The 144,179-nt window shown below is 43.3% G+C and overlaps 3 protein-coding genes across 10 annotated transcripts in view; 1 reads left to right on the top strand and 2 right to left on the bottom strand.

Moving 5' to 3' along the window:
• The window catches only part of PLXNB3 (plexin B3), a 70,529-nt gene extending 46,623 nt beyond the window's left edge, over nt 1–23,906 (bottom strand). Inside the window, exons 1-4 of one of the 7 annotated variants that reach the window (XM_081315774.1) lie at nt 23,808–23,906; nt 18,181–18,253; nt 10,095–11,192; nt 9,805–9,984 (exon numbers count right to left, since the gene is read on the bottom strand). In XM_081315774.1, the coding sequence (XP_081171900.1) occupies nt 9,805–9,984; nt 10,095–11,192; nt 18,181–18,216 (1,314 nt within the window). In that variant the 5' untranslated portion in view covers nt 18,217–18,253; nt 23,808–23,906. Of the gene's footprint in view, nt 1–9,804; nt 9,985–10,094; nt 11,193–18,180; nt 18,254–20,335; nt 20,424–23,807 lie in introns of those variants that run through there. The other 6 variants (XM_081315775.1, XM_081315777.1, XM_081315778.1 and 3 more) reach the window with 6 other exon arrangements.
• A 19,557-nt stretch (nt 23,907–43,463) lies between these two features.
• On the bottom strand, nt 43,464–68,680 carry ABCD1 (ATP binding cassette subfamily D member 1). Its single transcript, XM_081317616.1, has 10 exons — nt 67,527–68,680; nt 61,880–62,060; nt 58,653–58,795; nt 55,968–56,136; nt 53,045–53,139; nt 51,441–51,586; nt 50,563–50,708; nt 50,327–50,411; nt 49,643–49,768; nt 43,464–46,793 (listed from the first exon to the last, which is right to left on the bottom strand). The coding sequence occupies exons 1-10, from the start codon at nt 68,454–68,456 to the stop codon at nt 46,595–46,597; spliced, it is 2,220 nt and encodes a 739-aa protein (XP_081173742.1). The 5' UTR covers nt 68,457–68,680; the 3' UTR covers nt 43,464–46,594.
• A 5,418-nt stretch (nt 68,681–74,098) lies between these two features.
• On the top strand, nt 74,099–125,749 carry BCAP31 (B cell receptor associated protein 31). 2 transcript variants are annotated; one of them, XM_081315784.1, is made up of 8 exons: nt 74,099–74,193; nt 79,355–79,512; nt 80,816–80,916; nt 86,124–86,271; nt 95,456–95,591; nt 107,623–107,749; nt 115,886–115,986; nt 125,137–125,749. In XM_081315784.1, the coding sequence occupies exons 2-8, from the start codon at nt 79,418–79,420 to the stop codon at nt 125,173–125,175; spliced, it is 747 nt and encodes a 248-aa protein (XP_081171910.1). In that variant the 5' UTR covers nt 74,099–74,193; nt 79,355–79,417; the 3' UTR covers nt 125,176–125,749. The 2 variants fall into 2 exon arrangements, with proteins under 2 accessions (XP_081171910.1, XP_081171911.1); XM_081315785.1 differs by lacking the exons at nt 115,886–115,986; nt 125,137–125,749 and adding an exon at nt 108,358–108,709.
• The last annotated feature ends 18,430 nt before the right edge of the window (nt 125,750–144,179 follow it).

The following is a 144,179-nucleotide window of genomic DNA, read 5'->3' as shown; positions in this document are numbered from 1 at the left end:
ACTTCGTGGGCCGGATCTGGCCCCCGGGCCTTGTGTTTGACATGTCTGATCTAAATGAAGACACTCTCCCCATGGTAGCAAAACTAAATAATGAACAGTTTGCTGTCCCTGAGTAACACCCCAACAAGTGACACCTGAAGCAGCCACTGTACCTCAGACTTGCAGTAGGACCAGCCATTCTGCTGAGACCTGAAAAACAGCGTGAACTGATATACTGAAGCGAACAACAGAAGCTCCATTTCTCTGCTCCAGGATCTGCAACCTTTTCCTGTTTCTTTTTTGTTTTTTAATTGTAAAGAGAAGGATATGGTTGACACTTAAGATCCAGTTATTGGGTTATAAACTAGCCTTGCAAGTTAGAGGGTTTTTTTGTTTTTTTTTTAAAAAAGACAGTCATTTGGCAGCCCAATCAAAGCCCCATTCCCTCTGTATCTGTGTGCATGTGATGTCAACCCACATGCAGAAGAGAAGGGGCTTTGATTGCCTTGCTGTGGCCCTAATATATATTTTTTTACCTCTTACATAGCTGAGTTTTTCTGAAGCAGAGCTGGCTCAGGAATTCTGGGAGTTGAAGTCCATGAGTCATAAAAGAGCCAAGGTTGCCTACCCCTGGTCTAGGACAACAATGGCAAAAATATATGTGATATTTACTTAAGCTTTTCTGCTTTTCTTGAACTCTTGTAAACATTCACTTACGATAGGGGGAATATTCATTTTATTTGATATTGAATTCAATTTGCTAAATATTAATTTAAATTCCTAACTATTGGATGCATTGGCTTGGTTTATGGATATTCTTTGAAGTATTTGTATTCTTCTGGGTCTCTAGAATGCACAGACATCTGAAGCTATAAAACTACTGGCCTGATCAACCAGATTCTGACACCTTTGACTGACGGTAGTGAAACCTTCTAACTGTGATCCTTTTAACTGGATGCTGCAGATTCTGAGTTTTGAAGTAAGATAAATGCTACATTACTGAGCTACAGTATCCCATTTCAGTTTTTTACCCATACAGGCTACTTTCACATCATATGTTTGGTCTGTGTTTCAGTGATTCTATGAATCCAGCCATTGTGATTTGTAAATTATAGGTTATATGGTTTAGATTGAGATATGAAAACAGCCTTTGTAGCTTGTTCAGCAAAGCATGGTGTGATGTAAGAATTCCATTCCATGCTTTTGTCTTGCAATAGCTGTTCTACAGAATAATTTGTCACAGTATGCTTCTTTTGCTGGCTATGGGTTCATAGTTTCTATGCTTTATCCAGCCCATAAAGGGTGCTTGGTGTAATTTATTCTAGCTCATTTCATATACCACCTACTTCCATGCCGAGTATTATCCAAACATGTCTTCTTAAGAGAGGGTAGACCTCCATTCCTGGCCCATGCTTATGGGATTTGGTGTCTAACATGCCTTTAAGATGCCTGCCAGGAAAAGTTATCCTTGATTGTTAGCTTCCAAGCCTATCAAACATGACAATATTTTCTCTTTACTTGCAAAGGCATGTTAAAATGTATGAGGAAAAAGCTATTGGGCACTTAGGTATTACAGTGAAGCCTTATTTTAATGAACCAATTGGGAGAAGATATGTCTGTTATTCCCAAATGTCTGTTAAATGTAAAAACATGTCATTTTGGTGATTTATCACATCTGTATCATGATGCCATTCTGCAAAATAATGTTGTTGTTGTTAGTTGCGAAGTCGTGTCTGACCCATCGCGACCCCATGGACAATGTTCCTCCAGGCATTCCTGTCTTCTACCAGCAAAATAATGTATGTTCTTTCAAATCCTGAATTTACATAATTGATGTAAATGATATAATAGGCATCAATTGCAGATTGACATCATTACAGAAATGGTATAATTTTTTCCATGAAAGTCGTAAAATTAAGATTATTTAACTGGCCTTCTCCAGATCAGGAGTCCCCAACTCCTGGTCCAGGTACCAGCACCGGGCCACAACATGCCAGAAACTGATCTGCACAAACTAGCAAAGCCCCATCTGTGAGATGCAGGCAGCACATGAAACCATGCCCCCATCTGGTCCATGGAAAAACCTCTCTCCATGGAACTGTTCCCTGGTGCCCAAAAGGTTTGGGGGCTGCTGCTCTAGACGACTTCAGATGCAATAGATTTATTCATTCTTTGAAGGAAGGGGGGGTGGATGGAAATTTGGTCCACTATAACCAACTTTTTCTAAATGAGTGGGGTGTCTGTTAAATCAAGGTTTCGCTTATTCTGAAATGCAGTGCTGGGAGATATTACTCTGTGGGATTTTTTTTCCCCAAGTGAAAAACTGCAAGGGTAGCCAGTGGCAATCTCTCCCAGTCAGTTTTCTGTTGACAGCCATCTCAGCCATAAATTTACAAAGTGCTTTACAAGCAGGCAGGAAGGCGGCAGCAGCAATGAGGAATAACATTGATGCACGGTAGGCCTTTGTGTGGGAAAGCCTGACCAGATAAGAGCTGTGTGCATAGATTGGTGTGTTTGTGGAGCTAGGCTCCTTTATGCCTCAAGTACTCTCTTATCCTGAAATATTATTGGGTTTTAGAAGGAGTGATCTCTTATGTAATTGCAGCATGAGAGAGGGAGAGGGAGGGGGGGTTTAAAGTGCTGGCTAGGAGATGGTGAGTTCTAATCCTGCCTTAGGCATGAAAGCCAGCTGGGTGACTTTGGGCCAATCACTCACTCTCAGCCAACCCACTTCACAAGGAAGGAGTATTATGTATGTTCACCGCTTTGAGTTACCTTTAAAATAATAAAGGCAGGATAAAAATCTAATAAGCAAACAAACCTCATTCTCAAAAGAAACCAAGGGGACATTGAGAATAACAGACATACCTCTTCCTAATTGGTTCATCAAAACTAGGCTTCACTGTAATATTTAAATGCCCAACAGTTTTCTCTCGTACATTTTAACAAGCCTTTGCAAGCAAAGAGAAAATATGTTTGATAGGCTTGGAAGTTAACAGTCAAAGTTACTATGATGTTAACTACGGTAATTCTTCAGCTCTATACAAACTCACTTTAAAGTGAGCTCTGCTGAAAGCTCTACTATACTAAATTCTGGACTAACTGTGGTAGCTTCAGCCTGGAAGAAACACCAGTTCACTTCCTATCTAAGTCATGAAGATCACTTTATGCTAAGACGTGGTTTACTGAATCAACCTGGGTGCCTTTAATATATTAAGCTCCAAACCATGATTTACAAAACTACAATTAGCTGAATTAAACATGCTTACTCAGAACTAACCCAAACACATTTATTTGTAACACACTGAAGCCTGCTTTGCCTTAAAAGTAATCCTAAAGCAGCTTAGCCATCGTTTCTCAGCATAAATAAATCTACTTCAAATCTTAAGGATAAAACAAGATAAAAATAAATCTCATATATACAGCGCTCTGGAAAGGTAGGAGGAAGGGTGAAATATCTTGGGATTTAGCAACACCAAGTGAAACCCAGATTGGATCTAGGTATTTCTGGTTTAGCCTACAACCAGAATTATGCAAACTTATGCATTAAAATACATATTTAGGCATTAAAAAAACCTTTCTCAGACATAGAGCATAGGAAAAGCAGTCAGGTTTTCATATATATCTGAATAGAAATTCATTATTTTTCAAAATCACAAATAGGGTGGTAAAACCAGCCTAGAGAAGTAATATTTTTTACTTAAAATAAATATTTATTCACAACTAGGCACTTCAAAATAAATCAGTTTTAAACAGATATAGCAATAAAAACAAAAACAAAATTACAGGCAAAATTACTGGGGGGGAAGGCTGTCCTAAAATAAAGTAAAGAAAGGAAGCAGAAGTTAAGCACTCAGAAAAAGACACATTGTTTTCTCCTCAGGTACTAGGCATTTGTGAAAAATGGATGTTACAGGGTAAGTTCCAAAAGAAAAGAGGCACCAAGGGGAAGAAGAAAGATGAGGAATGAGTAATTCAGTTATGTAGGGCAGAAAGGATTTTAAAAAGCAAATAAAGAAAGCAAATTGAGATAAGCAGTCAAACAATGGAGGGTTAAAAAAAAAGTACTCAAGGGTAATTCCAGATGAGGCTTTTATTGTGCAATCCCTCCACCTCAGTCAGATAGGCATTATCTTGCCACTTACAGGATTCCTGTATTTTCTCACTCCTCCTTTTTCTACCTCCAGAAAGCCAAAAAAGAAAAAAAAAAGGCAGAAAAGAATCAAATCCAGTATTTGATTGGCGCACTCTCCCCCTGAAAGTCAAGCTTCAGAAGAGAAAATCACCTTAGGGTATATAAGAATGTAGATCAAAAAGGAATAAGAGAAAGCTGAATTGAGACTATGAAAAACCAAAGATATACCAACGTAGAGAATAGAAATAATAATCTATTAGATTGGAAGAAAATATCAGAACATCATCAATAGTCAAAATCCAGAGTGCTATGAGGATGAGGAAAATTAGGGAGTCAAGTAGTCCAACCATCTGGAGGGAAAAAAAACAAGTTGGGAAAATCTGGAATAGACCAAGACCAGTATGTTCAGGGCAAATATTCCTGAGGGTACATAAAATCTGCCCTAACATGCAGCTCTTGGAATCATTTCAAAAGTTCTTTGCAAGTGATCAGTTAAGACAAAGGCAAGGGGTTCAAGACAAACGTTTCAAATGGATCCCCAATGACAAGAGAGCTCAGATACTGACACCCTCCGCCTTGTAGTGATAGTTGAAGGTGGGTGGGAGAAAGGGAAGAGGCCCCTTCTTCCCTCCAACACAGAACAGTAGAGGAGGGCTGAGTCTCCTAAGGGTTCCCCCCCCCCCCCCCGTAGAGAGTAAGGAAGATAAACTTGATTTTGAAATATGCAGGAATCATTACCTAGGCAAAAGGGGCTGGGACATTTATATCCAGAACAATCAGATAACATTTGAAAACAACTCAAGCAAACACTTCCTTAATTCCCTGAATAATGAGGAGAAAAAAAGAGGTACAGGATTTTGCACAATTCAAAGTTTCTATTACCACAGCTAATCTCAGTCCTGGAGAGGAGGATAATAGTCTTGTTGAATTATTAGCTGGCTCAGGAGCAGCCATAGCTTTCTCTCACTTGCTTTCTCTATTCTTCCAGTTTGCTATGGCTTTTCTTGGCACACCAATGGTTATTTAGATTTTTGCAGGCTAAATACGGTACCTTTTTTGGATGAAGGCATGGGGCTAGGAGCGTACAGCAGAGGTGAGTTTGATGGGCTCAAGCTCTACCTCCCATTTTTTTTATTTAGAGACACTGCCCAACTCTGAGCCATTGAGCTAAGGCTTCTGGCAAAATTGGTCTCGCCCAGACAGGCAGCTGAGAAAAGAGGAGAAAAAAAAATGTAAAATTCTCACCACCTTGATGCTATCTTGGTCCCCTGGGGCCTGCCACTCTCAATCTAACCCACCTTCGGGGCAGCTCTGAAGGTCAAACAGGAAAAGAAAAAGAAAAAAAACCTCTTGTTCAGATGCCTGGGGGAAAGGCCTTGGAGCATGTCTCGTCACAAGCAAATCTGGGCTTTCTTGCAATCCACAATGTGAGAAGAGGCAGGTCCAGGGAAGGAAGCCTGCTAGGTCTGGGTTGAAAAACAAATACTAGATTGTGAATTGGCTAGAAGGAAGAAATGTCTGGCAGTTCTCAGATTGCTGGAACATCACCTCTCCATTTTTTACAACTCACTGCACTCCCAGCCTGTTCAAGGAAATGCTTCTTTTTGCTAATACCAATGGCAGTGTTGAAAAACTTTGCCTATGCTGTGGAGGCCTGTAGCAGTGGGTTTTCTTCTCTGTCAAAGAGTAACTGAATTAGAGGTACACAACTTTTTTCTACTCCTGAGGTCACACTGTGCTTTCAAAAGCCAAGATTCCATAAGAAAGGGGTAGATTCAAGCGCAAAATTATATGTGTTTAATTTATCAGGGGTCTGCAAACTTGGCAACTTTAAGACTTGCGGACTTCAACTCCCAGAATCCTGCGAGTTGAAGTCTACAAGTCTTAAAGTTGCCAAGTTTGCAGATGCCCTGATTAGATCAACTAACATTAAATAATTACAATTTGGAAGGTGTTTTTTTTTAGGATTGCACCCAAGCTTTGAGGGCCAAGGACAGCTCTGTAGCTTTAGTAAATGTGCTTTGGGGTTAAATTGGCTGATTGCTGAAATCTTTTTTTTTCTTCTTCAGGGACTGTAAATCTTTCAGAGAAGCCTTCCAGTAAAGCAGCTTTGCAGTGGCTTGAATAACAAAAGAAGAAAACTTAAGATTATAGGGAAAGAATGCACAGCCCCAGTATTCCAAACCAAATGAAACAGAGAAAGTGCAGAGCAAAACACAGATTTCCCAATAGGTCATTCCAATCAGAAATAACAAGAGAGATAAGCAAAGATACCAGGAAAATCAATCCAAGTCAGAGATAATTCAAAAGAAGACCAAAGGAATGTTTAAAAAGTGGCTCCTGTAATGTTTGAGTGGCCAAAATGGAGAATCTGCACTCTCTTTGGAAGAAGAATTATAATCACATGAACTATTTTCCTAGAGCAGACATGTCAAACACAAGGCCCGGGGGCCAGATCCGGCCCGCGAAGTGGTTTCATGTGGCCCACGAAGCCATCCTGGAAACAGTGAGGAAAGGCTCCCGCTGCCTTGGCCCTGGCCCAGGCCAGCCGGAAGCCAATGTACAATTTCGTGGTGGCCATCTATGCTGAAATGCATTCAGTCTTAGCTCCACAAGGCCGGCTGGAAACAGTGAGGGACCAGCCCATGCCGTGTTGGCACTGCCCACTGGGCGCACGCTGGGGAGGTATCACCCTTTGTGAGGAATGAAGAAATGCACCATTGCCTGGAAGTGGCCAGCACATGGCCCTGCCTACTTTGGGCAGGCTAGGGCCTGGGCAGCGTTACGCTTCTCTTCAGTTTCGTGCCACCCAGCTCAGCTTCTCGACACGGTCAGAAAAGTGCCCCACTGCCTGCCAAAACCGGGCAGGCTGGGGGCTGGGCAGCATTGCGCAGGTAACATTGACTCTCATGCTGCTCATGGCATCCCCTGCCCCAGAGCCCACCAAGCCAGATGTGTGAAGTAGGTGAGGGCCATGTGCTGGCCACTTCCAGGCGATGGTGCATTTCTTCATTCCTCACGAAGGATGATACTTCCCCAGCTGTGTTTCTTGCCTGTTTTTCTCCCTCCCTCATCTTAAATATTTTCTTACCACTCTGTTCTTGGAAGGAAGGAAGGAAGGGAGGGAGGAAGGGAGGGGAGGGAGAGGGAGGGTCTGAGGGAAGTCCTGCCTTAGTCCTGCCCTGCTGCCCTTTCATCATCTCCTTGCCCCCTCCTCCTGGCCTATACTGGGGGGTCTCCCATCCCATTGCTAAGGAAGCTTTGGATACAAAGCCAGGTCTCCTCACATGGAGAGGGAGTGGGCCTCCCTCTTGACTTTGCCCTCGTACCCATCATGAGCAACCTGGCTAAGGAGAGCAAGCACAGCAGCAGCAGCCTTGAGGAGGAGGTAAGTGCAGCTGGGCGCGCCACCTTGGGGAAGTGGAGCTGGGCTTAGTGCCGTGGGTTCTTGATGGCTGGGCTGGGCATTTGACCTCCGCGCCACCGTCCAACCCCACCCCCCAAGGCCTGAGAGGAACAGTGAGGCTCCTCCAGTGGACCATGCCTTGGCACTTGCCCCAGTCCAGTCTTCTTCTGCCAGAGACCCTCAGATCTGTCCCACTCCTGTCCAGGCCCCCATTGGCACCCTTGATGCGAATGAAGTACAGCTGGCCACGCCCACCCAGTAGGCCACACCCACCCTGACCACACCCACCCTGGCCCGCCAAGGGCAACTGCAATACTGATGCGGCCCTCAATGAAATTGAGTTTGACACCCCTGTCCTAGAGAAAGAATGCCTACAAGAGAGGACCATGGTAGCAAAGATCCAGGTCACCGTAAGGGGGAGGTCATCCAGCCTCTGATCCATTTCCAGGGCTGCATGGATAAGACTTCCAAGTTTTATGCAAAATTTGGGGCTAATACATTTCCCTAAAAGTTATAATTAGTGGACATAAAATCAAAGCAAATAAATTTAAAATAAAGAATACTGAACTTAATCATTTGTTCTGCACAAAAGAGTAAAACTGAAAATTGTTATTAAGATTACCCTTTCAGAAATCAGCAGTATCATTAATAAATTGTAGATAAATAACTTTAGCTGTTGTTATTATAAAACATGACTTGCTGCAGTGTACACAATGTATACTCCCCAATCCCTAACTACAGAGCTTCTCTAAAAATGCTGACAAGAGATTGTTTTTAAAATGAAAGGGAAAAATATCACATAGCAAATCACATCAATCCATTTCTCTGGGGTTGTCTCCAAACACTTCTTTGTTCTGACTCTACCCAAACTTTTTGGAGTGTGGCTCCCAGCATGCTTTGCAGGTACAGCATTTCACCAATAGATGGATGATGTTAATGCTGGTATAAGGGAGTACATTTAAGTGCAAGTACTACAAATGTAAATCACCTTTCTAACATAGCAGCACAATAGTCTTAATTGCAGCTCAATCATAAATTTCAGACCCAGTCTGAAAAGGAGAAACTGTCTGCCTTCAAATAAGGTGCTGGCACAGCACACCTGAAACTTGCAATTTAAAATATTTTGAAACATACAATTAAAACGAATCAGACCAAATCTTGCTCCACAAGAGGCTGAGCCAAATCAACCTTGCATGTAGAAGACATTATTGGTCATTAATTTACAGAAAGTTGAGTCACAGAAGGAGGGAAAACATTCCTGACCCAGCAATCCTTGTGCTGCCTAAAACCTAAAGTTCAGCTTTGTTTCAAGTTAAGCTTAATTCCTCATTCAGAAAAAGCTGATTTTTGCAGGTAATAAAGATGATGTAACTGAATTTGTTGTCTGTGTGGATTTAGTTAAGCTGTACAGGTTTACTTCTATATCCAAAGGGGAACAGCAGAGAAACCCCGCAGGATGCTGCATCTTGTCCTTGAGATATTGGACTTCCCACTGTGCCTCCATCTGACTTTGAAATATCACAACATGGACTTCTCAACCTACAGTCATACTCATTTCGTACATCTTGTTACTTGAAGAAGGTAGAGAAGCAACTCTGGTTAATGATTAGAATGATGACCAATCCTGAATTATGAAATTTAGCAACTCCATCCTAATAGATTTTGTAGAATAATTATTTCTGCTAAATAATTATTTACAAACGTCCGCCAGTCTAAGAAATGTGTATTGGTGCTTGAAAGCCAGGATGGTTTGGGGTAAATAAGAACATGAGTCAAAAACTATTTCTACACATCTGGCCTACAATGCTAGGAATGTAGCAATGTACTGAAATGTAGCCCTATCTGGGACTAAAGTTTCACCCCCTCTTTCACTCCATTATTGGCTAGAATTGTAATCCAACACATCTGGAGGGCACCAGCTCAGAAAAAAAACCCAGCTTTATATATTACCTTACCGTGACACGATCTCCACTGCAAGAATTAAAAGAGAATAAAAATGCATACACAGCTTTTAGATTTTTGGTTATTTACCTTGCCCCCACAAACTGAACCAAACTGCAGTATCCCCCCACTTTCTGGAAACATTGAATGAATGAATTGGTAGTGGAGATGCAACTCCCGTTGCTCCAGCTTCTCTACTCCAACATCATAAATTTTAATAGCTTTCCTCATCCTTTGTCCTCCGTATATATTGGACAAACTATGAAAGTTGTTTTCTCATAGATCTGGAGGAACAAGGCTGGAAAAGGATAAACACAGCTGAAATTACCATTATTGCACCCACCTTGTGCAGCTGCCCAACACTATCTCCCAGGAAGGCAATGGTGTGGCCTGTTTCTACCATGGCAGCCACAGCTGTCAGTCTTGGCACAGTAGTCAGGAGTGCCTCAGCCACCAATGGCTTCCGGCTAGCAATGGGGCTAGGCGTGTGTTCATCCCCACAGGGGTAAATCTCTGGGGATTCCTGGAAATGAATAACATGAAAAACAAAAAGGTTGGAAGACAGCCACCTCGGGGTGGAGCAACTGATCTTCTGGCCTTAAACAGTAGAGTCATTCCTGTCCTGCCACTCACTTTGGATAAAGAGCTGCAGCGAGAGGTCACTCCATATTCAATGGCAGCCTCCTCGTCGTTGCTGTCACCTATTCCAGATGTGGTGTAGCACAACTGCCGTGTCTTCTCCATCGCTGCATTAACTGCACTCAAGCTGTAGGAACACAGTGCGGTCCGCCCAGTTGGAACTGCAGTGGAGCCCTGCCCAGCAGCTAAAACAACAAAGAGCGTTTTCTCTTTTCCAGCAAAACCAGGTGCCAGATGCATAGCCTGAGCCAGGTTGTAAGTTTGCCCTTGAGTATGTTGGCATTCGAGAGGTAGCTCCACATAGGAATAGAGATTGGTGTCATCTACGCAGCTCCGGGAGAGGTAGGTTCGATATTCCATCTGTGCCTTTGCTCCACGCCGAAAGAACAAGAAGTAGACATAGCCATCAGAAGCAAAGGCACCCACGTAGCTGTTGTTATAGTCTGAGAAATCACCCACAACCAGTTTGCCCATTCCCTCATTGGAGAAGGCCTGTGGTCCTTCCAACTGGCGGATGGTAAATGGCGGGATCCCTCCAGAGAGCTTTGCAGTCAGTCCACGACCCACAAAGAGCAAGTCCCGGCCATTGTGTTGCCCCACTAAGCCAACTGTTGAAACCTTTGGCTCATTGGCTGCCACAAACTGGTTGTCTCCTGGATCCTCAGGATGGTACAACACTTTAGTGATGTCCGTCAGAGATCGCTTCTCACATACTCCCTGGAACAGCTGCCCGCAGACCACTAGCTCACCAGCATGCTCATTGGGTAAGAGGAGCTTGTTGGAGTTGTCCATCAGTTGGGCCTGTGGACACTCACGAACATCACGGAAAGGGAGACACTCAGGACTGTCTTGGTTTGGCCCTGTGCGGGCATGGCCTAGAAGCTTCAGCTCAGAATCCAGCTGATACAAGGCATTGACGCCCCCCACATACAGTCCCCCTGTGCTCTGGGCTTGAGCCAAATGATTGAATGTACCATTGGGAACCACAAATAATGGATAGGAAGAAGGTTGAGCAGCTGGGTACAAGGGCAGCAAGAGCATCAGTGTAACCATTAGGGGCAACAACGGGCGGCCTAGGACCATGGCCAAATCCTAGACAGAAGGAGAAAAGGAATGAGCAACATCCTAAACCAGCTTTCCCAATCCTTGGCTGCTTCAGTTGTATTCCATTTCAGTTCCCACAATCTTCAGCCAGTAGGTCCAAAGAGATCAGGGCAGATCTAATGTGCCCCTGGAGGACCACTGGCACTTTCCCAAAGCATTCATTCACAGATCCTACAGTAGCGTGGCTTCCAAAAAGTAGGAAGACACCAAGGTTGCCCACACCATTCCTCCTCCCATCTCTACAGGTAATTGTCTGAATTCATTCCAAATGCTTATGCTCCAAAACACTGCAGTCTGATTGCCAAGAACTATGGCCTCCTAAAAAGCTCCATCAGTAGCAAAAGGGCAAAATAGCAGATTCATGAGTGAATAAATAGTTTTATATTTGGTCATAGAGAACCCAAGTACTAGAGGCAATGATTCATTTTTTTTCTCTCTCACCACAACTATCAAATCGGCCACCAAATGGGCATTTAAAAAAAAAATCAGAAAAGGCTAACTGAGAAACAACAATCCTTTAATAAATCAAAGCAGTTTAAATGTCCTCAGCTAATCTATCACAACTCTGCAACCAGCTCAGGATGCAACAAATACCAGACTCATGAAAGGGGAAAAAGAAATCTCCCAAGTACAAGCCATGTACACTTTCAACGTCCAGATTCAATATTCAGAGACCAAAATTAACTACATAAACAATTTGCTGACCCTGTAGACACTTTTGCTGCACTCCAATCACTTATTTTAAATACTTCAAGTCCAGCTGTGTTTGCCCAAGTTCAACTAGATCAGTCAACTTAGTTATTCTTTAGCTAGATTAACTGGTTTATGGTTGTATATAGTCTAAACTTCCCCTTCATGGATTACTGCCTTGTCGTGGCGAAGGGGCTTGCGTAATTCAATGAAGCTATGAGCGATGCCATGCAGGGCCACCCAAGACGGAAAGGTCATAGCAGAGAGTTCTGACAAAACGTGATCCACTGGAGAAGGAAATGGCAAACCACTCCAGTATCTTTGCCATGAAAACCCTATGGACAGTACCAAAAGGCAAAACGATATGACGCTGGAAGATGAGCCCCTCAGGTCGGAAGGCGTCCAATATGCTACTGGGGAAGAGCAGAGGGCTAGTACTAGTAGCGCCAGAAAGAATGAAGCGACTGGGCCAAAGCCGAAAGGACGCTCAGCTGTGGATATGTCTGGTGGTGAAAGGAAAGTCCGATGCTGTAAAGATTTTTTCTCCATAGGAACCTGGAATGTAAGATCCATGAATCAAGGCAAGCTGGACGTGGTCAAACAAGAGATGACAAGACTGAACATTGACATCTTAGGTATCAGCGAACTAAAATGGACAGGAATGGGTGAATTTAATTCAGATGACCATCAGGTATACTACTGCGGGCAAGAATCCCTCAGAAGAAATGGAGTAGCCTTCATAGTCAATAAAAGAGTAGGAAAAGCAATACTGGGATACAATCCTCAAAATGACAGAATGATCTCAGTTCGAATCCAAGGCAAACCATTCAATATCACAGTAGTCCAAGTCTATGCCCCAACCACCGGTGCTGAAGAGGATGAAATTGACTGGTTCTATGAAGCCCTACAGCACCTTATAGAACTAACACCAAAAAATGATGTCCTTATCATCATGGGGGATTGGAATGCTAAAGTAGGAAGCCAAAAGATAACTGGAATAACAGGCAAGTTTGGCCTTGGAGTACAAAATGAAGCAGGGCACAGGCTGATAGAATTTTGTCAAGAGAATACGATGGTCATAGCAAACACTCTTTTCCAACAACCCAAGAAACGGCTCTACACATGGACATCACCAGACGGTCAACACAGAAATCAGATTGACTATATGCTCTGCAGCAAAAGATGGAGAAGCTCTATACAGTCAGTAAAAACAAGACCAGGAGCTGACTGTGGCTCACACCATGAGCTTTTCGTTGCAAAGTTTAGGCTTAAACTGAAGAAAGTAGGGAAAAGCACTAGGCCAGTCAAGTATGAATTAAATCATATCCCTGTTGAATATACAGTAGAGGTGACAAATAGATTTAAGGAATTAATCTGATAGACAGGGTGCCTGAAGAACTATGGACAGAGGTTCGCAACATTGTACAACAGGTAGCAACCAAAACCATCCCAAAGAAAAAAAAATGCAAGAAAGCACAATGGCTGTCTGAGGAAGCTTTGCAAATAGCTGAGGAAAGGAGGGAAGCGAAAGGCAAGGGAGAAAAAGAAATATACGCCCAATTGAATGCAGAATTCCAGAGAATAGCTAGAAGAGATAAGAATGCCTTCTTAAATGAACAGTGCAAAGAAATAGAAGAAAACAATAGAATAGGGAGGACCAGAGATCTTTTCAAGAAAATTGGAGAGATGAAGGGAACGTTTCATGCAACAATGGGCATGATAAAGGACCAAAACGGCAGGGACCTAACAGAGGCAGAAGAGATTAAGAAGAGGTGGCAAAATTACACAGAAGAACTATACAAGAACGAGCTTAACGTCCCTGATAATCACAATGAGGTGGTCACTGACCTCGAGCCAGACATCCTAGAATGTGAAGTGAAGTGGGCCTTAGAAAAGCTGAGCAACAACAAAGCTAGTGGAGGTGACAGTATTCCAGCTGAGCTATTCAAAATCTTAAAAGACGATGCAGTAAAAGTGCTACACTCAATTTGCCAGCAAATTTGGAAAACTCAACAGTGGCCACAGGATTGGAAAAGATCAGTTTACATTCCAATTCCAAAGAAAGGCAGTGCCAAAGAATGTTCAAACTATTGCACCATTGCACTCATTTCTCATGCTAGTAAAGTTATGCTTAAAATCCTACAAGCTAGACTTCAGCAGTATGTGGATCGAGAACTACCAGAAGTACAGGCAGGATTTCAAAGAGGCAGAGGAACTAGAGATCAAATTGCCAACATACGCTGGATCATGGAGAAAGCTAGAGAGTTCCAGAAAAACATCTACTTCTGCTTCATTGACTATGCTAAAGCCTTTGTGTGGATCATAACAAACTGTGGCAAGTCCTTAAAGAGATGGGTGTACCAGACCATCTTATTTGTCTCTTGAGAAACCTATATGCGGGCCAAGAAGCAACAGTGAGAACTGGACACGGAACCACTGATTGGTTCAAAATTGGGAAAGGAGTCCGGCAAGGCTGTATACTGTCGCCTTGCCTATTTAACGTATATGCAGAGCACATCATGAGAAAGGCAGGGCTAGATGAATCAAAAGTTGGAATTAAGATTTCTGGAAGAAATATCAACAACCTAAGATATGCAGATGATACCACTCCAATGGCAGAAAGTGAAGAGGAACTGAAGAGCCTCTTGTTGCAAGTGAAGAAGGAGAGTGCAAAAGTTGGGTTGAAACTAAACATTAAGAAAACCAAGATCATGGCATCCGGCCCTCTCAATTCCTGGCAAATAGATGGGGAAGAAATGGAGGTAGTGACAGATTTTATTTTCCTGGGCTCCAAGATCACTGCAGATGGGGACTATAGCCAAGAAATTAAAAGACGCTTGCTTCTCGGGAGGAAAGCAATGGCAAATCTAGACAGCACACTAAAAAGCAGAGACATCACCCTGTCAACAAAAGTGCGTATAGTCAAGGCTATGGTCTTCCCAGTTGCAATGTATGGCAGTGAAAGTTGGACCATAAAAAAGGCTGAGCGCCAAAGAATTGAGGCCTTTGAACTCTGGTGCTGGAGAAGACTCCTGCGAGTCCCTTGGACTGCAAGGCGATCAAACCGGTCAGTCCTAGAGGAGATCAACCCTGACTGCTCTTTAGAAGGCCAGATCCTGAAGCTAAAACTCAAATACTTTGGCCACCTAATGAGAAGGAAGGACTCACTGGAGAAGAGCCTAATGCTGGGAAAGATTGAGGGCAATAGAAGAAGGGGACGACAGAGAATGAGGTGGCTGGATGGAGTTACTGAAGCAGTAGGCGTGAGCTTAAATGGACTCCAGATGATGGTAGAGGACAGGAAAGCCTGGAGGAACGTTGTCCATAGGGTCGCGATGGGTCGGACACGACTTCGCAACTAACAACAACAATAGTCTAAACTTAGAACATTGATTACTTTAATAACCAAACTATAGTGTGTTGTGGTAATCTAGTCATATGCTCTGTTCCCACCCTACTGTGATAAACATTACTCATCACATAGAAGTGGATTTTTTCCTCTGTTGTATTCCTGTGTTGAGTTGTTATTAAGGCAATTTTCTTATTTGCTGAGGTAGATACAGCATTGACTCACACAGGAACACAAACAGCAGCCTCCTCAATGTGGAGATGATTAAGTTGTAAGCCCATCCTACCCACATAACGGACCATCCTAATTTAGAAATGAGGGTGGAACGAGCCTGTTCCAGAAAATCTAGCAGAGACACAACAGTGAACCTCATTTGAGTGCAGAAACTGCAAGCCCCTTTCAGTGGAGTCTCCAGGCCTTCACCGACAAAAGCAGCACTGCAACGTCACACCATAAAGCGCTGCCCTTCTGTGATGCACACAGAAAAAGAACAGGGCTTGCACCAAGACACCACAACACTCCTTGTGTCATTATGACTCCCCTTGCTACCCCTGAGGATGCCTTTGTCATTTTTATTTCAGTGTGTATGCATCTTGCAACTCGCCAATCTTCCAACCGTACTTAATTGTGGCTCAGCATGTCACTCGGGAATCACCAGACTAGACTGACTGAAGTTAACCTCAAGAGGATCCTTTTTTTTTTGCCTCAGGAATAATGTCTCCTCCAGATTTTTTTTTTTATTCTTCCTGAGTAGAGTCTGCACTGTGTGCCAAAAGCTATCACAGATCAGGATTTTGCATGTAGATCCTCACTCACTGGGTGGTGAAATCCTGCTGACAAAAATTCTCTAAAACAGTGTGGACAACCAGTCCTTCCTCCCCTAACAGGCTGGTAAAACCGGATTAACTTGTGCAGAAGAGACACCCTGCCAAATTTGATGACATTTCAAAGAAGACAAAGGAAGTTTTCTTTCCACTTGGTCAGCTAAATACTTGCAAGGGGAACTGGGATTCTGATTACTATTAGTAGGTAGGCGTTGGGAACTTGGGGAGCTTTAGGCCCAATTAAGCTGCTGTAAAGAGGAGTAATTATGTAGCATATGCGTTAGGGCAAGCCACATTCGGAGCAGCTGGTAAATCAATACTGTATCCCTGTATGCCAAAACTAACCATCAGTTAAAAGGCATAAATTGTGGACTCCCAATTCAATGTCAAGAAGCAGCAGCAGCAGCAGCAGAAACAGCAGAAAAAGGAAGAAACGGCAGCAGAAGCAGAAGCAACACTGTAGGAACACGCCATTTATCTATTTCACTTTCCCAAGGAAAGACTCGGCTTCTCCCTGCTACAGCAATCTATAATCTGGTCATTTTACTACCTGAAGTGGAGGCCAAATGCCATAAGGCTTCTGCATTATCCAGGCCTCAGATCCTGCTTTTCTTTCAATCATTCTCTGTCCTCACCTTCCCTCTCCCTCACCCCCACCCCCACCCCAGGCTTTTGGTCACCAGAAACCAAAAGCATTGCCTTGCTGGGCTACAGGAAAAGCACTGTCAGGCAAGGAGTAGGCCACCCACCCACCCCCCACCCCCGTGCTGGAATGAGAGGGAAGAAAGCAAGGGATGGGGCTTCCACTTTAGAAGCGAGAACCCTCCCAACCCTTCAGATTCCAACTGGGATCTAGCAATGGAGAAGGTGATTAAGAGTCCCTTAATCTCCCTCTGTCAGTGAGGTCAGAGCAGACAAGGAGACAGCGAGGAGGTACTGGGGGCTGGGGGGAAGAGTAACAAGGAGAACCTTAGATTTCTACTCTGGTTGCTGCTGCTGCTGCTGCTGCATCTGATAATTGGAGTTAAACATTTGCTGTCTCTTATTTCTTTGTAGACAAAGGGCCTCCAGAGGCAAATCAATGGGAGTGGGGTGGGGAGATTTTTTTTTTTTTGAAAAAACCTGGAAACTAAATCTAATCCCAGATGTTTCACAACCTCAGCTGGGGCCAGGATAAGCAAGGAAAGCTTTGTCATGAAGGCAGTACAGTAAGAAGTGGCAATACGGGAACTTGGATTTGCAAAAAACCAGACAGAGGGATGCTCTCAGGGAGAGAGCATTTGGTGGGAAGTCTCTCCACACCGACTCTACTCTGATTATTCCTCTGTTCCAGGCTGTTGTCTAACACACAAATGGGAAAGTGGTTTGTTTTCCTCCCTCTTCACTCCGGTAGTGGAATTCCCAGCCTTACTTTGCACATACTCTCTTATTGCCCCATTGAATTACCCAGAAAATGGAGCCATCTGCCTACTAAAGCAGGGAAGGGAAGAGGACGCACTTATTCAACATCTGGGCTGGAAATCAAGCCTTCTGTCTCTCCTTCTCCCTCCTCTGTTTCATCTCCCCCCACTGCAGGGGAGCAGGAAGCAAGGGACTACTGGAGTTTATAGTAACTCTTTCCTTACCCCTTCCCTCCTGGCAACAGCTGGAAGGAAGCAAATAGAATAAATGTAGCAACATTCCAAATCCCAGGAGAAAGTTTGAGAGGCACTCACAGAAGACAGTGCCACAGGGGTGGAGCTGCTAGAGACAAAGGAAGCTCTAAGGATGCACACACACACACACACACACACACACACAAACAAATCTATGTATCCATCCATCCATGAAGAATTCAGGAGTCTTGTTCCCAATATTCAAATACATTTGGATTGACATAGCAGAACAACCTAAGTCAAAGCATTACTACGGATAGTGATTACTTTCAAATAATGACCCAGAAGAAAAAGTCATCCATCATAAATGGCATTTTCAAAGTCAACTTCAACTTACAACCCGCATACACCCATACCAGAGATAGAACCTAAGGATTTCCATAGCCCAGAGGGCTCCCAATCACCCACTTAAATCTCCCCTCTAGACCATTTCACATCCATACCCTTTCAGTGCTTACCAACTGGCTGTGCTGGAGACATTTCAGCTCCCACATGGTAGGGTCAAGCAGCAGGACTCCACAGGCATCCCTACTGGAGAAGGAACAAGATAAGACAGGGTGCCAGTGACGGGGAAAGGGAGTTTGCCATAGTGCTTCAAGGCTGCATCAATGGCTGCTGTGATAACCCTCCCTGATCAAAGTCTCCACTGTTCCCATCTTGACTGTGCCATCACAGAGCCACACGGGGCTAAAGGGTCCATTATCCCATTGACACAGAGCGCTCACAGCTCTGATACATGGCACTGACATCCCAGAGAAAATGGAATGGGGTGGGGAAAAGCAGCGTCTGGAAGCACAGAATGAAGAAGGCCCTTGCTGGAGTTTGGAGAAAGAAAGCAGTTATTGCCGGCTGGGATTATCAGCTGAGTGGAAGACTATGAGGAGCAGGAAGAGGACAGGTCAGGACATGGGTTGAGTTGAACTCCTCAACAGAGAACAGAAGGATTCTTTGTGATTTGTTTTGTACGGAGTTGTTGATCAATTGGAGGGGGCAGATAGAGAGATGCCTGACTTTGGCAGTGATGGTGATATTTTGTTCTTTGGAAGAAAACCTCATTCAACAGCCCAAGACTGACCAATGAGCAAAAGAATTAAGCCAGCTGAAGCCAAGCCAAAGCATTGCACGCAGAAAACCGTGACACCAGAAGACCGTGATACCCTCATCCTCCCAATTTGGAATTTTGGACTTCCAAATTTCTCCAGCTTCTACTGGTACAAAGAAATAGTAATGCTCAATGTCCAAAGCTCTAGGCCTCTCCAGTGTTTAAAATGCCCTAGACAGATCATCAACAGAGCTAGTGCAAAATGAAACCGGGCTGGCTCCTGGGGATCAAAGCCTTGCTGATTCGTACTCTGATGTCAATAGCATGCTGCCACATAAGGCAATTGCATTAGTCCGCCATTGGTTGGTGGGTGCATGAAAGGGGCTAGACTTGACTGAACCTGCCTTGGAAAGTCTCACCATATACCGCCAACAATCCAAATTACTACAGATCTGATTTCCCCGTTATTCCTTGGAAGCAGCCCTTTTCTCTGCCTCTCTCCAGCAATACTAGCTCCCCTCCCACATTAACAATTCCCAGGCAACCCGAACGATTCTTCTATCACTGGCTTCAGGAAGCTGAAAAATCTGGGAGATTTGGCTTTCTACAAGACAGTGGGGGGCCGCATTTATAGCCACCGAGGGGAGAGGAAGGAGTAGGTTACCCATGTGTGGAAGAGATATAGAAATTGAGGATTTGGGAAGGTCTTGCTTCATCTAGGGTGGCCTGAATTACATGGCCTTTCCTGCTACCGCAGATACTGCCTGTTGATTCTGTGCTGCATCTGCCCTGGTGACAACCGAGGCCTCCCTCACTTGGAAGAAAGAGAGGTTGAAAAGGTGTCAAGGTCAGCAAGAAGCTTCAGTTCCTTGGCGGGCACCCAGCCCAGCCGCCCCCACAGCGGGAAGCAGGCGTGGGGAGAGCTATGCCACTCTAAGGGCTGCTGAATGCCCCCTTTGTCTGGCTCAGGGTAGGGGGGCAGAGATAGCACCACCCCTGATAAGAGTCCAGAGGCTGAGAGACTCTAACTTGAGTTCAGGGCTCGTTGTTTGACCCAAAAAGGGTCGGAAATAAGGGCAGCCCCCATTCTCAGCCTAACACACCAAGGCACCCAGGCACGCTCCGCTCCAGGCTCCTCACCCACCTGAATGGATAAGAAAGAGGGCTGCTGTCTCAAAGGGCAGAAAAACACACAACCCAGCAGGAGAAAAGGGATAGCTTTTTAGTGCCTTCTAAGGTAAGAGGAGCTAGGACAGGAAAATACACTAAGGACAGAAAGAGGGTCAAAGGAAGTCAGAATGTTAAGTGGGGGGGGAAAAGAGATGATGGTAAATATGGGCAAATGCGATTGGTAACGCTGTTTGGGGCAGAAGCTGGTAACCTGCCACAGAATGCTCTGTTTCCTGACACATCAGATTTTAGGGCACGTGGCAATTGCTCCACTCAGAGCTCTGAAGCACGCAGTCCCCTCAAAAAGCCCTCAAGATCTCTGCCCATTTTAGTTCTCTTCCACATACACACATACCACATACTCACACACCCCAGCATCTCAACCCCCATCCCTTACTTACAACAGCCGTAGCCACTGGGCACACACCTGCTCCTTGAGCGGGAAAGCAGGTTCTCCCTTCACCTGGAAGGTGCTTGGTGTTGCTGCCTTTCTACAGGCTGCTCTGCTCGGCACCAGGTGATACAGTGGTGAACCCAACCCACCACCCAACGTCATTAAACGCCCACACCGTCAAAAAGAAAAGGTGGGCGGCCTCCGATAATTCCTCACATGCAGCAGCAAGTGGGTTTGAAGCCACAAGACAGCTGAACACCAGGACTGCGTATCCGGCAAGCGCCTGGGACTGAGTTAGGACTGAGACACATCCTCCCTTGCTGAGAAGAGCAGGTGTAATTGGCATCAGCCAAACAAAAATCAGATTCTCTGGTGGGACTCAAATTCAACTCTGCCGCCCTGATCCAAGGCAATCTCAAAGAGGAGGAAAGAACAAGAAAGAGAAGAGGGGGGCGGGGGAAGAGTCACTATGTTTGTTATACAATTTGAGCAGACACGAAGCCCACTTTGCTGGTAGGTACTAAACACAGGCACCAATTTTCCACCCGCTGCCTTAGGTGAGGGGAGGAGGGGAAGAAAGAGAATAAGAGAAAGAAAGAGAATAAGAGAAAGAGTTAGAATCATGTGCTTCTCGGCAAATCCACACTTCTTTGGCATCACTATCACCCCCTGCTTAACTATGCAAAAACCTTTGGGGGAAGGTGGTGTAGCAAGATTGCCTTTTTTTTTTTTGCCCCCTCCCTTTCCCCTTCCTGTGTAACTTCACACCCCTTTGGAAAGACTAGCAACCAACCAACACCACTGTTAGTGTAATAGCTGCGTAATAGCCAAGTCTGTTTCGGACCTCTTCCTCGTCAATAGCAAAGGATTTGTTTGGGGTGGGAATGTACACGGATACCCACCTCATCCACAGCTCAGGCAGCTGCACAATTGTTCACGCTCAGAAAACATCACAAACTGTATTACACCTGATTGCCCAGGAACAGATGCTGCCTCTAAGCAACAGCCTAACCCCTCATGAGTGCGCCTGAAGCAGTTCCCACTCCAATAGCCCACTGTATGAAATTCTTCCCCGGAGGCATATACAGCCCCCACTTTGCTAACATTTCCTAAACAGGTTTAAGTCAAACCCGTTGGTCCCAGCTGAATGACTGCAGGTTGCTGTCTTGGGTTTTAGCTTTGTTCTGGATGGTTGGTTTTGGCACTGATTAGATTTAGTTACGGTCTTACTGGATTTTTTGGTTTGGCTGGTGTTGTCAGCTGCCTTTGGTTTGTTTGTTTTTTTCGGGGTGGGGTAGTTTATAAGTACTATGAAATAAATAACACACATTTGCTAGGTCCATTAACACTATTGCACTAAGCCACCTAAGCCAAAGTTTACCAACCAGAAAAATTGGGCTCATGCACTAAGCCAAAGCCAAACAAATGACATTCCGGGTTAAGGCAATGTGTGAATCCAGCCAGAGTGGGAGGAGGGGAGAAAGAAAGGGGAATGGAAGCAGGACTTCTCCCTAAATTCAGCAAATGGTGAGTGTCCCCTCCTTGGTTGGTATTTTTAAAAAAATATGTTTAGGCTTTGTGGTTTGACAAGAGAAAGACCTAGGGCAGGGGTGTCAAACTGCCGGCCCACGGACAGGTTTCTTCATACCGAAGCCACCCCCACCCCATTGCCGGCAATGCAAAAAGAGTCACGATAGGTGACGTAGCGGGTTTGACACCCGTGACCTAGGAGATAAGTATTTGGACCACTTAGTACATCTAATATAAAAATAATCTTTCATAGTAACAGTAGGTTTGCATGTAAAACAGCTGATGTGAGGGAAAGGGTGCAAAACCCAAGTTGTGACCCAGATTCCAGGATCAGAGTCACCAAGCTAAAATCAGGAAGGGGACAGCATCTTAAATCATTAATTTTACATTTAAAAAGTTATAAAGCAGAATTGTCTGTTCAATGTAGAGATGAATGCAACCCCTTCATACACCCTGTGATGAAGCTTTATGATGATTGGAACTTTTCAACGCAAAAGCTATCTCTGTTCTGGGTTGTGGTGGCCAAACTTTTTTTTTTGCTTTTTACAGGCAAAACTGAACTACAGTCATTCTTCAACAGGATACTATAATCGCCCTGGCACAGCCACCTGGCATCCTCCCTCTGTGCTACAAGTGGAAGGCCCAGCTTGCCTGTTTATTCAAACTGGACTTTCTGGTGTCGCTGATTTGATATAGAGGAGATTGACCAAGCCAAACAATTCATCTTCGCACCTCTCTCTCTCTTTCCCTCTGTTGAGAATACCATCTTTCCCCCCTTATTTTCCCCCTAATTTCCATGTTTTGTTAGGAGAAAGAGAAGCATTGCTGTGGCTGATGTTAGCCATAGTGCTGACAAGTTTCAACAGGCCTGAAATCACCAAATACCAATTGAGTAGACCTCCTCATATCTGAAGTGTGGGTCTCTCTGTAGTTACATGGGAAATGCAGTCTACACTTCTTTGGGGACAACTCAATCTACTTTTAAATCCTTAGGAAGAATCCTTTTTGCAAAGTAATCTCTCCTCCTGTATCCAGTTTTTTTTTAAAAAAAAATAACAACAAAAAACCAGTAATCCTTCCTTGTTCAGGATATTTCACAGAATCACAATAAAGGTAAATGTTCCCTATAATTTTTATAAACCCGATCTCAGTTCTGTAGTTTTTGTAGTCAGCTCAGATTAACAATTGCAGGGAAACTACAATGCACATTCCTACCCAACAACAGAGCTTAACACAGATCTGGGGGGTGGGGGAAGAAGCAAATACACCAAATCTTGACTTTTCTTCTTTCAAAAAGCAGAATACTTGTATTCTCTTCTTTCAGTCTCCAAATCTGCCAATTTCCACCACCACCACCCCCCAGGCACTTTTCCACTTGTCTACTTTAAGAAGCACCCTTGGAAGAAATTTAATGTCTAGATTGGGGGTGGGGGAGAATAAGAGGGGGGTGGGGGGAAATGCGGGCGAAGAAAACTCTGATGAGGACAGATGAAAAAAGATGAAGGGAAAGGAGGTCTGCAGCGAGCAGAGAGGGGCGCTGAATGAAGAAAGGCGAGGGAAAGCTGTGGAAAAAGGTGTGGAGCGGCGGAATGCCTGGAGAGCGATGAAGAGGGGGAAAAAAAGGGAGCGTTGCTGGCAAGAGAAGGCAGTCGTTAAAGAGGCAGCAAGGGGAAGAGGGTCCACGGGATGATGATGGGTCGCCCGTGGGAAGCCGAGCGAATGCTTCGGGGGGCATTCTTCGACCGGTTCTTTTTGCACTCGAACAGCGGCTCCGAGAGGGAAGCAGAGGAGAGAAACCGCGGTTGCAGAAAGGCATACGAGGATCGCTGGAGGTACGGAACACATGGGATCGGTCCCGAAGAAAAGGTCCTCCAGGGCGCCCGAAGGTGCATCCTTACAGGCGCCCCGCTCCCGCCTTCCTTCCTTCCTTCCCCGCCAGCGCTACCTACCTGGCCAGCGAAGTTCAGGAGAACTTGCGACCGTCCGCCGCTCAAAGCCAGGAGCCGCTCCCGGGCAGCGGCACCGCTCACGCTCCTCGCCACGCCCCCCCACAATGCACCGCTGCCAACTCCGAAGTCTCTCCTCGGCCGCCGGCAGCCCCATTCCAAGCCGAGTCGTGGCAAGCCAAGCCGAGCTGCCGCCACCTCCCCAAGCCCGAAGGCCGGCTAAGAACTGGAGGGTCAGGAGCGCCCCCTGCTGACTGAAGGGAGCTAAAAGGCGTCCCAGGGGTTTTATTTATTTATTTATTATTTAGATTTATATACCGCCCTTTCCCCCCCCCCCAAGGACTCAGGGCGGTTTACAGGATATTTAAAAGAAAACCAATACAAAAGTTAAAACAATTAAAAAAGATTAAATGAAACCCTGAGAGAAAATAAAAACCCCAGTTAAAATTAAAAATTAAAAATTCTCAGCCTGGGCCAGAGAGCTCGAAGAGCCAGGTCTTCAGGTCCCGGCGGAATGAACGGAGATCAGGGGCAGTCGTAAGCTCCGCGGGCAGCTGGTTCCAAAGGGCAGGCACGCCCACTGAGAAGGCCCTACCCCTGGGTGTTAAAGGTAAAGGTAAAGGTTCCCCCGCACATGCGTGCTAGTCGTTTCCGACTCTAGGGGCCGGTGCTCATCTCCGTTTCAAAGCCGAAGAGCCAGCGCTTGTCCGAGGACATCTCCGTGGTCATGTGGCTGGCATGACTAGACGCCAAAGGCGCACGGAACGCTGTTACCTTCCCACCGGAGTGGTCCCTATTTTTCTACTTGCATTTTTACGTGCTTTCGAACTGCTAGGTTGGCAGAAGCTGGGACGAGTAACAGGCGCTCACTCTGTTACGCGGCACTCGGGATTCGACCCGCCAAACTGCCGACCTTCCGATCGACAAGCTCAGCGTCCTAACCCACTGAGCCACCGCGTCCCTATAACCCCTGGGTGTTACCCGCCGGCAATCTTTAACCGGCGGCACCATGAGAAGACCCTCCCTGTGGGAGCGCACTGGACGAAGGGAGCTTGATGCCGGCAGCAGGTGTTCCCTCAGATATCCCGGACCCAAGCCATTTAGGGCTTTATAGGTCATCACCAGCACCTTGAATCTCACCCGAAGGGCAACCGGAAGCCAATGCAGCTCGCGGAGTAAAGGTGTTACATGGGAGTATCGGGAGACCCCCATCACAACTCGCGCGGCCGCATTCTGGGAGACTCGCCGGTCTTCAGTCCCGGCCGCCGGATCTTCGAACGTCCAAGCGGGCACAGCAGGTTTGGGCAGTTTTAAGACGGTTCCACTTTGATGCTGCCGTTCTCCGTAACGACCACAGCCCATCTTTGTAGCCGTCCTTCCTCATAACGTCAATGGGGTGAAACAGCGCAGATGCAAAGACCGTCTCTTCCCTTTGCAGCTGCTTTATTGAGCTTTGCTCGCTGATGGCTCATTAGGTTTACTTTGATTGCAACTGGACTGCCAAGATCCGGACGGCCGTTGAATGGCAACCGAGAAATTTAGATTCTTCCGCACTCCCCTGCTGCCATCTAGTGGTCTTCGGATTTTTGTGTCCCAAATCTGGTCACTTTATTTAAGATTAATTTAACAGTGGCTTTCTTCCGTGGTTTTGGTTCTGACATACGTTTCCCACCACCTTACTAATAAAACAGATGTTTGCCTTGCTTTAACTGTTCTCCTGTACATTGCAGAGAGTGGGATTGGAGTGCCTTCCAACTCCATATTTCTTGGATTCTATGTACTTGCTTCCTAATCTTGCTCCCGAATGCCAGCATTCTAAATTGCTATGGGCTGTTTTCAGCTACATTATCTATATTCACCCTTAATTTTTAATTTAGACTGATTCAGGTATCTATACATGAGCCTGCCATGCGTGCTTGCAAATCCAGCAGAGAAGTTTGTTTGTTTTTTTTTAAAAAAAGTTTGTGCAAATCCTGTACAGATAATCTCTAGAATTCTATAACTTTGGCTGCATTTTTTTTAAAAAAATGAAAGTTTCATATACACAACTAGTGCAATAATCTGTGCACATGTTCATATCTACTGCCAGTGGGAAGAAGGAAAAGAGAAGATTGGACAGGAGACTGAGATAGATAAGCAGAAGAAATGTAAGGCATAAACATCCTTTTGTAAACTGTCTATAAATGTGGATGAGATCACAGTATGCTTTTCAACCAAGCATACGGAACAGCCATGAAATGTACCAACACTACAGGTTCATCTGCACAGCAACACCAATGCACTTTCTTCCCATCCTAGAGATATGAGAAAAGCAAGTCAGTGGAAAAACCGCTTCCCCCACAGCTTTTTCTTTCACTGTACCTTAGCAACAAGGCTGCTGCTTGTTGCTGCTGCTTCATAGAAAGTAATGTGGGTTACTTTTAGGCAGCAACTGGGTCCCTTTTGGAGATCTTGGCTAGGAAAAAAGGCATCTCGATGGGTGGCAAGTCCCCCATCTGGTCCTAAACCAGAAGGCTTTACTGGAGCCAGTTTGGAGATTGCCCAAGTCTTCTTTGATTAAGAAACCATGAAATGTGTGGGGTTATATCTCTGGGCTGGATTCAGTGGGACTTCTGCTCCAGTGAAATTGCCTGTAGGGTGACATTGGGGAGGGGAGAGAATATGTGACATTAAAATGAATTGCTGTCTGGTGGTGTAAAATGGAGGAGGTACAACAAATGAAGTGACATTGCATGGTCAAACAGAAAAAAGGTTACCTATAGATAGACGCTTCCAGATCTTAGCCTGCAACAGCCCCATTATGCTGAAGTTGTAAAGACCAGTGAATGTATGCTACACAGTATTTAACTAGTTACCTGGGGCTTATGGAAAGAACTACATCCAAAGTATGTTTCCAGTATATGAAATATTTCAAAGGCTCAGAAGTGACATATTTTTCATTGAAGGTTGTACAACAACAGAGTGAAAATATAATACTTTTGTTTTCAGTTTCCCCTGAAGCTCTTGTTTCTTGGGCCATTGGTGGACATTCCAGAGATGAAAAAATGATAAAAGGATAATAAAGCATGGCCATGGAATGCAAGAGGAGGAAAGAAGGTCCAACCTTCCGTCTCCACCATACACTACCCAATGAATGGAATTTCCACTCAGGAAATCAAGGATCAAGCAATGGACTGGAACAGAAATGAGAAAACATTGGTGGATTGCAAAAAACAACTCAAGCAGGTAAGCAACAATTGTTTCTAGTGCAGAAAATAATTTTGGCAATGAGTTCTTGGAAGTTTCACTAGACTAGACTCTTATCAAATCCAACCTGAGTTCTAAAGAAATAGGGTCATTCCCTTTTCACCAATCCAATGGTAAGGCTCAGGAAAGTCCTATTTTTCTGCGCCTAATCCCTACAGAATCAGCATCTCTAATTTTGACATTTGGAAAATATTTATCTATCACCTTTGATTTTTGAATAAGCTTTTAGAATTGTCAGTCTTTAGAGTTCCATCCAGCGGTAGTTTCTTTTACTTTTCCCAGATAGAATTTCTGATGCTACCACCACCGCAGATTTATTTTGTTATGGCTATTTCACGTGGCCTGTAATTATTGCTCATTTCAAACTGGCTCTCCAGGTTGTCCCACCTCCTGTACCAGGAAGTGTCTCCTATTTCTCTTTCGCTTGATCTGGGCAGCCACCGTGGCAGCACAGTGATCTTATCACTCAACGTCCACTCCTAAAATGTGTGGTAAAACTGCCTCAAACAGCCTTTCAAGGTTTCACTCTGAAGAGACCTTTCTTAGTGTAAGGCATGGGTGTCAAACTCGATCGCGTCACGTGACATATCGTGATGTATTGTTGCATTCTTTTGCCTTTGTGGAGCTGGGGTGGGCATGGCCTGCACGTAATGGATTCGGCCTGCAGGCTGCCGGTTTTTCACCCCTGGGGTAAGGCACTAGGCCGTGCAAGGGCCCTCTATGATAGCCAAGTAATGTTAGTTTAGGCAGGCAATCCTTCCAATGATGTGATGTTTTTCTGCCCCTCTCACCTAGCTTCATTTTTGTTAGAGGAGGTGTCCCAATAAGGTGAAGAGGGACGCGGTGGCTCAGTGGGTTAGGACGCTGAGCTTGTCGACCGGAAGGTCGGCAGTTTGGCGGGTCGAATCCCGAGTGCTGCGTAACAGAGTGAGCGCCTGTTACTCGTCCCAGCTTCTGCCAACCTAGCAGTTCGAAAGCACGTAAAATGCAAGTAGAAAAATAGGGACCACTACGGTGGGAAGGTAACAGCGTTCCGTGCGCCTTTGGCGTCTAGTCATGCCGGCCACATGACCACGGAGACGTCCTCGGACAAGCGCTGGCTCTTCGGCTTTGAAACGGAGATGAGCACCGGCCCCTAGAGTCGGAAACGACTAGCACGCATGTGCGGGGGAACCTTTACCTTTACCTTTACCTTTAATCAGTTGAAGACAAATATATTCACAATCGTAGCAAAATCAGCTGATTTGGGAATATGCCAGTTGATGCAGGTAGAGAGGTGGGCTTCACACCTGCTTTTTCCCTCAAGCTCTTCTGCTGCTTGGGAGGGGTGAGGTGACAGTAATGCTTAGTTATCACTACCCTAAATCACCTGGGCTTACCAGGTCACCTGCTCCCAATGCAATGTAACAACTTTCCTGTCTTGGATTCTTTTTTAGTTGAGTCAGGCTAAAATTACCATTGTTCTCAGCTCTCCTGAGTTTGTTTTTCCTCACACCAGGGCTGGGGAAAGACTCAGTAAACAAGCATAAAAAAATGGACCGAGGGTGCCCATGATGTGTGCATGCATTGTACTGCTGTCAAGAGCACTCCAGTGCACAGTGGGATATTAAGCATGGTGGGCACTGGAGGTTACAACAATACTCTGGAGGAACCTGTAACTTGCAGCTGCTCTTTCAGTCATGGCTCCTGCGAGGGGGAAGCCACGACCAACGATCTCTTGGCCCAGCTATGGTGGTATATCAAGTGCATTCCTTTCTGGAAGAAAAATGGCTCTGGCAACAGTAACTCATAAGTTTATCACCTCTAGACTGGATGACTCCAATGTTTTTTATCTGCAGCTGTCCTTGAAGACTACCTAGCAACCAGAGCTGGTGTAGGATGCCTCCTGCACAAGCAAGAATAATTCAGCAATATATCACCAGTACTCAGTGCCACCTCAAGGCCCCATTAGCTGATGGTGCAACCTCCCACTCATGGGAAATTTGAATTTTTAGAATGATTTGGAAGGAAGGGTGGCAACCTTATGCTTTGGTGCCTAACAGCTTGGTTCTTAAATAAAGCAATCACTAATGAAACTAATGATAAAACTTTAGATTTCTTTGAATTCAGTTGAATACTTCATTTGGCCAATTAGACCATTAACTGTGGTGAGATACACAAGGAATTCGTCTCGGGTGCAGAAACTCTCAGTGTACGTGCAAAGCAACAAAATAATTGTAATACCAATAAAAGGGGGAGTAAAGAAGATAATAATGATAAATAATATTACAGCTACACTGCATGGGTATAAATTTCTGGGAGTCTACCTCTGTGAAGATCTGACCTGGAAAGTTAACACAACCCAGGTGGCTAGAAAGGCCCAACAGAGGCTTCACTTTCTTAGGATCTTGCGGAAGAACAGGGTAGAACAACAGCTAATGACCCTCTTTTACCGGTCTACCATAGAGAGCGTCCTCTCGTATGGTATTGTGGTTTGGTATGCTGGTCTGACAGCCGCAGATAGGAAAGTATTGCAGAGGGTAGTGAGCACAGCACAAGACATTGTGGGCTGTTCCCTGACACCACTGGATGACATCGCCAGGGCTCGTTGCCTTGGAAGAGTGAGGAAGATTCTCAGGGATGACTCACACCCTGGACGGTATCTCTTTACTCTCCTACCATCCGGTAGGAGATATAGGAATATAGCCAGCCGTACCAACAGGCTGAAAAACAGCTTTTATCCGTGGGCTGTTAGGCTTTTAAATGGGACATAATCTTATGCAGAATTGACTTGGGAGGCCGGTGTGTGGTGTAGTTGGTTCACATAGTGTGGTGGGATGGAGGGTTTGTTGTCACTGTGTGCTGGGGGGAGAGAGCACAGGGGGAGGCTCAGCTAATCTCAATGTACACATGTTGTACTTTGACAATAAAGGGTTTATTATATATGAGACATTAGGCAACACTGTGAGAATTAGGTGTTCATCAGAGTGATGACACAAGGGGAAAAACTCTTCTCGTGTCTAGTTGTTTTGGTAGACAATGTCCTGTAGCTCTGTCCAGAGGGTAGGAGTTGAAACATTTTGTCCAGGATGTGAAGGGTTTGCAGATATCTTCTCAGCTCTCTTTCTGACACGCACAACATGTAGGAAGGCAGGCTGGCTGCGATTGTTTTTTCTGTAGTCTTAACTCTCTGGTTGGAGTCTTTTACCTGCCCTTTTTGGTTGCTGTACCAAACTAGACAGTTATACAGCTACAGAAAACAGACTTAATAATTCCTCTGTAAAATGGTATCAACAGCTCTTGTGTTTTGCTTTATAGACTTGCACAGTTTGTGAATGGGAGGATTGGTTGCAAAGGGGTTTTTTCCCCCCACTGTCATAACTGGGAACAGTCAGTATATAGGGCTGTTTCTAAATGAGGACGACAATACCTGTAGCTGTTAAACAAAAACGACGTGTTACAGCCAGGTAAGTTTGGTATAGTGGTTAAGGCACCAGGCTAGAAACCAGGTGACTGTGATTCTAAACTTGCTTTAGGCATAAAGTCAGCAGAGTCTGTGTGTGTGTGTGTGTGTGTGTGAGAGAGAGAGAGAGAGAGAGAGAGAGAGAGAGAGAGAGAGAGAGAGAGAGAGAGAGAGAGAGAGAGAGAGAGAGAGAGAGAGAGAGAGAGACTTTGGACCAATCCCTCTCTCTCAGCCTAGGAAGCAGTGAAGGGCAAACCACTTCTGAAGTCTTGCCAAGAAAACTGCAAGGACTTGTCCAGTCAGTCACCAGGGGTCAACCCTGGCTTGAAGGCATTGAAAAAAACAAAACAAAATAAATAATCCTCTTACAACACTTTTTACATTGGTAGGTTTAAAAGATATTACACACTACAGCAAACATTGCCTCAATGGAAGGGGTGTTTTGGCCTCTGTGAAGGATTTAATGAACTGCTGGGTTTACCCTACAAAAAGTGTGTTGTGCCATCTAAAATGGACAACAGTGCTTGAGGGGACACAACATGGAAAAGTGTATAGCTGAAAAACATGCCTTGAGGTAGTTAACAGTAGATGAAAGATAAACAGACATTATCTGTTTCTGCCATCCAGAAATAGTTGCCTGCCAGATCTGATGACAGGTCACTAGTCAGCACAGATAAGCCTTTACTCTGAAGCTGCAACCTCCATCTTGTAATTAAATTGTTACCTTAGTTCTGCAAGAAAGGCCAGTGTATGTGTGAACCAGGACCATGTATGCACCATAATGGAATGTAGGATGATAAAGTGATTTATGTCATCGTTGAATGAGTGGATATGACAGCGATCAAGAGCTATTATAGCACCAGGTTCTACTCCACCACTATATCGGGCTAGTTTGCTTTAGTGATTAAGGCACCCAGCTAGAAAGGAGGAGACCATGAGTTTACGTTCTGCCTTAGCCATGAAAGCCAACAAGGTGACCTTGAGCCAGTCAGCCTCTTTCAGCCCAACTCACCTCACAAGATTGCTGTTGTAAAGAAAATAAGAGAAGGAAGGTTTGTTGGATATGTTTGCCATCTTGACTTACTTACAAAAATAATAAAGCTGGGATACAAATAGATGAATAAATAAAATATCAGAAAGATGAGGGAAATTAAAATGTCTTGAGTGGTTTTTTTAATGTACCCTGTCGACCCAAATATGGGGAGAAGGAATTTTGCCTGTATCAGCCCAAACTAGGGCCATCCACAGGCAGCAGTCGCTAACTGTGACAATCATTATTATATTAAATTTGGATTGCTAACAAAGAATCAAAGGGAGACTGGTATAGCTATTTCAAGCTGCTTTGCTCTCAGCCAGCCACACCCTTCTGAGATTCGAACCTGGGCTGCTTGGAAGTAGGCAGCTGTGTTAACCTCTAGGCCACAGGCTCTTTCTCACTTTGTCAGCTATATCAGGGAGGGAAGAGACCAGGGGAGGAGATATATTATCATCATCATCATAAGATTCAGAACTCATAATTTTCCTTTGTTGTTGAGCTTGCGTAAGCTACTAGCAAAAAAACCCCCCAAAACCTTACATTTTTAAATCTGGTAGCTGAGGCTAGTCAAATTTCCCTTTACATAAAGCAGGTTCCATTCTGAATCTGGACTGCACACTGCAGAGAAAGGGGTGAGTTAAATCTTTCTTTTATCTCATCTGTTTCATTTTCCTTAAAAATAACCCCTTCTTGCTGAAAATACATGCTTCTTTTATATATTTTTTTAAAAAGGGAGGGGGAGGAAGAGCAAATAGCAACATAAGGAATTTAAAACATTTAGCTGATGGAAAACATTTGCCTCATGTGCAAAGCTTGAGAAATGCTGTTATTCATCCAGAACATTGCTCTGCTGTTTGTTGTGGAAATATCCCCTTTCTGTTTGAGATGTGAGCGATATCTGAATGGATTGCCTCCCGATTTCTTAAAACTTGAAAACGCTCCGGAGATTCCGGTCAGCAGAGTCATAGAAAGAGGAAGGAGGGCTAAAAAAGGACTTTTTTATTGATGCCACTTTCAACACATGCCTAGCAAGGAAGCCATGTGAAAGTGAAAAAAAGAGAAGGGGGGGGGAGACGAGCATCATCAGAAACTTCTAGCTGATTGTGCTTGATTGGAAGGAGCTGCTTATACAAGTTCTGCCTGTGAAAGCCCAAATCCATGAGGATCTGGTAAATAGTACAAAGCATCAATTTTACAAAGGGAAGTTGTGTAAGAATGAGAGGCAGCAGTCTGGCTAGGTAGTAAAGATAAATCCACTCACATCTTCTTCAATCTGGATTCCTGATACTGGCCTACCTAGTCACAAATGCTAAAGCCAAGTTTTTTAAACTAAGCAACTGCTGGCTGGGGAATTCTGGGAGTTGAAATACCTTAAAGTTGCCAAGATTAAAAAAAACATTGTTCTAAAGATATAAGAGAAATTATATATATATATGTGTCTGTGTGTCTGTGTGTGTCCTTATTAGCATAGTCTTTCAAGGTGTATGAGCAATTCCAAAGAATTTTTGTGATTCCCCCCTCCCTTTTTTTTATGAAGGCAAAAAATTACTCTGTTCCTTCAGGAATGAATATACAGTGTGTGTATATGTGTGTATAGTGTATTGTATTTGTTGTTGGAAATCTGGGCTCCCTTGCAGCATTTCAGCTTTTCTAGAAGGATTAGCTTTACCTGAGTCAGAAACAGAGTAACAAGTCCATTGTTTTCAAAAATTATCCACACAATTGATGTAACTGACATTATTTACAGCAATTTACACATTTGCATGATTACTTAATTCAGTTGTATAATGATTACATTCATTATACACATAACACTAAATATTTTAATTCCTTAAATTTGGACTGATGGACATTCCACTTTAAAGGATATCCTGTCTCTCCCAAACAACCCATTAAATTGAGGCCTATCCTCTTTGCAGCCCAGAGTTCAATTCTGTTTCCCAAGATATCTTGACAGTGGAGGAAATTAGGTGTTTGAACATGCAGAAGAAGAAAAGGGAAATATAGAAGCTTATTATAAAAGTCTTTATTTTTGTTTCCAAAGCCTTGGGCCCATAGTTTTTCAGCCTTATGCGAGTAAACTGTCCAGGTATGATAAGGATTTTGCCTTCAGATAGTCTTCACTGGACCAAACTCCCACCCACAGTGAGATAGAACACAGATCAATTAATATATTAAGGTCAAGATACAATCAGTTATGATATCTCAAACCAGCCAGTTTGTTAATAAAATAAAATTAAAAAACCCTTTAAGGGCCTTGCTTTTGCCCTGGCAATGAAAGTACAATAAAGCCAATTAAATGCAATGTCCAGAGTGTAGTAGTCCAAATGCGGTTCTTTAAATGGAGGTCTGTTGCACTGAGATTTCAGACATTTTCCGCTCAGTCTCCTCAGGCCACTTTTTAAAAAAGTTTTTATTTGTTAGAGATCTGTACTTTAAAAGGTCTAATCCAGAGTTCCCCAACCTTTCTGGCTTTGCCGACTGGCGGGGGAAGAGAGGGAGGTTCCACATAAGTGGCCGGCAAGCACGCTCACGCCACTCCATTTGCGTGAGTATCATGCACGTGCACCACTGTCACTGTCACAAATGGAGCGCAGGTGCACGTGCTTACCTGCTGCTTGCGCAAGTGGGATGTGCGTCCACGCGCACACACTCGCCCACTGTTTCCGTGGCCCAGTTGCAAACACTTCGTGGCCTACTAGTGGACTGCAGCCCAGAAGTTGGGGAGCGCTTGTCTAATCTGTAAAAACTGCCTTAAAGAAAGAAAAAAAGCTATGTTATTGTTAGATTTATATCCCACATTTTTTATACAGAGCTGAAACTGCCCTTCTGAGTATTCCTTCTTCCCACCTTCTCCCACAACAGCAATCCTGTGAGTTAAGTCAAGCAGAGAGAATGAGCGATTGATTGGCCGACAGTCACCCAGGGACCTTCTGTGGTTGAAGGTGGACTACAGGTAAATCCTCTACTTGTAAGTCCTCTACTTACAATCTGTCAACGCTGCTAACATCAGATGTTCTTGCTTTGACAACATGTGGAGAGGCAGCTTTGCTTCTTTAAAACTTGTGTGTTACTTTTAAAGTTAGAATTAGTTGATGCTGGGGTGGAGTAGGAAGAATGTCTCTCAAGGCTGTTTTGAAATAAGAGAAGATAAGAATTTGGCAGGTTGTTTAACAGGAGGGAAAGCTTACAATTCAAACTAATTGGAGAATCTGATTTGTGGCAGTTAATTAGAGGGAGGAACTGCGTTTTGATACTGTGTGCTTAGGGGTGGGGAATCCAGATTTCGGCTTGCTTATGCTCTTTGATTAAAGACTCCTTAAGGTAAACAATGCCTCGAGGTTCTTTGAAGAATTGCATCTGTCGGAACCATGACACAATCGTTCATTGAGCAACTATTTGAACTTACAACAGCACTGGAAAAAGTATTTGTAACTAGTCCTCACACTTATGATTGTTGCAGCAATTCCATTCTCACCTGATCAAAACCTGGGTGCCTGCAATCAGCACGTACAGGTAGTCCTCAACTTACATCCACAGTTAAGCCCAACATTTATCTTGCCAAATGGGAAATTTGTTAAATGAGTTTTGCCCCATTTTTACAACTTTTCTTGTCACATTCGTTAGCTGAATCGTCGCAGTTGATAAACTGGTAACACGGTTGTTAAGTCAATTTGGCTTCCCCATTGACTTTGCTTGTTAGAAGGTCGCAAAAGGGGGATCACATAATCCCAGGATACTGCAGTGGTCATAAATATGAACCAGTTGCCGAGCATCTGAATTTTAATCACATGACTATGGGGATCCCAGAATGGTCATAAATGTGAAAAATGGTCATAAGTCACTTTTTTCAGTGCTGTTGTAACTTTGAACGGTCGCTAAGTGAACTGTTGTAAATCAAGAACTACGTGTATATAAGACAGTTGCGGGGTTCCAGGGTCACATGATCTCCATTTGGGACTTTCCCACCTGCTTCCAACAAGCATTGTCAGTGGGGGAAGCAGATTAATAACCCCACGATTCACTTAACAACTGCAGTGACTCGTGTAATAACTATGACAAAAAAGGTCATCAAACTGGGCACAACTCCCCTTAACAACTGCCTTGCTTAGCGACAGATCCCAGTTGTGGTTGTTAAGTATTACCTGCCCAAGCTAACTCTCTGTGCTTCTGCTGCAATACCATTATCCACTGTACTCCACTGGCCCTCCAATATTTTCTGATATGGAGAATCTCAGCCATTCCAGGGGCTTGGATTTCTTTTCTTCTTTCTTTCATTTCTCTTTCATTTCTTCATGTATAGAAGAACGCAATGCTTCCCAAACCTGTGTAAATTAATCCAAATTAGATAAAAACGGGTTTTTCTTTGGGTAGCAACACATGAACCCAATCGCAACAGAGACATTTAAACTGACAAAAGTGTTTTACCTGCATAGGGTAAAAAAGGATTGTCAGATAACTTGTTTTGGGTAATGAAAGGGGTGGGGGAAGCACTGGGATAAAGAATGCTTTTTTCTTCCTTTTTTTCATAAAGAGGGAAATAAATCAAAGGTTCCCACTGTTGTTGTCTAAACTCACTGCTTTGCATCTCGATCACCTTATTCCCTTTGTTGTGAAGTACCCACTACTTAAATCCAATTTCCTGGTGGATTGTTTGTACGGCAAATTCCTGAACAAGGGCAAACCTCTGCTTTCATGAATGTCATCGGTTTTTAGCGTTAGCAATTAAGCAATTCCTTATTAAATTACATAAGCCCTGATGGCGATTTTTTACCATAAAGAAATGGCTGAGATTGTCAAACCAATTAAACACTAGCATGTGGTTGTAAAACAAGCTTGGATTATAGCCCAGTATCAATTTTTGGATTAAGAAGGGAGGCCATCTATTGTAGGCTCATCTGTTATCTATAAATAAGCAGTGAAAGAATGTGCCAATATAATACTGTTATGTACTGTTATAGTACTAGGGAATTCTCCATCACTCAAAGAGAGCCAGATGCCAGAAAAAAAAGGAATTGAAGAAAAAAAAAATTCACAGCCATTCCAGGTGTTTGGATTAAGCTCGGAGAAATCCTGATTCAAACCCTAGCTCAGCCCTGAAGCTCACTGTATGCTCATGGGCAGTTGCTCATTCATAGCCTAATTGACCTCATAAGGAGGGGTCGTAGTTAAGCCAAAGGACGGGACATTGTGCATCGCTTGATACATAGAAAACATTCAGAGGAATAGTCCTGGTAAACTCTTTAAGTTTTGGGCAGTCTGTGCAGTTGAATTACCGTATTTTCCGGCGTATAAGACGACTGGGCGTATAAGACGACCCCCCAACTTTTGAGATGATTTTCAAGATTTTTCGTTTTATACGCCGGAAAATCAGCGAGCCTGGGAAGGCACGCCCTCCCCTCTCACTGTGGAGGAAGCAGGGCAGGCTGGCGTCTGGCGGGAGTCCCTCAAGTCCTCGGGGATGTTGCCTCAAGAGGGAAGAGCGTCGGGCGGGAGCCGGCAGGGAAGTCCTGCACACGCGTGCACTCCCCAGCTGCTAAGGAGCAGTCGGGGAGTGCGCACGTGCGCAGGACTGCCCTGCCGGCTCCCGCCAGACGCCAGCCTGCCCTGCTTCCTCCACAGTGAGAGGGGAGAGCGTGCCTTCCCGGGCTCGCTGATTTTCCGGCGTATAAGATGACTGGGCGTATAAGACGACCCCCCAACTTTTGAGGTGATTTTCATGGGTTAAAAAGTCATCTTATACGCCGGAAAATACGGTATTCCTTCACTGACTGATAGGTACAGTATTGCCATTCCTGATAGCTTCTTTGTGTCCATTTATTTGTGTGTGAAAAGACTGTCCACTTTGTTGTCACATTGTATACAGGTAGTCCTTGACTCACGACCACAAACGAGCCCGACATTTCTTTGCTAAGCGAGACCATTGTTAAGTGAGATTTTGCCCCATTTTACGACTTTTCTGGCCACAGTCGTTAAAGTGAATCACTGCAGTTAAGTTAATAACATGGCTGTTAAGTGAAACTGGCTTTCTCATTAACTTTGTTTGTCAAAAGGTTGCAAAAATGATCACATGGCCCAGGGACGCTGCAACCGTCATAAATATGAGCCAGTTGTCAGGCGTCCAAATTTTGATCACATGACCATAGAGATGCCGCAGTAGTTGTAAGGATGAAAAACAGTCATAAGTCATTTTTTTCACCGGTGTAACTTTGAACAGTCACTAAATGAAAGGTTGTAAGTCAAGGACTTACCTGTATTGATATTGATGATACTGGAAAATGATTAGATCTCATCTTTCAGAGGCCCAGGGTGAATGAATGCCCCTCCCCAAATTTTCCTTATGACAACAAGGTAGGTTAGGGTGATTGTCCTAAAATGAAACTGTGAACCTTCATGGCTCAAAATGGACTTGTCGCAAGTCTACTGATCCTAATCCTATAGCCTACTCCTCAGTACCATTCTGCTGTCTTTAGTCCAGAGGGTGGATGATTAGTCCAGTTCTATCTATCTATCTATCTATCTATCTATCTATCTATCTATCTATCTATACACACACACACACACACACATCTAATTATATTGACAGAGATGGTATCTGACCATGCCACAAGTTTGAGGTTACTTGTATTTCTGGCTTGATCTAATAGCAGAAATCTCCATAAAGCAGTAGAGGGATCTTGTCCTTGATATATGATAGACCTCAAAGTGGACTTCTTTGAGTTAAACACTAATAAAAGATAATGTTATACACAAACTGTTGGCAGATAATTCAGAAAGAAATTATGACATTATGCAGGTAACTATGTGATGAAAATTGTTGAAGGAAAAGTCTTCATCACATGTTTCCCTGAAAATAAGACTGAGTCTTATATTAATTTTTGCTCCAAAAGACGCATTAGGGCTTATTTTCCAGTTAGGGCTTATATTTGGGGAAATACGGTATTACATGAGTCCATCTGGTTGATGATCTTAACTGGGGCTTATTTTGGGGGTGGGGCTTATATTACGAGCATCCTGAAAAATCATGCTAGGGCTTATTTTCTGGTTGGGTCTTAATTTTGGGGGGAAAGAGGGTGTTAAAGAAGCAATTGTTGGATTCCTCATTTACATCATTTGCACAGTGCAGTATGTGATCATTGTACTAAAAAAACAAAAGCAAGGCTGTCATCATACAGCATATTTATTTGTTTTATTTATTTTATTCGTCAAACAAAAATTAAATATGTCAAGTAATTTATGAAAGAATATCAGTGTCACACCCAACAGCTCTTTTGAGGATGAGAACTATCAATGGTGGTTTATCACTGATCGTACGTGTAAATTTTTATTGACCCAATTTTTTAATCCCCATGGATGTTTATATATTCTCCAGTCTGGATAGTGTGCTACGCCTGTCACAAAATAAGCTATAGTTAATGAAACTTTACACAAAAACACATGATTACGTATAAGTTTTGCAGTGTGCGATTGAGTTATAGCACACAGTTTATATTATGTTATATTAATATAATATATTATATTATAAAAGGTATGATTTTCCATACATTCAACAATTATAGAAACTCAAGCAATTAAAGCTCCAGTCTTATATAGATAGTCTGGACTTATGATCTTAACTGAGTTCACAGTTACGGCTTGTAAGTTGTACCAGTCATTAAGCCAGTCGTCGCATGACCACACCCAATTTTATGATCTTTTTTGTGTGATCACCAAGCAAATGTAACGGATCAAAACCCATTGTTTACTAGGAATGTTTTTGCTGGAAACAAGAAGTAATGCTGGTTTCTGGCAAAAAACATTGTAAATCATGGTCAAGTGACCATAGGATGCTGCAAATGGCTGTAAATGTGGCTGGTTGCCAAACACCCAAAATGCAGATAGGTGACTGCAGGGGGAGGGACAGCTGTTGGAACTGTAAATCTGGGTCATAAGTACATTTGGGGGGGCAGGTCCATTGTAATTAAGCCAAGCGACCAGATGTAAGTTGAAAAGTACCTGTATGGATTAATTTCAACACAAGTCCAGTTGTGTAATAGGCATATTTAGAACCTTCATGCAGGATAGAAGGCGCTCTCCTCCGATTTTCTCTGGTCCCTCCTGCTACCTCTTCCCATTCAGCTAGGCTGCTCTGATGTCCCTGTCTCTTCAAAGTCCTCTGAACTAACCTCTTAATTTTTAGCCCTAACCATAACCAAGGCTGAAAAGACATGACCACAGCCACTACTTACCAGGAGTCATTTCAACATAGATGTATTCTGAAACTCTCTATAGAGTTCGTGTACCACATCTATAGTGATGTGGTACACGAATAAACTTTTCCTTCCAATGCAGCTTGACTAGCTTTTATTCAACCAGGATGAATTTTGACAAAAAATAAACTGGGCTTGGTTACCTTTGGGTTATTGCCATTGCACCTTTGGACACATCTTTAATTGTTGACATAGACGTTTGAGACTGCAGCCTCAGCATTTTTCCCCCGAAAGCTTGGCCTAAATAAATGAACAACCCCTTTTGCCTTTGGGGAAAAAAAAGTCATCCATCCATATTTGCACACTGGTTTGATAATTATAAAAGTAAAGCTGCACTTATCACCCTGATATACTGGCCGAAATTTTGAGATGGGATGACATGTCCTTGGGCACTTGTCTAATGCAATATGTTTAACTTAGGAAATTAATGTTAAACGACAGATTTTAAATTAAAGGATTAGATAATAATTGTTTAGGGACGCGGTGGCTCAGTGGGTTAGGACACTGAGCTTGTCGATCAGAAGGTCGGCAGTTTGGTGGATCAAATCCCGAGTGCCGCGTAGCAGAGTGAGCGCCTGTTACTCGTCCCAGCTTCTGCCAACCTAGCAGTTTGAAAGCACGTAAAAATGCAAGTAGAAAAATAAGGACCACTACGGTGGGAAGGTAACAGCGTTCCGTGCGCCTTTGGCGTCTAGTCATGCCAGCCACATGACCACGGAGACGTCCTCGGACAAGCGCTGGCTCTTCGGCTTTGAAACGGAGATGAGCACCGGCCCCTAGAGTCGGAAACGACTAGCACGCATGTGCGGGGGAACCTTTACCTTTTACTAATAATTGCTTAAACATTTAAAAATGTCTCTTAAGATAATAGTTTTGTTTTGTTTTTCTTTCAGATCCAGATTAGGAGTTGGTAGTAAGTAATCTGGCCAACAGACTCCTGCAGTAATCTGGATGTGAGACAACCGAAGCATGTTTTGCTGCTTCTGCTGTGAGGAATCAACCAATCCTATGCATATTCACTGAAGGAAACTTATGGGGTTGGTGATTTTATTGATGAGGGGCTTTCAAGAAAAATCCTAATTGAAGTTTTTGGTTCCTCACCACTGAGGGGTCCCATAACTGGTGGACTCCTGTCAAAAAAAGGAAAGCTTGGATGACAGGTATGGAGCGTAGCATCTTCCTTGCCCACTGTCATTGTTCATTTTGAGATGGCCAGTTCAGGATCTACCAAGGCGTGCTTTGAAAGGAATGTCTACACTGTGTTATTCAGAAAGGAGAGAGAGGAGTACGCATATACTGTGAACATATACCACATGTAACAATTGCACTCTAATAAGAAATTAAAAATCCCAAAGGAAGGGTTCCACCCTGCAAAGGAAGGATGAACAGAGGTCCCTGAGGAATACTGCCTGAAGAAAGGCAGTATTGGGAAACCTAACCATTGCACGTCATAAAAAGTGAGATTAGGACTAAAGCCACTGAAATATGACACTGGTGACACTAGCGGAACTTAGATGAGACAATAATTTTGGATGGTGCAAAGCTGGCCAATAGATCTAGTAACATCAGCACCACAAGTAAATGCTTCATCTCTAGGCCATCAGCAGAATCTTGATAACACAAGCCAAATGGACCCTATAGATAGAATGTCAGAAACAAAATAAAAACAAAGCTGATACAGCCTGATAAATAAACACAAAAAGAAAAATTAGATGAACCCTGTGGATTAATTGCAGTATGACCATATACTAGTTTAAATGCTGAAAATAAAATTACTGAAGTGAAACTAACCATCCACATGAAATATACTAATTAAAAAAATATATCCAGGGAGCTAAATTTTTTTGTAACACTTGATGAAGTAACATTGACCTCTTGCCTGAGCTTTTGGTAACAGTGGTTCTGTTCTCTTATCTGAGGATGGTAGTGGAACTGAATGGTGATTTTTGTTTTTCAAAATATCTGAAAGGAAACTTGACCTGGGAAAGCCAAACATATTTTGAATACTTCCTTAATTGTCTCATCTCTTCTGTTTATCTTTTGTTAACAGTAGTTACTCCTGAATAGCTATATGGATAAGCAACAATACTGAAAGATTGTGTGTGTGTGTGGGGGGGGGGGGTTTCCAGCAAAGGATGAAGAAAACTGTGTTTCTGGGATCTTGAAAATATTGATGGAAAAAGAAGAGTTTACAAAAGGAAAATGACCAGAGGGACCGGTGGTATAGGGAGGCAGGTTTTCTGAAATTATTTTGGCACTCATCTCTTCTATTATGGAAGAAAAAGAAAGAAATTCCGGTATGCCAAGTTATTGGGTGCCCCATTGCTTACAAAAAATAAGACTTTCCCTGAGTTTCTTTAGCAGTATTGATTGAAAGGTTTATGATAAGGTTACAGAAATCTCAGAAACCGAATTTTTTCCCCATTGCAATTCACATTATCTGATTCCTATGAAGGGGTCCTTCTCGGTCTGTGACTCATTGTTTCTGCAGGAACTGATGAGAAGGCTGTTCTCCCAATTGATAAAAGGTGGAACGTCTCCTGCTGGTGTTAAATATATCATAACACAATGCAGTATCATTTAAATTACTCAAATCTGCCAGGCCCATGTGTTAAACTTGTAACCTAGATTTTTTTCCCCAGTTCTGAATATAAAATAATTACCAAATTCTTTAGGGGTGAGGCAAAACATTCCTTAGCAGCAGATGATGGAACTAAAAGTGGCTGAAAAGTGCCCCAAATCTGCCTGGAAAATTTGGCTTTATAGATAGATCTTTTGTTGATCACGTTTTGTCTGTTCCAGGTAGATTAAGTAATTAGAAAAGGTTTGCTGGAACAATTCTCTCTGGGAGTCCATGGCCCAGAAGGTGAGCTCTGGAAGGCCTCAGGAACTTGTTGCCTCCATGGCAACCATGATAAGAGCTCACCTTCATGTTTACACTGTAATGATAAGAGCGAATTGTCTACCGTGATTGTCTCTGCAGATTCTGACAGGTCCTTTTCAGAGAAAGGTGGGTGGGATAACCCCCTGCAACCCAATTGATTAACTTATGATTTCATCTTGCTCATCTAAGTCAGACTTTAGATAGGCAGAATTATTATTATGGTTTGTCACACAGCCAAATGTTTAGAATGGATTTGGCATTTTTATCCATCTATTGAATCCTTCCAAAGGACCTGGGATAGGCAGGTGTTGTTTGATGGTGTTAAAAGTTTTGTCTTAGGATGTAAGCTGTTCTGCAATTGACCAATGGTAGTTTTGTCAATGATGGTGTTCAAGTGATGCTCCAGTTGTTTTGGGATTGCATCTGTTCCTATTACTATATTTGTATCCTGCCTCTACTAATTTATAAGTAACTCACGACTGGGAACACACCTACCATAATACTACTTCCCCTTCCTATTTTCCGAACAAGAGCAACAACCTTGTGAGATGGGTTGGGTTGAAAGGGACTGACCCCAAATCACCCAGCTGACATTCATGGCACCCAGTCTGGCACTCACAATCTCTTGTTTTTTAGACCAGCACTTTAACCACTACACCCAACTGATTCTTGTAGTGAGCGAGGCAGGATCATGCGTTATAATAATCTGGGATTCTTTCAAACTTTTGGAGCCTGAGATTTTCTGATTCCCATTTCTGACATACGCTAATGAACCCAGAATCACAGAGAATCATGTAGACAATTGTTTGTTTCATCATATTTATTAACATCATCTGAATAAACCTGGCTTTGCCAGCATAAAAGGCACTGTGAGGACAGAGGAAAGACTGGGATGGGTAGTCCTGCCTGTCCGAAACCACCAAGAAAATCTTTGTTGCATAGTTGGCATGATTTTGACATCAAAGCTAATAGATGGAAATAGCTATGTGCTACAGTGGGAATTTTACATACGACAAACACTCAATCTCAATGGCACACTCTTTGGCTTTTGCTGTTCTCTTCCCCTCCCCATAAGCAATAAAACAGTTTTGCTTGCTTGCTTGCTTGCTAGAAGAGTAAATAGTACATACCAGGCTCATAAAATGGCCCGTAGAAGATCTGATAATGCAATTTTAAAGTACTTTACAAAATACAGACACACAGTAAATAAAACTAGTCACTTGCACAGTAAAGGGAGGGAAAAAAGAAGAAGAAGATAGATTTTCTTCATCACCTCCCTCCAATATCCAATCTGCTCTTACATACATACTGGCTGGCAGTTTTCACACATCATTTTAAACTCTCATTCGAAACCATGTTTTGTTGATTAAGATAGCTGGATGAATTCACGCCACGCCAAGAACCATGTTTACAAATCACAATAAATGCACCACATCACAAATCAACCCCATCCCATTCTGGCTTAGTGCAATCTGAATTGTAGATCTGTTCTAGAGGGCAATGGGACAAGTGGTTTGATGCAGACTAAAAAAATCTCCCTGTAAATGCCTTGGACCTTACTGGTGAGATTGGGACAGCTGGGCCCGTGGCTGGAGAATATAACAATAGGGTCATTGGCAGTGAAAGGTCACTGGTAGCAAATATCAGAAGTTCTTGTGGGAGTGAAGGAGATGGCAGACAGCAGCAGAGAACTGTTCAGAGTCTCTCTTTTGATCTGCAGGAAGCAGCAACTATGGGGTTGTGACTTTCTCATGTCTACACAAAAAAGGCGGAAATAAAGGTGGCCTCTGCTCATCCAGCTGAATAAGCAGTATTACTTCAAACTGCAGGCATGGATGGTGGGAGATAGGAACTGGGCTTTCGAGCAATCACAGCAATCCAACATCTCCTCAAGGGGCACGTGTGGGAGAAAAGGTTCTTCAAGCCTTTTCCTTGTTTTGCTGTTCTTTGTTTCGTTTAATTATGAGGGAGAAGTGAGGGAGTATTTTTTTTTTAAGAATACAGCAGCTTGCAAAAATCTAAACCTATCCAGGTTTTTTTGTCCCCACAAAGCCACTCATTACTCTCCACAGGCAGATTCAACCAAATGTGGATACGCGGGAGGATGTTATGAGTGGGATCTGAGTGACGCGAAATTATGGAAAACAAAGGAATTGTGTAGTGTTGGATGGGCCAAGACAGCCTATAGGATTGGTATCAGGTTTAATGGAGTTGCAACTATAAGGAACCGTTGGGTGGATCTTGGAGCTAACACTAATAATAGTTTGTTGGCCTGTTATTTCATAGGGAGAAAGTTGATATCAGTACTTTAAACCATGATAGTAGAGATTCTCAACCACCCTCTTGATTTTATTTTGGGGGGGGTGGAAGGCAGACCAACAATAACATAACAATAGTAAGAATAATAATCTAATTTAGCTCTCATAAAAGGGACCCAGTTATTCTTTTCCTATCTAGTGTAGTCCCTCTACAAATCCTATCGGTTAAAGTGGCAGGATAAAATAATATGCACACAGTAGGTGAAACAGGAGCTACCATGCTCTATCTTCAATCAAGACAGGCTAGGATCTTATTCCAATGCAAATAAATTGGCAACGCTCTAGTTTGCAAATAAATATGCCTTTATGTATCCTGCTTTAGGCAAGGGACTAAATGAATCAGGAACCCACGTAGCCTCTCATGGTCTACAGAAAATGAGAAAGCTGGACAACTCTAAATCAAATGAGTACTTACAACAGAAATATTTCTAGAAAATTCTGGTGTAACCTCTCTAGGAAATTCCAATTTGACTGAGCCAATTCCATTGGCAAGTGATACTAAAGTCCTGGAAATACAGCTCCCTCAATAACTGGTCATTTCCTCCCAAAAGTGAAGGCCTCCTTCGTATAGAGAAACCCTTTGCAGAGAAACTCTTGGAAATGGCTTGATAGTCTAAGCTGCAAAATTTTGGTAAATTAAAATAAATCCCAAACAGTGGTTTTCTTCCCATTTCAGGAAGACCTTCCCATGTCTGTGTTTACTGAGCAACCTTTGAATGCAATGGGGAGAATCCCAAGGGTTACAAAGATGTGCTGTCAGCAATACAGTTTGAATCATCAATAAAGGCACCAGATGTTGAACTCTGGCACCAGCTAAGCATACTCAGAACAAGAGACACAAAATTCCAATTTAGCTTCAGAAGATTGGTCTCATGGATCCAGGACTTCCTTAGGCAACTTGCCCTATAAGAACCTCACAAAGAGGTTCTTAGTGAGACGAAGTGCCTGAAAAATATGTGCATTTATCTACAACATAAGCAACCTAATAGAATGTGAATTTGCTGCTTTGCTCCAGGGCTGTTTCAAGAAGGAGCAGACATCCCTCAATTTGGGGACCAGAAATCTGCCAGTGGAGCCAAACGTTGCAGCCTTAGCTGTGGAGGCCAGAAAGGAAGAGGTTGGCAAGAACTTCTTTCACAATTTTCACTCATGCTATGTCTGCGGCATTTCTGCGAAGAAAGGCTGTGATTGGTTTGGCTGAAGTTTCTGTGTTGGTGAGGTGGCAGTAGCTGAGAAGTTACTCCCAAAAGTCCATGAGTACAGAGGCCCGAGACTGGCAGTGGAGCAGTGCAATTCCCACTAGTGAAGACCTTCTTGTACTGTCTAGGGGTATTGAGGCACCATGTGTGTCGGAACTGAAAGGGCTGGCTTCAGAGATATTGGCAGTGTGGGGCAACCCCTTTCTTCCTCCAGCCCGAAACTGAGGCAGAAGAATAAATTAATGGGTGCCAGAAATAACTAATGCCTCTCCTTCAGGGTATCCTCAACTGCTTCTTGGGTGGCTGGGACAAAAACTGGCCATCTTGTGCAGCTCCTCAGGTGGAAGTCTCACAGTTAGGATCCTTCTTATCAAGCCAGCAAGAAAGGGAGATTGGAAGGCACCCGCGTCACCCACCTATCCCACGATAGAGGGTGCATCTTCACCCAATATTTGACAGAGTTCGCTGAGACGGTGCTGCATTTCAGGGACCCCAGCCAGCTGCTGTTCCAGGCGCTGCTTTTCCTCCCGCAGGGAGAGACGGGCTTCAGGGTCCAGCTTCTCAAACCGCCAGCCGCCCTCCCCGTCAAACTGGAGGAGATGCGTGTGGTACTTCCTGAAAATAAGGACGGAAGGCTATTGAGAGAGCATTCCAGGATACAACTTCTGCATTCAGCCTGCCATCTTTCTCCTTGCTCAAGGTCAACCTCACCCACACTGGCTCTGTTCCTCTTCCTCATTCCTCTAGACAAATGTCCTATGTGTAGGAGGGGTTGGGGGGGAGGGGATTTTCCACTAAGCTGTCTCCTGGGAGGGGAGTCAGAAACAAAACCATTCTCAGTCTCCAGGGATGAGACCATGGTGCTCCTGCCCACACAGTTTCCTGTTGAGGACACGACTCCCTGCTTGGGAGAGCAGCCAGCAACATGACACACACACACAGAGTTAGAAATGGAGGAGGGAAAGGAAGTATAACTGCGGGCTGGTGGGGGAGAGGAAGGATGAGGTTTGGAAAGTGGACTGGCTTGAGGCTTGCCAGATTCAATACACAGGCCCCCTGTCACTTTTTATAGTGTGTACTGAAAGAATGAGTTCAGCAAGTGCCTCTTTGCCTGGTGCAAAGCTTCTTAAAGGCCCAGGATTCCTAGGGAAGAAGATCCTAAGAAAAAGTTCCTTTCTTGTCCCTGCTTTAGAAAAAAAAAAGAACCAGATAGGCAATCGGATCCATAATGGCTGCTCTTGGGCACCAAAGTAGTGGCAAATTCTGCCTTCAGGCTCCTAGGAACATTTTCCCAACCTGCCCATCTGAGAGACTTGTGGGTATAAGTAGGTGAAAACTTGGTAAAAAGAGATTCCTATAGTATTACAAGGAAATAATTTGCAGTCAGGGGAAATACTGAGTTGGCACATGCTTCCCGGAAGAATCATATACCTGCCCCTGGCACTATCATGGAGGCTTATCCCAGAGATGAGTGAAGGCAAAAGTAATATTCTTTTGGAATTCCTTCCTTTTGTTACTTAAATCAATGACACAAACAACAATAGATGAGGAGTATTCTCAGGCATTGCAATGTATGGCAGTGAAAGTTGGACCATAAAAAAGGCTGAGCGCCAAAGAATTGAGGCCTTTGAACTATGGTGCTGGAGAAGACTCCTGCGAGTCCCCTGGACTGCAAGGCAATCAAACCGGTCAGTCCTAGAGGAGATCAACCCTGACTGCTCCTTAGAAGGCCAGATCCTGAAGTTGAAACTCAAATACTTTGGTCACCTAATGAGAAGGAAGGACTCACTGGAGAAGAGCCTAATGCTGGGAAAGACTGAGGGCAAGAGAAGAAGGGGACGACAGAGAATGAGGTGGCTGGATGGAGTCACTGAAGCAGTAGGCGTGAGCCTAGATGGACTCCAGAAGATGGTAGAGGACAGGAAGGCCTGGAGGAACGTTGTCCATAGGGTCGTGATGGGTCGGACACAACTTCGCAACTAACAACAACAACAACAAATTCTCAGGCAGGAATATACGGCCAGATTTCAGGGAAAGGATCCAGTAAGAAAGATCCTAAGAAGAAGGATCCAACTTCTTTACTTTCCCAACATCTCTGCGTGAAGACAAAGGACGCAGAAGATTTCAGAGGGGATGTTGAGCAACTGATAAAAGAAATGAGACTTTAGCACATCATGCTAAAGTGTATGACATTGCTTGGTTTTGTCTCAGCAAGCTCTGCAAATCTGGTCACTGTGGTTTGTAAACCTTGATTTCCAGCTAAAAAAGCTGTCACTTCATTACAATACTATTCCTAGCATTTGTAGACAATTGCAAAGGAAGAAGGAACTTATAAAAGAAGAAAGAGTATATTGGCTGCTGCAAAGAACTTATAGTTTACTGATGTTAGAATGTCACAAGTTCTTACTTCTGATATACTGAGTGGCTTAGCATGAAATATGAATTCATCCAATTATGGATAATTTGAAAAACTCTGCTGTAATACCAACAGTGTTCTTAGAGAATGTGCGAACTGAAACTCTTAACGTCCTGTACAGCTCATTCCATACACCAAATCCATGGCTTGTTTGTTCATATTTTACTAAAGACCATAAGATTAGAACAACAATAAATCATAATTTGAAAGTTATGGCTTATATACAATGTATTAATCCAAAAGCAAACAAATGTAATCCTTGTTTAGCAACCACAATCCGGACTGTAACTCAACTGCGCTTATGGTCTTACTTCAGCTTTCATTTGTTTTGCATGAATGTCATAAGTGTGAGGATTGGTCATAAAGTTATTTTTTCATCATTATCCTAACTGCGGTTGCTAAATGAGGCAGTCGCTAAATAAGGACTACTTATAATTTCACTGGAACATAGTGCTATTTCTCATGGATTAAATAGATATGAAGATTTTTATTATAATACAGCTTGATTCACCGATCATACTTAACCTGAAATCATATTACAAACCACAATGAGTGAGTTTATGTAGCAGAAACATGTGAGTCACCTACTGGGTTTGCACATTGTTTGAATCCAATCAGTAAGTTTCACTTAATTTGACAGTAAGAATGATTGTGTCAAAACCAAAAGTTTCATGAATAGCCACTATAGGTACTGTAGTTGTCAATGTCTGCACCTCCTACATTTCTTTCGACCTCTTAATATTTTTCTTTTCCAAATTTTGATTGTATTTCTAACTGCTTTTACAATTCTTTCTGTATTACCCCAGTGAAATGGAATGTGATTCACAGACACTTGATGCTACAGTAAATGCAAAATAACAGACTCTTGTGATACCTTGGAGATTTATATCACAAGAGACCTTGTTGTTTTGGAGGATCTAATCAGGAACCCCTGGGAACCCGCTACAAGTGTGACATATTTATTCAAATAAAAACAACAACAAAAGTCTTTAAGCAAGGAAGAGAAGGTATAAAGGCTAAGATATCCCAGGCAAAGAACAAAACATACCACAACGAAGGTCGGTGTGTGATGGAGAGCAACGCAATTCCTGCATCCTTTGCTGCTTGGAAGATCTTGCCTTCTACATCGATACTGACAGCACTGGTGCATTCATCGAGGAGAGCGTACTTTGGCCTGGGGCAAGGAAGTGAGAGCCCAGGTCAGCAATCCCAAATGCCTGTTTCCCTAGTCCAGTATCCCATCTGTCACTCCCATGCCATGATGCTCCCTTCCTTTCCTTTATTCCTGTCTCTTGCAGAATCAGGACCACCCGTCTTCCTACTGGACTTAATTATCCAGGAAGGAAGCAGAGACCTGGAAACATAAAAGGGCACCTGCCCTATGGAACAATCTTGTTCTTTGGCAGGTTTGACTGCTTTCCAAACACTACTTAAATTGAAATCATTTCAAAGACAGCTCAGGAAATAAAGGAAATGGCCATTCCTGGCTTGGATTAAGCTATTATAATTATTTTATGGTTGCTGCTGCTTAGAGTTTTATTTTGTTTTTATGTCTCTATTGTTAATCCTTTGTGGTTACAATGGTGTATGATCAAATCAACCGATACATTGGGAGCTGATCCTCACCACTTCTTCCCATCCCACACTCTTTGGAAGCTGTTTGTGTGACTTAATCCAGCATCGCCAGGGAATGGGGTGAAGTACAATTGGAAATGCACTTCCAGGCACTAACCTGTGATAGAACATCCGGGCCATCCCCATTCGCTGCTTCTCGCCACCCGAAAGTACATCCTTCCAGTCACTGACAGCTTCCCAACCTGATTGGAAAATAATTAAAGAAGAAGCTCTACTGTTATTTCCACCTACCCAATTTCCCGTCGGCTGCATGTAAGCCAAAGTCAAGACAAGGCACAGGAAGTCAAGGTGTTTGCTTGCCATCTTCTCCATCCATGCCAGGGAGCTACCCACCTCCTTCACGCTGTACAATATAATTGAGGTTGACGATGTCCAGGATCCGTTCCAGGTCAGAATCAGTATGTCCCTTCGGTCCCATATCCTTGGCCGTATCTGGGTAAATCACCTGGTCTCTCAGGGTGCCCACAGACATGTATGGTCTACAGTGAAATGCCAAGTAAATAAATCATTGGCGTTTGAAGAGCAGCTGAAACTGCCCACAATTATGGTTTTGATAGCCTAGCCCAGGGGTCAGCAACCTGAAACAGTGAAAGAGCCACTCGGAACCGGTTCCCTCACAAAAGGAAAAACTGGGAGCCGCAAAAAATGTGTGCACATGTGCGTACATGCGCACATGCGCAGAACAGGGTTTGACTGAAGAGTGGAGCCAAGGCGAGATATGCACCTACCCTGCATATTTGAATTGATTGGTTGAACTTTTTTAGTCCCACTTTTTTTTTTGGACTGCACATGGCAGAGGACTGGGAGCCGTAGGAGACGGCTGAAAGAGCTGCATGCGGCTCCGGAGCCGTGGGTTGCAGACCTGTGGCCTAGCCAGTGTGCACAATAGCCATCCTGGAATGATGAAATCTGGTATTTAATCAAACTGGGAAGCCCCAGAATGCTGCAACGGCACTTCGCACGAAGTTAACTAGAAATCTCACGACAGGGCAGAGATTCAAACTAGGACATTCTTCAGTGCACCAATTGCCTTTCTCTGATGTGAAAAAGAGATCAGAACCTTGGGGCCACTAGAGTACCTATCTCTGGAATCCAGAGTTTTCCAGTTCTAATTCCATTCCTCACTGAATCCGATGCGTTCCAAGAGGGCCAGCCTCTCTATTGTTTGGCCCCTAATTCCCCACCCTCCCCTGCCATATTGGCCACTCTACCTCTGTGGAATGTAAAACATTCGATGAGGAGGTGGTTTGTAGAGGGTGCCGTTGTAAGTTGGCCAAAGCCCCCCCAAGATCCGGAAAAGGGAACTCTTCCCACAGCCATTTGGTCCCGTGATCAGTAGGTGCATGCCTTCATCTACCTGCAAGGGGGAAGCACAGAGGAAGGTATGAAAAAGGCAGAATAAAAATATAATAGTAACAATAATATCCCAAAGCATCTGAAGCAACACTTAAATATCACTAGCATTGATTAAATCCATCAGTCAACTGCAAAAGGCAACTTTACTTGGAACAGCGTATATGTCCTGCAATGATACCTCTAACACCATCAAACAACAACACCTGCCTATCCCAGGTCCTTGGAAAGCTCTTGATAGGTGGATAAAAATGCCAACTCCAGTCTGAACGTTTGGCTGACTGTGTGACTAAGAACAACAACAATAGCAATAATTCTCTCTCCCCATTTTCCCCTCAATTTTTGGCAGTTTTAATTGTTTCTCAGGATCCAAGCTCCCCCCCTCCCCCAATATCCAACAATGTATGCAATAGAATTTGTATTTGTCCAGGCAACTTACTTTATCCATTTGGTGCTCTAATAGCAATCTCTGAGCCCCATCGGCTCCCTACCTCTCTTCTTAATCTGGTCTCAGGCTCCTGTTGTATTCCCAGCCTTCTTGCAAAATCATAAAGACCAGAAGTTACCTGTCAGTGCCATCAAAACCCCCATGACCCCTCAACATAGGTGAGACCCTGGAACACAGGCGAGACTCCCTAGCCCTTCCCCTTGTGTACTCCATGGCTGCTGCTGCTTGATCTCCTGTTCTCCTAATTCTAGTCAACAGAATGCCTCCTGTCACCCTCTCTCCTTTACATGCCAGGAATGTACTTTGTCCAGGAATATACAGAGAGGCGATGGCTAGCAAGACATAGACAGAGTCAACATGTTTGCCAACAGGACTACTGTACCAACTAGCCATGAAAATAAAAGTGTTTTGATCTGCTCCTGTGCCTTTGGATCGCAGTCTGACTTACAGAGTTCCGAGGGGAAGCTTCTCAGCGCTGCCACCTACTAATTCATGAATAGCAGGAGCCGATTAAAATAACATCTGCGTAGGGCCAGGTTCAAAAGTTGGCAGCTTTACACAATGAAAGTAATCTCAAATTGCTTCCCACATTGATGCGGTTAGATTAGAACAGGGGTAGGTAGGCAACCTTGGCTCTTTTATGACTCGTGGACTTCAACTCCCAGAATTCCTGAGCAAGCCTGGCTCAGCTTGGAAACCTCTCCCTTTCCCCTCAGAATAGTTGGCTCAGGAATTCTGGGAGCTGAAGTCCAAGAGTCATAAAAGAGCCAAGGTTGCCTACCCCTGGATTAGAAGATGTAACCTCTCATTTTTATCAGTGCTTCAAGTGCTGTTATCCCAGTCCCGGTCTTCCTATTATTCACTGAGACTACCTATCCGTGGACTTCAGAAGTGGCCAAAGTACAATTTCCAGCTTTGCTTTCCATTAGTTATGCCGGTTGAGGCTCTTGGGGGTTGTAGTTCATCAGGATCTACAAAGCCAGCTTGCCCTATAATAACGCCTTGACCACTTACTCGGATATTAAGGCTGGTGACTACCACATCCCCAGTAGGAGTGATGATAGGGATGTTTTCACAGATAATCCCATGGTCAACGTCAATCACATGTCCTGTAAGCAAAGAAGAGAAGAAAAGACAAGAGTCTTATATTCACAATGAAAGAAGCATTTCACTGCAAGCGACACTGACCTTCTCAGTAGAAAGAAACAAATTTAACCCTTTATCAATTATTTCTTTTTCTCTATGACTCATTTCATGTATTTTACAGCACGGGGTGGGCACAGTCGTGGCTGCTCTTGAGGCCTTACGGTTTATTAAGCAGGTACGATAGAGAGTATAGCCAGTCATCAGATGGCGATCTGGTAAAGTTGTTTCCCAATCTATTTCTTATCTCTCTTTGCAGGATGTTCCTTGCAACCTCTGCTAAATTTTGTCTATTTTTCCTTGTGGCTATCTGACTTTTTTTATTTTCTAAAAATGCTTTGTAAAATTAGTGTAGAAGTGAGAACTATTCTTATAAATAAAAATGGCAATCAAATCTGATGCTTTGCTGCATACTGTTTCCTATTTTTTTTTAAAGTATTAAAAAAATTAAGTGTGATAACAGGCTCTCAGTACCTGGCACATTTCCCATAGCTTAGCATATCTGACTTGAGCCTAGCAAAGAGGTATCCTATAATATAGTAATGTACCCTCTCCACCAAATAAGTGAAAAAGGTAGATCCTTAAAACATTTAACAAGGAGCAGGGAAAACCTGCAGGCATTACATCACCTTACTTCTACAACTACATTGAATATTATAGAAATCACCTCTCAAGGCATATTAGAAGAGGGGGGAAAAGGCTGTAAAGATGTATCTCTGAACAAGGTAATGACAGCTGAACTCTTAGGCAGGAAATTGCTACAGTTTCCTGGAATAGGCAAGCAAAACTAGCACCAACGACATAGGAGGAAGTCTCACAAAGTAGATTATGAAATTTATATCCTTCAAATACGTTGACCTTGTATAATTTATGCAGAGGTGTGGAGTTAAGCGTAACTTGAAGAAGATTGGAGAGTACATCTCTCATTTCTTTCTAGTTTGGCATAGACTCTAGAGAAAGGCACATCAAAAAATCAGGTAATATGGGCTGATCAACCCAAGACAGTTCTGACAAGTTGGTAGCAAGGTCTAGTAAACCCATCTCAGTTTGACGACATAACTGGACATCCTATACAACTATCAGAATGTAAAGGCAAAACATTCAAACTTTTTCTTTATTAGCTTTTTTTTAAAAAAATTATGGAAACCATCTTGCTGATTGATTTTAAGTTTTTGTTGACCTAAAGTGAAATATCAAATAAATAAAAACATTAGAAATTAATTTCTATATGCGTTGTTTTAAAAACAAAAGGAATAATGATCAAAACCAAATATGCATTATTTTTATAGTGCAGGGATTGTTTTTGGCAGATTAAAGCATATTGGCAAACTACTAAGAACTAATTCTAAGTTCCAGAGTATTTGGAACTAGGATGATCATCCCAAATTCTCCAATTTTGGCCAGCATCAGTGAAGGACAGGTAAAACTGGAAAGAATCTACTGTAGTCTTCCCTAAATTAGTTCCCTCTGGACAAGCTAGACTGGAACAACCATTGCTTTCATACAATGTGGCTGGAGCTGTTTGGAAAAAGAGTCCCAGATATCTGGAGAAAAGCAGATCAAGAAAAATCATTTGACTCTTTCGCAGATATTATGCTTAAATTATACAGTATAAGTATCTCTGGATTCCACCGACTGCACTTGGAAGTAAAAAATAGACTGTCTGAACTTTACATGGCTTGCAGCCAGCCTAAACATTCAGAAAATGTGAAGGCATTAAAAAAAAAACACCAGAAGAAACTTTCCCTGATTCTTTTAAGACAATTTAGAATTTAGTAAAATAAAATAAAAATAAAAGCATCAGGCCTTAAATCTGTTTTATGCATTATGCTAAGACATAGTTTATTTAACTAGTTTGCTGAATATACCCCAACCTCATAAAGTAATCCTAACCATGGTTTTTAAACCACAGCGGCAGGGTTCGTATTCATGCAATATAGCAAACCAATATCAAATAAGCCACATTTTTGGCTCACTTTGATGTGTGAGACTAGCCTGCATTTTTCCTCTCTGTTGCTGAGGCCTTTTCTTCCCCTTATAAGGTCTACTGGGAGGAGAGCAACAAAACCTTCTAGAGAGCTGAAGGTATTGTCTAGGCCAGTAGTCGCCATCTTTCTGGCACCAGGGACTGGTTTTGTGGAAGACAATTTTTCCATGGACCAGAGTGGGAGAATGGTTTCACATGCAATTTAGATCCCACACATGCACAGATAAAGCTTTGCTCACTCACCCGCTGCTTGTGCGGCCCGGTTCCCAACAGGCTGCGGACCGGTACTGGTCCACGACCCAGAGGTTGGGGACCCTGATCTAGGCCTTCTGGAGTACCCCATCACAACTGGCCACTACAGGAATGGTGAATTATTAAGAGAGGGTGTGTACTGTTTACTTTCCTCCTGTGTCATATATTTTTAGACTGAAAGCCTGAGGGCAGGGATTGACTATTTCTATTCTTATGTAAGCTTTTCTGGGAGTCACTCAGGCCAAACAGCAAGGTATAAATGTTTTCAGCAAATCCACAGCATAGACTCAGCCTGTTTAGAAGGTGTCTGCTTTCTGAATGTCCGGAACTACAAAACAGCCACAAAACAGGAGTGGCAGCCATAAACCTTCTTTCATTAATAAACAAAATATTTAATTAAACCTGATTATCCAAGGCTATAGTTTTAATTTGATCCTTGTCAGTTTCTGACATTAAACGTTTATCTAGCAGGATGCAGTTGCAAAATCAGCTGCAGGGATAGGTAGGTGGAGGTATGTGTGTTACTTCAGCCAGACATCTGCTGAAAAGCTTTACCTTGGATCTGGAGTGAGCCCTCGACACGCATACCATGTTTCATAATTGTTCTAGCCCGAGCCTGGCCTTCATCAAGCTCTCCAGGACGTCGGAAGTTGCAGCATTTCACATCCTCAAACACTTGGAACATCTCATACACACGAGCAGTATAGCCTGCTAGTTCAGTTGCCTAGGGAAGAAAGGCACAACTGCAATTCATTTACATCTGGAATGGGAATCCACATATCAACTTTTTGCCAAGGGTTGGGGTAGTGGGCCTTCACTGATGGTTGTTTTCTCAAATCTGGGTCTGACAGGCCAGAATAATAAGTTTCAAAGCATTTATCCAGCTCTTACTGTGCTGGAGACATATATGAAATCCCACAGATCGTATTTGCAAATGGTATCCATAAGATATAATCAAACTAACAATCAGGACTGTAGCAATCAGAAGACAAATGGGTGTAACCAGTATCTCCCTCAACCCAGAGTTAAGTAGCGCCTCATATTTACTATTAAGGAATAATAAACTGTTCAATTACGGCAACTAATTTAAAACATTCAATATGTCTCTGACCATCAGCAATTAAGCTGAAAAGTTTCCTCTTTCCTGAACCATATCAGCTTTTTATTTTTCTTGCTACATTTGTAAGCCAGACCTATACAAAGGCAATTTTGATGTCAGATTCCTCTAGGGCAGGCATGTCAAACTCGCGACGTCACGTGACATCACACGACGTATCGGAGCTTTTTCCCCATTGCTGGCAATGGGGTGGGTGTGGTTTCGCCGCGACGCATCTGGCCCGCGGGCCGGCAGTTTGACACCCCTGCTCTAGGGCCTGGGAGGTATGCAGTAGAAACCCAATGTACTGATTATGGTTCTAGACCAGACAACTCGCAACGTCATATGACGTCGCGCAATGTATCGGAGCATTTTCGCCATTGCCGGCGATGGGATGGGCACGGCTTCCAGATGACGCGTTTGGCCCATGGGCCGGCAGTTTGACACCCCTGTTCTAGACTTAAAGTTCAAGTCCAATTCACCTATGCAGTTCACTGATTAGTTTTGGTTAGTCTCTTTCTAAGTCCACAGCAGTTTTTGTGAAGTGAAATTAGGACTCTCATGTAAAATAAACTTGAGGAGGAGAGGGATATAAATGCAATCAGTCAGTCAATCAAATGCAGCAGGAATGGGATATTGCAGAGGTGTGTATTATAAAATAAGAAGAAATAAGGGCAAGACTGAATGGGTATTGAACGAATTTGGAGTGAATGCAAGTATGAGTGACCCATATGAAAGAAGTATTTTGAAATATTTTTTTATATAGATAGAATGAATGAGGACCAAAACTGCAAAGCAAATGTATGAGGAAAAATGAATGTGTCAAAAGGGAAAGAGAAGAAAATTACGGTTGGATGGAGTTTATTGAGAAACCAATATGCCAGAAATTTAAAGTAAAAAAAAAGACAATATAGAAAGCAGCATATGGACATTATGGATGGAAGGAAGAATGATTTGCAAGGATAAAAGATACAGAGTTTATAAAGCCCAATGATTGAGTTGCACAACATGCTAGCCAAATTAAAGATGCCATATTATTTTGACTGTGATATAGGAAACTAACTTGCTGTCTGTATCTGGACTTCATAAATTAATTTCAAAAGTAACTGAGGATCCTCCAAACTGATTTGTAGAGCTGTGGTAGGGAAGGGATCTTGGATTATTATTACATTTTTATCCTGCCTTTTAGAATATGTTTTGGTCAAGGCAGTGAATATATTTAATATTTCCGCCTCCTATTTTCTCCACAACGATTCTGTGAAATGGGTTGGGCTCAGAAAGAGAGCCAGGCCCAGAACTATCCAACCTGCTTTCATGTGTAAGGGAGGCCTAGAATATACAGTCTCCTGGTTTCTAGGCCAGCATCTTCACCACTCTTATATTCATCTGTGAAATTAAATTTCTTTTGCAAAACAAGAATGATCACATCAGAGTTATTTTGAAAGGAGGTAAAGTCGGGATTACATCAATAGGATTGGTGAAGCCTGGGAGATGGCTTGAGTCTCTACATAACACTAAGCCACAATGATGTGTATTTGCTTTGGTGATAGCATATAATGTATAAACATAGACAAAGTTGGCCTGGTTATTAGATCTGGGCTGAACATCCAGATGACCACTAGATGGTGGCAAAGAAAGGTTTCTGTATCTCTTTGCTGTCACCTAATGACCATCTAGATTTTTGCAACCTGATCAGATAGCCATAGAGAAGGTAAGAAAGATCTACCCAGATCCTGTGAATGTCTACTCAGAAATGATTACTGTATGAATACTAGTTAAATGGGACTTATTCTGAAGAGAGGAACATAAATGATGATAAGATTCAGTGTGTCTGTCTAGGTGGTAAGAGATGAAAACTAATCTTATGAAATATTAGCAGTGTAAGCTCAAAGGTCATGGGTATGGCTCCTGGAAACTACTAAAAATTCCCATTTTAAGGATATTAAGAAGCAACTAATAGCTGATACAAGGTCTTTCTGCTCTCAGAACCTGCAAGAGCGAAGCCCTGCCTGAATGCAGGTTACAAAGTATGTGCCTTTTAGAATTATATCTCAGGAGATTATAAAGACACAGAGGCTTATTTGCATCCTTCAACGGAGTATCAGACTGACCCAATTCTTACCCAGGCAACTGAGCATCTGTACCTCTTTGTAGGAAGAGATGACCCTCTCTGTAGCATCGGCTGCTGCAGACAGAAGACTCCGAGCTGTGGTAAAAGCTTCAGTCCTCAAGCTTATCCATTCTTTCTCTTCCATTTCCAGTGCAGCTTGTTTCAGTGCCTCTGAATCTGGTGGAACAAAATTGTGACAGGGAGGAAAAGCTGGAGCACATATCTCCATTTCTCCACTAACTTCTACATTTTCTCATTAGGAATCACTTTCCTTGAAGCCCTGATCTGAGGTCGCTTATTCATGCTGCAGTCTGGCACCTGTTGAAAATACCCGCATGGGAACCCTCCTGTGATGAGGGCCAGAACAACAACAACAACAAAAAGGCATCCCTCCATGAAACTATTAAACAAATAATACTCCAAACATTGCCTTAAATAAATCTTCTGTGGTAACGCATCATGAGGAAGACACCTATTCATTCTTTTGGTTTCCCTTAATCCTCCAAAAATCTGTGGCATTAGATTTGAACTCTGAAATGTGAAGAAAGACGACATAGTTTAATCATCTTCCTGACATGTACTTGCGACAACTAGCAGGTGAAAAAATTATAACCTGAAGGAAGTTAATACTGGTAGTCCTTGACTTAAGACAGGTCACCCAGTGACTGTTCAAAGTTATGACAGACCCCCTCCAAAAGCTACTTATGACCCAGTCTTGAAGTTATGTCCACTGCAGGTGGCTGCTTGTAGGATTGTGCCACGTGGCCTGGGAGTGGTGTGGCCTATAATCTTTCCTTACTCAGATCTCCTGAGCTCTGGAGATCATTGAAAGGTAAGTGAACAATAGGTGACAGGGTGTGGGGACCCCAAGGGGTGGGAAGTGGAGCATGGGGTCTCTCAGAAGATGGGGGAGACTTTGGAAGATCTGAGGCAGGTGGACTTGTGCCTGCACCCGGATCTTCAGGTTCTCCCCAATCCCTGAGGCTCTCCATGCTCCATTTAACAACCTGTTTGTTTAAAACATGTTCATTTAACAAATGCAGTGGGAAGAGCAGTGATGGCGGGGGTGTCGTTAAGTGAGGCACTTCACTTAAAGGCCCTCCTGACTCCAACCCTAATGGGCATGCTCCATTTCAGCTCTAATTCGAGGACTACCTGTACACTGTCTCCATGAAGAGGTAATTGTGTTTATGGAACCATCATTTTAGGCTTTTAATGGGAAGCCGTAATATTTGGAAACTAGTGGAGAACCAGCTGATGAGGGGAAAGCTCGATTCCCTTCCCTCAACAGTCATTCCTGTTTTTTCCTTCAGTGCTCAACCTGCTTTTGCTCTCAGGTGTTGCACAACAAAACCACTGGCTGTTGCAGTTCTCTCCTATCTGTTCAGTTTTCTAGCAATAGCAACAGCACTTAGACTTATGTACCGCTTCACAGCCCCTTCTGAGGGGTTTACAGTGTCAGCATATTGCCCCCAACAATCTGGGTCCTCATTTTGCCGACCTCAGAAGGATGGAAGGCTGAGTCAACCTTGAGCAGGTGAGAATCAAACTCCTGGAGCGAGCAGTGAGTTAGTCTGCAGCACGGCTCTTGTACTAGCACAAGTGCATCTTTCTGTGCTTGGCTGCATTTTCCTGTGACTATTTCTATACTATATTTATATTTATATTTATTAAACTTATATACCGCCCTTCTCCCGTAGGACCCAGGGCGGTTCACAAGGCAATTAAAACATTAAGGTAAAGGTAAAGGTTCCCCCGCACATGCGTGCTAGTCGTTTCCAACTCTAGGGACCGGTGCTCATCTCCGTTTCAAAGCCGAAGAGCCAGCGCTTGTCCGAGGACGTCTCCGTGGTCATGTGGCCGGCATGACTAGACGCCAAAGGCGCACGGAACGCTGTTACCTTCCCACCGGAGTGGTCCCTATTTTTCTACTTGCATTTTTACGTGCTTTCGAACTGCTAGGTTGGCAGAAGCTGGGACGAGTAACAGGCGCTCACTCTGCTACGCGGCACTCGGGATTCGACCCGCCAAACTGCCGACCTTCTGATCGACAAGCTCAGCGACAATTGAGCCCAAAATCTCTGTTGCTAAGTAACAACAACAACTTTATTGATTAGCCCTTGGGCCATATCAAAGTACAAAGTTGCAGCAACAAACCGTCACCAAAACTTGATAAAAGCAATCCGAAATGGAATTTGATAAAATACAATTTAAAATGGAATTAAAATACAATTTAAGTTAAAATAGTAATAAAATACAAATTTAAGATATAGATAAAATATGATAACATTATATTTCGGAGTCAATTACAATACAAAAATTAATAGCAATTAAAATAGATTAAATTTTCCTTGATTAAAATCTAAACCCCTATATCTCTGATTAAAAACCCAATTACAACCCTGTACACCGCCCTGAGTCCTTCGGGAGAAGAGCGGTATAAAAATTTAATAAATATAAATATAAATATAATACAATAAGTTAAAAAATTAAAAAATCCTCAGTCCTGGCCGGAAAGCTCAAAGAGCCAGGTCTTCAGGTCCCGGCGGAACGAACGAAAATCAGGGGCAGTCCTAAGCTCTACGGGTAACTGGTTCCAGAGGGCAGGCGCGCCCACAGAGAAGGCCCTCCCCCTGGGTGTTGCCCGCTGGCAATCCTTTGCCAGCGGCACCCTGAGAAGGGTGATTCTAGACATCTGGATCTGAAGAGGATAGTGTGAATTGGAGTTTGTGTGTAAGTGCACATAGCAATTCCTTTAAACAAGTATGTCCTTACTTGGGATCATGCAGCTATTGCCCTGCTATCATAAAAAAAAACATGTTAGCTTTAAGGAGGTACTGACACGATGCTACATAGATGCTTGTGCCTCTATAATATCTTATAGGTGCTTATAGATTCATACAGATGCTTATGAATCTATATCTCTAGATGTCAAGATCACCCAGCCACCCTCATCGTGATATACAGATAGAGGTATGGTTGGGTAACACTATTAATCACTAGTATGGAAATGGCCTGTATGAGATGGGTAGACATGAGCCAGTGAGAAGGTGCCCTGGCTATTCTGCTTTCCCTAAGCCTTCCAGTGAGTTAGCAATTAGTGTTTCAGCCATCATCCTTAATGATCATCCTTAATGATTCCATATTGATCCTCTCCCAGCTCCTGCCCATTAACATATGATCTTAAATGCCCATTTTATTATTTTGGGCCATGTTGCTGCCAGAAGAGCAGCAGTTTCTGCTTTCTTCTCCCATCCTCACCTGTCTCGGAGTAACCAGTAGCGGTGATGATTGGTACGGCCACCATGACCAGCCCAGCAGCACTCCACACATACTTCATAAGGAACTGTTCCAGCATCACATACCAGAGTCTCTCCAGAAGCAGCACGTTGATTTGAGAGGCCAGCTGATGATAACAATGCCTCAGGAGGGACAGCTCCACCTGAAAAGAGTAGCAGAAAGAAACAAAGTGACTTGAGGCTTACAACCACAAGGATAAAGGTATCTCCATATATAGCTTTTATTTCAAAAATGTAAATGCACCAAAGAATCTTCTGTGCATGAAGACAAATGGATGTGTTCCCAGATCAGAGAGAGGAATAAAAACCAAATGAATTAGACAATTAGATTGAGGGAGACACTTGTTCTAGGGTGGGTTCACATCGTTTATTGAATAAACCAAGATGAAAAATACCATGAGTTAGTATAATATGCAAATTAGGTTGCCGGGCAAATAAACCTAAAACTCAGAGAACTCCAGATAAAGAATTTAGTTTGTTACTATTTCTACAAATATGAGAAGTTATAGCCAAATTATTTCCCCCACTAGCGTCAGTGCCTTCTGCAGCATATTTATATAAAAGAGTTCACTCAGCTGGCTTTCATGCCTAAAGTGGAACTAGAACTCATAAACTCATGGCCTTAATTGTTGTTGTTGTTGTTAGCTGCGAAGTCGAGTCCGACCCATCACGACCCTATGGACAACGTTCCTCCAGACCTTCCTGTCCTCTACCATCTTCTGGAGTCCTTTTAAGCTCACACGTACTGCTTCAGTGACTCCATCCAGCCACCTCATTCTCTGTCGTCCCCTTCTTCTCTTGCCCTCAATCTTTCCCAGCATTAGGCTCTTCTCCAGTGAGTCCTTCGTTCTCATTAGGTGGCCAAAGTATTTGAGTTTTAGCTTCAGGATCTGGCCTTCTAAAGAGCAGTCAGGGTTGATCTCCTCTAGGACTGACCGGTTTGATCGCCTTGCAGTCCAAGGGACTCGCAGGAGTCTTCTCCAGCACCACAGTTCAAAGGCCTCAATTCTTTGGCGCTCAGCCTTTCTTATGGTCCAACTTTCACTGCCATACATTGCAACTGGGAAGACCATAGCCTTGACTATACGCACTTTTGTTGACAGGGTAATGTCTCTGCTTTTTAGTGTACCGTCTAGATTTGCCATGGCTTTCCTCCCCAGGAGCAAGTGTCTTTTAATTTCTTGGCTACAGTCCCCATCTGCAGTGATCTTGGAGCCCAGGAAAATAAAATCTGTCACTACCTCCATTTCTTCCCCATCTATTTGCCAGGAATTGAGAGGGCCGGATGCCATGATCTTGGTTTTCTTAATGTTAAGTTTCAACCCAGCTTTTGCACTCTCCTTCTTCACCTGCAACAAGGGGCTGTTTAGTTCTTCTTCACTTTCTGCCATTAGAGTGGTATCATCTGCATATCTTAGGTTGTTGATATTTCTTCCGGCAATCTTAATTCCAACTTTTGATTCATCTAGCCCTGCCTTTCTCATGATGTGCTCTGCATATAAGTTAAATAGGCAAGGCGACAGTATACAGCCTTGCCGGACTCCTTTCCCAATTTTGAACCAATCAGTGGTTCCGTGTCCAGTTCTCACTGTTGCTTCTTAGCCCACATATAGGTTTCTCAAGAGACAAATAAGATGGTCTGGTATGCCCATCTCTTTAAGGACTTGCCACAGTTTGTTATGATCCACGCAATCAAAGGCTTTAGCATAGTCAATGAAGCAGTAGAAGATGTTTTTCTGGAACTCTCTAGCTTTCTCCATGATCCAGCGTATGTTGGCAATTTGATCTCTAGTTCCTCTGCCTCTTCGAAATCCTGCCTGTACTTCTGGTAGTTCTCGATGCACATACTGCTGAAGTCTAGCTTGTAGGATTTTAGGCATAACTTTACTAGCATGAGAAATGAGTGCAATGGTGCGATAGTTTGAACATTCTTTGGCACTGCCTTTCTTTGGAATTGGAATGTAAACTGATCTTTTCCAATCCTGTGGCCACTGTTGAGTTTTCCAAATTTGCTGGCAAATTGAGTGTAGCACTTTTACTGCATCGTCTTTTAAGATTTTGAATAGCTCAGCTGGAATACTGTCACCTCCACTAGCTTTGTTGTTGCTCAGCTTTTCTAAGGCCCACTTCACTTCACATTTTAGGATGTCTGGCTCGAGGTCAGTGACCACCTCATTGTGATTGCCTCTGTTAGGTCTCTGCCATTTTGGTCCTTTATCATGCCCATTCATGAATGTTCCCTTCATCTCTCCAATTTTCTTGAAAAGATCTCTGGTCCTCCCTATTCTATTGTTTTCTTCTATTTCTTTGCACTGTTCATTTAAGAAGGCATTCTTATCTCTTCTAGCTATTCTCTGGAATTCTGCATTCAATTGGTGTATCTTTTTTTTCTCCCTTACCTTTCGCTTCCCTCCTTTCCTCAGCTATTTGCAAAGCTTCCTCAGACAGCCATTTTGCTTTCTTGCATTTCTTTTTCTTTGGGATGGTTTTGGTTGCTATGTCTTGTACAATGTTACGAACCTCTGTCCATAGTTCTTCAGGCACTCTGTCTATCAGATCTAATTCCTTAAATCTATTTGTCACCTCTACTGTATATTCAACAGGGATATGATTTAATTCATACCTGAGTGGCCTAGTGCTTTTCCCTACTTTCTTCAGTTGAAGCCTAGACTTTGCAACGAGAAGCTCATGGTCTGAGCCACAGTCAACTCCTGGTCTTGTTTTTACTGACTGTATAGAGCAGGGGTGTCAAACTCAATTTCATTGAGGGCCGCATCAGTGTTGAGGTTGCCCTCAAGGGGCCGGGTGGTATAGCCAGGGTGGGCGTGGCCTACTGGGTGGGCATGGCTAGAGTGCGTATGGCCTACTGGGTGGGCATGGCCAGCTCTACATCGTTGCATCAAGGGTGCCTATGGGGGCCTGGGCAGGAGTGGGACAGATCTGAGGGTCTCTGGCAGAAGGAGGATCTCTGGGCCAGGGCCAAGGCAGTGGGGGCCCTCACTTTTTCCAGGATGGCTTCGCGGCCACATGAAACCACTTCGCGGGCCAGATCCGCCCCCCGGGCCTTGTGTTTGACATGTCTGGTATAGATCTTCTCCATCTTTGGCTGCAGAGCATATATTCAATCTGATTTCTATGTTGACCGTCTGGTGATGTCCATGTGTAGAGCCGTCTCTTGGGTTGTTGGAAAAGAGTGTTTGCTATGACCATCGTATTCTCTTGACAAAATTCTATCAACCTGTGCCCTGCTTCATTTTGTACTCCAAGGCCAAACTTGCCTGTTATTCCGGTGATCTTTTGGCTTCCTACTTTAGCATTCCAATCCCCCATGATGATAAGCACATCATTTTTTGGTGTTAGTTCTATAAGGTGCTGTAGGGCTTCATAGAACCGGTCAATTTCATCCTCTTCAGCACCGGCGGTTGGGGCATAGACTTGGACTACTGTGATATTGAATGGTTTGCCTTGGATTCGAACTGAGATCATTCTGTCATTTTGAGGATTGTATCCCAGTATTGCTTTTCCTACTCTTTTATTGACTATGAAGGCTACTCCATTTCTTCTGAGGGATTCTTGCCCGCAGTAGTATACCTGATGGCCTTAATAGACCATGTCAAACTCAATTTCATTGAGGGCCGGATAAGCATTGCGGTTGCCCTCAAGGGGCCGGGTGGGTATGGCCAGGGTGGGTGTGGCCTACTGGGTGGGCGTGGCTAGAGTGCGTATGGCCTACTGGGTGGGCGTGGCCAGCTCTACATCGTTCGCATCAAGGGTGCCTATGGGGGCCTGGGCAGGAGTGGGACAGATCTGAGGGTCTCTGGCAGAAGGAGGGTCTCTGGGCCAGGGCCAAGGCAGCGGGGGCCGTTCCCTCACTGTTTCCAGGATGGCTTCGCGGGCCACATGAAACCACTTCACGGGCCGGATCTGGCCCCCGGGCCTTGTGTTTGACATGTCTGATGTAAACAGAAGAAAATGAAACTGAAGGATAAGAATTCTAGACTTTAGTTGCTCTACAGCAAAATTCTAAAAATCTCTACTTGAGTTCAGTGGAACTCTCTCCATCCCAATTTTAGTTAAGAATTTAAGATTGCAGCCTTTTTGTCCTTGTTTGTACATTTTCTTATCGTCTCTAATTGATATAGATGTTCTTATCTAATATATATCTTCACTCAGCTGTCCTACACCTTTTTCATACAGGCTTTATTAATCTCTCAGTGGCACAAAGCATACAGCCTGGACTCTATCACACTTTGGATCAGAATTCCCTGAATCCTAATGCAGTTTAATCTACATTTCCTGATCCATATCAAGCATAGCATAAATGAATAATTAGGTTAGTTCTGTGATGTATGTATACTGTACATGTACTCTGAATTACTGTCCATCTACTGTAGCTTTTATATGCAAACAGGTAATACAAAGTGCAGATTAACTGATTAGTTAGTAGAAAAGGACTACGGTAGCTATGGAATAAATACATGCCCCTAAGAAACCTTTAAACTTCCCTATGCCATCTACAAAATCCAATAGCTGACTCAATGCAGACTTCTATCACATAACAAATATTATTATGTCTAATGCTAGTCATGGGATATTATTGATCCTCTTATTGAAAAAGCAACTGTTGCTTTTTTTTTTAATCCCATTTATATCCCGCCCTTCTCCGAAGACTCAGGGCGGCTTACAATCTAAAGCACAAATCAATGTGCTTAGCATTTTGATCCTTTTTTTAAAAAAAAGTTCAGTGAACCTTGAAAGAGACGGAAAATATTTGTTCCTCTTTGCTTGTGATTTTTGTGTAAATATGACCTAAAATTACTCTTAATTTTGGAAAGAAGTTATCACAGAGAGAGATGTTGGGCCTTGGAAGACACTTTGCAGGGCAGCATTAGCACTGAAGAATGGGGAAAAATAAAAAAAATATGTGAAGGAGATTACTATTAGTACCAAATTCTCTTTCCCAGTGTTCTTTGTCCATTCTTTATCAACAGGAGTTTTGATTTACACCTATGTTCCTTGCTGGTATTTCTCATTTCTATATTTGGGAATCAGAAATTCCACATACCATACACATTTACTGCCTTTCAGTTCACTCCTCTGCCTGGCAATGCAGGAAACACTAGAAGACAAGCTGGTGCCAAACTTAAGACAGCCTTGGGGCTACCTCAACTGTTTGAATTACGTAGGATAAACAGAAACCAAGAAAGATTTTTGCAGGATGTTGGAAAGGACTGAAGTTAGCAAGGAGGACAGATTATAATCAAGGTTAGAGCCCTAGCTGTGCCTCAGGACAAATTCAAGGAGACAACAAAGGAAGGAAGTAAACAAGGGTGCTGGTCTAAATCTGTTTTGGGACAGCTTCTTTTTGCCTAAGGTGGAATTGAAACTGAGCTAGCTGCTGAGCTTCTGGCGAAATTCTACAGGAGAAAATGGTAAATTACTAACACAGAGAATAAAAAAAGTATCTTCTCTCTACTTTTCTAATTAGATTATATTAGTATTCCTCATTCAGAATCAGAGGAGTCCAAACAGCCTACAGACTTCTTCTCCCCAAAAACTAAATCTTGTTTTTCTACTAAAGAATATTGACATTCTGCCTCCTACTTTACCTTATGCCCCCCATAGAAGGCAATCTCTTCCGAATTGGCCACCACACGAGAATGCATGTAGCGCAGCTCTCCTTTCCGGCGTGCTTCCTCAGCCACCAGTTGGCCAAACTTTGGTGAACAGGCACGTAGCACCTTTGCAGTGATGCAAACTACCAAACCAGCAATAACTGAGGGCCAAACTGTGTCAGCCCCCTTTGATCTAGCTGAACTGATGAGGGTATAGGAAGTCACAATGAGATCAAGGACAGGCTTGGTCAAGTTTGAGTAGAGATGGGCCACAGAATTAGCAAAGGCCACCAAATCTTCTGTGAGTGACTGGTCCGGGTTACGCAACCGTCCATCCATGTTGCTGACCCGGTAATAGGTCTGACCCTCAAAGTAGAGCTGATAGGCATGATCCACTAAGCGTCCACGGAAGGCCAGGCTCAGTTGCCCTTCCAGGTACCGAATGGCACTGTTGACAAAGGTGGCTGGCAGGGCAATGAGAAGCCACTGAAGAAGCTGCCACGCAAAGTCCCTTGGGTTCTTACGGACAATGCAGCGGGCCAACCGTCCATCCAGCTGGGCCACATAAACCGAGAGGAAGGTGCGGCTAGCCAGGGCAGCCGAATGCAAGGCCAAGAGTCCTGTCTGCCGGCACAGTGGCCCAGGGAACAACAACCTCAGGAGACGGAGGAGACGGAGAAAAAACACCTTGTTCACACCAGGCGGTGATGTGGTGCCCTCCTCGAGTTCCTTCCACTTGGCTGTTGGCTCTCTGGGACTGGTGGTCTCTGAATTCACTTGGAGGACCGAGGCAGCCCACTGTCTTCGTAGGATGGGGTACAACTTCCTGGCCCCATATGCTGCCACCAGTAGTGCCACGGCTGCTCTTTTGGCGGTGATTCCTTGGCTCAGCCGTGTGGCCACTTTGGCCGTGGTGAAGGGCATAATCCCACCGGGGTGGAGGCACTGCCTCCGCTTCGGCTTCTGCTCTTCCTCTTCCAGCAAGAAGCCAGCGTTCTCTGACTAACTGTAGCCGGGGCTGACTCGCTTAGCCGGAGTCAGCTCTCAGTCCACAACGCCCAACCCTCGGAGTGACAAGAGGGGAGGGGACTGGAGAACGGCCATTCCCTCAGACCATAGAGATGACGAGATAGGGAGGGCGTCTCTACAGGTGGCCGGTAGAGGGCGAGGACGGTTGCTTCTTCGTTCCGAGAAAAACAAAAACGCGAAGTTTCGAAAACGGTCCCGTGACGTGACGTTTTCACCCTGTCCTCGCTCTTCCTCTTCGGTCCGCTTCTCCAGAGCCTTGGATTTTTAAATATCTTCAAACAAATAAATCCGCTATAGTAGTTTTGCAAATGCTTTGGCATTGCTAGGAATCATCCATTATACCGCAAGGGTTGGAATCGCGGTTCCCCCCCCAATAATAAACTGAAATGGAGAAGGTTATCAGATGACTGTAGTTGTAATACCATATCAATGATTTTCATTGGCTCAAGTATATTAGTGGTTATTTGTATGTGACGCGTCTGTGGATAAAAACAATTGCTTGCGGGATAGATCGCTGGATCACATGACAGTATATCGCGTTACAGAAACAGCCTGCTAATCAAGATGTGGTAATGCTAGTTGTCTCCAAACTATCTCTACTGCTATTCTGCAAGATTGGAGAAATGCAGCTACTACATCGAGCCCATGTAGAGCTAACAGAAGGCAGACACTGTTGTCCCTACACCGAGGCTCAAATATTGTCTCAACAACCACACAGAAGGTGTGACTTCATCAGAGCTACAAGAAGGGACACAAAAAGGAAACTTGTGTGGGAGGATTTTGTTGTTGTTAATTGTGTGCTGGTGGCTGACTCAATTATTTGCAAGATGCAACTATCCAAAAGCTTTAGGAATAATTTGACTAATGAATTACAGAGTACAAAACATATCAAAAGACTAAAAATAGAATCTACTCTATCATCACTGTGGAATCCGAAGAACAAAAAGCAGCCCAGGAAAAACTCATATATGAGCAGCACTGCTCTGAAGCTATCTCATTAAAACGTCCAGGAGAAAAATCTATTATTTCAAAGTATGTGGTGACTCCTGATACTATATTTTGAAATATCATTTTCAACACAACTGCTGGTGTTTTTTTGGCTCCAAAAACAGGATTTCATAACAATGTATTTCAGCAAACAGTTGTATCGATACTTAGTAGGCTTTTATACATAATCTTATAATAACCAATAGCCAGAGGGCAAAATAGTTGTTTTGAAGCAAGGCTCACCAATAGGTTTGCCAAGAAATATCACAGGCTGATTAATATTTTATCCATTAATACATATATGATTTGTTTTTTCCAGGTGTGTTTCTAAACTGAGTGATATGCCAGGCTTGGTTACCCTGATACTATTTGATACAGCATCTTCTAAAAGCTAAGTGATTGTGTAGTCTGTGGCAACTGTGAGTTGTTGAAAGCATCTGCTGCCCTCAAGCTGCAGCTCCTAGAGCTGTTTTTACTTGTTAAATTTATAATCCAGCTTTATTGCAAGAACTGAAGGCAGTGTATCTAAAGTTATTTTTTGCATCCTATAGAAATAAACCTGCAAGGTAGGACAGGCTGAGAGAGAATATCAGACCCCAAAACACCCAGTGGCTGAGGGTGAGCTACAACTAGGTCTTCTTGGTTCTGATACCATGAACACTACATGGGCTTTCAGGAGGCAGTTTCCAAATGTATGCCTAAAATTGGTTGCTATGATGCCAATGGAGGAAAGAGGGCAGAGCATGAGGCACTATTGTCCATGTATTATATACTAGACACAGAAGTGCCCATCTCTTCCCAAAGATACTTATAATTCCTATTAGGATCTTCAATCTGTGACTTGGCTTCTACATTTTACCCCACCCTCCCACTGAAGAAAACATTGTTGTGAATCTGTTTCTGTTTCTTTTGAACTTATGTTGAGTGCTGCCATCTGCTGCAAACAGGAACCTGAAGTCTTTCATTGAGGTTCACTGTAGCAACCTGGCTTCTTATGCCAGCATTCTAACTAGTAAATACATTATTAATTAAAGGTAAAGGTTCCCCCGCACATGCGTGCTAGTCGTTTCCGACTCTAGGGGCTGGTGCTCATCTCCGTTTCAAAGCCGAAGAGCCAGCGCTTGTCCGAGGACGTCTCCGTGGTCACGTGGCCGGCATGACTAGACGCCAAAGGCGCACGGAACGCTGTTACCTTCCCACCGGAGTGTTCCCTATTTTTCTACTTGCATTTTTACGTGCTTTCTTTTTTTTATTGAAAAGTTTTACAATACATTTTTTTAACAAGACAAAACCCCTCCCAACCCCCTCCCCTTTCCCCAACCTTCCCCAACACCTCCCTCCCTTCCCCCTCGCATTTTTACGTGCTTTCGAACTGCTAGGTTGGCAGAAGCTGGGACGAGTAACAGGCGCTCACTCTGCTATGCGGCACTCGGGATTCGACCCGCCAAACTGCCGACCTTCTGATCGACAAGCTCAGCGTCCTAACCCACTGAGCCACCGCCTCCCGTTTACATTATTAATTAGAGCTGCACAATTTAACTTCCTGTGCCAATTTGAAAGAGGCCACTGTAATTGCTTCTCAAAAAGGAAAACCCTTTTGGTCATTAAAAGAATAGCATCTGTTTAACGCTGGAGACACTTGTAAAGTGTCTCAACTAAATTTCATTTTTGATGTGCACCATTGTGCCCACCTAACAGAGGCAGAAGAGATTAAGAAGAGGTGGCAAAATTACACAGAAGAACTATACAAGAATGAGCTTAATGTCCCTGATAATCACAATGAGGTGGTCACTGACCTCGAGCCAGACATCCTAGAATGTGAAGTGAAGTGGGCCTTAGAAAAGCTGAGCAACAACAAAGCTAGTGGAGGTGACAGTATTCCAGCTGAGCTATTCAAAATCTTAAAAGACGATGCAGTAAAAGTGCTACACTCAATTTGCCAGCAAATTTGGAAAACTCAACAGTGGCCACAGGATTGGAAAAGATCAGTTTACATTCCAATTCCAAAGAAAGGCAGTGCCAAAGAATATTCAAACTATCGCATCATTGCACTCATTTCTCATGCTAGTAAAGTTATGCTTAAAATCCTACAAGCTAGACTCCAGCAGTATGTGGATCGAGAACTACCAGAAGTACAGGCAGGATTTCGAAGAGGCAGAGGAACTAGAGATCAAATTGCTAACATACGCTGGATCATGGAGAAAGCTAGAGAATTCCAGAAAAACATCTACTTCTGCTTCATTGACTATGCTAAAGCCTTTGATTGTGTGGATCATAACAAACTCTGGCAAGTCCTTAAAGAGATGGGCATACCAGACCATCTTATTTGTCTCTTGAGAAATCTATATGCGGGCCAAGAAGCAACATTGAGAACTGGACACGGAACCACTGATTGGTTCAAAATTGGGAAAGGAGTCCGGCAAGGCTGTATACTATCGCCTTGCCTATTTAACTTATATGCAGAGCACATCATGAGAAAGGCAGGGCTAGATGAATCAAAAGTTGGAATTAAGATTGCCGGAAGAAACATCAACAACCTAAGATATGCAGATGATACCACTCTAATGGCAGAAAGTGAAGAAGAACTAAAGAGCCTCTTGTTGCGGGTGAAGAAGGAGAGTGCAAAACTTGGGTTGAAACTAAACATTAAGGAAACCAAGATCATGGCATCTGGCCCTCTCAATTCCTGGCAAATAGATGGGGAAGAAATGGAGGTAGTGACAGATTTTATTTTCCTGGGCTCCAAGATCACTGCAGATGGGGAATGTAGTCAAGAAATTAAAAGACGCTTGCTCCTCGGGAGGAAAGCCATGACAAATCTAGACAGCACACTAAAAAGCAGAGATATCACCCTGTCAACAAAAGTGCGTATAGTCAAGGCTATGGTCTTCCCAGTTGCAATGTATGGCAGTGAAAGCTGGACCATAAGAAAGGCTGAGCGCCAAAGAATTGAAGCCTTTGAACTATGGTGCTGGAGAAGACTCCTGCGAGTTCCTTGGACTGCAAGGCGATCAAACCAGTCAGTCCTAGAGGAGATCAACCCTGACTGCTCTTTAGAAGGCCAGATCCTGAAGCTAAAACTCAAATACTTTGGCCACCTAATGAGCAGGAAGGACTCACTGGAGAAGAGCCTAATGCTGGGAAAGATTGAGGGCAATAGAAGAATGGGACGACAGAGAATGAGGTGGCTGGATGGAGTCATTGAAGCAGTAGGCGTGAGCTTAGATGGACTCCAGAAGATGGTAGAGGACAGGAAGGCCTGGAGGAACATTGTCCATAGGGTCGCGATGGGTCGGACTCGACTTCGCAACTAACAACAACAACAATTGTGCCCACAGTAAAAAAATGACAATAAAGATTATCTTACTAAAGATCATACTGAGACCTCAAGTGTAATTAAATAATCCCACCCCACCCATCTATATTATGGAAATACAGACATGCAAGGTATTATTGGCCTATATGAATAATATGCCATTTTATTCCACTTTATCCACTGTATCCCTTTAAAGAGCCAAACGGGCCTTTGGTTCTGAACAGGAGGGCAGGAATCAGAGATAGGGGGAAAAACATACTGCTGTATCATAATTTTTTCCTAATTTACTTTCTATTCCAGTTTGCATACTGTCTGTCCTACGTGTCACGAGCGCAACAAAAAAAAACCAGTTTGTGTCAAATTTGGTGGTTTTCTAGCGGTTAAGAGCAAAAAATGCAGAAGTTCCGAACGTCAACTAAAACGCAGTATGGCTTTTGCTCCACACCTTGCGCTGCAAAAGCCATGAAGCAAAACCAGGCTTTTACACTCTTAACTCCAACCTGATATGTACGAGAATGGAGACGCTCAGGTGCATTCAGCTACAGCCGAACGCTGCTTTTGAATTGGCAAGTGTGCCAGTCATTTCTCCGAAAGCACTTTTTAAGCCCAATGTATCTAAAGCAGGGGTCTTCAAACCTGGCCCTTTTATGACTTGTGGACTTCAACTCCCAGAATTCTTCAGCCCGTGTGCCTGGCTAAGGAATTCTGGGAATTGAAGTCCACAAGTCATAAAAGGGCCAGGTTTGAAGACCTCTGATCTAAAGAAAGGAAACGGGAGCAACGGATGACAGGAAAGAATGGAGGAGCCTAAACAATCAACAAAATAGTGAGAGAATGGATAGTTTTATCTGGGAAAAGAAAATAGGGAATTCGCTCAGCCTTTTTTAGGAAAAACAAGAGCAAAAGAAGCCCCGCCTCCCCGCCATCCGAGCCTCGCACGCTTGCAATTCCTCTAAAACCCCGAGAGGCGGGGCTATTGGCCATCCTCTCTAGATATCATGGGAGCTGTAGTCCAACGCATTTGCAACCCAGCTACTTCCTTTACATTTCCCACCACGGCGGTGCGTCCTTACGAAGCTTCCCCTCCCCTGATTTTTAATAGCCACGTCGAAAACTGCGACGCGGCCACGCCTCTGACCCTGACGGAGCAAACCTCGGCCTTTACCCTCCGCCCCCCCGCCTCTCTTTAGAAAACTCGCTCGCGATTGGGCGGAGGGCGCATTCAGACCACGCCCAGTTAAAGGGGGCGGGGCGGGGCTTCGAGCGTTCTCTATTTCTGCGTGTGGCCGAACCTTCCGCAGGCGGGCGCTGGTTTTGGGGGCTTGTTTGGTACGTATCGGGGTCCCTCTCCCGCCGAGCGAGCGAGGGAGGGGACAGGCCAGCGAGCCTGGTCATTCGGGAAGAAAGCAAAAGGCTGTTAAAAAAAGAAGGCGCTCCCGCCTTGAAATTGGTTCTGGCGCCTTTCTTCCACGGGGCGCGTTGTCCCCTGCATTTCGAAAGAATGATGGTGGGAGGAAGGGAAAGCCTCTCCTGCAAGGAGTGGGCGAAGCACCTTTTTGCTTTTTAATCCCCACATTTCTGCGGCGTCTTCCCATAGTACGCCTGAACGTAATTCGGTTTTACCTTGTCTGCTTTCCCCACCTTTCTTCGTGTCCTAGAAGCAGCCTACCTTTCCCACCCCACCCCTCTTTCCCGATTGCAAATTCTAGGATTTGCGGGCGGGGGGGGGAGGAGAGCGCAGCAGGACTAATATTGTAAGGGGCCATTACTATGGAGGAGGCTGCGCGAACGAGGATGGGGTTATCTGAGCGGGAGGGAGATGCACTGAGGAGGCCCTATAGAGCCCGAGCGGGTGCGTATTTGCGAAAGAGTGTGTGTAACAGGCATGGGCCTGTTCTGCAGCGTTACAACCTCCTGCCGTCTCCGAAGGAATTGCAAAAGGGGTGGTAGTCGGACTTGTTCTCCTGGCTGTCAGTCACGGGGCTCTTGAGAAAGCGAATTCATCCTTGGCATAATGTTAAAAAAATCTTAGGGAATTGAATTAAATAGGTATTTGATATGCCAATGCCTGAGGTTTGCATGTAGCTTTCCTCACTTTATTTGGAAAGTTTGCGGGCGGGGGGGGGGGGGGAGAAGGGAAGGCAGCACATAACTTTAATATGAGTTTGCTTCCAATCTCTGGGGGTGTGAGAAGTGGATTTTATCTTGTCATCTTATCTCTATGGTCTTTGAAATAGTTTTTCTAAGAAACCGATGAAAAATATTTCTCATGTTTTCCTTAAAGTAGGTGGGCAGCAGAGAGAAAGTACAGCGTGCCTCCCCAACCTGGAATAAATGCCGATTTAAATTTCTTCCTCTATTTTGTTGATGCACCAAATGTTTAAGTGGAATTGTGCAAGTGTTGCAGTGCTTCAGCTGTCCCTGGCAGTCGTGTGCTCTTTAATCTCCCTTTCTGCTTGCTCAATTTGCAAAACTCTTGGAAACTGCATAACTTACTACTTGAAAGGGGTTTTTAGTTTTATGTACATGCTTTTTAAAATTAAGAGCTGCAATCCAAAGGGTGTATGGTTTGGGGGACCTAAGGAATGAAATCTTAAGCATCACTATCCATTTTGCCCAAGTCCTATCCCCAAACTTCAAAAAGCCCAATTTTTCTGGTCTTATTTACTTGTGGTGGCATGAGGATCAGATAATGGATGCTGGTGAGCTTGTTGCATTCATGCTGTATAGTAAATATAGGAGAATTGCCATTCAGCTGAGTTCTACAACCCAGTTTAAATATATGCCCACAAACACAGACATAACAGATGTAGTCCTTGACTTATGACTGCAGTTGGACCAGATTTTGGGTCCTAAGGCATTCTGGTTGTAAGGCACCCACATGACCAGAACTAATTTTACAACATTTTTACAATGATTGTTAGGCAAGTCACTTCTGTAATTAAGCAAATGCATGATCATAAGTGGAAAACCCATTCCTTCAAATGAGTGTTTTTTTTACCAGACAACATCAAAAACTGCTGCAAATCATGGTCACAAGGCTGTGGGATGCTGCAATTGGTTGTAAAGTCAAGCTGATTGCCAAGCCCTTGAAATACAGTAATGTGATCGGCAGTGGGCATAATATTTTATTATGGCCAGAAGTGCTTTATGGGCCATAAAGCACCTATTCCAGGCTTGTAATTTTGAAGGGTTAAGTGATTGGTTGTAAGCCAAGGACTACTTGCATTTGTGTTTCAAGCTCAGAAGCCCATATAAGATGATTTGGTAATTAATCCAGAGCAGCCATATAATTTTTCATTTCAAACCAAGCTATGAAATGAATAAAAAATACCATTAGCCTGTACAAAGATGGCAAATAATCCTATATTCTTTTATTGCAAAGTTGCTACTTTTTTGCTGACAGCTTTTTCTTGATGAGGTCAGTAACAAAGGGACCTTAGATGCACGATGAATGATGATTATGACTACCGGTAAATCCACAAATAGAAAGTGAATTAGTGCAAATAATTTTGTGGGACAAATATACGGTTGGTTCTTCATTTTTTTTACAATGTAGTTCTGTCAGTGAGATATTCCCTTTTAATATATTTTGTGTTTCAATATTTGTGATTATGGGTTATTCACATTCCTAAGATGCTCAACTCATTGAAGACAGACTAACACACTAGGCACAAATAAAAAAGATGGTCATTCTGGGACTCTGTTGTAGTACACAAGTGTACAAAATGCTGCAGATAGCTTCCTTGATACCTATCAAATTTCCCACCTTGTTTACATTGAAAAGATAATTTAATGGGAAACTAAAATACTATAGAAGAGCGTATAAAGCCTCTTTTAGCATTCTCACTACCACCCCCAGAATGCTTTGGGGCTTTAAGTGGGCCCCCTAAGTTTTCTTCAAAAATAGCAAAGTGAATGACTTAGTTCAATTTTTCTTGGAATTCTCCCACTCTTTAACAGATTAAAAAGGAAAATATTGGGGTAGACGTGAGTCCCTGTAGGAGGGGAGGTAGAACAGTTAGTGGCTAGCCTTTTGATGAATGCTTGCTGTGAAACTGATTGTGAAACTAATAATGTTGGCTACTATGTGAATGACAAATCCTCTAAGACGGGTGTCAAACTGCCCCCTCCCCCATTGCCGGCAGTGGAAAAAAGTCGCAATAGTCACCACATATCACGTGATGTGATGAGTTTGACACCCCTGCTCTAAGAGGTCTTCATTATAAGGGCTATTTGTGGCTTTTGCCCCCACCCCCACCCCTTTTTTTCTTTTTTTAACATGGACTGTCTTCTTTTTCCCTCTTTTATGCTCTGTGCAGTCTGGCAACTACATGTTTGTCATCTAGGTCATGGTTGTCCCAAAGGTGCTTTTTCAAAAGGCAACTAGACTTTTGAAAAAGCACTTTTGGATCTGGCAACTACATTCTCTCTTCTTCCCCCTCCCCTTCCCCCCCCTACTTCCCCCTCTTCATTTTCCAACTTTCTGGATGCCTTCCTTTATACATAGTTAACACTTTTTAATGAAATATAAGTAAACTGCCATTTCATTCATTTATTTCATTTATTGTACGTAATTGATGACTTATGCCCACATCAAGCCACAACATTTGGGGTAACCACTTTGGATTCAAGGTTGTATTCTTGACTACGGAAAAAATATTCTTGTCATTTGAGGAGCAACACTATTTTTGCTTTCCTAATTCTTGAAGGATAGCAGCAATTTTAAAGCACAAATCTTACACTTATCCTATTCATGTAGTCCCCAACTTCTGACTGTAGCGAAGCCTGGCCATTATAGTTGCAAATAGTAAGAATTGTGAAGCGGGTCATCTTGTTACCTTTTTTGTGGAACCCGTTATTTGCTGTGGGGCATTTTTGCTGCAACCCTGAAGTTTCTGGCAAAAACATCATAAATTGTGATCGTGTGACTGTGGGATGATTCAAACCACCGCAAATGCAGACTGGTTGCCAAGTACCGTTATACCTTAAGGAGGCTGTGTGAACAGTTTTGCCTTGGATCAAAAGAAATGATTACTCTTCCTCCTCAGGTTATTTTCATTATGGCACAAGATTTCTTTTCTTTTTCCTGAGGCTTTACTTTTTTATTTGAGTTCATAACGTGTTTTGCATGCATCCTGCTACCTCTTTTTTATCTCTTAAGTTGGTATTTGGAATTCTTTTAATTCTTAGTAGTTATTTTAAACCCATAGGAAAAAAGGCAGAGAAATTACTGTAATTTAGGGACTGCAAACCAGTTCGCCTATAGTACTGAACTATTATCTCCCAGGAATCTTTTCCACTGATAGTACTTACAGGGGGGTTGCTGGGAGTAGCAGTTCAGCAGCATCTGGCAGGTTTTTTTAACTCCTTAATTTCATCATAATCATCATAAGCAGCAAGGAATGTATTGAGTGTGGGAGCATTGAAGCTAGGTTACACTCTGCATCTTATTTGAATCCACCTGGTGAGAGGCAGGCGTGGTCACGTGTGATTTACAGAAAGAACTTGATCTGCTGACAGATTGATCTTCACAGAGATACCTGGAGAGCTTGCTTCCTGAAGAGGAAAAGAGCAGTTGGGGGGGTGGGGGGGTGGGGGCTTACTGGGAACAGTATGTGCTTCTTCTGCCCTTAATCTGAGAGGAATGTTTGAGCCAGGGGCCTATGCTGGCTGAGGAATTCTGGGAGCTCAAGTCCACAAGTCTTAAAGTTGGAAAGGTTGCAGACCCCTGGTCTGAGCAGTCATCAGACTTTCTGTTTGCAACTGCACCTCTCTCTGTGGGAACTGAGACTTTGTAATCTGTCACAGATTTTCAACCCTTTTTTCCTCATTTCCGCCTCTCCTCCCAACTGCTTCCTGAGAAGATTTGGAGGGTTATTTGTACCCCATTTCTGGCTGAAAAAGGGGCTGCTACTCTCCTTTTATTGCATGGTGTAATAAAGCACCCTTCTTCTGTTGGCTCTGTCCTTGCACTGAACATGTGCAAATGAGGTGATGCTGTAGAGCAGGGGTGTCTTCAAACTTGGCCCTTTTATGACTTGTGGACTTCAACTCCCAGAATTCCTCAGCTAATGTGCCTGGCTGAGGAAGTCTGGGTGAATTCCACAAGTCATAAAAGGGCTAAGTTTGAAGACACCCCTGCTGTAGATGCAAGGGTGTCCAATCTTGACAACTTCCAAGACTTGTGGATTTCAACTCCCAGAAAGCAGGGGAATTCTGGGAATTGAAGGGCACAGGTGTTGAAAGTTGAGCACCCTTGCTGTAGAGCTTGTCCTGAGGGGCTAGCAGAATGCCTTGGAACTATGATACCTTCTGGTTCATAAGTCTAACTGGGTCGTTTCTCTTTTTGAACACCCAGGTTTGCCTTGTTTAAAACATCTTCCTTTGTTGAATTCTGACATTGGTTTTCAGTTAAGCCCTTTGATTATTGGATGACACTTTGTGTTGTATTTTGTATTCTAATAACCTTTTTCTCCCCTCCTTTCAGCCAAAAGTTCTGTCTAGCTGTGAATCTCAGCTTTTCTTGGAGCCGTTTCCTTCCCATACTTCCATGATGAGTCTCCAGTGGGCAGCTGTGGCCACTTTTCTCTATGCTGAAGTCCTCCTTGTGTTTCTGCTCTGTATTCCGTTTATCTCTGCCACTAGGTGAGGAGCTAGGAGGGTGAGTGTGGGATGGGGGTGGGTCCTGAATCGTGATGGCTTAGGCTGCCGAGAAATGCAAAAGCCACACAATGTAGGTCAAGACTCGCCTTGGTTTCCAGAGGATTGCAGAGGGAGTGACTCCGGAACCTGGGATGATGAGTGAGAGTAATTAATACCCCAAAGCAGGCTGGAGAATATATTTTTAACCAAGGCCAAGAATCCGAAGGAGGCTGGGATATGCTTTTGTGTTAAAAGTAAAGAGTTGCTCAAGTTTGTATTAATTACTCAGATTTTGAGGCTACAGGCAGTCCTCAATGTATGACCGCAGTTATTAGCCTGCAGTTACGATTGTAAGGTTTTATGGTCATTAAGTAGATCATCAAATGATCATGCCTGATTTTATGATCTTTTTTTGCAGCAAGCATTAAGCAAATCCTTGTTTGCTGGAAGATTTTTTGCTGGAAAGCAGAAGTACAGTACATACCAGTTTCCAGCAAAACTGTAAATTTTTGTTTATGTGACTATATTATGCTGCCAACAGCCATAAATCCAGGCATGCATGCCAACTGCCAATCACCCGAAATATGGTCTTGTGACCAAGGGGGTGGGGTTGTTGGAACTTCAAATCTGGGTTGTGGATACTTTTTTCGGGATCTGTTGTGACTTTTAAACAGTCACTAAATGACCGGTCATAAGTCGAGGACTAACTCTATTCAGAAAAGATTGTGAATGGCTTACAAGTTTTAAAACAGTGCACAGTGCAAGTAATTCTCACTTGCCAACCACTTGTTCAGTGACCTGTCAAAATCATAACCGCACTAAAAAAAAGAGACAGTTGGGTCCTTGAAGTTATGGCCATCACAACATCCCATTGGTGACATCGCAATCTGGGTGCTTGGCAGTTGGCATGCGTGCATGGCGGCCTTAGTGTTCTGTGGTCACACAGCTGCCGTTTGTCACCACCATGCCCATCTTCCAACAAGCGAAATCAACAGGGAAGCTGCAGAAGGTTGCAAATGGCAAGCATGTGACGCCCTGCTTAACAACCACAGTCAGAAATGATGAATTGATGTATGTCAGGCATGGTGATATTTGACTTTATGTCTTTGCTCCTTTGCTCTTTTTTCCCCCCTTGGCAATATAATTGTCATCATCATGAGGTTACAGTGATTTTTTTTTTAGTTATTTGAGAGGCAGCACCCGATATCTAAAACGTTTGCTAAGCCATGATGTAACGTGCATTGCAGCCCAACGGGTGCATTTCCCCCACCCCCACCCCCTTAATATTGGAGTTTTTTTTCTACAGGTGGCAGAAAATCTTCAAGTCCCGTTTGGTGAAGCTCCTTGTGATTTATGGAAACACTTTCTTTGTCGTACTTATAATCATCCTTGTTTTGTTGTTTCTTGGTAAGTAGAAGTCTATGCAATTGGTATTGACAGTATTCTACTGCTAAGCTTGTAAGCCGCCCTGAGTCTTCGGAGAAGGGAGGGATATAAATGGAATTAAAATAAAAAAAAATAAAAATAAAATTATTACTGACAGTATTATTAATATCACTTATTCATAAAGGTGTGCCTATTTGCATACAGGTAATCCTTGACTTACGACCATTCATTTAGTGACTCTTCGAAGTTACCGCGCCAATGAAGAAAGTGACTTATGACCAGTTTTCACACGTGTGATCACTGCAGCGTTTCTAAGGTCATGTGATCAAAATTCAGGCACTTGGCAACTGGCATGTATTTATGGAAAATATAAAAAGGAATGGGGAAGAAAGTATTTAGCCCCAGATTTCTGCCAGGGAAACCAAATGGATGCTCCCAAGTCAACATGGTGCTGGAAGATAAGCCCCCCAGGATAGAAGGTGCCCAACCAGCTACTGAGAAAGAGCAGAAGGGTGAGCATGGCTAATTTTGGTGCTGGGTTGAAAAGATGTGAAGCTACTCATCTATCCAGAAGCAGAAGGAAAGTCTGACGCTCCAGAGTCCCATGTACCATTGGTACCTGGAATGTCTGATCCATGAACCAAGTTCAACTTGATGTTTTCTGAGCAGAAACGTCAGGAGTTGAACATTAACGTTTTGGGAATCAGCAGAATGAATGGACTGAAATGCCAAAGCATTGCATCATCTGCTGTGGATGACAAAAGGACAAAAGAAATGGAATAGCTCTCAGGAAAAGAGGATCACAGTCAGGGCTCAGGTCAGTGCCTCACATTGGAAAATGACCTCAAATGATCTCAAACCACTTGGTGACAGCAGCCTCTGTGCTCCAATCAGAGATGCAAATTTTTATTTTTTATTTTATTTTAATTCCATTTATATCCCGCCCTTCTCCGAAGACTCGGGGCGGCTTACAAGCTTAGCAGTAGCCTTCATTCTATGTATATGCCTGCTTGTTAGGGCTTTCACACACACACCAAGTGGCATTATTACAAAGTCAGCTTAATTGCCCCCAACAATCTGGGTCCTCATTTTACCTACCTGGGAAGGATGAAAGGCTGAGTCAACCTTGAGCCTGGTGGGACTCGAACCTGCACTAATTGCAGGCAGAATGAAATAGCAGTTGAAGAGCTCGTCTACAGAAGATTTCTGGGTGAAATGTGTGATATCTTTAAAGATGAGACAAAAATATACCACATGCAAAACAAAAAACAAAATAAGACACATAGACTATGTGATGATAAGTTGGGAACAGCTCTTGAAAGAAAACAAAGGGCAAAGGATGACAGAGGAGAATTTGCCCAACTACTGAGTTGCAAAGACCAAAAATGGTACATCTAAATAAACAACACAAATGAATTGAGGATAAATTGAATGGGAAGGACAAAAGAATTATTTAAGCGTGTTACATAAATCAAAGGACCTTTTTTTTATTGAAAAGTTTTAACATACAATTTTTCTTTAAAACCCCCCCTCCCCCTCCCTTCACCCTCCCCCCCTACCTCTCCCCCCTCCCCCCCTCCCCCCCCCCCCCCCCCGACTTCCCAGAGCTAAATACAAGGTATATATAAAAAAAAACCAATCATAAGCAATCATATACTAACAACTATAAGCTCTAAAATCCATCACTCTCTAGCTTATATAGGATAAAACAAACCTTAGTAATATTAAATATATATATAAAAAAAAAACTAAAAGAAAAAAAAAGAAGAAAAAAGAAAGAAGACTTATTCAAATGCTACATAAAACTTCTTAACCCTATACTTATTCTGGATAAACTCAATCCATTTTCTCCATTCCATAATATAGCGTTCTTGCGAATGATCTTTCAAATAGGCCGAAATCTTCGCCATCTCTGCCAGGTCGGAAACCTTTAAAGTCCACTCTTCTATAGTCGGCAGCTCCTCCTTCTTCCAATACTGACCTATCAGGAGTCTTGCTGCCGTAATTAAATTCAACATCAACTTAGTGTCCACAACTGTAGCATCTGTAATTATTCCCAACAAAAAAAGTTGCGGACAAAACTTTATCCTCTGTTTAAAAATCTTCTGCATGTTCCACCAGACCTTTTATGCAAAGATGGGCTGAGAAAAGGCAAGCCAAAGATCTACTAAAGAAAGACTTGTGCAGATATATGAAAAACTGTACAAAAATACCTCCAAATCAAGGATATGTATTAAGGTTTGATCGCTGAACTAGAACCTGGCAGTTTGGGAAGTGAAGTTAGAATGTTGCTCCTAAATGATTAAATACCAGCAACATACTGTTTAAAATCTTATAAAATCATTTGTGTAGTTTGTAAGCAGCCATAGGAAACACAAGCAGCGGCAAGAATCTAGAAACAATCAGTTTTTATTCCAATATTGAAGAAGTAGCAGCTTGAACTCTTGAACAATTTCACTTCTCTCAGATCTAAAATAATGCTGAAGGTTTTGTACTTTGTACTTCAACAGTACATGCAACAAGTACCAAGAGGTACAAGGTGGATTCAGAAATAGAGTACCAAAGAGCAAATAACTCATATCCAATGGATAATGAAAAAGCAAGGATATTCTTTTTTATTTTTTTATTTTAATCCCATTTATAACCCGCCCTTCTCCGAAGACTCCGGGCGGCTTACAATTTAAGCACAAATCAATGTGCTTAGCAATAGCCTTCATTCTATGTATATACCTGCTTATTAGGGCTTTCCCCCCCCCCCCAAGCGGCATTTTTACAAAGTCAGCTTATTTATGTTTGCTTTTGGCTTTGATTATGGATAGCTAACTCTCAAAAACATGAGTGTTTTATTATTTTTATTTTTAATTTTTGTTATGCTGCCCATCTCCCCTATAAGGCAACTTTTAACAAATTATAAAAAGACAAGTAGAAAAATAAATAAAATATTAAAATTATGCAAAAAATCAAGAGATGGATGGCACAGGGATGAGGTCTTCTTATCCCATCAACCACCTCCAGTAGGGAGGCCCCCCCCGGCCAAGTCAAGCAGCAAACCCAAGTTTTAATACCCTACAGAAAGGCCAAAAGGATGAGATCAGTCCTCGCTTCCAGTGGTAGAGTGTTCCACAGGCACAGGGCCACAAAGGTCCTGATCCCGCCCACTGGAATTCCTTAGGAGACAGGATCCGTAGCAGGCCACTTCCACTGTCTCGAGTGGAGCAGGCTAGTCCCATTGGGGTGAGACGGTTCCTCAGATATACAGGTAGTCCTCGACTTACAAAAATTGAGCCCAAGATTTCTGTTGTTAAGTGAGACATTGGTTAAGTGAGACTTGTCCTATTTTATGACCTTTCTTGCCACAGTTGGTAAATTAGTAACAAGGTTGTTAAGTGAATCTGGCTTCCCCTTTGATTTTGCTTGTCAAGTTTGCAAAAGATGATCACATGACCTTGGGACACAGCAACGGTCATAAGTGTGAGCCAGTTGCCAAGCATCTGAATTTTGATCACACGATCATGGGGATGCTACCAAAGTTGTAAGTGTGAAAAACAGCCATAAGTCACTTTATTCAGTGCCATTGTAACTTTAAACGGTCACTAAATGAACCGTTGTAAGTTGAGGACCACCTGTATTGAGCCACCCCATCTGCTTATTGAAGAATTTACTTCATGACCAGGAAGGAGCAACTAGAATGAAATACAGAATGACTAAACGGTTCAGAATTGGAGCGTTCCAAGCTCGATTATTTAATTACGTGCAAAATATAATATGAGAAAATCTAGAAAAAAATAGAAATAGGATTGCTGGGGAAAAAAAAAAACTGCCTCAGATCTGTTGCTGCTGCCGCTGCCCGGAAGGTTAGAAATGAGGAAGACTTGAGGGATCTCTTGAAAGTGAAAGAAGAAAGCGCAGCAGCCAGTAGTATGCTGCTCAGTACTAAACAGAACCCTAAGATAATGCCAACGCACAATAAAGGTTGAAGTAGTAACTGAGTTTCATCTTCCTTCAAAAATTCACGAGGATAACGACTTGCTGCAGTACAGGTAGTCCTCGACTTAAGACCACAGTTGCCCCTGGAATCTCTTTGTCGCTGAGTGAGGTGGTCATTAAGCGAGATGTCATATGGCTATTTCATTCAACAACTGCAGTCCTGGTCCTGGGTCATGCAGTTGCAGTTGTTCAATAGAGTGGCAAATTTCCTTGGAGGGCAGGGAAGAGTCAGAGACTCCGGCATGCGGAAACTGCTATGGGCTAGCCAGCTCCAGGGGCTTACTGGCATGTGTGAAGCTGGTACAACCCTGGACCCTTTAGCCCAGAGGTCCCCAACTTTTTTGGGCACCGGGGACCGGTTCTGTGGAGAAGTGTTTTTCCGCGGACCGGAGGGGCTCTGGCTTTGTGTGTTGCCTGCATCCTGCGGATGGGGCTTTGCTTGTTTGTGTGGCCCGGTTGCTAGCATGCTGGGGCCCGGTACTGGTCCACAGACCGGGTGTCGGGGACCCCTGCTTTAGCCTACTTATTACTCAGCCATACATGGGAGCCCTCGGATGGCTCCAGGACCCAGAGTGCACAACCTTTCTCTTTTTCTGCCGCTTTTGACAGATGCACCCAGTCAGAGTGAGACATGGCTTTTTCCAGAGGCCGCTTTGCCACATTCTGAAGGCAGGTGTTATTCTTGCAGTCCTTTAGGAGATTCCCTTTTAAGGAGGCTCCCCTTTAAGGATTGCGAGAATAGTGCCCGCTTGCAGAAGGGCGCGAGGCGATCTCTGCAGGAAGGCCGTGAGGTTCTGTCTCAATTCAGAAAACTAACCAGCAATTAGAAATAATATAATTTTGTTCTTAACTGTGACTTACATTCGAAGAGTAATAAAAAGTGGCAGTAACAGCAACTAGTTTGCCTCGCTACTGAGATTAGTTTCTTGGCAGCAAGAGATAGGAGCAAGTATTTTGGAGTAAATGCTAGTAGTTTAGCATCAGCAGACCTCTGCATCTCAGTTCCGTTGGATAGTGGATCCCCACTACAGTAACTTAGAAACATGTTTGAACTATATCTGCGCTGCTGGTGAACTGGATCTGTTGGGTACCCTGTTTTGTAGTGTTTATAATTAATAAAATGAAAAAAAAACAAATATAAAAGCCACGAGGGATGTTGGGCTGTACTTTTACAAGCTGGCTGGAATTTGCAAATGAATCTTAAGTATTCAGAGCTTTGATTGTTTCTCAATAACTTGCAGATGCCATTCGTGAGATCCGGAAATACGATGATGTGACAGAGAAAGTGAACCTGCAGAACAATCCTGGGGCAGTGGAGCATTTTCATATGAAGCTCTTCCGGGCCCAAAGAAACCTGTACATTGCTGGCTTTTCGTTACTGATGGCCTTGTGAGTACCAGAAAGGAGCACTGTTGAATAATTAGTTCATTTCACAACCTTGCAGTTCCCAGATATTTGGGGCCATCATCACCCAGCCAGCATTCTAGCTAGTGGTTGCTAATGTCCAACACATTAAAGTAGACCAGATTGAAGGAACTGGATTAATTTGGGTGGCGGTAGCAAAGCATTTAGCAGGGAGGAATTGGAACAGCATTGGGAATAACACAGCTATAAAACATGCAGCGAATAACGCTACATCACATCTAGTTATCATTCATTCCTCGGGCTGTCTTTTTAGTAGGGTCAGACAACCATTTTATTTGACCTGCAGTCCTACAGATGCTATAAATCCTATTGATCTCAGGTGACTTGGCTATTCGTGAAGGCTGCCAAAGAAACCTTATTTGGAATTCTTGTTCTTCCAGAGGATAGAAAGAGGTTCACAGGAAAGCCATCTGGTTTTAGGAGTATGCACAAATGGGAAACTGCTAGCAAACCATTGCACTTTGGCAGTTCTGCTGAACCACTTTGGATTGGTTGTCATGTGGCAGAAACAGAACTCAAAATGGGGTTGTTCCATGTTTTGCACGAAACAAAATCTAGAACGGGTCTTCAAACCTGGCCCTTTTATGACTTGTGGACTTCAGCTCCCAGAATTCCTCAGCCAGGCATGCTGGCTGAAGAATTCTGGGAGTTGAAGTCCATAAGTCATAAAAGGGCCAAGTTTGAAGAGCCCTGATCTAGAAGGTCCCAGAGAAATGTTAAGAGCAAGTAGGTCAAGGCTAATGGACATCGACCCCTTTCTCTCCTTTGCTCAGTAGTTTCCAGGACAGTATATCCCCATCATGTTCCACCTTAGCTGCAGCTTGCATTGTTGCTGTTCTCCTAGCATGGCCCGTTGTCCTAACCCAGTGTTCTGTACCAGCCTACTACCGGCCCTTTTACAAGAAGGGCCCTTTTACAAGAAGGCAAGAGGCTGGAACTAAGCCTGCCAAAGCAAACAGAGCAAAAACAAGACACGAACCATGAAACAGGAGCTATTCAAACGGTTGCCTTCAGCAAACCAGCCCTCCCACGCATTCCCCTTTTAAACAGTTCAGGGCGTGGCTTCTCTCTGCCTCCTTCCGAGGTGCCCCATTGCCTTCCTCTGTTTACTCCTGATTGACTGCCTCCTGCGTCGGGCGTCCTTGAACAGGGCCAGCTGTGGGTCATCTTCATCCACGCTGTCAGGCTCACACAGCTGGGTCTGCATCGTAACCAGGTGGGAGGGGCCTGGCTGAGGGCTCTGCGGAGCCTCAATATTATTCTCAGCAAGCTCTCCAACACCCCCCTCCTCCTCCTCTGAATCGTCCGACCCAACTGCCGAACCCACAGGCTGACCCTGAATCACAACACCCAGGCTCCCCATCTTTGCATTGTCTTCTTTCTCTTCTCCCCATCAGCACGTATATTCCGCCAGCACGCCCAGTCTTCCCAGCCTGTCCATTCTCTCGTCTGCTGTCCATCTATGGCCTTTGCACCTGTTCTTTATTGCTTTGGTCCCGGCTGTCTGGAACAGGCTCCCAGCTGCCAAGCACATCCCCCTCCATTCACCCGCTCTTCCCATTATCTTCATTCCCTTCTTCCCTTCAGCTGCTGCTGCCCTTTTAGCATTATCCTATTCCTATTCTTACTTCCCCAAATAAATTCTGCCAAAGCCAACTATGGTTCGGTCCATACTCGGAATTGATTCATTCTATCTACGTTTCATAGGATTTAAAATATACACACTTGATTTGGAATTGGACCATCTGAAACTAGTTGTTCCATGGACAGAAGGTTTATTGCATCCATACAGGGGTCTCTGTTGGAGGTGGCCCCTCTAATCCAGGGGTGTCAAACTCGCAACATCACGTGACGTGTCGCGACGTATCTTGACTTTTTCCCCCCGTATTGCCGGGAATGGGGTGGGTGTGGTTTCGGCATGACGCATCTGGCCCGTGGGCTGGCAGTTTGACACCCCTGCTCTAATGCCTTGTGTAGAGAGCAGCTTGAAGGCGAGGGGTGAGCCGCTCACAAGATTCAGGGAACAAATGAAAGGAGGGGTGCTGGTGTTTTTCCAAACCCGTTTCTTTGCAGGACCATGGAATGTTACCTTGGGTTTCAAAAATAATTCTAAAAGAGTGGATTACTGTACCTGACAGCAAAAAGATTGCCGGCCTCTTATGTAAGGCTGATGCCAAAGTCTCCTTGGAACGCTACTGGCCTACTTCTTTGTGCTGAGTTAAATTTGCAGTTTCATGGAACATTATGCAGTAGGAGGCAGTTGTTTTTTTTTTAATTATGTATTGCATATTCTGGGGCTGATTGGGTGATCTTGAACCAGTCACTCTTGAGTCCAGCTCAGCTCATAGGCCGGTTATTGTGGGGAAAATAATAGTAGGAAGAGGTATTGTGTATATTCCCTGCATTGAGTTACTTATAAAAAAAGGTGGGATATAAATAAAGAATTACTGCAGAGTAAATCAGATTATAAACACTTAAAATATCTTTGCCATTAAATTTGCTGTGCAAGTAGTCTTCAGTTTACGATTGGTTGCTTAGCGGTCACGCTCGGGGAATTCTTCTAAATAATGTTTCAAATAGTACATTCGGTCATGAGAGCCCTTCTGATAGCATGGAAGCCTGCTGCCAATCATGGGAAGACTTTCCTATAACTTTTAATTTTAATATGACGCTATCTCCCTTTATCATTCTTTTTTGGACATATTGCAATAATTAATGCACATAGTCCTGGAATTGTACTTTTTTTTAGTTCAGATGAATTTCTAGTATTGGTGCAGAGGCGAATGGATCCCTATAGATAGTCCTTGACTTATGATTATTTGTTGAGTGACTGTTTTGAAACTACAGTGGCCCTGAAAGAGTGACCTCCCACCCTTCACTTAATGACTGTTGCAGCATCTCCGTGGTCATGTGATCAAAATTTTGGCAGTTGGTATGTGATATCTATTTACAATTGTAGCTTCCCTGGGGCACGTGGCTTGCCCTTTGTGACCTTCCCAGACAGCTGCTGACAAAGTTGATGTGGGAAGACGGATTCTCTTAATGACTGCATGATTCGCTTAATGACCATGGTGATTCGCCTAACAACTATAGCAAAAAAAAGATCATTAAAATGAGTGCTCACTTAACTGCCTTGCTTAGTGACAGATGTTCTGGTCCCCATTGAGGTCATAAGTTGAGGACTACCGGTGCATAGTTATTTTTTTTCTGGAGTTCTTTAGTATGTAGTCTGAAAACCTTGGGTGTAGGCACAAAAGCTTTTAAGACGCTACTATTGTATTTTTTTTTAGTATGTGAGATTGGGAAATATTAGAAACACTACTATTTAAAATTAAAAGTGAGTGGAATTGCCATATTTATGTTTGGTCGCTCAACAGCAAGATACTGGTGAAGCGGGCACAGCAGCGCCTGCATTTTCTGCGTCGCATGAGAAAAGTACCTCTTCCCTTTCTATAGAAGGACGATCGAGAGCGTTACTGTCTGGTTTAGAAGCATCACTGCTTCAGACAGGGAGGCGGTGCAGAGAGTGGTGAGGTTGGCAGATAAGATTATGGCAGTTCCCTCCCTTCAATCCATGACATAGCACATAAAGTTGACTCAAGGTTGACTCAGCCTTCCATCTTTCCAAGGTAGGTAAAATGAGGACCCAGATTGTTGGGGGCAATTAAGCTGACTTTGTAATAATGCCGCTTGGGGTGTGTGTGAAAGCCCTAATAAGCAGGCATATACGTAGAATGAAGGCTACTGCTAAGTTTGTAAGCCGCCCTGGGTCTTCGGAGAAGGGCGAGATATAAATGGAATTTAAATAAATAAATAAATAAAAAATAAGCATTGCTTGAGCAGGGTCCGCAAGATTTTCCGGGACACTACACATCCTCTTCACGACCTGTTTTCCTTGTTACCTTCTGGGAGGAGGCTCCGTGATATCCGAAGCAGAACATCCAGATTCAGTAACAGTTTTGTCCCATATAGTATCAACCACGTGAACTCTCAAATTTCCTCTTTCTGCTACCGTATGTATTCAAGATGGACAGTGGTTAATATTTATACGTATTTATATGTAAGGGTGTAGATATATATACAGTAAATATATATATGTATGTATATAGCATCTCTATAAGTGTGTTGTGTATGTGTACCCTTTTGAGAGCAAGCAATAGAATTTCATTTTTAACGCGTGCCAGTGTGCCCACAATAAAAAATGACAATAAAGGTTATCTATGTTTAATCCGGTGCTAGTTGAAATGTCCCCATCATGCTGTTCAAAGGCTACGTTGTGCAGAATGACAAAAACATGACCGTTGCATAACAGTAGACACCATGCCACATTGTCCTGGTAGGGAAAGAGAGCAGATGGTAACTCCTCATTGTGACCTTACCTGGAAGACATCTGCAATCAAACCCTGCTATGTTTCTGTCTGCCGGTTAATTGCCATTCTTTCCATGAAATAGCTGTGGAAGTGTCCCCATTAAGCCACAAGGTGGCAGACTAGAGCACCACATCTCTCTCTGAAAGAAAGGCCGGAATTCTGAGCTGAATCAGCCAGCATATTGAATGCTTTCTCTCGGTAGTAACCCTAACACTGCATATATGTGATGAGGTGATTTGGAGTACCGATAGCACCTTCTTAGGCTTGGGTCCAGTCAGTTTATAGAAATTTCTGCCTTTGACAAGAAGCATCGTGTAAATGAGATTTCAAATCAAGAGTTTTCTTCCCCACCACCCTTGTTTCAGAAAAGCAACATTTATTTGCCTTTCAGGCTCTTGCGGCCTTGCTACTGTGATAGCTGCTGTTCATAACCCAAAGTGAACCAGGGAATTGTGTTTTTAAAATCCCTATGTCTACTTGGGAAGTTGCCTGGCCAACTCTTGGGTTTAATTGGCTACTTTTGGCTTGGAGAGACCGGTAAGAAGGTTGCTAACAATGCCTGTGGCATGTAGATCAGCCTGACTGCAGTGTTGAATGCAAGCAGTTGCATTCAAAGAGGATCTTCCAGAGTATGCAATTGGGATGGGGGAAAAAGGGAAGTGCTAGCTATGAATTCCATCTCCTTGCTGTCTTTCTGGTCAGAGATGCAAAGTTTTTCGTCTTTACACCAGCTGTTAGACTGGACATGGCTTCTCTGCTCTGTACCAATCTCTTATTGTTGCAAGGGGAAGTGTCAGATCTCTTCAGAATAATTATAGAGGGACAACAGGATTCTTGGCCTAATCCGAGTTCATTCTGCCTGTTTTTTTACTCTTAGCCTTTTCATGAGTCCACAGGACCATCAAAAGGCCTGTCCTCCCCCTCCTTTCTTGGAGAGAAGCTGTTCTAAAACCAGAGTGTGAGTGTTGTGCTGCTCGCTTGTCACCATCTGTCTTGGCTGGTTGGGCCTACGTGTGGCATCTATTTTCATTCCTTCCTTCAAAACATTTGTATAGCCACCCATCTTAATGGACGGCTTACAATCCAAAGATACAAGCAACATTTAGAACAACAACTGGATTGACAGGGATTTTAATTATGTTTTTAATTTTTAACTTAATTTTAATTTATTCTACTGGGGCCATTAATTTAATTTCTTTTTAACTTTTGTATTATTGTATTTTATTGTTAGCCGCCCTGAGTCCTTCGGGAGATAGGGCGGCATATAAGTCCCAATAATAAATAAATAAATAAATAAATAAATAAATAAATAAATAAATAAATAAATAAATAAATAAATAAATAAATAAATCCCACAGGAACCAGAGTGATGGTGATTTTGTCCATGCTGATGGTGACGAAGTGGTACCCCAAGAATTTCACCCAAGGCTCCTATTCCTATTGGTACTATCTTTGGTTTCTTTTGCCACCATCGTACTACTTAAATTTACAGGTCTCTATACTTGTGGATTTTCTCCAGTTTTTTCTCTTCTAGTCTGCTGTTTCCAGTATTGCAGTGTGTGCTGTCCAAACTTCTTTGTCTGTCTTATCAACAGTTGTTAAGTCTGGGCTGTTGTGTGGCAGTTGCCTGTCTGTTTGAATTCTAAAGTCCCAGAGCACTTTAGTGTCTTTATTTTCTATTTCTTTATCTCTTTTGTGGTCCTACCAGCTTTTGCTTGCAGGCAAGAGGTATTTTTTGCACATATTCTAATGCACCCTTGTTGCTACTTTGTCATGGCCCTGTTTATAATTAGTCTGTGTGATCTTCCTGCACCAGCTAAGTAGGTGGCCCACTGTTCCTTCAGGTCCTTTGCAGAGATGGCGTTTGCTGCCTGTTGTAGTCTTCTCAATTCTGGCTTTATAAGACTTGGTCTTGTGCAGCCACAATTAGCCCCTCTGTTCTTTTTTTCAGTTTTCCTACTCTTAGCCATTGCCAGGTCTTACTGTTACATGCTTTGCCTGCTAGTTTTTTATGTACTGGCCGTGTTATATTCTGCCATTCCATGTCTCTTTTTCTTCATTTGGTCTTATGGGCCAGTTTGATCACTTTGGTAGTCAGTAAGTGTTCAGTAAGTGAGTAAGTAAGCGGTGGCTCAGTGGGTTAGGACGCTGAGCTTGTCGATCAGAAGGTCGGCAGTTTGGCAGGTTGAATCCCGAGTGCCGCGTAACAGAGTGAGCACCTGTTACTCGTCCCAGCTTCTGCCAACCTAGCAGTTCGAAAGCACGTAAAAATGCAAGTAGAAAAATAGGGACCACTCCGGTGGGAAGGTAACAGCGTTCCGTGCACCTTTGGCGTCTAGTCATGCCGGCCACATGACCACGGAGACGTCCGCGGACAAGCGCTGTCTCTTCGGCTTTGAAACTGAGATGAGCAGTGGCCCCTAGAGTTGGAAACGACTAGCACGCATGTGCGGGGGAACCTGTACCTTTACCTTTAAGTGTTCATCATATACCATCTTCAGTACATCGTCTGCCTATAACACATAATTGGAGCTACATATCTGTCAACTTTGTTGGCTATAGCCGTTATTTGCTGATTTATTATTTCCAGTGCTTCTTTGATCATCTTTGTCTTTAAGCGATATTTCTTGATCAGTTATGTTTGGTTTTCTTTTATCTCTTCTAGCTTGCTTACATCTGATCTTAGTATGCTGATCTTATTTGCCAGTTTGATCTTCCATTTTGGTGATACACTAGCTTTTTTCTTGTTTGTTAATTTTGCATACAAGAACTTCAGTTAATCTGCAGCTGTGCTGTACATCAGTTGCTTTGGTTCTTGCAGTGAGCTGGTACTTATCTTTCATATTACAGCCGTGGCATCTTTTAATGTTTGTGCTAGTTGTTTCCGTGTTACAATCTTCAATGCAGGCAACCTTATTCTGTTCTGCTGTTCTAGGTGGTCAGTTATTTTTTGTTGCATTTCCTCTTATTTTTCAGCTAGAGGACTTTACTTTGTTCTTTCTGAGGTTCAAATCCCTACTCAGCCATAAAGCACATCACCGGCACTATCTCTCAACATAATTTACTTTTCAGGGGTTTTGTGAGGATAAAATATGTGGAGAGTGGCAAAAACCATGCATACCACTGTATATTCCTTGGATGAAATGAATTTTACAGCTGGAAGTAAATCCTGATTAAAGGGGAAGAACTACAACAGCAATTTAACTGCTGGGAAGATCAGAGAAGTCTTGCCAAAACTGGGAGGCTTTTCAGATTCCTGGGATGAGACTCCGATTGGCAACTGTATCAACGTAAGCAAAATGTGAATAACTTTGTTCCCATAGAGTTGGTCCTGCACTAGTTTGGTGCTGTCTTTTCTTGAAATAGTGTTTGGTTGAGACTTCCCATTGTCTTAGTCCAGGGTTCTTCAAACTTGGCCCTTTTATGACTTGTGGACTTCAACTCCCAGAATTCCTCAGCCAGGCATGCTGGCTGAGGAATTCTGGGAGTTGAAGTCCATAAGTCATAAAAGGGTCAAGTTTGAAGACCCCTGTCTTAGTCTGTTGATCAGGGTTACACGTTTTAGCACAGTGAGGGTTAAAAGATCTTTGCTGTTCAACAATACTTTCTCAGGTTTGATTGATTTGATTGGGTACAAACATGTCTCTGGTTCTCACCTGTACGCCATTAAGGGAGAAGAGCTATATGTAGCTTGAGGGAAGAGCACCTGCTTGGTCTCAAAGGTCTCAAAGTCTCAATTCCTGATCTCTCTGGGAAGGAGAGAGAGTGCCGATGTTGTTCACTGTAGGCTAAGGGTGGTGAGAGCTGACTGTCATGAAGCCAAGTCCAGTGCCATGCAAGCTTATCACATAAGTTTGGGAAATATGGTCCCTAGTGGGAATTACCTGCTTCTCTGCTCTGCTTAGTGAACAGGAATCAAATTCTCAGAAGCCCTTTCTAGTGATTCCTGGAGTGTAGTAAGTACACTCCAGGAATCCAGTAGTAAATGATAAGTATCATTCCCTGTATTATTTTGTTTTGTCCTCCAGTCCCTTCCAGAAATACGCCCAGGAAGCTCTCTTGTCTTATTTATATATGCAGTGTGCACATTTTATTCTGACTGTGGATAATGTACACTTCACAGACACAGCACTGAATTCAGATCTAAAATTATATGATGTTGATCGAGGCAAGTCTTGCTCCTCATTTCCTGTTCTTTCAATATAGTGCCTGTCTCGAGAAATGCTTCAGTGTTGGAAATTGGCAGTCAAGGCAACAGCTTTCCGAGCAGGTTGACTTAAGCTGAGGTTTGAATTCATTATCTCATCCCTTAGACCAGCTGGACCTCTTTATGTCTAGCAAAACTTTAAAGAATCATTGGCTTAGTTCCAAGTAGCACGCAAATGTCCAGGCTATACCTTCAGACAATCCAAGGATCTATTCAGAATTGTCATTTTTGTTTTGCAATAAGAAGGTAGTTCTATAACTCGCATAACAATTGCATGTTTAGGAAAATGAGGACCCAGATTGTTGGGGGCAATAAGCTGACTTTGTAATAATGCCGCTGGGGGGGGGGGGCGAAAGCCCTAATAAGCAGGCATATACATAGAACGAAGGCTATTGCTAAGCACATTGATTTGTGCTTCTTATATTGTAAGCCGCCCTGAGTCTTCGGAGAAGGGCGGGATATAAATGGGATTTTAAAAAAAAGGTTCAGAAGGGATCTAATATTATTTCTTCTCTGTTGTGTCAAGTCAATTTAAGAACCCCTGGTTTAACCAGTTGCTTTATCTTTACAGCCTGCTGAGACGACTGATTACCCTAATTTCTCAGCATGCTACCATCCTGGCCTCTAATGAAGCCTTCAAGAAGCAGGCAGAAGGAGCAAGTGATGCTGCCAAGAAATATATGGAGGAGAATGACAAACTGAAAAAGGTAGGACTCTGAGATCCTGAGAACGGAAATAGAAGAAAGACAGGAGCCTGCGTGGTTTGGTCATATGACATGAGCATTATCCCATTTTTAATACTACAATCATCTCTTTATTATGTTATTATTTAGTTTTTAATAATAAGATCCTACTGTTCCTCTAGGAGCAATCCAGGATGGAACACTGCACAAATCGATTTAAAAATGAAGAAAAAAGCATGCATCGCAAATAGATAGCTTTAATTGGGGTATCAACTCAAATATTCCAAAAGACATATTATGTAGTTTTTTTGACTTGTCTAAATGCTTAGTGATTAGTAGGTTGGCCCTAATTCTTGCTTTCTGGAAACAGAGCTATTGTAAGTTTCTGGTCACAGTGATCATCTGATGCTATATTTGACCTGTGGACTGAATCATCCTGGACGAGTGTCATGGCAGGATCTGGAGACCCATGGTATTTGTCATCCCCAATGGCTACCCAAAAAAATGAAAGGGAAAAGCAAAGGCTTTTTAGATAAAAATGTGAAGAAATTCTCCACGTTCAAATATATGGTGCAAATACAACACAGTTACATAGTTTGTCCCTTTTTCTCTTGAGATGGGAATCTTGCATGAAATGGCAACTTGACAATATATGGATATAACAAACATTAAAAATGTGTTTTAATGAGTAGAGGCAGCTCGCTCAAGCATTTCCATTCATTAACTAGCTCATTACATGCTGGAAGTGTGGTAGATGGATGCTGCACACCAAAATATCTAGAGATTATTGCTTTTAATTTTCATGCTGTGCTTTATGGAACAACGAGATAAGAACTGGGGAGATAGGAAAGGCTTTGATAGAGAAAACGTGAATATAGTTTACATAAATGATAAATTAGCCAAAGGCTCACGTACAGTTTTGGATGTGGTTGCTTGAAGTATTTTTGTTTTTGAACAAGAGTATGTAAATTCGGCATATGTGTGTATACATTTGCACACACACACATACACAAAAACGGGTATGTATGCAGTATAAAAATCTGTATAGCTTTTGAGCAATAGGGTCATATACTTTTGGAACTGTTTTATTTACTTTTTATTATGACTGTTGAAGTCTCGCTATATTATACTTTTAGTGCACTTGCAGTTCACTTACACATTAGAGCAGGGGTGTCAAACTCAATTTCATTGAGGGCCGCATCAGTATTGCGGTTGCCCTCAGGGGGCCGGGTGGGTGTGGCCTGGGTGGGCGTGGCCTACTGGGTGGGCGTGGCTAGAGTGCGTATGGCCTACTGGGTGGGCGTGGCCAGCTCTACATCGTTGGCATCAAGGGTGCCTATGGGGGCCTGGGCAGGAGTGGGACAGATCTGAGGGTCTCTGGCAGAAGGAGGGTCTCTGGGCCAGGGCCAAGGCAGTGGGGGCCGTTCCCTCACTGTTTCCAGGATGGCTTCGTGGGCCACATGAAACCACTTCGCGGGCTGGATCTGGCCCCTGGGCCTTGTGTTTGACATGTCTGCATTAGGGACTTGAATATGGTAGACTTGCTCAGGTCTAGCCAGGCTCCCAATGGTGGTGTTTCAAAAGGCAGCTGGACTTTGTTTTTCCTTGAAGCCATTTCGTTTCTCATCCGAGAAGCTTCTTCAGTTCTGACTTTAGGCTCACCCAGGGCAAGATCCCTGTATGCCACTTGCTGCCCAGTAGGAGCGTCCCATTTGCATTTCTGCCGTCAGAACTGAAGAAGCTTCTTGGAATAGAAGCGAAACGTCTTCAAGGAAAAACAAAGTCCGGTTGCCTTTGGAAAAAACACCATTGGGACAACCGTGACCTGGATGACTGAGAATCTCCATAGACTTTTAGCCGGGTTTTTGAAATATTTATAGTCTACTGGTGGGCAAGCACTCCATTGCTATATTTCAGGGCTGGATGAGCTTTTTAAAATTAGTTTGAAAATGCATATGCATGGATTGGTCTCCGTTCTTATGCCTCTGTTAATTGTTGTTGTTGTTGTTGTTGTAAGGGACCTTGGAGTTCTTCTAGTCCAGAGATCCCCAACCTTTTGGGCACCAGGGACCGGTTCTGTGGAGAGATGTTTTTCCGCAGACCGGAGGGTGCGTGGTTTTGTGTGCTGCCTGCATCCCACGGATGGGGCTTTGCTTGTTTGCACGACCGGTTCCTGGCATGCTGCGGCCTGGTGCCGGTCCACGGACCTGGGGTTGAGGACCCCTGTTCTAGTCCAACCCCCTGCTCATGCAGGAAACCCCATACCATTTCAGACAAGTGGCTGTCCAGTCTCTTCTTAAAAACTTCCAGTGTGGGAGCATTCACCACTTCTGGAGGCAGGTTGTTCCACTGGTTAATTGTTCTAACTGTCAGGAAGTTTCTCCTTAGTTCTAGGTTGCTTCTCTCCTTGACTAGTTTCCATCCGTTGCTTCTTGTCCAGCCTTCAGGGGCTTTGGAGAATAGGTGGACCCCCCTCTTCTTTGGGGCAACTCTGTTGCAAATGTGTTGCTGTTTGGGAACAGGTAGTGTTGAGTTTTTGGGTCTGGGAAAGCTAAATCTGCCTGGTTGATTGTGATACCGGTATTCCTTTGAGAGGGTCCCTCATTTGACCAAGGGGCTTGTCAGGCTCCATCCGGGAGGCTTTCTGCACTGAGGAAATGCAAGTGTGGTAACTCCTATTGGGCAGCAAGTGGCACATAGAGGGATCTTGCCCTGAGTGAGCCTGATTTATTGGCTCACTTTCCACTTGGCATTGTAATCCTATCAGGCTAAGAGTCTTTCTGTCCCTTTTTATGGCCATAACCTCACCATTGGGGTTAATCGCTGGCCAGGGACCTCCGTCCTTTTTTCTTCCAAGAATACTCTGTGGGCGATCTGACTCTAGGATTGCTGCAGAAGCAAATGTCAAGCACGCAGAGCTGCTGGCATGGCAGTCTCTCTTCCCGCGGGGACCCTTAAATGGGAAAACGGGATCGTTTCTTTCGTACAAGGGTTAAAGACGGTGTTGCCTGAGCTGCTAAGACACTGGAACCTATTTCGTTCTTTACACCTCCGCACATATATTTTTTTTTTTTTTTGTAAATGAGAGGATACGTTGGGAGGAAAAATTGACTGCGGTGGAAGAGGGGACATGGTCTGTTCCCAGTGGTAACGGCTTTTAAGAGAATCCACTTCCAATCATTCTTTTGAAACAGAGGCTCTGGGGACTGAGCCTGCCAGAGTGTGTGCCTATCGATTAGCCGTGATCGCTTTGCGATTCTGATTGTGCTCCAGTGGAAGCAGAAAAGCAACGGGTTGGCAGGCAGTGACTTTGCTGACTCTCTGTATCCAAGTATAGAGTGATTCACCGGAGAGAGAATAGAGCCACTCTCGGCTCTGCAGCTTTCTGACTCCTCCTTCGGTTCTAATTATCCAAATGCATCTTGCTCCCATTGCCTGCTTTGTTCTTTCGGCAGTTGCTTTTTCTCCTGGCAAATGGCAATGGAGCACATCACAGACCATCCATTTGTTTTTTTTGTAAGCACCTATCCGTAGAATTGCACGGCACCACCTGTAAGACAGGGCAACCAAAGAGAAGCAAACACCTCCGTCTTCACCGACGGCACGTTCTGTCTTCGCGTTCTGTTTTACGACGGTGGTAAAGGTTTGAACGCTGGGCCTGTCTGCAAAGAAGTGAAGTTTAAGGCAACTTTCCCCATAGCCGGTGCCGAGAAATCTCGGAGTTAAAACTCCAATATCTGGAGCCGATTAAATTTTAGGCAAGGGAAAAGGGCAGACGAAACAGTTGAGTCCTGTTTATGCTGGGAGTCATGCCTTTCCCCGAGGAGCAGAATCTGTGCGCAGTGGAAACTCTTGTTAGGGATAGAGGAGTGATGGGGGTTGAACCTTAAGAAGTAGTTATTTTTCGAACTTTCATGCTTTACAGCAGTATTTAGGATGAACGGGTCTCATCTCCCATTAAAGGTAAAGGTTCCCCCACACATGCGTACTAGTCGTTTCCAACTCTAGGGGCCGGTGCTCATCTCCGTTTCAAAGCCGAAGAGCCAGCGCTTGTCCGAGGACGTCTCCGTGGTTATGTGGCCGGCATGACTAGACGCCAAAGGCGCACGGAACGCTGTTGCCTTCCCACCGGAGTGGTCCCTATTTTTCTACTTGCATTTTTACGTGCTTTCAAACTGCTAGGTTGGCAGAAGCTGGGACGAGTAACAGGTGCTCACTCTGTTATGCGGCACTCGGGATTCGAAGCTCAGCGTCCTAACCCACTGAGCCACCGCGTCCCTCATCTCCCATTATTCCCTAGCTAACCTTGTTGGCTGAGGAATTCTGGGACTTGAAGGCCACCCGTGTTAAAGCTGCTAAGATTGGGAAACCATGCTTTACAGTAATAGTAGAGACACAGACAAACTCTGGGAAATGAGGATCAGTTTGGAATTTCTATCACTGTGGGGGTTTTTTGCAATCTTAAATTGTAAAAATTTTAAAAATCTTAAACCGGGCAAGTGAACTGGTGCTCAAAAGCTTCTGCTTGCTTTTTTTCCCCACTTGCCTGAAGTTACTGCACTCTTCTGCTCATTCCTTAACCGATGTGGCAGCAAACCCTTGTGCCTTGCAGGTAACTGCAGCCTCTGATAGAGCCTCTGGGTTTATTATCGTCTAAGCTTCTGAATTATGCTGAGCTCTTTTGATTTGTAATGTTGATACAGCAGCAGATGGTTCTCCCTGATCAACAGGGTACTTTGTAGCTGGCATGGAAGGAAAAATGCCAGTAATCTGTTTTCTGTATCAAACAAATTTAGATGGCACCAGGCTGAGAAAAGGCTGTTGCTAAAGTTGCTAAAGAAGACTAGCTTGAAATCCAGCTGCAAAGCCTTGATGCCAGCTTTCCCCCTCTACGTGGATACAATAATAATGAAACATTTGAGCTCTGCCAACAGGTTGCCATGCCCTTTCCAGGCGTGTTAGGTTCACTAGGAATTGGCTGTAGCTGCACCTCCTGAGATACTGTCCAGTTGTTCCCCTCAGTCTGGCATTTCTATTTCTTCTATAAAAATGGAAGTGTTTGCTTTAGGATGGACAACAATATTAGTGACAGGCTTAATGGAAGAATTAGTAGGATTCTGGACACTGATCTACTCAAAGATCTACTCAAATATATAGAGCCTTGGTGGCGCAGTGGGCTAATGCCTGCTTAAGTAACACCAGCTGCCTGCAATTAGTGCAGGTTCGAGTCCCACCAGGCTCAAGGTTGACTCAGCCTTCCATCCTTCCGAGGTGGGTAAAATGAGGACCCAGATTTTTGGGGGCAATTAAGCTGACTTTGTAATAATGCCGCTTGGGGGGCCCCCGAAAGCCCTAATAAGCAGGCATATACATAGAATGAAGGCTACTGCTAAGCTTGTAAGCTGCCCTGAGTCTTCGGAGAAGGGCGGGATATAAATGGAATTAAAATAAAATAAAAATAAAATAAAATAAAGTCTACTCAAAGTCAACTTGCCCACCTTTTAACATTTCAGTATATTCAAGTTGTGTGTAGATAAACCTCCAGAGGGCAGCCTAACCTAATATCTCTAGTTGCCGCAAGGGCATAGTCTTTCAACATGGCAGGATATTTTTTTATGAAGTTAATTAAAATGACATCCGTAGCTGATAGCCTTGACCTCCGGATAGCAAGAAGCTTTGAACATTGTGGCTGTAAATATGTAAAGATAAAGTGTAGCTGTAAACAAGGTATAACTGCATACAGATGTTGTTCAAGGTTGGTGATTACTGCAAACTGTTCCTTACATTTCAGATTGGCAGAGCTAGAGATAACAGGGGACGCTGGCTTATATCTCTTCTGTTCCCTTTCCCTCCTGTAAATGTTGTCTTTCCTGAAACCTTCAGATAGATTTTGTCTTGTAAGCTTGAAATAGCCATTTGGAGTTCGGGTAGAAGTTTTAATAGCTCTTTTCTCACATCTGTTGCCTTTTCTTAGCCTGGACAAAGAGGTTATGCTCTTCTGACTACCTTATTGAAGCTTCCCATTTGGGACTGAAGTCACATAGTATCCTTTGGAGCTATGTCTTGTATTTTTGTATGGTCACAAGAAAAAAGGGCTGTCCGTAGACCGCACCCAGGCATTTTACGGGCCCTGGGCCACATCCATCCCTTTGGCTATTCCTGTCTGGCTCACGTGAGGTCAATTGGAAATTAGAGATGCATGCGTGCAGTATAACTGCATTGCTTTTATTCTGAAGGCGATTGCTGTGTTTTTTTTTATTTTAATTTACGTATGTACGTGCATGTGTACCTACGCATCTGTTCAGTCCTCCACAAATTGTCCCAGTTCTTCATACCGCCGCTTGGGGAAATTAATTGCCCAACCCTGCCCTAGACTGTCCGGGGGCAGGAGAATCTGCTGTGGAAGAGTTGATGCTCTTGGAAAGGTGTTTTGCTTGCGTTGCCTGTTCTTATTATAATTGAAGATGGTGGCGGAGGTTGGTGTGGAGCCAAGGGATGAAGGAATCTTTCCAGCACGCCTTGCTATGCACCCAAGTTAAGTGCTGCTTTAAGTTGACATTTATTTTATATCCCGCCTTTACTATTTTTATAAGTAACTCCAGGCGGCAAACAAATGTTAACGTCCCTTCCTTTTTCTATTTTCCCCACAACAGCAATCCTGTGAGCTGAGTTGGGCTGAGAGAGAATGACTGGCCCCAGGTCACCCAGCCAGCTCTTCCTTCATAAATTCTGATTAAATAGAGCCCAACTCCATATTTCCTTGTCTTTTTCTTATTGCCTCCCCACCCCCCTTATATTGTAGGAAACACTTTTGCATGGAAAGAAATTAAGTTGGACGCCATATGAAGGAAATGCTAGTTTATGTTCCCAAGAAACCATATCTGGTGGGGCGGGGGGAGGGCACATCTGGTTGTGAAAATTGTTTTGAGGTTTTCTCAGCTATATATGCACTAGCTTCTTTAATGATTTCATGCATTGGCCAAGATGGGCAAATAAGGCCCTCCCAGCCCTTCTTTGCCTGTTGGTTTTGCTTTGATGTTCCCTCTAGAAGCAGGCCTTCATTGCAACCAACATGAGAAGGGTAAAATAGGATGAAAGAGGCTGATCTGAGAACTAGGCCTCTAGCTTTGTGAGGCTTGAGAAATAGATGGGCGTTATATTTCTTAAAAATATTGGGAACTGGATAGAGTCTCTACCATCACTTTTCTGGCAATCATGCATATCAGGTAATTAAATCTTGCCTTAGGACAAGTAATTTTTTTAAAAAATTTCCCCTTTCTTTTCTAGATTACTTGGTTTCTGTCTTGATAGGCAGGTTGTTCTGTGAGGACTAGTAATTTGTCTAGACTGGCTTGAACTAATGCTAATGCAAAATACACAGCGTAAACTTTGGAGCGCATGGATAAAATGCTAGCAGTAGATACAAATCACAATAGCTGTATGCTGTTTTCAAGTCAGAGTAATCTGGGGAACTCCAGTGGAAGTCTATTGCCCTCCTGTCCTGCTTTCCTAATAGCATCTGGTTAATTAATCATGGTAGAAAAAGAATTATTTGTTTAGAAATAATTTATAATTTATTTAATTATGTCTGCTACAAATGATGTGCAAAACAGCTGGCTTATTTGGGCATTTAGTCTATTCCAACTGGCTCTTGTATTTACAGTTTTATCCTGTGCAACATAAAATCCTTTTGTAACTTTTATAAGACACTGAAACAAGACCGAGGACTTCTTGTTTTTTTTGTGTGTGTGTGGTGGCCACGTAAAATGGATTTATGCAGTACATTTTTGTTGGAACACCTGTAGCCATCAGGTACTTTGGGGAAATTGCTAGTAGAAGAATTGGCTGAATTCCATCACTTATCGGCCGTGACTTGCACTTTAGTAATGGAGCGGGAGGAATGCCAGGCTCTTGGAAATAAAGGACAAAGGATACAGGCAGAATCGGGACTTTCCATAGGGATGTGAAACTCTGGTGCGAATTTTATATAATAACCCTTTTCTCCCCCCCCCCCCCCCAGCACATAGCATTGCAAAAATTCAGCTTTCACTTCTGTGCTTTTGTTAGTATGCTGCTGATCACACAAACTCAACCCATGAATTAAAAGCTTTTTCTCCCCTCTCTCAGTTGAAACATTTTTTTAAAAAGGCTCATCCAGCCCTCTCCATTAGCCATTCTTTCTTCTCCCTCCCCCCCCGAAAAAAACTTTATTAGATTTCAAAAAAAAAGTGTAACGCACAAAAAGGCAAAGAAAAAATAATTAAAAAGAAAATAGGAAAGCTAGGAAAAAGCAAACTTGGGGAATGTGGGCAAAAAGGGGGGAAAAAGGTTGTAGAAAAAAGTAACTTCCACCTTTCTTCAGTACAGATAAACAACCAAACATTGACGAGATTTTGAACTAGAACAAGCCATAACAAATAGTACTACTATCATTATAAAAAAAGTCTAATCATCCAAACCCAAGGTTAAAATTTCATTTCTTTTAAGTTACAAACCAACCAACCAACCCCAAGAGTAGTTTCCCCAGTAGAAGCAAGCTAGATAAAGACTGCTTTCTTTAATCAAAGCAGACAGTTTCACCTGCTCCGCCAACTCCATTAAATTCACCATCCACGTTAATCATCCTTTCTTCTTGAAAATTCAGTTTACTCTTCCACTTCAGTAATGCTGGCTGGGGCGTTTAGGGAGTTGGAAGTCCACACCTCTTAAGGTCGCCAAGGTTGAGAAACCCTGCTGTAGAACAAGAGTGGACAACTTAAGGAACATCCACCCTCCCCCCCCCAGCCCTTTTCTTTCCTTCTTTTTTTTTTTTTTGCAGTTTTTGCAGGCAGTTGCAGAAAATCATCAGTATATTCTGCTGTTTTGAGATCAGTTAATTTTAATTTATTTATTTATTTTAATTCCATTTATATCCCGCCCTTCTCCGAAGACTCAGGGCGGCTTACAAGCTTAGCAGTAGCCTTCATTCTATGTATATGCCTGCTTATTAGGGCTTTCACACACACACACCCAAGCGGCATTTTTACAAAGTCAGCTTAATTGCCCCCAACAATCTGGGTCCTCATTTTACCTACCTCGGAAGGATGGAAGGCTGAGTCAACCTTGAGCCTGGTGGGATGCGAACCTGCACTAATTGCAGGCAGCTGGTGTTACTTAAGGAGGCATTAGCCCACTGCTCCACCAAGGAAATGCAAATGAAGATAAACCCTCAAGTAGGCACCTAGGGTTTTTTTTGTTTTTTTAAAAAACTTCTGAAGACACATTAGATGATTGGTGTGCATCTGACCCTATAATCTTCACCCTCCCCAACAGGTTTATACAAATCCCATGGTTAGCAGGTCCAGGGGCAGATGGCCAGGTTTATTATTGGAAGATGGAGGAACGGGTTAATTGGAAAGAAAGCTAGAGAACAAAGAACTACTAGATCGGTTAGGCCGAAATATAAGTAAATGGAAATGGATAAAGAAAGTGGAATCTTTTCAGTAAACATAAATGGATTGAACTCCCCAATTAAAAGAAACAAGATTTTTAGGAAACTAGGGAAACTGAATTTGGATATAATTTGTTTGCAAGAAACACATATAAAAGCACAACGTTATCAACTATTGGAATATTCATAGATCGGAAAACTTTACTATGCGTCAGCACGACAGAAAAAAAGAGGAGTAGCTCTCTATATTAAAGAGACAATAAGTTCGAAAATGATATATTCAGAGGAAGAAGGAAGAATATTAATGGTAGAAATTTATCTGCATCAAAAGCAAATATTATTAGTGAAAATTTATGCACCAAATGACAATCAAGAAAAGTTCTATAAAAATTTACATAGGAAAAATAATAGAAATGGAGTATCAAAATATTTGTTTACTAGGAGATTTTAATGCAATAAAGCAGGGGTGTCAAACTCTATTTCATTGAGGGCCACATCAGCATTGTGGTTGCTCTCAGGGGGCCAGGTGGGCGTGGCCTACTGGGTGGGCGTGGCTAAGGTGCATACGGCCTACTGGGTGGGCGTGGCCAGCTCTACATCGTTGGCATCAAGGGTGCCTATGGGGGCCTGGGCAGGAGTGGGACAGACCTGAGGGTCTCTGGCAGAAGGAGGGTCTCTGGGCCAGGGCCAAGGCAGTGGGGGGCCGTTCCCTCACTGTTTCCAGGATGGCTTCGCGGGCCGCATGAAACCACTTTGCGGGCCGGATCTGGTCCCCGGGCCTTGTGTTTGACATGTCTGCAATAAAGGATGGAAAGAAAGCTGAGTCTTGCCAGAGGGTTCTGCATGTGCCATTGCAAACATTGGTGCTGTACCTTGAGAATCTGATTGATTTTGCCTTTTAAACAGTCTTCTGTTTCCACAAGAACTCCAGACATTTGTTCTTTTTTTCTTTTTGTATATATTTTATTAATTTTTATATGGTTAGGGTTAGGGTTGGGGTTTTTTTAAAATAACATTCTTAATATTTAGCAAGCAGCATATTCTCTGGGTTCACGTATTTAAAAAACAATAAGTTAATTTCTATATTATCATAATATGTTAGTTAATCGCTCAATAGTCTTCTTACTAGTATGTATTCAATGTTACATAGTACATATCACGTTCTTTTCTCTCTAACTCGCTTTTCAACTCCAGACATTATTTCTGTTGTGTCAGCTGCTGGTGTGTAACAAGGTTGTAGTCCAACATCAAGTGTTAGCAGAGTCTGCTTTGAACAGGAGCTTAAGGATGACTGAGTAGTACCGTGCGCATGAAGTACAGGTAGTTCTTGTCTTATGACAGTCCCATTTAGTGACCATTCAAAGTTACAAGAGCACTGAAAAAAATGACACACAACCATTGCAGCATCCTCGTGATCACATGATCAAAATTTAGACACTTGGCAACCGACTCGTATTTATGACGGCCGCAGTGTCCTGGGATCAGGTGATCACCTTTGGCGACCACCTGATAAAGTCAGTGGGGGAAGCCAGATTCACTTAACAGCTGTGTTACTAATTGAGCAACTGCAGTGATTCACTTTACGACTGTCAAGAAAGGTCATAAAATGGAGCAAAACCCGCTTAACAGATGTCACGCTTAGCAGCAGAAATTTGGGGGCTCAATTGTGATAGTAAGTCGAGGACTGCTTGTACTGTGACCCCTTGAGTGCCTCCTGAAATGAAGTTGGTCAGAGTCGTACTTAGAGACAGGCTAGACACTTAAGGGCTTCTTTCCCTGATCAATTTGCCATCGATTCAATTACTGTCCCTTTGTACTGCCTGCAATAGCTTTCTTGGCCGAGAGTACAAAAAGATACCACCTAGCTGTACACTCTTGCAAAACTTCTAAAGGAATCTATTCATAGCTTTCCAGAATTGCTGATTTATTATAGATTTATCTGCCTGTGGCCTTTCAGGGCATCTGCTGTATCTGAAGAGGGACTGGCAGGAATGCTGATCGGAAGAAATGGAGGATGCAGTCAGTGGTGGGGAGGAAGGTGGGGGAGGCACTGTGTGTTCAGTCAGTAATTGTAATTGATGGCAGTGATGATTTCTGTGTGATTTTGTTCAGGTGTTACACTCGTTTGGAAGTATGTAAGGCATATTCACTTTCCTTTGACAAACCAAATAAATGCAGGTCAATATTGCTGAATTTCATCGGTAAGAGTTTCTGGGAGCCTCAGAAAAAAAGACGGAACAGCATGTGAGTCTGAAGGTTGGTGCTATTTTGAGAGAGACTGGGTTCCTCTAGATCAGGGGTAGGCAACCTTGGCTCTTTTATGACTCGTGGACTTCAACTCCCAGAATTCCTGAGCCAGCATGGCTCAGCTTGGAAACCTCTCCCTTTCCCCTCAGCATGGCTGGCTCAGGAATTCTGGGAGTTGAAGTCCACGAGTCAAAAAAGAGCCAAGGTTGCCTACCCCTGATTCTAGATTCTAGGTTCCCCTGCATTAGCTCAAATGGTTACAGGAAAGGTCAGGAGATTCCTCATTTGGGGAACCTGATCTCAGATGGTCAGAGTTCCTTTCTCCCGACTTCTTCGTGCTGTCCACCGCTTCAATATCACTCCTCCTTTCACTTGCAGGAATTGAAGCTGGCAGGGGTAGAAGTGGCTGACCTGGACATCAAAGGCATTGGGGCAGAGGAAGAAAACCGAACTCTGCAGGCTGAAATCAAGAAACTACAGGATGAGTTGACCTCTACCAAAAAAGGTGAGAGGTGAAACTTCAGGCATTAAAGGGCTCACGTAGATCACCCTGGTGCTTATATACTTTTACCTGACAGGTGCCATTTTCCATCAGTCCAGAGGAAGAAGGAATAACCTACTTGGGCAACTCTCTTGTTTTCTCTTTATACCCTACTCCAAATTTTGCACAGTTGGCTCTTAATTGGAAGCTACCTAAGGGGTGACCTAGCATCTATTTATAACTGTAGAACTGTATACCCATGTGCCTTCCTCATGTACAATCTTAAACCTGTTCCTCCTGTTGGCTATAAATAATCCACTTGGCATCAAACTTTGGGCATCAATGAGCCAGTCCTGGAACATTTGTTTGTACACACACTGTCTTTGTCTGGAGTCATGCAGTTAGCATTTTCTCTCGTCCAGTTGTAAAATGGTTCGCTTTTTGATTAAATTGACCCTAAGAGCAGGGACCACTTTGTGAGATACCTCCTTCCAGCTCTATATGGTAATTTTTCTTCCAGCAGTGTGCATGCCCAGCAAGAAACGGGGGGCTTTTTCAAGTTTATTTGCCTAAAACAATATGCCAGTCTCTTCTGCAAGTAGTTTTTGCATTTCCTTCTTCCTCTTCTCCAGCTGAGATGAAGTAACTTCCTTTGTTCACACGGATCCATGCAAAGCCACAAATCTCGGCTGAAAGAACCTGAACTGTGGAACCCAACTGAATAAAACTTGGGAACAAAACTTTTTCTGCAGAAAGAAAATTCGCAAGAACACAATAGCTACGTGCTTCTATTTCTGTTCTTTGGCAAGACCAAGGAAAGGCAACTTTTCAACTGTCAAGGGCTAAACTTGATGTCAATCTTAGGAATAATGCAGACTCTGGTATATCACACATGTCCAGGATATTCCATTTTTTCCCTACATTTTCTTTTTGAGAGAGCTGGTTTCTCCTTTGCTTAAATTATTAAAATGTTACTATCATGGAGCTTATGGTAAAGATACTTGTGTGGCAGAATAAGCCACCCACTTCTGGTAATCATGATTTGAAAGTGTTTTGGCCACAAAAAAGGGGGGGCTTGTGTGTGTTACTGGCTTCATCCTACTACCAGACTATTTTTCCCTCTCTGATCCTACATATCTTCTTGCTTTTCTGTGGTGTATATTTAGTTATACATCCACGTTCAAGGACAATAACACTGTTTCGCTGAAGTCTTCTGTTTACATTCTTCTTAGAAAACCCCAGATAATTAATAAAGACATTCCCATGCTTGCAGAAATAATACAGTACAAATATGAATGTGAGAAAGAGAAGGTGAGATAGCAGGAGAGTTCCCTGTGACAAGGACATCTGCTTCAAAGACCAACAATGGTGGCCTTGTAACTCAGTTGTTGCTTCCTACAAGCAATGTCTCGAACACTAAACATATAGAAGTATTTCAGAGGGCCTGTTTGTGATACCATAGAGCAGGCATGTCAAACACAAGGCCCGGGGGCCACATGCAGCCCACGAAGTGGTTTCATGCGGCCCGCGAAGCCATCCTGGAAACAGTGAGGGAACGGCCCCCACTGCCTTGGCCCTGGCCCAGAGACCCTCCTTCTGCCAGAGACCCTCAGATCTGTCCCATTCCTGCCCAGGCCCCCATAGGCACCCTTGATGCGAACCATGTAGAGCTGGCCACGCCCACCCAGTAGGCCATACGCACTCTAGCCACGCCCACCCAGTAGGCCACACCCACCCTGGCCACACCCACCCGGCCCCCTGAGGGCAACCGCAATGCTGATGCGGCCCTCAATGAAATTGAGTTTGACACCCCTGCCATAGAGCATACATTGCGATGTTCATCTGGCCAGCTCGCAGCCCCAACTGCTCATTAATACACCCATCATTGCACACCGTCCACAGTTGCTCTCCGAATGAGATGGGTGGTTTCTAAATTTGATATATAAATTAAAATATATGCATGACTGTTCTTCCAGCCAGGGGAAGTTGGAGACAGGTGGTCCACAAACCTTGCAGCGCTATAGTATATGCATTCCCTCCCCCGCTCCACCCTGACATGTGACTAGTCTTCTCTATTGCAGTATCAACTGAACAGCTCCTCTGGATCCCATATACAGGGGTTGGCAAATGGAATGGGTTGACATCAGCCCTAGAGGAATCCTGGGACTGAGCAAGTTCTGGGTGGCAACTGACCTTTCCAATCCTGAGAGGGTTTGCATAACCCTTTGGTGTATTCTTCCCTCTGCATCCCACCCCAGCTGATCAAATGGCATGGTGGCCAGGCAGATGGACAGTACCAGATTGGGCACTATGCTGTGTTGTAGCCACAAGCAGCATTCCTGAGGTCTTCCAGATGGGTGTGCTTTTTTGCATTATTTTTAGGACGCTGGGTGATCTAGTAGTAAGGTGGAACAGCTGCTTGTGTCTGCCCCCCCCCCCCAAGTGGCATGTCTCTTTTTCCAGCATCGCCTTTTATAGCTGTCAAAGAGGATAGCATGCTTTCCACCTGGTGCTGATCCCTCAGCTAGGGCTCAGTCATTCAGAGACCAAAAAGCTTCATATTTTGACAGCCCTTTGAAAGACTCCCCCCCCCCCCGCACATCACTGCCCTATGCACACAGTCAATTCTCAGTCCCAGGCTGGACAATGGGCTAATTTCTCACATGCAGCAGGGTGGGTCTAACGTGCAGGTGTTATTCCAGGAGCAGGGAAACACAGGTGCTTGTCCACTCTCAGCTTCATAAACTCACCTGGTTACTTCGGGCCAGTCATTTTCTCTCAGCCCAACCTACCTCATAGGGTTATTTGGGGGGAAAATAGGAGGAAGTACAATGTCTGCTGCCTTGAGCTCTCTATAAAAGGCAGTATATAAATACTCAAATTCAAATATTTTTTTCTATTCAATGACCAGATGTAGGTACAATTCTTAACAGCTTTATAGTATGGGATGGGGAGTGGGGTACAAGCAGGAGTAATTTACACAAAAGAGAGAAGAAAGAGGAGAAAAAGCCAATACAGTAGATAAGAGTAGCATGCCCTATTTAAAATAGATAAGGCAATGAGAATTGCAAGAAATGTTTTAACTGTTAAGTAAGAACAATTAAAGGAAAATAAGAAAAATTAAATGTAGAATTATTTCTGCCCCTTCTTTCCATCCAGTAATTACCATCTTACTCTTTCTTCTCCCTCTTTTTCTCCTTCCTTTTATCATATAATTCCCTTCCCCTTTAACCCTTTTTAAATCCCCAAACCATCAGTTCAGTCCTGTCTTCTTTCAACAAAAAAAATCCATATAAATGTTTCCAGTCTTTTGAAAAGGTTTTTGTTATTTTTTCCTGGCCAAACTGGCCAAGCTTTGAGTAAAATTGATTATACTCAGTTAGTTAGCACCTACTTGGTTCTTTTTGATAATACAGTACTAATTTAAGGTTATCCCAAAGATGCTTTTTGAAGAGGCAACTAGACTTCTTTGTTTTTCTTTGAAGATGTTGTACTTCTTACCCAAGCATCTTCTTCGGCACTGACTGGGTGGTGGGAAATGGGAGGATTTATATTGCTTTCAGACAGCTGGTCATTTGCATTCTTTTAGAGAGTCATTGAGGCCACCTGGAGGTTATCTGTGTCCTGCACCTGAGAAGTGCAAATGGGCGTGGAGCCTTCTTGGAACTGCTGAAAGGACTGTGTTGTGGAGACATTTAACTCTGCACTTTGGGGTGGACACCCTTCAAATGGTGCGGGAATAGGAACGGAATTCCAGAAAACATTGCAGACTACAGGAACCATTTGCCCTCAGTTTGAAATGCAGACAACCCAGACTCATCCACAACAGCCTGCACCTGTGTTCAACAGCGAAAGGGACACAGGGCAGAAAACATCCTGCAGAAAGCACAGCTGCACAACACAGTCCTTTCAGGTGTGGAGCCTTCAGGGTTGTCCCAAAGGTGCTTTTTCAAAAGCAACTGGATTTTCTTGTTTTTATTGGAAGACGTTTCGCTTTTCATTTAAGAAGCTTCTTCGGCTCTGACTGAATAGTGGCGAATAGAAGGATTTATATTCCTTGCAGGCAGCTGGTCATTTGCATTCTTTCAGAGAGTCTTTGAGGCCACCTGGAAGTTTATCTTTGTCCTCAGGGTCACCTGAGTCATGCAAATAGGTGTGAAGCCTTCTTGGAACGGCTGAAAGGACTGGGTTAAGGAGAACCAGTTTCCAATCATGGCCCAAACTAGAAAAGCTCCGTTTCATACATCTTACTCAAATTAGAATATTTCCACCCCTCAACAGATTGTTGGTAGTGAATGGCAGGTGAACTTCCAAAATTTCTAGCCAGGGCAGTCTGGGAACTCTGAAACTTGTAGCCCAGCCTATCCTGGAAGGCATTGAATTGCTGAAGGCTTCACTAGGATTTCATCTTCCACCTCCCTTATAGAAATTTAACTTGGATCTTTATTTAACAGTTCTTACAAACCACTCCATCGCATGGGACTCTGGGTAACAAGCAACAAACAGATATTAGCAATCAAGCAAAAACAGAAACTCACATCACAATAAAAAGATCAAAAAGCTGGTCTGAATATTGCAGAAAAATGAAAAAGTGAAGATGCTGGAGAGATCTACTTCCATTGTTTACCATACTGTGCAAAATTAAAAATCTGAACAGTGTTGATTCAGAATCTTATTTTACTTCTACCCTCCTTCCTAGAAGGGAGACATGGAATAGCTTTCATCTTAACCCAAAGCATGTTGGGTTAAGAGATATGTAAGTTCCAGTATCTCAGGGGTTGCCACAAAGAAGAGGGAATCAGGCTAATCTCCAAAGCACCTGAAGGCAGGACAAGAAGCAATGGATGGAAACTAATCAAGGAGACAAGCAACCTAGAACTAAGGAGAAATTTCCTAACAGTAAGAACAATTAATCAGTGGAATGACTTGCCTGCAGAAGCTGTAGGTGCTCCAACAGTGGAGGTTTTTAAGAAGAAATTGGACAACCATTTGTCTGAAATGGTATATGGTTTCCTGCCTGAGCGAGTGGTTGGACTAGATGATCTCCAAGATCCCTTCCAGCTTTATTATTATTATTAAGTCACCTAATGAGAAGGAAGGACTCACTGGAGAAGAGCCTATTGCTGGGAAAGATTGAGGGCAATAGAAGAAGGGGACGACAGAATGAGGTGGCTGGATGGAGTCACTGAAGCAGTAGGTGTGAGCTTAAATGGACTCCAGAAGATGGTAGAGGACAGGAAGGCCTGGAGGAACGTTGTCCATAGGGTCGCGATGGGTCGGACACAACTTCTCAGCTAACAACAACAACAACAACCTTCTATCAAGTATGTTATAAGAAGTATTATTTGGTAGAACAGCCACCCCTTGGTTGATATTGGCAATTGCCATGGATTACATTATCTTTTGCTCATTTTGCTCCCACCTCATTTCACAAAAAGCAAAGAAAAATCTTGAAATAACCAAAATAGTAATGCTTTCCTGCCTCATTTTGAAAATTACATTTTGCCTGCTTATTTCAGATTTCCACAATTTAGAACTACCCATAATCCTGCAGTACTACGATCTACAGTATAATCTGAACTTCATCTACAGCCTATTGATGTTTAAAGAGATTATTTTATAAAGTTTTTAACAAGCAATGTGCAAAACAGTGCACCATGTCTCTTTATTAAATATACTTGGCTAACATTCAATGTGTTAGGGGGGAAAAAACACACCTTTAGGATTAGTTCAACCAAATGTTTCCTGAACTTGTTGCTAAGTCCTGCACATTCATTTGGTAATATTTTAGTCTATTCCTCTTTACAAACTGCTTCAACTCATTGTTATTTTTGAATTGTCCTTCATTAAGATCTCAAAATAGAAAAATTATTCTGTTTCAGCCATTTTTTTTGTAAATCTATTTGTTCTGGTTGGAATTATTGACCTACATTTGTTTAAGCATCACCTCATGGATGAATGCTCTGATATTTCACTGTAGAATTGCTGGTACAATTTAGAAACTAGAACCTATGACCTGTTAGGCCAGGGGTGTCAAACTCAATTTCATTGAGAGCCACATCAGCATTGCGGTTGCCCTCAGGGGGGCCGGGTGGGCGTGGCCAGGGTGGGTGTGGCCTACTGGGTGGGCGTGGCCAGCTCTACATTGTTCGCATCAAGGGTGCCTATGGGGGCCTGGGCAGGAGTGGGACAGATCTGAGGGTCTCTGGCAGAAGGAGGGTCTCTGGGCCAGGGCCAAGGCAGTGGGGGCCGTTCCCTCACTGTTTCCAGGATGGCTTTGCGGGCCACATGAAACCACTTCGCGGGCCGGATCCGGCCCCCGGGCCTTGTGTTTGACATGTCTGTGTTAGGCCATTGCTTCAGAGATATTTCCTTACCTAAACAGAAACAAAATAACCATAGTCAAAAAAAAGCAGGAGTGGTCGTGAGTGACTTCCAGCCCAGCTTAATTACAACAAGGAGCTAGGGCAGTCTACCCGACCTCCAGTGGCTGAAGGAGGGGCTTGTCTACTCAGCTTCCAGAGGGCTAAAGAGTGGGACCAATCTACTGAACTTCCATGTAATAGCACAGCAGCATTGAAGCAACCACAAATTTGCCAAATTTCAATCTCATATAGGAGTCATGGTTCCTGGATTTTAGACACATTCTGTAAGTTGGCCCATTTGAGGTACTTTTATCCAAAAATTGTTATTCTATCATGTACCGTTTTGCCCAATTAAAGGTTGCAGACATGAGAATTTTAGTAGTAGATTGTTTCCACAAATACTCACAACCTCAGGATCCGGACAGTTTGCACAGTAGTTTCAGACATGATCTGGAGACCATCATGCTTTATGGTTGAGATGGGATTCTTTTTCTGGAATGCAGTATTTGGTTTTTCCAAACATAATGTTTCTCGTTAACACCAACGAGTTCCATTTTCATGTCATGTTTCCACAGAACATGGTTTTAATAACCTGCAGGATCATCCAGGTAGTCTTTGGTAAATTTTAGACACACTTTATCTTCGGTGTTCTCCCATGCCAATCCCTCTTAATGTTTTCCGTGTGGAAGACTCACGGACATTGACATCAAACAATACAAGACTGGCTACAGGGTTTTTTTTCCCCCATTACCCAACGGTTCTTTTTGACCACCTGGAATATTGTTTGCCTCGCTTTTGTCATGATTTTTGTTGAAAGCTCAATCTTGGGAAAAGTGACAGTGATGTTGCATTTTCCCCATTTGTTACTACAATATGTGTTTTGCCATGATTGAGACTGAAGTCTTTGACAATGATTTTATAGTCCCTTTTCAGCCTTTAAAGCATCTCAGTTCCTTCTGTAAAATGTGCAGAATTCTGATTCACAGTGTGTTCCATTTAAGAGTAAACTTCAACGATGATCTGTGGGGTTATTTTTATAGTAGAGGGACCCTCGAATCATGCTTGTCTGTCATCTCATTGGTTAAAACTTTCCCTCTTTAAGAGACCTCACTGTCCTAGGGCTTCACAATACATTTTTTAAACAAAGACAGTGAATGTTGCCTCAGTGGGTTCAGTAAAACATGGCACAGTAGGTCATTTTTTAGTATGTGTTTTGTATCTAGTACAGAATTTAGATGACGTTGACCACATTATAGATCACAGTACTCTAGGGTTAAGGAGAGTATTATGGGGTTCACAAACTTCATCTCACTGTAACTGTTTTTAAAAGTCATCTTGATTTTTGATGGAAGTGTTAACTCCCAACCTATTGCTGGTTCAGGATAAAATCACCAGGGAGGAAATAGTCTAGCTAATTAACTAGCCGTATGTAATCATCTCAGCTCTGCTACCCTTGATAAAAAGACAAATTAATTGGCTGTGACACTTTCATTAAATAATGAGCTGGTGCAAACTAGTAGTCACCTATATAGCTGGGCACAACTAGTCACCTGAATCTTTTACTTGTAGGAGCTTTGCGAAAATTGAAAGAGGTGGGTTTTTTTTTGGAATCCCATAATAGAAAAGGCAGGCTGCTGGGTTTTTTGATTTGGCAGGAGAAAAGCTGTGATACGGAATGACCTATTTTCAGTGAGAGATTCATTGGCACCCTTGCCTTGTGATTGCTCTAATAACTAGATGCGTGAGGATGCTGAAACTGTACTGATACGGTCCTTTTTCTCTCTTTTTCACCCAGCCCTGAATAAGGCAGACAACGAGGCATTGGCTATGCGCAAACAGGCTGAAGGATTGACAGTGGAGTACGACAGACTGCTGAAGGAACATGGCAAACTTCAGGTGCCCAGGGAAGAAAATAGGGTGGCAAGAATATGGAGATGGGGGCAAGCTGAGAAGGCCTGTGCTGGTATTGGCAGGAGACTACTCTGTACCTGTACAGTCTTTCAAAGCTGTACTCCATCCTTGTTTATTTTTAACAACCCCCATACTGTCAGTGTTTAAGTTTGATTTCAACTGTTGCAAAGATTGTGGGGCTTGGATAATAGGGAGATGAAGGCAGCAATGATACAAGGTTCACTAGCAAAAATGCTAGGCTGTAGTCCCTTCTTTGAGTAAATTTAAATGTTATTCTTCTCCTCCCCCAATTCATAGGGAATTCCTTATCGATGTATTTGCCTAGCTTCCTCTACAGCAGCCTTCCACGCCAGCCTATAGTGTCCCCTGTGGCTATGCTGGTTGCCATCCAATCCATTAGTGAGAAGCGATGTTGGGTAGGCTGCAGCAGAGGTCCTCCCGCATAGAGAATGCTGTTTCTTTTGCACAAATAGAGCAGAACTAGATGGATCTATAGAATGCTGGATTGTTTATTAAACTAGACATACCCAATTCCTGCAACCGTTCATCACATGTTTTAACCTCCAGACCCTAATTATCTTTGTTGCTCTTCCCTGCATTCCTTCTAGAGTTTTAACATCTTTTTAATATCATGGTGACCAGAACTGGATGCAGAATTCCAAGTGCTCCCAGTATAAAACAATACTGTACATGCAGCCTAGGACTACATTGGCTTTTTTGGCAGTTGCAACACACTGTTGCCTCATATTTAAGTGGTTGTCCATTAGGACAACCATGATCCCTCTCACAGTTACTGCTGTTGAGCCACATGCTACCTATTCTGTACTTGTGCATTTGGTTTATCTTGCCTATTTGTAAAACTTTCCCACCACTGAATTGCATTTTGTTGGATAGGGCCCAGTGTTCAAGTCTGTCAAGATCCTTCTGGATCTTGAGCGTATCTTCTAAATTGTTGGCTATTCCTCCCAATTTGGTGTCGCCTGCAGAGTTGATGAGTTTCCCTTCTATCCCCTCATCTAAATCATTTATGAAGATGTTGAAGAGTACTGGCCAAAAACAGAACCCTGAAATACTCCACTGCATGCTTCTCTCCATATAGATGTAGTTCTGTTGAGGACTACACGTTGATTGTGGTTGGTCAGCCAGTTGCAAATCCATGCTGTCTATTCCACATTTTTCTATCTTAACAAAAACTAGTTGTGTTGTAGTTTGTCAAATGGCTTATTGAAGTCCAAGTATACTAGATCTACAACATTCATTTGCTCCACTAATTTAGTCAATTTGTCAAAGAATGCAATAAGGCTTGTTTGGCATGGTTTTTGACAACCCATGTTACTTCTAGTAATAGTTTTAGTTGTTTCTAAATTGATTGCTTCATTATTTTTCCAGGAACTTCCCAGGTATTGATGTCAGGCTGATTGTTCTGTAGTTTTCTGGATCCAATTCCCCCCCCCCTTTTTTATGATTGGAGCCATATCAGCTCTTTTCTGGTCCTCTGGTAGTTCCCCAGTGCTCCAGGATCTTTGAAAATTACGGTTCAATGATTCTGATATCACGTCTGCCAGTTCCTTCAGAACTCTGGGATGTAATCTATCTGGTCCTGCTAATTTGTATTAGTCTAGCGTGGATAGATACTGTCTTAATTATTTTCTTTCCTATTTTGACTTACGTTCTTAATCTGCTTTCGATAGGTTGGACTGTTTTTCCTTTTGTATAAAGATGGGTGCAAAGAATGAATTTAGCAGTTCTGCTTTCTCTTTGCCGTCTTCTCCCATTAATGGACTGATATTTTTTTCCTTTTTACACATTAAAAGGAACTTTTTTATTTTTGACATTTATTGAAAGTCCAAGTTCATTCTGAACCTTAGCTTTCCTGACTTCATCTTTGCAGATTTGGGCTATATGCTGGTGTTCTGGCTTAGTTATTTGTCCCTTTTTCCATTTTTTTATATGTGTCCTTTTTGTCTTTCAGTTTATCAGAGAGTTCTTTCTGTAAGAATGCTAGTTTCTTCTAGGATCTCTTATTTTCTTTTTCAGTGGTATTGTTCTAGACTTTTATAATATCATTTTTCCCAACTTGTTATCTCCTTTAAGATTTTCATCCATGGAATCCCAAGATGTCTCTAAATTGATTAAAATCAGCTATCTTAAAGTCTTAAGACACTAGTTGGACTTTGTTCTATTGCTTGTATCTGGATTAGGTTGAATTCCAATATGACGTGGTTCCTCTCTCTCCCACAGTTCCCTCAGTTTCAATCTGTTGTATCATTTTATCTCTGTTAGTAAGAATTAAGTCCAATATTGCTGACCCACTAGTTCCCTTCTCTGTCTTTTGGGAGACGAGAGTTGTCTGCTAGGTTTGTCAGCAGCCTGTTCTAGCTGTACGTTCCAGTCATGGGTTTCATCCCACTACCTTTTGGTAACGGCAATAAGGTTATATTTGCCCTCATATACTAAGTCGCAAAGGGACGTGGTGGCTCAGTGGGTTAGGACGCTGAGCTTGTCGATCAGATGGTCGGCAGTTTGGCGGGTCGAATCCCGAGTGCCGCGTAGCAGAGTGAGCGCCTGTTACTCGTCCCAGCTTCTGCCAACCTAGCAGTTCGAAAGCACGTAAAAATGCAAGTAGAAAAATAGGGACCACTACAGTGGGAAGGTAACAGCGTTCCGTGCGCCTTTGGCGTCTAGTCATGCCGGCCACATGACCACGGAGACGTCCTCGGACAAGCGCTGGCTCTTCAGCTTTGAAACGGAGATGGGCACCAGCCCCTAGAGTCGGAAATGACTAGCACGCATGTGCGGAGGAACCTTTACCTTTACTTTTAAGTCTTTAAGTCTATCTTATTCAAGTGTTTTAAATTTATCTTTTAAATAAATAAATAAACAGTTGGTTGGTAATGTGACTGTAGGTGACATATGAGAGATTACAACTATCTTTATCAATTGCAGTGAGTAAAGTACACTGAGACAGCTATTAACCCCATTGGGGGAGGGGTAATAGATATCCCAAATGGCAATACATTCCCTGCTTTGTGCCTGCCCCTTGATGTAGGAAAAGGTTTCATATAAATGAACCTTCTTCTCTAGCATCAAGGAGCCTTCGGCAACTTCATCTTTGTCTAGAAATGAATGCAGGCTGACTGGATTTCAAGGTTTCAAGGGAACCGAGTTAGGAACCTTGTGGATCATTTAGCCCTCTATGTCTAAGCTTCCCCCAGAGCAGGGGTAGGCAACCTATGCTGACTCAGGAATTCTGGGAATTGAAGTCCATGAGTCATAAAAGAGCCGAGGTTGCCTACCCCTGCCCCAGAGTCTTGGATTCCTGCTTTCTCCTCAGTTTTCCTTTTAAGAACCTTGTCTGTTCCCAGCTCTGCTTTCTGAGTTTTCACCCTTTCTCCTCAACTAGCCTTCCCTTGCTCCAAGGTAAAATGCCTTTGAGTGGAACCTGTCCTAAAATCTGTGCACTTCCCTACGGAACAGAACAGGCTCCTGACTGCCTTTCCCTGAGGTTCTTTTTCAACTGCTGGTCTAGCCTAAAAACCTTGGGATTCTGCAGTGGCCTTTTTAATCAGGGACCAAGCAGGGGCGACTTGCTCAGACATGGTCATTCTGCTGCACATGCCTTCCAGATATGCTGAAGGTCAACTCCTCCAATCCCAAGAGAGCCCAAATGCTGGGGGTGGGTGTCCCAGACAGGGAGCTTTAACTGGCCCTTTTTCGGGAACAACCCTCCTGCAGTGAGACTCCCAAATGCCCCGTTTCCCCCCTGCTTCCTAAATCAAGTCCCTTTTCAACCAGAAGGATTGCTGTTTTTTTTTTTAGAAGACAAAAAGGAGTTCTTGTGGAAGCCTTTTTTTTGTCCTGTCCTCTTTGGAGAGTCCTGTGAATCTCTCTCTGTCTCTCTCTCTCTCTCTCTCTCTCTCTCTCTCTCTGTCTCTCTCTGTCTCTCTCTCTCTCTCTCTCTCTGTCTCTCTCTCTCTCTCTCTCTCTCTCTCTCCCTCTCCCTCTCCCTCTCCCTCTCCCTCTCTCTCACTCACAAGAGGTTGATTTTAGCTAAGGTTAAACTGCAGATCCAGCATTGTAAAGAGCTTTAAGAAAGGAAAGAAAGGAAGAAGGAAGGAAGGAAGGAAGGAAGGAAGGAAGAAAGAAAGAAAGAAAGAAAGAAAGAAAGAAAGAAAGAAAGAAAGAAAGAAAGAAAGAAAGAAAGAAAGAAAGAAAGAAAGAAAGAAAGAAAGAAAGGAAGGAAGGAAGAAAGAGAGAGAAACCAGCCCAGGCTTCTGTTGCCTTGGTAACCTCATCCCCACACAGGGGCTACAAGGAAAAGCAGATGCAACACCGCCTTGACTGCGGAGGGAGGAACCTGGTGGGGAGTGCCTGAGAATCTGGCCCAGTAAACATCCACGTGGTTGGCAGCACGTAAGCAGTCATAAGATGCTGCCACACCTGGTGGTTGATAAAGATGAGTGGGTGGGGAAGTGCAACCCTAAGGGCTCGTAAGGAAGCAGCAGAACCAGGCAGGAGGAGCCTGAGGAGGAGTGTTAGGTGTTTTCTTTTGTTCCCGGAGGGGAACGAAGCATGCGAGAGTCCAGGCTTAAAAGTTAAGGAGTGGAAGGTACTGAGGCTAGACTTAAATTGGAAAGCAAATGGCTGGCTAGTTGACCACAATTGTTAGTTGGCAAGTAGTCTTCATGCTACTTTCCTGACTCAAATAGAAGGACTTCACTCTGTTTTTAATTGGGGTCCAAGAATGTTAAGACAAAGCTGAATACATCTTCCAATAAGATAATACCTGTTTTCTCTCTCTTCCCTCCCCCCCCCAATCCATTCCTGATTTTGAAGCTTTGAGATAGGCTTTATTTCCTATAAAAAAAACTTGAGGGTTTCTTCTCCAGTCTCACCCCTGTTTCATTGGGATCATAGTCTCTTGTCGAACAAGAGACTTTGGATCCTTGGAAGCATCCTTTTGGAAGGTTTCTCTTGTCTTTTTTTATTCTTTTACCTTCTTTCAGAGTTACAACTGGTGGGAGGAGTCTTGGCCTTGCTTGTGTGAATCGTTTGAGGTTATGTGCTGAGTGGGTCTAGGAGTTGGCTTAGGAGTTTTAATTGGTTCGATTCTTTGCTCTTACAAATACTTCCATATTGGAAGCACTGAAGTGCGTCCGTGATGAAAGGATTTGCTGATGACATCACCGTTGCCCAGGGGATGCCAAGTTGGGGGATCCTTTCATGTCCCCATGAAATTGCCCACCAAAGTGGTAACCATTTATCTACTTGCGGTCACCCACTTTCGAACCACTGGAGCTGGAGTGTGTGACAGGAGCTTACCCCACCCTGCAGCAACAACAGGTCTTGAATGCAAGGCTGCTGATTGTCAGCCGATCACTCTAACCTCATGAACTACTGCACTCTGGTTCTCTCCTATTGTATGGGCATAGAGGTTTTGGTTACCTGGGTTGCTGCAGATACTACAGAAGTCATCAAACTTGTATAGGTAGAGGCAGGGCTTTTTTTCTCATAGAACACTCAGAATGGAGTTCCAGCACCTTTTTTGGATGGAACCTTGTAGGATAGGCAAGGCGGGTTGTATGACATGTGTGAGTTCCGGCACCTTTTTCTAATACAAAAAAAGCACTGGGTAGAGGTGATCATTGCTTGGTTGACTTCTTAGTCTTAAGAGGAGTTCATTTTCAGGGCTGGTTTTTTTTTCTTCCTCTAACCATATAATATTTAGTCCTTCAGAAAGTCTTGATCCCAAAGACTGTATCATCAGGATTGTTGTGAGCAAAGTTAGTACTTTTATGCATTTTCTGTATAAATCCTCTTTGCAGATCTTTTTCGGCTGCTGTCTTGACTGTATCTGCTACAGCCACCTGTTATTATTTTCTTCCCTCCCTTGTGGTCCCAAAGCACATCTAATTTGGCTTCCAAATCTGAGTGTTGCTTTGCTTTGCCAGAAGCTTAAAAATAGAGTGTGTGTGTGTGTTGTGTGTGTAGATACTCAGATGTCTTTGAAGACTGGCAGCCCTGAAGAACATAGCTCTGCTTTTAATAACCTAGAGTGGCAAATATGCTAGGGATTCCAGGAGATTCCCTTACCTAGGATATTGTTGATTGTACCCACAACTTACATTCCATTTACTGTTGTTCCTAGATAGTTGGTTCACACTGAATGCTGATATGTCTGCTGTAGTTGGTAATGATTACTTCTTTCATGGAATTAGAAAGCCTTGGTGGATCATCCCAATAAGCCACAATGGCTTAGTATGAAGCAGGCCAGTTTGTTCTAATACCAACCCATGGTGTTGGCTATAGAGGCACAAGGTTGGCTCTAGCCCCAGCAGAATTCCTTGGTTCATATGTATGGGTTCTGTTAGAAACTTGGGGTGGTGGGGACGCGGGAGCTAAGTAAGAGTGGCAGGAAACTACATGTGGCCTCACAGGGATTCCTTCTATAACAGCTGAATATCCTATGAACTATATACTCTCTTTTATTCACATTCCCCTTGTTCATTGCCCTTATACTTGAAACCGACTATGCTTCAGAGACAGGGCATTGTGTCCCAGTTATGCCACAGTGTGTTTCAGAGCTTTTTTGGGGGGTGGGTGGGGTGGGGTAAGAGTAGAGAATTGGATTCTGGTTGGGTTGCTATATGGTTCAAGATACTGCCTGAAATGCAACAGCCAGCTATTGCTCTCATAACTGCCAACTTGGAAGAAATACCATGAGCTGTACAAGTGGCAGCTTGTTTGTTCATTTATTTATTTATACTTCGTTTATTAAACGTATTTGCCACCCCTCTCATAATGAAATGATTCCGGGTAGCTTACAGCAGGGGTCCTCAACCTTGGCAACTTTAAGACTTGTGGACTTCAGCTTTGCTGGCTGAGGAATTCTGAGAGTTGAAGTCCACAAGTCTTAAAAGTTGGCAAAGTTTGAGGACCCTTGGCTTACAGCATTAAAACTTTAAAATCCTAACAAATATGTCTGAAACAACCAAAATGGAAATCCCAATCAGGATAAAATTATATAGTTAAAAAATGGCTGTTCCTTCTTGTGGTCTCCCAAGTTGCCTAGGAACACTCCCAGATAGAACCTGGAGGGTCTTCCTGCCCCTCTGTGCAATGTAAATAAATCTCTCCCTGCGGAGTAAGATTGCAGTAGTCATAGGTGGCAGTAGTCAAGACTGTCAGTCGAGAAGTAGAATTCGGGAACAGCTGCTTTAGCCTTCTTGAGCAATTGCTGGGCCGGGCATGTTCTTGCATGGCTGAGCTTAACACTTGAGAAAAATAGGGTTGCCTCAAGTATTTCTGGTCATCCAGCGAGTGTTTCCTCTTGATGCAACCTCTCAGACTTTTTTCAAAGGGATTGTTAAAGATGCTTGTTCATTGTTCAGAATGATGCATATAGTGAGTAGCATGTGAAAAGGGCTAATCTTAAAATCACACACACTAACGTGATAATTTGATCCGATTGAATGTGCATACAGGTACGGCTGGTGAACTGTCTGCTTCACAAATATGATTTAATGAGGGTGTGCTCCTGTGGCACGTTATCAAAAGGACTGTTTTGCGGAACTGGGATGTTTGTAGACCAAATCCCATTTGTGACATGAATTTGGCAACAATTGGTCTACTTTGTCTCTCTTAGCCTTGATCCCACACTACCATCTGAGGATAACACTGATCTGTATTATAGGTTTAGTGTGAGTGCTTGGAGAATGCAGGCTGTTTTTGAACATCGGGCTAGTGTTTGTTTTGGTTACACGTTAGTTATTTTGATTTTCATCTAGTGGAGAACAGTATAAACCCTGGATTTTTCCCATTGGAGTGTAATCCATTCTCCACTGGAATATACAGTAGCAATGGGTTTCTATGAATGTGACACCATTCCTGTTAGAGTTGTGTGTAGACTAATTAATTGCATTCTGTAATAGGTATGTAGGTGATAGTAATATAGTTCTGTCTACTTTTTCTTTGGAGGTGATAAGAAACAAAGTATATATGATGCGGAAGCCGATCATCCACCTCATATACTAATTTTTTTTTGCCAGAAAAGGCCAGAAACAGGCAAAAACAAATCATAAATCGTGGTCACGTTAGTGCGGGACTTCTGCAATAAGCTGTAAAGTGTGTGGGTTGTGAAATGCCCAAAACATAAGTCATGAGACCTCAGAGCTGTGTGCAGCCACTGAAATTCCAGAATCAGGTCCTAAGTAACTTCTGGAGGATAAGTGACCAGTCATTAAGTGAGGACCACCTTTAGTTTCTAAGCTGTAAAGAACAGGAACTTCTTTAAAGATGAGAGAAAAAACTGGCTTGATCAAGAAGTTAACCTCTGTGCCTAATAATGTGGTGTTTGTGCATCCATGGTCTTAGTATTGAGTCATTTTTGAACTGGCAGGTCTTGTCAGCGTGTCTGGCATTGCTGAGGAAATGCTGATGGGAATATCCTGCAACAACACCACTTTCGTAAGTCATGTTTGCAGCAACTACCATCAGGCACGTATGTCATGGAGGCAAGCCAGAGTGACACACTAGGAATGATATACCCAAGAATGAACAACTCATGACCTTGCAGCATACAAAGAACAATGATTTGAATGGAGACCTTGCGTCATTGGCCAGCAGGGAGTCAATCTGTTGTGTTTATTTCAGCTTGCAGAGTCTTATGACTGGCCTATTGTCTGCTTGAGATGACATTGGGCTTGTATTTAGTTTCTAGGTGCAGAGTATCCACTAACTACCTAGCTTGGTTGAGGAGTTCAGGGAACATTTTAACCACAAGTGTATATCCCTGTCTTGATTCTGAAAAAGTATAACAAACGCTAAACAGGATGGTGACTGCGGAATTCAGCTTTCGGAAGATGTTAAGTTGGAAATTCTTAATGCCTCTTATTGGGTGCTTGAGGTTGTCTCAGAAAATGAAATAGAGGCTTGACTAGAGTACTAGCACCTCGGAGTCGCTCTGCAGTGGTGAATGGAGCCCTGCAGTGGTTCCTCTTCCTTACTAAGAAAGATTGCAGAATAAACCATGCAAAATTTCAGCCTTAGATACCTTGAGTGCTGACCATCAGCACTAAACTAGGAGAAGGTCTTTCTTGCTCTAATCAATGTTTTGTCTTTTTTTTCCCCCTTCAGGCAAGTTGTGAAGGCCAAAAGGATAAGAAGGATGAATGATTCAGTTGGATTGCCTAGCCTCCATCCTGTTCCTTCTTCTTCTTGTACATTTGTCTCTTTCTGGCGGTGGGACCTAACTGAGCCCTTTGTGTTTATCCACTCCTGCCCCTCTCCCAAACATCCCTCCCTCCAATGCTGCTATAGCTTTTGAGCAGACAGTGGTCTTTATTGCGCCTGCTGACTGATGCCTGTCACTGTATCCCACTGATGCCTGTCACTGTATCCGTGGGAGGCATTCCAGGAGGTGGGGTGGGGTAGAGAAGGGGCAGGGGGCAAAAGGAGAATCCGTTCAGGCTGAACCAGCAGCATGTCTTGGTGCTCTGCTGGGGAGGCTGCCCGGCTATTTCAGCATGCACCCTTAACAGAGTCTGCCTCTTTCAGCTGCATTTGTATTGCCACGCATTGGCCATTCCTCTGCACCATTCCAGGCTGAAGAGTTCACGTTGAGTTGAGTTTATGTGCCTGAATGGAAAGAGGAAAGATTGGCCGTATGTCCATACCTCTCTCTATTTTTTTTTAAATGTGCGAAATAAGGTGACTGTACAAAGCTTCTCATTAAATCTTTGAAACAGTATTCTTGGTGTGTTCTGTGTGTGTGTTGGGGGGTGTGGGGAGTTGAATTTCCACTCCCTAAAAAGTGTGTTACCTTGTGGGTATGAAGGTGTGTTTTGAGAGGAAAACTCTGGGGCCACTGGGTTCTTGGCCTGCTCTTCCTGGCTAAACTCAAACCACCCCTGTTGACTGCCTTGGAGGTAAAAAGAATCTGCCTTCCTCCTCCCTATCATACCCGCAGCCTTGGCCACATTGTTTGTGTTGTCATCTGGGTCTTGTCCAGGTTACATTTGTGGTTTGGTTCCTGAGCCTTTGCTACTTGGCTTTCCAGCCGTTAATCATGCCCCAGAGCCACAAGGGCTACTGTGTATAGTCTTTGGCTAGGTGCCCACCTAAGTGACAAGGTTGCCTGTATGCAAAGAAAAGCAATTCAGTCCCAGACTAATAAAGAGGAGAACTCTAGAAGTTCTGGCAAAGGGGGAATAAAAAGGGGGAACTGGCAAAATCTGGGGTGCGGTGGGAGTGGTGTTGAGGGATTTAACTAAGGCCATAATGGAAGGAGTTTGAGGGAGAGGAAAAATACAAACACTCAGGAATAAACATGGCCTGGGTCCGGGTTATTTGAGGGAACACCTGCTGCCGGCATCAAGCTCCCTTCGCCCAGTGCGCTCCCACAGGGAGGGTCTGCTCAGGGTTCCGCCGGTGAGAGATTGCCGGCGGGTGACACCCAGGGATAGGGCCTTCTCAGTGGGAGCGCCTGCCCTCTGGAACCAGCTGCCAGTGGAGCTGAGGACTGCCCCCGACCTCCGATCATTCCGCCGGGGCCTGAAGACCTGGCTCTTCGAGCTCTCGGGCCCAGGCTGAGGAGAAAATTTTAACTGGGGTTTTAATGTACAGGGTGAATTTAATGCTTTTTAAATTGGTTTTAACTTTTGTATGTTTTGATTTTTAATTCCCTGTAAACCGCCCTGAGTCCTCAGGGAAAGGGCGGTATACAAATGCAAATATTAAATTAAACAATGTCCCATGTAGGTGGGGTGGGACTTCAAGGCTTCTGAATGTGGCATGAAAGACCTGTAGAACTCCTTTATACCAACAAACAACAAGGTGTGCTGGGAGGGTGGTATAAAACTTTTGTTCTGTTCCGCTTCCTGACAAGGGCAAAACAAAGTACTGTTTGGCTCTTTCCCAGTACTATTGCCTAAAGCAGTTTCTCAACCTTTGCAACTTTTTAAGAGGTGTGGACTTCAGTTCCCAGAATTCCGAGATTGAGAAATACTGGCCTAGAGCAGAAACATGGTACGTGGGATCACTTCCCTAATCTCATTCTTTACAGGTAGCCAATCTGGAAGGCATCAGAATCTATAGGATTTGTAAAAAAAAAAAAAAAAAAGAGAGCAATTCTCAACTTGTACTAATTAATGGGCGGAGACTTCCTATTGAAAGTTTGGAGCATTTATGGAAGCCTTTCTCTAAGATGTTCTCCCAAGAACATCTCCATTTATATAACCCTAAGTCAGACACGTCAAACACAAGGCCCAGGGGCCGGATCCGGCCCACGAAGTAGTTTCATGTGGCCCGTGAAGCCATCCTGGAAACAGTGAGGGAATGGCCCCCACTGCCTTGGCCCTGGCCCAGAGACCCTCCTGCCAGAGACCCTCAGATCTGTCCCACTCCTGCCCAGGCCCCCATAGGCACCCTTGATGCGAAGGATGTAGAGCTGGCCACGCCCACCCAGGAGGCCATATGCCGTCTAGTCACGCCCACCCAGTAGGCCACGCCCACCCAGGCCATACCCGCCCGGCCCCCTGAGGGCAACCGCAATGCTGATGCGGCCCTCAATGAAATTGAGTTTGACACCCCTGCCCTAAGTAAATGATCTAATATAAAAGGTATATTGTAGGAGGAACCTCAACTGAGTCTCATTCTCTTATCAGGGTCAGAGATAATTAAAAGGAAATAGGGATAAGACTTGAGAAATAACTGGTGATGGGGTGAACTGTAGGGAAATGAAAAGCCTACTGGAAAAAGTATAAGGTCATGATGCTAAAAATTAGTGGCAACCTGCTTTTCCAACAATTTTGAGCAAACACATGAAACAAAAGTAATAGCACAGTAACATTTACTCTTCCACAGTTCCCAGTAGTAAGGCTGAACATTCTACCTTTGCCTTGCCTAATGCTGGGCCCTCCAGGGCCTTCTGATGATGATGATAATAAAAGATATCCTTCAAGGGCTACCAAAAGTTGTCCATCTTTGTTTTAGATGAGTATGATGGATCCACTGATTGCCCTGATGAATCACTTGGTCATATATTCCGATTGCTCCTATGCAAAAAGCAAGGGAAAACATTATGAAAGCTTTTTCCTAACTGTTGCCCTTCTGCATTTATGCGTCCACCCAGGCAGGTTGAGGGCTTGAAGCCATATATAAGGAGCTACGTACCTGTAACTCCTCCAGGATGAATGGTTTTATTTTTGTCCCATTCAATTCTGGAAGTTTTTATGATGAGGGGTCCTTGGTGCTCTCTGAGCTTTTGTGAGGACTTTAAAAGTACAGTAATAATAAAGCTTTCAGTTGCGTCTTTGGGGGGAAAAAAAACCCCTCTCCCGTAGAGTTTTTATGGTACAGTAGTTCTAGAGTTATGATTCCCTGAGAGTGCAGTTTATGTTTTGCATAAACTGCAAAACTGCATAAATATTGCTTCGTTCTGCAATATTTGAGACGGTATTTTCGAAAATCAGTAGATGGGATGCATTTATTCATAGCGAATACGTAAGGCAACAGCTGTAATGCCTGGGGATTTGTAGGTTTGTAGGTCCCAATACATCTGGCGTTTCAGTAAGGCTAAAGTTAAGAATTAAGATACAAGAAGTCAAAGGGTTGCCCTTGACTTTAAGCCCAAGGGGGTTGTCTTTGATATTAGTTGATGTCTGAAACAAGCGACAGAAGATTAGTTTGACTTGCCTTCTTTAAAGGGATATTATTCTACCTCTGTAATAGAAGTCAAGTATTAACCATGTTGACTTATAAGGGCTGTGCTGGTATCTCCTAGACATCATCTGAACCTAAGCATCTTGAGAGCAGTTGGTCAGGATTCCTGAGTGCTAGTCCTCATCGTCTTTGTTTTCTGTTGTCGAACATCAGTCGCATGAGGGTTTCGGCAGAAAGGAATTTCCCTACCTTTGCTCCATTTTCCTAATACCAAGTGCCCCAAGGACCTGTTCTAATTCACTCTCCTGCAAACGCAGGGTTGGTTTAACAAGTAACTTCTACTTGCAGGAGGCAGTAGCCCTAAGGCTGAGCACAGCAGCACTGCAGGAGAGCTACCTAGTCTTCCAAAACATACAACTCCAGTGGAAAGTTCTGGAGACTCTCTCCTCCTTCTGACTCCATCTGTGTGCAAGTTGATCTGTTTTCCCAGGCTCTGCCAGGTGATTTATCATGGCATGAGCAATAATGGCCCAGCCAGAAGTCACAAACCTTAAAATCTCTTCCTGGTGAGGCAGGAGAGCATTCTCAATTGCACGCTTGTTCTTTCTCTGTAAGAGGAGGATCCTGGCTTGCAGCCCTGGGAGCAAGGAGATTCGCTCTGCTTTTTCACACCACAGGAGGTGTGTTTTCCCCTCTGAGGAATGGATGTATTAAGGAGCATATTCTATGGGAGTGGAGATTTAAAAAAATAATCCTGTTTCTGTTTACCTTTGCCCCTTCCTGCCCTCAAAATGACTGATCTGCAATTACGGCTTCTGAGCGGTCTCCCTTCTTTTTGTCTCCTCATTGGCATCCACAAGGGTGACCTTAGCCTGCCTTTTCCTCCATCCATCATCCCCTTTGCTGCTTTATCCATTTGTTTTGCAGTTACCTCTTTCTCCCCTTACCGATTCACAAACATAAACCACGGGATGTTTACGGCAAGAACACGCCAAGGAACAAACTGATCGGTCCTGCTTCTTAGTCCCAATAATTAGAAATAGGAGACGGGAGTCCACATCTGGAACTCCTACAAGGCCAGAAGATTGAACCCTGGCTCATTGTGTGTTGAAGAGCTGGAGAAGCTGCCTTTCTGTTGGAACCGTTTGTGCCTGGCACAAAGACTGCAAGCAGCAAAGGGGCTGGGTGGGGATGGATACCAGCCTGGGTCAGCAGCTGCAGAGCTCTTAGTGCTGGCAGCTCCCTCGGCCTTCAGCAAGAATAGTCTGCGAGCTTCTGCTGTGGTCTCCCTGGGTGGTAGGTTGTGGGTGACCTGCGTGATCAGCTCAGGCAGCAAACTGAAGCATGGCACAATGGGGAGCTGGGAGATGTAGTTTTTGTGACATGGATCTGTTGTGAAAGTTACAGAATCACAGCTAGCCCCTACTAAATAATGGAGAAAAAGTATGAGCTTTATCTTACGCTCAAACTTGAGACTGCTCTGTGTTGGAAGAAAAAAGTAGAAGGCATTCGCTTTAAGATCTTCATCACAGTAGTAGGCAAAGCAATGGACCTTACGTTTCAGTGTGCAAGAGGACGATGTAAGACCCATTTACACTGACCGGGACATATAATGATTTTAAAATAAAATGATGGGAATAAAATACAAGATCTAAACACCATTCTAAACCCCACATGACCGAGAAGCTAAAGCTAGCACAATTTTAAAAAGTGCCATCAGAATGAAAACCAGAAAAAGGCAGGAGTTTAATTAATAAAAACAAGTTGGAGCACTGCGAGGAGTAGTGATTAGAATATATATTAGTGTCTTGACCAAACTGGTAAGGGTTCCAACCTTGCAACAAACCCAAGAATTCAAACTTGTCATGCTTCTGGGTCTCCAGCTAAGATGGTGACGACGATTTATAAACCCGGCTAGGCACAGACAGGAGAAATTCCCTGGGAAGTGCATTCAGAAACAGAGGAACACCATGACGCCAACTCCTGTTTCACAACTTGGAAATGAAGGATGCCCTGAAGTCAAGCTGTCGAAGCAGAACCAGACTTGGGTAAAGGCAAACGAATCAAAGGGGAGGAATTTATTTATTTTAGTTTTATTTATTTTATTATATTTGTATACCGCCCTTCTCCCGAAGGACTCAGGGCGGTGAACAGGGCACATATAAAAATACAGAGTACAAAAATTAAAAAAGAATTAAATAGGAGCCCGAGCTAAAACAATAGATAGTAATATAAAAATCCACAATAAAACCCCCAGCACATCCCCCATCAGGCCAGGCCGGCTTGTTCAAATAGATAGGTCTTCAGACTGCGTCGGAAGGAGCGAAGGTCAGGTGCCATCCGGAGCTCAACTGGCAGCTGATTCCATAAAGCCGGGGCGCCCACGGAATAAATGTTGATGGTCCAAGATCTGTTCCAAATGTGGAAGTTTTGCTGGAAATCCAAACTAGCCTCAGTTGTTTTTCTACCTGCAATATTAGTGGGCTGTATGTCAGGGCTATTATTAGACTTGCATTTAGACTCTTGCATAAACGGGATTACGTTAGGATTGGGAGGATAATTCTTAAATAGCTATGAAGTCACACTTCATGTGACATAAGCCCTAAGAACACACATTCTTCGTGCATGGATTTGTTGCTGCCTCATCACAGTTCTGACAATATCTTGTATTTCTCAGGAGTTCCCCCCCCCGCTTTGCCTGATCTGAAGGAAAATGGGTAAAATAGCATTCAAACCTGTCAGAGCTTCTCTTATTGAACAAATGGGATATGACTCAGAATGTTTCTATGACTCAAACATATTTCTGAGAAGCTGAAGTAAAGGAAAGGAAGACCAGAAAGCTCTGGGACCAGTAGTTCCTTGGGTACTAGTGGATAATTATTGATGCTTTTTGGAGATTCAAAATAACTATGACATGGTGAACAAACTGTTACACTGGATCTCTTTCCAAAAGTTTCTAATCTTCCTGTGCTTTTTTAAAAAAAGTATGTAAACATTACACAAATTCTGTTTCTATTTCTTAAAGGGGTTTATAATTCTTGTCCCCAACCCTCACTCCCAAACCAGAATTCTCTAGATCAGCGGTTCCTAACCTTTTCTATACCCCGCACCCCTAGAACGCTTCTGATTTATTCTCTCACCCCTTACAAAAGTAAGACCTGGTTATGCATATGCACTATAATTTTGAAACTTTGAAACCCAAGTTTTTGCACCCCATGGAATATCGTCTTGCCACCCCCATGGGGTGCGAGCACCTCCGGTTGGGAACCCCTACTCTAGATCCAAATGTGATACTTGCAAATACCTTGGGTTTCAACTCCATCGTCACAGATTGTGGAAGTTGAAGTCCAGGATATCTGGAGCACCTGAGTCTGGCAGAAGTTGGTCTGCCTTATATTCTGTACAGCTCAACCTGTGAGTATTCCAAGACATGATGGCTGATAAGCGTTGGTTTCCTAGGTAAATGCAGAAGGAATGAACAAGAGTTAGCTAAGATGCAGCCTGTGTGCGGTCACCAAGAGCCATTGTTTAATGTCTATCCTAATAAACAGCCTTCAACACGTTGATTATCTCTGTATTTATGGAAAATATTTTTAAAATGCAGGTTAGTGCCTATCATATCACAGTTTTACAGCTTAATGATATGCCAAGTGACTTTTGCCCTTTGTCAGTCTTGATCCTTCTGAACTATATTTTGTAGGCTGTTGCCAAGTGTTAGATAATTTTATCTCTTCACCATTTTACAAAGCACATTCATTTGCCATGCTAAGCTAAGGTGTTAACAAACGTTAGGGTTATAATGGAGACGGTACAAATCTGGCTGGCTGTAGCAACTCACCTCTCCTGTTACAGAGCTGGGAGAGAAAAGAAGCAAATGAAAGAATTAGGGCTCTGTTGCCTTGTCCCAAAAAACAATGTTCTAACACAAACATAATTCTGATACTTCACATTTGGATGGTGAATACAATTAGTTGCAAGATCCCCCTACAAAAGAGGAACGATGCCATTGATCATTACAGCTAGACCTTTGGCTGCCTCTGGCTTTTCAGTTTCAAGGTTTCAAGGTTGACTCAGCCTTCCATCCTTCCGAGGTAGGTAAAATGAGGACCCAGATTGTTGGGGGCAATAAGCTGACTTTGTAATAATGCCGCTTGGCGGGGGGGGGGCGAAAGCCCTAATAAGCAGGCATATACATAGAATGAAGGCTATTGCTAAGCACATTGATTTGTGCTTAAATTGTAAGCCGCCCTGAGTCTTCGGAGAAGGGCGGGATATAAATGGGATTAAAATAATAAATAAATAAATAAATAAATAAATAAAAGTAGCTACACTAGTAACTCTTCCATCATGTTACCCAAGCTGCTTTAGTCCCACCTGGTATCTGAAATGGCTGCCCGAGCTCACATTTTGCCTCTTCCCTCCCTTGCCCATTTCCCTTGAATATCATGCTTTCTCAACTGTAAATCTAATAGCAGGGATGCTGCATCTTTTTAGGGAAAAAATGATGGGTTCAGCTAATTGGAAATATGCTGCTCACAATGCAACATAGATTCATATAGGGATATGTAGCAGCTGCTTGTTTATTTTGCATATTATGTTCCAGGAAATATGCTATAAATACGTGGTGCTTTTTTAGTGATGTTGTTGTTGTTGTTGTTGTTGTTGTTGTTGTTATTATTATTATTATTATTATTATTATTATTATTATTATTATTATTATTATTATTATTATTATATACCAATGGCTTGGAAATTGTCAGGTTGACAATGGATAGTATGCATTAAAAAAACATTCAGACTGATACCGCATAATAAACCAAAGCATTTAAAATTAATACAGCTGTAAACAACAAACAAAACCAGATTTGGGCAAAGAAAAAGAAAAGCAATCAAACTGCAGAACGTCCTATCAAAATGTTACATCCAACTAAGATGGCTATTTGAAGGTGGGGAAGAACTGTCAGGTCTTCAAAGGCCCTTCAAAACTTCAGCAGATTGAGGGTTGTCTGGATCTCGGAGGGAACCTCATTCCGCAGGGCAGACAAGCAAAACAAGACGATAGATGACCCAGTTTTAACTGAAGGAATCCAGAGCGCGTCAATCCTGTCAGCTCAAGTCAGCCAAGTAGATCCACGGAAGATAGGTGGTCCCTCAACTAACTGGGTCCTATGCCAGGGCTTTTCAACCAGTGGTACCACCTGTGGTACATTGGCACCTGGCAGGTGGTACACGACCATCCTAGAAGAGTGGTAGCGGGAGAGGGGAATGAGCTGAACCGGTGGCAACACCGCACAAGCCTGAGCGAGAGACGGATGGAGCTGCAGGGCTGTCAGGGCTCAGTGGAAGCGCCAGGATCAGCGCCAGGCTCCAGCTGGAGCTCGGCACTGATCCCGGCGCTTCTGCTGAGCCCAGAAGAAGCGCCGATCAGCTGGAATGTTGCAGCATCTCCAGGGTCTTGTGATTTACATTCAGATGCTTGGCAACTGATTCATATTTATGACGGTCACAGTGTCCCAGGGTCATGTGAAGTGACCAAAACCTGCTGCAACCACCCAGCAGATGGTGGGAATAAAAACCAAACACCCCCCCACCCCACCCCCGCTGCCAATCCTCAACAGAAATGCTCACAACAATGAAAAGCTCAGACAGGAGGAAGAGCGCCACCGGGAAGGCAGGTAGGTGTCCTGCTCAGCTGTGGCTTGGGGGGCACTTTTTCCAGTGCCATTGTAACTTCGAACAGTCACTAAGTGAACTGTTGTAAGTTGAGGACTACCTGTACTTCATCACTTTTTTCCTTTTTTTTTGTTCATCAAGTTTTTGACACCTTGCTAGGCGCCTGGTGGTACTCGGATGTTGCCGTATCCTAAAACTGGTACAATGGGTGAAAAAGTTGAAAAGCCCTGTCCTATGCCATGTAGGGCCTTATGGGTCATAAACAATACCTTGAATTGCACCTGGAAACAAATGTGCGATCAGCTTGTGGAGCAGAGATGTCACGCAAGCAACCAAAGGAATGGCCATAATTGCCTTTACCAATACATTCTGGACCAGTTGGAGCTTCCAGTTGATCTTCAAGGGCAGCTCCATGTAGAATGTATTGCAGTTGCTGAGTTGTGAAGTAACCAGGACATGAGTGACCGAAAGGCCTCCTGATCCAGAAAAGGTGTGCACCAGAATAAGATGGAGGTTTTTAAGAAGAGACACTAGACAGTCACTTATCTGAAAGGGTATAGGTTCTCCTGCTTGAGCAGGGGGCTGGACTTGAAGACCTCCAAGGTCCCTCCCAGCTCTATTCTAATTCTAAGCTGTGAGAAGGCTGTTCTGGCTACAGCTGCCACTTGTTCATTAAGGAGGAAGAGTGAGCCCAGAAAGATCCCCAGACTGTGCATTACTCTTGGATGGGGAGATGGAATATCCAGCCAAGCCCACATAGCCTCTAGGCACTAGGACAGGATCTTGATAGTCTCACTTGACACCAGCCGAGGAAGAACAAAAAATTGGTTGCTATCATGGTAGATTAGCTTTTTATATACGCTGTTTTGTCATTCACATTCAATGGCACCTCCTTTCCACCCCACCCTTGCAGCAGAGATGTTTAAGATGGAACCTCTAGAATCGGGCAAGTGCGCTGTTTGCCATTTATGCTGCAGAGTTTTTATTATGTAGAAAATGGATTACTCAAACAAAAATATGAGTCACCCTGGATGGTACTGAATGGCTCTGAAAACATTAATTGTTCCAAATTTTAAAATGCCTTCTTGTATAATTATGATTAATTACTTAGGCTTGCCACCAAATAAAAGCGCTAGCTTTTTCATTTTGTGCTTTATATTCTGAGCCCCAAGGTATGCCAAAATTTTAAAAAGAGAGAAATCAAAACTCTCAAAGCTCAATCTAAGCAGGACATCCTCTGTTGCCTCCAAAAACCACACCGTATTGAGTGCTTGCCTTCAAAATAAAAGTGAAAAAATGGACATAAGAAGATCGTCCCACTTGAATCTTTGACAGTTTATGGGAAGGGAAATTGTGTCTCCCCTGAGGTTGCTGAGCTGCAAATGTCAATTCTACTCACCAGCGGCTGCCAAAGTTGAAGATTAGCATTAGATTATTCACCTATAGCTGGTTAGGTGCTAGGAGAGGTCATAGTGCCTGACTAGAAATTGAACAGTCCTGTTTGAGGCTGAGGATATTGGTTTTGCCAGCATCGCTGCAGGTTGCAATGGCTGAATATTTAAAGGAGGTCCCAATATTATTTGAGGTTTGAAGATTTTAATCCACTATTATAAACTCGCTATTTCTTGTCTTCCTTCTGTCTCACCGAGCCACCTGTGATAAAATTCCTCTGTGCAGCTTTTGCCATTTGACAATGGCGCACTACTGCAACTTAATAAAACAAAGGAAAATGGCAATCGTGTATCTTGGCAGATTCGAGGAACTGATCTCTTCTTGCTTTTCCTGAGCCTGACTTTTCTTTCAGCCTGACTTTCTCGGATCTCTGTTAGCTGCAGTTAAGCTGTCAGTCTTGGCAAAGGAGAAGACCAGGCAGGAACAAGGACAAGCCACTGGCAGCTGAAGCTTGCTCTGCTCTGTTCCCAACTTTGAAATTGCCCTCTGGTCTTACATTCTCTCTGACTCCCCTGAGCAATGGTTGGAAACTTCCCAAACTGGCTTGTAGAATTTACAAGCCGTGGCAGCGACACGGGACCATGAGACCTTGCTATAAAATACTTCATAGTACCATATTTATATTTTGTTCACCTTGTTTCCCAGGCTTTTCATAGTCTTATAATTGTCATTTTCAATTCTGGTCAGTGCCACCCTATCCTAGCATTAAGCCACATAGATAGTGAGATGGGGAGGGGGGGCATATACAATTAATTAATTAATTGTTTGGATGTCTACATAGTTAGTAATTCTAAGGGTGTGGCTTGGTAGAGACAGATAGTTTGTCACTAGCTAGGTTTGTCTAGAAAGTCTAGAAAGTTTATCTTCACTGACACTTTATCTTCACTGACACAAAACCCATCTGGGTTTTCGCTTCAGAATTTAGCAGAACCTCAAGGAGGAGTAAATATCCCCATATTTACTCCTCCTTGAGGTTCTGCTAAATTCTGAAGTGAAAACCCAGGTGGTTTTGTCTGCCTTTGCAGGGTAGCAACCTATATATAAAGGGACGTGGTGGCTCAGTGGGTTAGGACGCTGAGCTTGTCGATCAGAAGGTCGGCAGTTTGGCGGGTCGAATCCTGAGTGCCGCGTAACAGAGTGAGCGCCTGTTACTCGTCCCAGCTTCTGCCAACCTAGCAGTTCGAAAGCATGTAAAAATGCAAGTAGAAAAATAGGGACCACTCCGGTGGGAAGGTAACAGCGTTCCGTGTACCTTTGGCGTCTAGTCATGCCAGCCACATGACCACGGAGACGTCCTCGGACAAGCACTGGCTCTTCGGCTTTGAAACGGAGATGAGCACCGGCCCCTAGAGTTGGAAACGACTAGCACACATGTGCAGGGGAACCTTTACCTTTACCTTTAACCTATATATATATTTGTTCTATGGAGATATTATTTGGGCCGCAGCAAAGAAATCCACCTACTCACACCTACTGTGCCCATACACATGTGCACATGTTCCGCTCCTTAGTTCTGTTTCCTCTCAAGGAGGGCACCAACCCATGGGGACCTGCTCTAACACTCTGTGCATTTGTTTGCAGAGCAGACTCAGCCACCTGGAACCAGAACTGATCTGATCTCTGCTTGCTTTTTCTCACTCCATGCTGAGCCATAAATTTAACTCCACTGGCTGAGGTCAGTGGGCCACCAGCTAGTCAGCTTCCTTTTGTGCAAAGCCATCCAATTTTGCTCATTTTGCACCAGCTCCCACCAAGCATGCTCCTCTGAAGGAAGTGCCGATACTCCTTTGAAGGAAATGCCAGCATTCAAATTTTTACGTAGGAGCCAAAGTGCCAGTCCTGAGGCTTATATATGTCACACATGTAATTGGACCTCCCAGTTTCTAAAGCAAGTGGATCTTGATATTATCTACTGGTAACAATAATCAATCATGCTGTGGGATGATTCTCCTATGTTGGTTATTTGTATACAGATAGGCCGCAATTAGTGCAAGTTCAAATAACATATTTGATTTAGTGCAGATTGTAAATTGATACCAGGTCATGTTTAACACAACCCCAAATTCAATTAACGTGAGGCTAGTGTGTGTGCAATTGATAACGCATGCACAATTGTATTGGGAGTTTAAAATGCTGCTAATCTTGGTGTGTACAAAATGAAGAAAAGAAAGATTCCATCAGAGGAAAACAGTACGAGTTTAAAATAGAAGAATACTTGATATTACACTAGAGCCAAAATGTAATGTTACTGAATGACATGAATGTGGTCATGGCAACACAAGAAAAGGAGGAGATGTAGGACTGGCAGAGTCTATGATAGATTTGTTTTTTGTTCTTATTTTAATCTCTCTGACTTCATTAACTGTACATTTATATTATTTTTTATCCTTATTGTAATATTTAATAAAATTTATGTTTAAAATTTGTTTTCATTGTCTCTTTCTGTTAAGCTGGAACCAATTGCCCTATTTTCCATAGAAATATCACTTCAAATAGCTTTAATTAGAATAACGCAACCCTTTCACAGGATTCGTTATTAACCACTCTAACTGAGACCTACTTGTACTCCAGAGACGATCCTTTGGGGGCAACTTTTTTTATCCTGCCAGGTACTTAGTTTTTCAGGTTTTCACCTTGCTTTGGGAACAGACTGCAGGACTGTTTTACTGACTGCAGAGAAAGGAAGAGCAAGTTCCTCTCAGCCAATCTCTAGCATAGACTACTTCTCTGCCCTGGGCATAAGATCCCCTTCTCTTTGCATTAGTATCTGGCTGCATCTCTCAGAAACAGGCAGGTAAAGTGGGCTGCAACTCTACCATACATTGTTTGGCTTCTGTCTGTCAGTTTTAAGAGCAAAACAAAGATGGCGCTGACGGGTAAGACAAATGTCAAGGCATTGTTAGCTAGACTACTTCTGAGTAGAAAAAGATTAAGCAAATTATGCAAAATATAAAAGTGAGTTCATGATGTATACCAGGAGCCTTGAAATCTAAAGGTCAGTAGTGAAAACTAACTTCTCATGATAGCCTGATTTCACCATGGAAACCAGGATGCAATTTTAGTTCTGTAATATTTGGTGTAAGTGTTGGGGTGGTTTTGCATTAGAGGCCCTTTGCTCAGCTGGGTTGCTGGCGAAGCACCGCATGTAATCAAATGTTTATAGTTTTCAGCTGCAAAAGAAATCCTGGTTTGTTTCCTGTCATTCTCAGGTAAATTGTAATGGCAAACAAATATTTGGAATTATTTCTGTGACAATGTCAATCCACAAACAGAAACAGGACAACGTGGACCTCCCATGCCTACCTCGGAGAGAGGTTGTAAAGTTAAGGATATTCACTGCACTTGAATTTAGTCGCACCTCCAGTTTCTCAACAATATGTGGGTTTCGTTTTCAACACATCCAGGATCCTTCCAGGAAATGTGATGGGTGCAGGTCTGTGCCTGCCTATCTTTGCACACATTCATTTCCATAATTGATGAACTATTGCTTTAGAACTTGGCAGCTTTAAGGTATGTGGACTTCAACTCCCAGAATTCCCCAGCCAGCCTGTGTTGCCAAGGTTGAGAGGAAGAGTAGCCGAAATTGCCCTTTCCTTCTGCCCTTCCCCCAGCCCAGCCACACTTCATAAACAAAGACACATTCATCTGGGTGGATGGTCAACATGGCTCCTTTTATTGCTGTGTTCCATGATACAGCGAGCATACCCACGCACACACGCACACATACTGTACATGAAAAGTAATTACAGACAGTATATAACCTGCAGTTGATTACAGAGGAATGGGGTTTGAAGAAGTTTTGCAACATCCCCTGGGCCTGAGCTAATACTGGCAATTGGGACTAAAGCTGCAATGTTGGAAGACTGGGACGTGTGGTGTGTACGTGTATGCGTGCCCTGATGTGTGTGATGAATGTAATCTAGAGCACATTTGGCCTTGAGCAGAGGCTGATTGCCATTTCTCCCTCCATTTGCAAAGTGGAGAAAAGAATGCGGCAATGTATTTGAATGGCAGCAGCTGGTGGTGTGGAAATCCTTTGCTTTGGACCAGTGACTATGGAGCAAGTCTTTTGCACATGGGTGCTGGTGGAAGTGGTCGGAAATCTCCAGGTTACATTTTATTTTACTGCTGGAACTAATATTTCTTGAGTGCCTTTCATCGGAATGTTCTATCTATGCTGTTTCATTTCTTCTATCCAAATTGAAGATTTGACAGTACTAGATTCTTGGCTATGTTTTCTAGCTCTGGCTGGCAAATTAATGGAGGGAAGATGAAAAAGGCGTAGACCTCTGTACGAAGATTATCTGTGTCAGATTAGCAGGCAGGGATTTCCCAGGCAAAAGCAACAAACAGAAGGCTATTGAGATCACTGACCGAGGCCTGCAAATTCCTTGTCAATCATTATTTGAAGGCAACTAAGGTTATGAGCTCATCTGGGTTTGTTTTGCTCTGGGACAAAACTGTCATGGCCTCATTTTGGCAAACTCTGTCAGTAGCCAATGGCCTTTGATAAACCAATTGAAATCTTGCTGGCTTTCAGCTCTCCATCAATATTGTAACCTAGGACACCATTCTAGTTTGTGGCTTGTTTGGGATGAGAGTGTGGACTGGCTGCCTCCAGGTGAGAAGGCCAGGCAGTGCTACTTGGGGAGACAAATGTGGGGAAGAGATGAGGCAGGAGGAAAGGACTGGTCAGAGATGGGAACCACCCAGTGAAAAATCTGAGCCCCACAATCTAGGGCCTCACTGCTAACTCAGCTGGATGGAAACATGAAAAATGAATCAGGAAAAGGTGGTGGGTGGTGAGAGAAGCCCTGCATGAAGGCAAAGTTTTCTGGGCAGGCACAAGTCAAAATCATCAAGCAGCATCATCCATCGTTCCCTCCTCCTGCTTCTTCCCATCCTCCTTTCCTAGAAACTCCTAGTCACTGCAGGCAGCAAAGGCGTTAGAAAGGGCAAAAATTTGTGAACTATGACACTTGGCAAATCATCACCCAAAGCAATCTCTGCCATCGAGCTGACACATTTACAGTGGGACTAGAGTCTGCGGGGCAGAAATGTCCAAGGAAGCAGTTAAGGTGTGAACAGCTGGTCTTGGACACTGATTATTATTATTAATTCTGTCGAGGCAACATGGCCTCATCTTGTGGACACTTTGTGGGTCTTCCTATCATTTCTTTCCTGCAGAGCCCCTTCCTTCATCAATTAATATTTTCTTTAGCACACAATGTGCCTTGTTGTTGTCATCAATATTTTAAAAATGTTTTTAGTGTGTTTTAAGGAGGAAGGCAAATTCTAAAAAAAAAGATGGCAAAGAAGACAGTAGCTCTTGTGTGCAAAAGGATGAAAGAGGGTTTTTGTTACCGAGTCTCAAGCCGGAGAAATAGTCCTGCAAAGGTTAACTTCAGGGAGGGATGTGAAACTGTGGCTGAAAGCAACATGCTTTCTAAAGGGGATTTTAGTTTCTGTGTTCTATATTAATAGGAAATGTACTGAAAAATGGCCTTCCAGTCTTAATACTGAGTCACAAATTTATTTTTGCTTACAAGGTAATGTGGTTCTCAAAAATGACACCTATGTGGAGATCTTGGTAATAGCTCACTATATTTAAATCGAATCAATCAAAAGAGTCAGTGATCTGTTGGAGGCAGCTGGAAGAAACATGGGGAAGAACTCCAATGAAAATGCCCATTTTCCGAAAGGGATAAACTGAGGAAGAATTCAGATGGAATGGACATGTCTAATACATTAGCTACATAGCCCCAAAATGACCAAAGGAGTATAATAATTCCTACAATGCATTTTTTTTAAAAGAAAACAGTGTGAGAGAAACACATGCAGCTTGCTTGCAGATTGCCACATTTAACAACTGCATGTGATGCACTAAACTCTGAACCAAGCATTATGAAAAAATAGGTTTGTTTATTAGATGTGATGCTATACCGGCATCTTGCATAGTGTTTCTGACTTGCAAATAAACAAAATTAATTTAAGGAGTTCTGCTGAATTTGATCTGGTATCCATGCAGCCCAAGCATTTTGTTTGTAATGGCAACCAGCTCAGAAGCTTTCTAGGGGCTCACAAATCAAGCATGAGTCTTCCTCCATAGGTTTCCATGGCAGATGATATTCAAAGATACACAATAACTGGTTATGGTGGCTCTATTTAGCTTTTCAGGCAGGCATTTTGTCATGCCTGGCTTGGTGATTGACAGTTGTTCTGTGAAGCAGCAGGTAAACACATCAGAAGCCTTAAAACTGATCACACCAGAAAACAGTATTAGGTACAGACAATACAAACTACATGCAGCAGATGAAATGAATCACACAATTCTTAAGTTAATGCAGATCAGTTCAACCCTCCCTGCCAGATCTTGTTCATTTTTCCCAAATTGCTGCTTATTTGTTACATGATCATCCCATTTACTAATCCTACAGTTTCAAAAACATCCAATTCCCTATTTCATGAGGTTGGATTGTTATTTTAAACAAATATAGACAAAATATTTATATCTTTTGTCACAAAATAAAAATCTGTAATTTCTTTCTTATTCATCCTGTTTTGTACAATCTGCAGAAATATATGAAAATTAAATATTTCTATCTCCTGTATAAGTGCTTCTTTTTAAAAATAGACAAGTACGAAGCTTTCTACAACAGTTAAGGTTCTGTTTCTTTTGGATATTTAGATATGTGAATAAATGTATATTTACACAACACATTTTTTCTTTCTTAGAAAATGTGCAAATAAAAAAACTAGTGAAGATTTATTGGGAGTTGCATAAAGCATTACAACAGCCTTCCTGAATTTGGTGCTTTCAACAAAGAGGCTGTTCCCAGCCAGCACAATTGTTGACTGTAGTGGCTTAGAAACCTGGGGTGATGTCCATCACATCTGTCAAAGGGCACCAGATTGGCAAAGGATGGCATAAAGCAATGTTCTCAAACTTGGCATCTTTAAGAGGTGTGGACTTCAACTCTCTGAATTCCACAGCCAGCATGGGTCAATACCTCCTAGAATGGCCAAATTTGAAAAACACTGGCATAGAGGGGCACCAATGATTTGATGCCAAATAAAGGTGAGGGATATGTGGCCTTTCAAATGTTCTTAAACTTCAAACTCCATCAGTTTCACAATATGCAGCCAAGGATGGTGGGAACTGTAGTCTAATAACACCTGCATATCCACAGCTGTTCTGCTCTTGACATGGAAGCAGACTTTGGCAAGATTTATTCAGGCAGCCAAGGCCGCTGGATTCTAATTCTGGCTACAGATCCTACAGGACCCCCACTGGACTCTTTTCCTAATACATCTATGAAGAATTATTATGAGCGTTCTCTCCCCAATGCGCCCCAATCCAGAAGGTAATTCCTGCAAATTGTAAGTGCCACTGCTGCACCATTTCACAAAGTAGGTTTTGGAAGCTATGGGTTGATGAGGCAGCACAGTGGCAACACAGGAGGCACTTTAAACATTGGAACCAAATAGTGTTGTCTATCTCGGTGGGGAGTGGGAGAGACGATCTGTAAAATCCAAGACATCTCAGGAGAGGGCTATGTGTTGTTCTCCAGAAGGAGGGCCTGGGTTATAGTACATGATCTCTCCCCTGTATTCTCATTTTGGGCAAATTTGTAATACTATGAAACTCATAACACTGCGAAACTCATTATGTATTCTTAATACAAAGGGTTCCTGTGGTTCAAGTTATTTGGTTGGTTTGACACCTGGTTTGGCAAGGGATGGGAAGGTTAGGGAGAGAAAGGCTTTTAGTCCCATTGCCCAGTATTGATACAGACAGGCCAAGAAGGCTGCCATTTTGGCATCACCCTCCTAGATCTGGGGGACAGGAAAAAGGAGAGATGCTGCTTTAGTGTAAGAGGGACAGAGCTGAGAACAGAGTCCCCAATGCTAATTGCAATTGCTCTTTATGTCTCCTTGCTGGCTGTTGTAGTAGGCATCCAGAGACCTGGGTTTTCAGTAGCTCCCTTTTAAAGCCTTCCTACTTCTGTTAAATGCCAGACTCTGCTTCCTTGACAAAAACCAGAGACAGGGGCCAGATACAGAACCCACACTAACCTGATCAACCCTCCTCCCCACACTTAAGCAAGGAATAAAAGTGCAGTGCTCTGGATCCCAAAGTAGTCGTCCACTGAATGGGAAGGAATCTGTGTTCCATGCTTTTGGCTAAAGAGATATACACATGAGATTTTATATATATATATATATATATATATATATATATATATATATATATATATATATATATATATATATATATATATATATATATATATATATATATTGCTCAAAAAAATAAAGGGAACATTTAAACAACACAATGTACTGTATTTAATAGTAGGATGTCTTATTTTCTGTTCCCTTTATTTTATATA

This window comes from Vipera berus, assembly GCF_964194415.1.
Source record: "Vipera berus genome assembly, chromosome: 2".
Taxonomy (NCBI): domain Eukaryota; kingdom Metazoa; phylum Chordata; class Lepidosauria; order Squamata; family Viperidae; genus Vipera; species Vipera berus.
Note: the sequence above shows the minus strand (reverse complement) of the source record. Positions and strands in the feature narration are given on the sequence as shown.

What these genes read in the sequence shown, in the direction of transcription:
- ABCD1 (XM_081317616.1), bottom strand. Translation starts at nt 68,456, where the DNA reads ATGCCCTTCACCACGGCCAAAGTGGCCACACGGCTGAGCCAAGGAATC. An exon ending in GCCCGGATGTTCTATCACAG is followed by an intron (nt 49,769 to 50,326) that starts GTTAGTGCCTGG and finishes TCCTTGCCCCAG; the next exon opens with GCCAAAGTACGCTCTCCTCG. An exon ending in ACACACCGACCTTCGTTGTG is followed by an intron (nt 46,794 to 49,642) that starts GTATGTTTTGTT and finishes CCTTATTTTCAG; the next exon opens with GAAGTACCACACGCATCTCC.
- BCAP31 (XM_081315784.1), top strand. Translation starts at nt 79,418, where the DNA reads ATGATGAGTCTCCAGTGGGCAGCTGTGGCCACTTTTCTCTATGCTGAA. An exon ending in CCGTTTATCTCTGCCACTAG is followed by an intron (nt 79,513 to 80,815) that starts GTGAGGAGCTAG and finishes TTTTTTCTACAG; the next exon opens with GTGGCAGAAAATCTTCAAGT. An exon ending in CCTTGTTTTGTTGTTTCTTG is followed by an intron (nt 80,917 to 86,123) that starts GTAAGTAGAAGT and finishes AATAACTTGCAG; the next exon opens with ATGCCATTCGTGAGATCCGG.